This window comes from Pan paniscus, chromosome 19, assembly GCF_029289425.2.
Source record: "Pan paniscus chromosome 19, NHGRI_mPanPan1-v2.0_pri, whole genome shotgun sequence".
NCBI lineage: Eukaryota > Metazoa > Chordata > Mammalia > Primates > Hominidae > Pan > Pan paniscus.
In genome coordinates this window covers 98497718-98629784 of record NC_073268.2, presented here as the reverse complement: position 1 = coordinate 98629784, position 132067 = coordinate 98497718, and the positions used below count along the sequence as shown (strand labels likewise).

The 132067-nt window shown below is 60.3% G+C and overlaps 9 protein-coding genes across 61 annotated transcripts in view; 5 read left to right on the top strand and 4 right to left on the bottom strand.

Annotated features, from left to right (window-relative positions):
* Positions 1-16136, top strand: part of FASN (fatty acid synthase) — a 20049-nt gene extending 3913 nt beyond the window's left edge. For both annotated transcript variants that reach the window (XM_034943194.3, XM_034943193.3), the window contains exons 4-43: positions 672-845; positions 1024-1224; positions 1424-1546; positions 1631-1746; positions 1851-1985; positions 2742-3204; positions 3416-3603; positions 3921-4110; positions 4770-4864; positions 5112-5246; positions 5324-5527; positions 5620-5735; positions 5934-6106; positions 6189-6380; positions 6462-6542; positions 6635-6811; positions 6992-7171; positions 7243-7446; positions 7939-8243; positions 8649-9038; positions 9118-9282; positions 9364-9485; positions 9567-9721; positions 9803-10006; positions 10136-10286; positions 10367-10545; positions 10629-10748; positions 10881-11003; positions 11095-11318; positions 11405-11606; positions 11842-11993; positions 12106-12197; positions 12360-12511; positions 12677-12919; positions 13168-13356; positions 13598-13828; positions 13930-14150; positions 14282-14380; positions 14876-15127; positions 15204-16136. In XM_034943194.3, coding sequence (XP_034799085.3) covers positions 672-845; positions 1024-1224; positions 1424-1546; positions 1631-1746; positions 1851-1985; positions 2742-3204; positions 3416-3603; positions 3921-4110; positions 4770-4864; positions 5112-5246; positions 5324-5527; positions 5620-5735; positions 5934-6106; positions 6189-6380; positions 6462-6542; positions 6635-6811; positions 6992-7171; positions 7243-7446; positions 7939-8243; positions 8649-9038; positions 9118-9282; positions 9364-9485; positions 9567-9721; positions 9803-10006; positions 10136-10286; positions 10367-10545; positions 10629-10748; positions 10881-11003; positions 11095-11318; positions 11405-11606; positions 11842-11993; positions 12106-12197; positions 12360-12511; positions 12677-12919; positions 13168-13356; positions 13598-13828; positions 13930-14150; positions 14282-14380; positions 14876-15127; positions 15204-15341 — 7256 coding nt within the window. In that variant the 3' untranslated portion in view covers positions 15342-16136. The remainder of the gene's footprint in view (positions 1-671; positions 846-1023; positions 1225-1423; positions 1547-1630; positions 1747-1850; positions 1986-2741; positions 3205-3415; positions 3604-3920; positions 4111-4769; positions 4865-5111; positions 5247-5323; positions 5528-5619; positions 5736-5933; positions 6107-6188; positions 6381-6461; positions 6543-6634; positions 6812-6991; positions 7172-7242; positions 7447-7938; positions 8244-8648; positions 9039-9117; positions 9283-9363; positions 9486-9566; positions 9722-9802; positions 10007-10135; positions 10287-10366; positions 10546-10628; positions 10749-10880; positions 11004-11094; positions 11319-11404; positions 11607-11841; positions 11994-12105; positions 12198-12359; positions 12512-12676; positions 12920-13167; positions 13357-13597; positions 13829-13929; positions 14151-14281; positions 14381-14875; positions 15128-15203) is intronic.
* A 12540-nt stretch (positions 16137-28676) lies between these two features.
* DUS1L (dihydrouridine synthase 1 like) lies at positions 28677-36703 on the top strand. 3 transcript variants are annotated; one of them, XM_003831089.6, is made up of 14 exons: positions 28677-28868; positions 29450-29696; positions 30286-30394; positions 31002-31052; positions 31547-31659; positions 32548-32630; positions 32817-32920; positions 33185-33329; positions 33577-33673; positions 33755-33837; positions 34487-34632; positions 35766-35803; positions 36168-36243; positions 36329-36703. In XM_003831089.6, exons 2-14 carry the CDS (start codon positions 29460-29462, stop codon positions 36466-36468), a joined length of 1422 nt encoding a protein of 473 aa, XP_003831137.1. In that variant the 5' UTR covers positions 28677-28868; positions 29450-29459; the 3' UTR covers positions 36469-36703. The 3 variants fall into 3 exon arrangements, with proteins under 3 accessions (XP_003831137.1, XP_034799068.2, XP_008954722.1); XM_034943177.2 differs by having other exon boundaries at positions 28712-28868; positions 36079-36243; XM_008956474.4 differs by having other exon boundaries at positions 28713-28868; positions 36176-36243.
* Positions 36704-37109: 406 nt separating this feature from the next.
* On the bottom strand, positions 37110-43404 carry GPS1 (G protein pathway suppressor 1). Of its 23 annotated transcripts, none has more exons than XM_055102191.2 (14): positions 43068-43404; positions 42139-42342; positions 41232-41324; positions 40549-40730; positions 39790-40090; positions 39623-39700; positions 39377-39437; positions 38774-38859; positions 38504-38598; positions 38208-38313; positions 38048-38128; positions 37832-37969; positions 37624-37758; positions 37110-37528 (listed from the first exon to the last, which is right to left on the bottom strand). In XM_055102191.2, exons 2-14 carry the CDS (start codon positions 42289-42291, stop codon positions 37454-37456), a joined length of 1584 nt encoding a protein of 527 aa, XP_054958166.1. In that variant the 5' UTR covers positions 42292-42342; positions 43068-43404; the 3' UTR covers positions 37110-37453. The 23 variants fall into 23 exon arrangements, with proteins under 23 accessions (XP_054958166.1, XP_063454890.1, XP_057156354.1 ...); XM_063598820.1 differs by having other exon boundaries at positions 39790-40102; positions 42139-42223; positions 43068-43155; XM_057300371.2 differs by having other exon boundaries at positions 39790-40102; positions 43068-43128.
* Positions 42832-46876, top strand: RFNG (RFNG O-fucosylpeptide 3-beta-N-acetylglucosaminyltransferase). 3 transcript variants are annotated; one of them, XM_055102195.2, is made up of 10 exons: positions 42832-43092; positions 43249-43297; positions 43402-43578; positions 43828-43930; positions 44037-44190; positions 44586-44674; positions 44750-44915; positions 45477-45562; positions 45971-46094; positions 46670-46876. In XM_055102195.2, the coding sequence occupies exons 1-9, from the start codon at positions 42832-42834 to the stop codon at positions 46050-46052; spliced, it is 1167 nt and encodes a 388-aa protein (XP_054958170.1). In that variant the 3' UTR covers positions 46053-46094; positions 46670-46876. The 3 variants fall into 3 exon arrangements, with proteins under 3 accessions (XP_054958170.1, XP_054958172.1, XP_034799081.1); XM_055102197.2 differs by lacking the exon at positions 43402-43578; XM_034943190.3 differs by having other exon boundaries at positions 45971-46876.
* Positions 46877-57029: 10153 nt separating this feature from the next.
* DCXR (dicarbonyl and L-xylulose reductase) lies at positions 57030-59677 on the top strand. 6 transcript variants are annotated; one of them, XR_008621600.2, is made up of 9 exons: positions 57030-57141; positions 57225-57322; positions 57776-57930; positions 58026-58068; positions 58146-58245; positions 58341-58405; positions 58481-58598; positions 59222-59428; positions 59544-59677. XR_008621600.2 is itself a non-coding variant. In XM_034943172.4 (9 exons), the coding sequence occupies exons 1-8, from the start codon at positions 57090-57092 to the stop codon at positions 59409-59411; spliced, it is 738 nt and encodes a 245-aa protein (XP_034799063.1). In that variant the 5' UTR covers positions 57030-57089; the 3' UTR covers positions 59412-59428; positions 59544-59677. The 6 variants fall into 6 exon arrangements, 5 of the variants coding, with proteins under 5 accessions (XP_034799063.1, XP_034799062.1, XP_063454888.1 ...); XM_034943172.4 differs by having other exon boundaries at positions 59305-59428; XM_034943171.4 differs by having other exon boundaries at positions 59305-59677.
* A 530-nt stretch (positions 59678-60207) lies between these two features.
* Positions 60208-63076, bottom strand: RAC3 (Rac family small GTPase 3). 2 transcript variants are annotated; one of them, XM_034943176.4, is made up of 6 exons: positions 62910-63076; positions 62248-62319; positions 61880-61997; positions 61699-61761; positions 61112-61275; positions 60208-61016 (listed from the first exon to the last, which is right to left on the bottom strand). In XM_034943176.4, exons 1-6 carry the CDS (start codon positions 62942-62944, stop codon positions 60956-60958), a joined length of 513 nt encoding a protein of 170 aa, XP_034799067.1. In that variant the 5' UTR covers positions 62945-63076; the 3' UTR covers positions 60208-60955. The 2 variants fall into 2 exon arrangements, with proteins under 2 accessions (XP_034799067.1, XP_034799066.1); XM_034943175.4 differs by having other exon boundaries at positions 60510-61016; positions 61116-61275; positions 62910-63064.
* Positions 63077-63548: 472 nt separating this feature from the next.
* LRRC45 (leucine rich repeat containing 45) lies at positions 63549-71426 on the bottom strand. Of its 2 annotated transcripts, XM_003831095.5 has the most exons (17): positions 70842-71426; positions 70366-70427; positions 69942-70012; positions 69526-69704; positions 69196-69324; positions 67693-67805; positions 67257-67315; positions 66950-67027; positions 66555-66690; positions 66390-66467; positions 66193-66304; positions 66018-66088; positions 65515-65607; positions 65065-65157; positions 64462-64635; positions 64234-64381; positions 63549-64091 (listed from the first exon to the last, which is right to left on the bottom strand). In XM_003831095.5, the coding sequence occupies exons 1-17, from the start codon at positions 71059-71061 to the stop codon at positions 63895-63897; spliced, it is 2013 nt and encodes a 670-aa protein (XP_003831143.2). In that variant the 5' UTR covers positions 71062-71426; the 3' UTR covers positions 63549-63894. The 2 variants fall into 2 exon arrangements, with proteins under 2 accessions (XP_003831143.2, XP_034799058.1); XM_034943167.2 differs by lacking the exon at positions 69196-69324.
* Positions 71427-71761: 335 nt separating this feature from the next.
* Positions 71762-76006, top strand: CENPX (centromere protein X). 9 transcript variants are annotated; one of them, XM_034943169.3, is made up of 5 exons: positions 71762-71880; positions 74797-74854; positions 75012-75065; positions 75328-75401; positions 75490-76006. In XM_034943169.3, exons 1-5 carry the CDS (start codon positions 71845-71847, stop codon positions 75502-75504), a joined length of 237 nt encoding a protein of 78 aa, XP_034799060.1. In that variant the 5' UTR covers positions 71762-71844; the 3' UTR covers positions 75505-76006. The 9 variants fall into 9 exon arrangements, with proteins under 9 accessions (XP_034799060.1, XP_057156204.1, XP_063454885.1 ...); XM_063598815.1 differs by having other exon boundaries at positions 71766-71880; positions 75012-75196; positions 75328-75416; XM_003831093.6 differs by having other exon boundaries at positions 71767-71880; positions 74797-74848; positions 75012-75196; positions 75328-75416.
* A 1087-nt stretch (positions 76007-77093) lies between these two features.
* ASPSCR1 (ASPSCR1 tether for SLC2A4, UBX domain containing) lies at positions 77094-118429 on the bottom strand. Of its 11 annotated transcripts, none has more exons than XM_063599501.1 (17): positions 118216-118282; positions 116715-116770; positions 113284-113346; positions 112197-112311; positions 110307-110407; positions 100998-101055; positions 99811-99884; positions 98975-99395; positions 86272-86426; positions 85896-85977; positions 83843-83909; positions 83106-83168; positions 82428-82480; positions 78168-78219; positions 77827-77896; positions 77565-77757; positions 77094-77389 (listed from the first exon to the last, which is right to left on the bottom strand). In XM_063599501.1, exons 4-17 carry the CDS (start codon positions 112236-112238, stop codon positions 77150-77152), a joined length of 1671 nt encoding a protein of 556 aa, XP_063455571.1. In that variant the 5' UTR covers positions 112239-112311; positions 113284-113346; positions 116715-116770; positions 118216-118282; the 3' UTR covers positions 77094-77149. The 11 variants fall into 11 exon arrangements, 8 of the variants coding, with proteins under 8 accessions (XP_063455571.1, XP_063455567.1, XP_063455568.1 ...); XR_008621579.2 differs by lacking the exon at positions 113284-113346 and adding an exon at positions 84661-84781 and having other exon boundaries at positions 77292-77389; positions 77585-77757; positions 118216-118391; XM_063599497.1 differs by lacking the exon at positions 113284-113346 and having other exon boundaries at positions 118216-118421.
* Positions 118430-132067: the final 13638 nt, after the last annotated feature.

Genomic DNA, 132067 nt, shown 5'->3' with positions numbered 1-132067 from the left:
AGCCCTGGGCTGCCCTTGGGTGTGAGCAGTTCACACACCCACCCACCCTAGGGCAGAGCCAGCCCACCAGGGGCGAGGAGGGGCCCTGCTGGCCGAGAGGTGGAAGCCCTTCTCCTGCGCCCTTCCTGCTGCCAGACCCCACCCCAAGACTAAGGTTATGCTCCCCGGGGGTGGCCGGTGTCCCTCTCTCCTTCCCGAGCCTGGACACTTGGCCTTTGTCTCCTCGGTTCCTTATCACGGCCTGTCCTGGTGCAGGCTGCCCTTGGCGCTGGAGAGGCCACTGGCCGACGGGCTCATCAGAGCTGCCGGTGACACCAGGGGCCAAAGGCGTCGCCTGGGGACAATGCTGCCCTCTGTCCTTCCTGGAGCCACTCTGGCCGTGCCTGGTGCCCTCCCCTGGGCCCGCCTGCCCCCTCCGCCTCGTTCCCTCTGTGACCTGGTTCTTGTTCCAGGCCTCACCTGGGCTGGCTGCTGGCCACAGGCTCTGCTCTGGCCCCTCTGCAGGACACCTCACCCTCCTTAGGCCCCTTCCAGGGTCCCACTGGGATGGACCCCCCCTCATCCCAAGCCAGTGAGGCCAAGATGGGACCTTCGCCCCAGAGCCGGGTGGGTGGGTGGGCTGGCTGCGCTGTGGGGCCCGGCCGTGGCACCTTGACCACTGTTTGTGGCAGGCATCAACCCAGATTCACTCCGAGGGACACACACTGGCGTCTGGGTGGGCGTGAGCGGCTCTGAGACCTCGGAGGCCCTGAGCCGAGACCCCGAGACACTCGTGGGCTACAGCATGGTGGGCTGCCAGCGAGCGATGATGGCCAACCGGCTCTCCTTCTTCTTCGACTTCAGAGGTGGGTCCTGCCCAGCCTCCTGCGAAGGTGGGTGGCCTTCAGGTCCCCACATGCTGAGCAGAAACCACGTGGCGTGGGCTCACTCCGTGCAGTGTGTGTCCAGCCTGGTGGCAGGAGGTGTGCTCAGGGGTCTCGTGTGCTCACAGCCCCACCTGAGCCGCAGCGCCCTTCCTTGCAGGGCCCAGCATCGCACTGGACACGGCCTGCTCCTCCAGCCTGATGGCCCTGCAGAACGCCTACCAGGCCATCCACAGCGGGCAGTGCCCTGCCGCCATCGTGGGGGGCATCAACGTCCTGCTGAAGCCCAACACCTCCGTGCAGTTCTTGAGGCTGGGGATGCTCAGCCCTGAGGGCACCTGCAAGGCCTTCGACACAGCGGGTGAGTGTGTGGCTGCGCGGCCGGGGCAGGCGAGACAGTGGCACAGGACGGCCCCCCGCACAGTCCCCACGCTGAGCAGGATCCTGCCAGCTCCGGGGATCCCCCACCCAAGCACCCACCCCACACCCCAGAGCTCCTCCCGGTGGGGTGGGGGCCAGCGTGGGGCTGAGCCCCGGGCCTGAGGTGCTGCTCTACCCAGGGAATGGGTACTGCCGCTCGGAGGGTGTGGTGGCCGTCCTGCTGACCAAGAAGTCCCTGGCCCGGCGGGTGTACGCCACCATCCTGAACGCCGGCACCAATACAGATGGCTTCAAGGAGCAAGGTGGGCTCTGCCGGGGTTCCGGGGTGCTGGGGGGCAGGTGGGAGCCGGGGCTGGGGCTGCAGCACTGAGCCGAGCCCTCCGCAGGCGTGACCTTCCCCTCAGGGGGTATCCAGGAGCAGCTCATCCGCTCGTTGTACCAGTCGGCCGGAGTGGCCCCTGAGTCATTTGAATACATCGAAGCCCACGGCACAGGCACCAAGGTGATGCCCCCCCCCGCCCCACTCACCACCCCATGACCCTAACCTACGCCCATGCCTGGAGAGGTGACCTGGCCAGAGCCCCTCACCCCCCATGTTTCCCACAGGTGGGCGACCCCCAGGAGCTGAATGGCATCACCCGAGCCCTGTGCGCCACCCGCCAGGAGCCGCTGCTCATCGGCTCCACCAAGTCCAACATGGGGCACCCGGAGCCAGCCTCGGGGCTGGCAGCCCTGGCCAAGGTAGGTGGGGCTGGGCTTGGGGGTCCCTCAGGCTCCTGCTCCCTGGGACTGGGTTGCGTCATGGCTGGGCACTGCTGCTTTCTCTTTGCCAAGTGGAGGCGGGGGCTTCCCCACCAGGAGCCTCTGTCCCCCGGGCTATGCTGCGGGTCTGAGCAGAGGCACTGAGGCTGACAGCAGGGAGAGCTCGTAGCCAGGCTCGCTGGGCCTTCCCTGGAGGCCTGATGCCCTGCAGAGCGCCTGCCGGACACGGAGCCGAGCTGGAGGAGCCGCTTGGGTGGGAAGAGCGAGGCAGGAGCAGACCTGGGGGGGTCCACGGCACCATCAGGGTCTCCCGTGTCGCCCACCCATCCCTACAGCTTCCTGACCCACTAGCAGAGGCCTGGGGACCTTCAGAGAGACCAGGCACAGGAGCCCCAACACCCATGATCACTCACGCTCTCTGCCCCACAACTTCTGCAGCCTCTGAGATGCAACATCTGGGCCAAGGGGGCCTTAGTGTTCAGGCCACAGCCAGGCTTTGGTGGGTCCACATCAGGCTGGGAGGCAGCAAGGCCGGAAGGGGAGGTCTTGGACCAAGCTGAGGGCAGGGCCACGGCGGCCCTGTGCCATGGCAGAATTAGGTTGGGGACAGGAAGTGCATCGGAGAGGGCCCTGGAACCCTGGCCCCACATGAGAGTCTCGGAGAGGTGCCTGCCCCCAGCTCAGGCAGCGGTAGAGGGAGTGGGGCGGCTGCCCATCCACCACGTACCCCCGCAGGTGCTGCTGTCCCTGGAGCACGGGCTCTGGGCCCCCAACCTGCACTTCCATAGCCCCAACCCTGAGATCCCAGCGCTGTTGGATGGGCGGCTGCAGGTGGTGGACCAGCCCCTGCCCGTCCGTGGCGGCAACGTGGGCATCAACTCCTTTGGCTTCGGGGGCTCCAACGTGCACGTCATCCTGAGGCCCAACACGCAGCCGCCCCCCGCACCCGCCCCACACGCCACCCTGCCCCGTCTGCTGCGGGCCAGCGGACGCACCCCCGAGGCCGTGCAGAAGCTGCTGGAGCAGGGCCTCCGGCACAGCCAGGACCTGGCTTTCCTGAGCATGCTGAACGACATCGCGGCTGTCCCCGCCACCGCCATGCCCTTCCGTGGCTACGCCGTGCTGGGTGGTGAGCACGGTGGCCCAGAGGTGCAGCAGGTGCCCGCTGGCGAGCGCCCGCTCTGGTTCATCTGCTCTGGTGAGCCCACACTCTGCCCCCAAGGTGGTCCCTTCCCTGGGGGAAGGCAGGCGAACTGGAGCTGGTGGTCCCCTGAGGTGCTCTCTGGGACAGGGATGGGCACACAGTGGCGTGGGATGGCGCTGAGCCTCATGACGTGCTGTCTGGGACGGGAATGGGCACACAGTGGCACGGGATGGGGCTGAGCCTCGTGACATGCTCTCTGGGACAGGGATGGGCACACAGTGGCGCGGGATGGGGCTGAGCCTCATGCGCCTGGACCGCTTCCGAGATTCCATCCTCCGCTCCGATGAGGCTGTGAAGCCGTTCGGCCTGAAGGTGTCACAGCTGCTGCTGAGCACAGACGAGAGCACCTTTGATGACATCGTCCATTCGTTTGTGAGCCTGACTGCCATCCAGGTAGGGCCCAGCCTGCCAGCGTGTGAGCAACGCCAGCCCCAGGGCTCTGGCTTTCCCTGGAGCCCAGGAGCTGCAGTGTCGAGTCTGGGGCCCCTGACAGCCCCTTTGCTAGGCAGAGCCTTGTGCTGGGGGCAGGACGGGAGGGGAGGAGGGGTCTCAGTGGGGCTGTGTGGGGGCCATAGGGGCTTCTTTCCTATCAGGAGACCTGGGAGGGTCGATGGGGCGTGGGGGTGGAGATGGCCTAGTGGGGCCGGGGGCCGCCCCCAACAGCTGCACCTGCTGGAGGTTGCAACCTGAGTGTCCTGTTTCCACCCCAGATAGGCCTCATAGACCTGCTGAGCTGCATGGGGCTGAGGCCAGATGGCATCGTCGGCCACTCCCTGGGGGAGGTGGCCTGTGGCTACGCCGACGGCTGCCTGTCCCAGGAGGAGGCTGTCCTCGCTGCCTACTGGAGGGGACAGTGCATCAAAGAAGCCCATCTCCCGCCGGGCGCCATGGCAGCCGTGGGTAGGTGTCCCCGAGGTCTCCCGGAGGGGCCCCCAGCACCTCCAAGAAAGGAGGCTGCCTTCTCGCTGTGGGGTCCTCACCTGCAGCCCTGGCCTGGCCCCCGTAGGATAGAGTGGCCCCCGCTGGCCCGGGGACACCCAGCTCGGACACAGCCGTGCGCGAGTCCCCTGCAGCTGCCCCACTGGCCCCACACCTGGCAGCCTTGGGCCTAGGCACGTGTCCATGGGCATCAGGCCTGCGTGGAGCCCCCGTGTGATGAGCACACAGCCCCAGCATAGCAAGAACCCAGGGACTCTGGTGAAGCCAACACACGGGTCATCAGGGTTCCCTCAGACTGGTGCCCTCTGTTGGCACCCATCTCTGAGCACCATGGGCCACATGTGGGCAGGACCTGGAAAGAACCTTGGCTGCAGAGGACTGAGGGGGCCACCATCTGGGGACTGGGCTCCCAGGAGCTGCCCCTGGAGTGGCAGCTCTGTAATGACACCTCCACCCACGGGTCAAACACAGCAGGGGGCGAACCTTTCTCATGAAGGCTCCAAGGCTGCCATTACCACACCTGTCATTACTGCCCCCAGCTGCAGGCAGTGTCTGGGTGGGTGGGTGGCTGGGAGCGGCTCGGTGTCCACGCTAAGCCTCTGAGGCTGGCTCTGCCATAGGCTTGTCCTGGGAGGAGTGTAAACAGCGTTGCCCCCTGGGCGTGGTGCCCGCCTGCCACAACTCCAAGGACACAGTCACCATCTCGGGACCTCAGGTGGGTGCTGCGGCCTGGGCGGGCTCCTCTGTCCCCTGCGCCTGCCATTGCAAGTCTGGCAGGGACACGCGGCCACGGTCTACGCCCCACCAGGCTCTGACGGGCCTGGGGCATGGGGCAGGTTTATCTTCAGGTCCCTTGCCCATTCCCTCTCGGTTCCCTTGGGGTGAGGTGGGTGCGCCCTACCTCTCCGAGCCTGAGGTGGGTGCCCAGCCAGGATGCTTATCCAGGCTCCCACGATGTCCAGGCCCCAGTGTTTGAGTTCGTGGAGCAGCTGAGGAAGGAGGGTGTGTTCGCCAAGGAGGTGCGGACCGGCGGTATGGCCTTCCACTCCTACTTCATGGAGGCCATCGCACCCCCACTGCTGCAGGAGCTCAAGAAGGTGGGCTAATACGGCCTGGGGGGTGCGGGGCGGGCCAGGGGACCCACAACCCAGCACCGACCTGGCCCCTCGTGCAGGTGATCCGGGAGCCGAAGCCACGTTCAGCCCGCTGGCTCAGCACCTCTATCCCCGAGGACCAGTGGCACAGCGGCCTGGCACGCACGTCCTCCGCCGAGTACAATGTCAACAACCTGGTGAGCCCTGTGCTGTTCCAGGAGGCCCTGTGGCACGTGCCTGAGCACGCGGTGGTGCTGGAGATCGCGCCCCACGCCCTGCTGCAGGTAGGCCCAGCCTGGGGGCAGCAGGCGCCGGGAGCCTGGGATGGGTGCCTCAGCTGAGCACCAAGAGAGCCCACCTGCCCTGCCGCCCCCAGGCTGTCCTGAAGCGTGGCCTGAAGCCGAGCTGCACCATCATCCCCCTGATGAAGAAGGATCACAGGGACAACCTGGAGTTCTTCCTGGCCGGCATCGGCAGGCTGCACCTCTCAGGGTGGGTCCCTTCCCAGCCCGGGTCTCGTCTCCCGGAGTCGGGGACGGCGTGGGGTGGGTGAGCAGGGCTGCGGGCCCCTCACTGACCCAGGCCGGTGGCAGCAGCCCTGGATGGTCCACCGCAGGGAGTGGGTGGGCTGAACCCAGAGCCCCTGGACCCCGGTGACGGGTGTGCTGCCCATGCCTCCCCTCTCCATAGCATCGACGCCAACCCCAATGCCTTGTTCCCGCCTGTGGAGTTCCCAGCTCCCCGAGGAACTCCCCTCATCTCCCCCCTCATCAAGTGGGACCACAGCCTGGCCTGGGACGTGCCGGCCGCCGAGGACTTCCCCAACGGTTCTGGTTCCCCCTCGGCCGCCATCTACAACATCGGTGAGCAGGGGCCCGGCGGGTGGGCAGGCTCTTCCCTCCCCACAGACACCCGCTCTGTGCTGAGGCCTGTGCCCTCCCGCAGACACCAGCTCCGAGTCTCCTGACCACTACCTGGTGGACCACACCCTCGACGGTCGCGTCCTCTTCCCCGCCACTGGCTACCTGAGCATAGTGTGGAAGACGCTGGCCCGCGCCCTGGGCCTGGGCGTCGAGCAGCTGCCCGTGGTGTTTGAGGATGTGGTGCTGCACCAGGCCACCATCCTGCCCAAGACTGGTGAGGGGCACCCCAGGACCAAGGCGGGGGTAGCTGGGGGGTGGGTGCTGCCCTCTGATCTCCGACTCTCCTGCTCTGCAGGGACAGTGTCCCTGGAGGTACGGCTTCTGGAGGCCTCCCGCGCCTTCGAGGTGTCAGAGAACGGCAACCTGGTAGTGAGTGGTAAGCAGGGCCGGTGGCACGGGAGCTGCGGAGGCTGTGCCCGCTGGCCATGCCGCCCGTCCTCAGGCCCTTCCGCACCTCCCTTTCCACAGGGAAGGTGTACCAGTGGGATGACCCTGACCCCAGGCTCTTCGACCATCCGGAAAGCCCCACCCCCAACCCCGCGGAGCCCCTCTTCCTGGCCCAGGCTGAAGTTTACAAGGAGCTGCGTCTGCGCGGCTACGACTACGGCCCTCATTTCCAGGGCATCCTGGAGGCCAGCCTGGAAGGTGGGTACTGACTACACTGCTGCCCAAGCCACCAGGGAGGGCGGTCATCATTGTGGGGACCACAGAGGGCACCCACAGCTAGGCATGCAGCTTGGGAGGGAGCAGAGGGGCCCGGTGGGCTCTGGGAGGTGGCCCCAGGGACCTGGGAGTTCCACAGCACCAACCAGGCCCTGTGTGCAGGTGACTCGGGGAGGCTGCTGTGGAAGGATAACTGGGTGAGCTTCGTGGACACCATGCTGCAGATGTCCATCCTGGGCTCAGCCAAGCACGGCCTGTACCTGCCCACCCGTGTCACCGCCATCCACATCGACCCTGCCACCCACAGGCAGAAGCTGTACACACTGCAGGACAAGGCCCAAGGTAGCCCCGCCCCAGCCCCAGCCCAGTGCCCCCACCCAAGTATGCCGCACTCACCCAGCCTGTCCCCACAGTGGCTGACGTGGTGGTGAGCAGGTGGCTGAGGGTCACAGTGGCCGGAGGCGTCCACATCTCCGGGCTCCACACTGAGTCGGCCCCGCGGCGGCAGCAGGAGCAGCAGGTGCCCATCCTGGAGAAGTTTTGCTTCACTCCCCACATGGAGGAGGGGTGCCTGTCTGAGCGCGCTGCCCTGCAGGAGGAGCTGCAACTGTGCAAGGGTGAGGTCCCAGCCCTGCCGGCTTCGGACACCTCTGGCGACGGGGAGCGATCGCCTCCCCTTCACGTTGACCCCAGACTTGCTTCTCCACGGGGCCCCCTTTGGAGTCAGCAACCCTAGCCCAACCCTCCGGCCGGAGCTCACGATGGCGGCCTCCCTCCCTCCCCCAGCCCCCAGCCTTCCTCGTCCCTGGTCACTGTTCCTCAGTCTTGAAAGGGTACTTGGGGGCAAAGATGACAGATTCAGCCTAAGGTCACACCTTGGCTAGGCACAGAGTAGCCCCTGCAGCTGAATGCGGCCCCTCACTGCGTCCACAGTGGGCAGGAGTCAGCCTCCCAGTGGTGGGCAGCCCCTTCCTCAACCCTCAGCTATTTCTCATCCTGTGGGCAGAGCGGGGTGGTGGCCCCAGAAGGACAGAGTGGGTCTGAGAGCCCATGCCAGGCAGATGCCCTGGGGCTTTGGGAACACCAGGCCTGCCTCCCTCCCTCCCCAGGGCTGGCGCAGGCACTGCAGACCAAGGTGACCCAGCAGGGGCTGAAGATGGTGGTGCCCGGACTGGATGGGGCCCAGATCCCCCGGGACCCCTCACAGCAGGAACTGCCCCGGCTGTTGTCGGCTGCCTGCAGGCTTCAGCTCAACGGGAACCTGCAGCTGGAGCTGGCGCAGGTGCTGGCCCAGGAGAGGCCCAAGCTGCCAGAGGACCCTCTGCTCAGCGGCCTCCTGGACTCCCCGGCACTCAAGGCCTGCCTGGACACTGCCGTGGAGAACATGCCCAGCCTGAAGATGAAGGTGGTGGAGGTGGGTGCCTCCTGGGCAGCCAGGCCTCTGCCCCGGACATGGTAGGACCCACCCTGACATCAGTTGCAGGAGACAGCACAGACTCGGGGCGAGCCCTGGGCGGTGGGTGGGGCCAGCCCTGGGCGGTGGGTGGGGCCGGCCAGTTCCCTGTGTGGTTCTGTGCATGTGTCCTGTGCGGTCCACACAGCCACCGTGGAGGGCCCGCCCGTGGGCTCCAATTGGTGCACCCGAGGCAGGACCCCAGGGACAAGACCAGTGGCATCTATGCGTGCCCACGGCTGGCACCGTCATCAGGTTGACGGGGAAGCCTTTCTGCCAGACTGAGGCCTCATGGACATTTTGCCCAGCCCCAGGTCAGGGGCACCTGCCTGGTGTGGGGCTGATTCCAGAATTCACCCCCTACAGGTGCTGGCTGGCCACGGTCACCTGTATTCCCGCATCCCAGGCCTGCTCAGCCCCCATCCCCTGCTGCAGCTGAGCTACACGGCCACCGACCGCCACCCCCAGGCCCTGGAGGCTGCCCAGGCCGAGCTGCAGCAGCACGACGTTGCCCAGGGCCAGTGGGATCCCGCAGACCCTGCCCCCAGCGCCCTGGGCAGCGCCGACCTCCTGGTGTGCAACTGTGCTGTGGCTGCCCTCGGAGACCCGGCCTCAGCTCTCAGCAACATGGTGGCTGCCCTGAGAGAAGGGGGCTTTCTGCTCCTGCACACACTGCTCCGGGGGCACCCCCTCGGGGACATCGTGGCCTTCCTCACCTCCGCTGAGCCGCAGTACGGCCAGGGCATCCTGAGCCAGGTGCGGCCACCGGGCAGGGGGACAGGGTGGGGGCCAGGTGAGGGCCAGGCCGGCAGGGTGCTGACCACCGCCCCCACAGGACGCGTGGGAGAGCCTCTTCTCCAGGGTGTCGCTGCGCCTGGTGGGCCTGAAGAAGTCCTTCTACGGCTCCACGCTCTTCCTGTGCCGCCGGCCCGCCCCGCAGGACAGCCCCATCTTCCTGCCGGTGGACGATACCAGCTTCCGCTGGGTGGAGTCTCTGAAGGTCAGGCCCCGCCCCACCTCCAGGCCCCACCCCACCTCCCAACTTGCCGAGTGTGGCCTGACCCTCCCCGACCCGCTGTAGGGCATCCTGGCTGACGAAGACTCCTCCCGGCCTGTGTGGCTGAAGGCCATCAACTGTGCCACCTCGGGCGTGGTGGGCTTGGTGAACTGTCTCCGCCGAGAGCCTGGCGGGAACCGCCTCCGGTAGGAGCACGGCCCCTCACCACTTCCCCTTCCCCACCAGCCTCCCCATCCCCAGCCTGAGCTCCCCGCCTCTGCCCCCAGGTGTGTGCTGCTCTCCAACCTCAGCAGCACCTCCCATGTCCCGGAGGTGGACCCGGGCTCCGCAGAACTGCAGAAGGTGTTGCAGGGAGACCTGGTGATGAACGTCTACCGCGACGGGGCCTGGGGGGCTTTCCGCCACTTCCTGCTGGAGGAGGGTGAGCCCCCGACACTGCCCTGCCCCTCCCGGGAGACTGCACCCGAAGGCCCCCAGCAGCCCCACCTCCCTGTTTCCCTAGACAAGCCTGAGGAGCCGACGGCACACGCCTTTGTGACCACCCTCACCCGGGGGGACCTGTCCTCCATCCGCTGGGTCTGCTCCTCGCTGCGCCATGCCCAGCCCACCTGCCCTGGCGCCCAGCTCTGCACGGTCTACTACGCCTCCCTCAACTTCCGCGACATCATGCTGGCCACTGGCAAGCTGTCCCCTGATGCCATCCCAGGTATGGGTGGCATGGGGCCATGGGAGTGGACTGGGCCGGGGAGCAGAGACCCCAGCAGCTAGGACCTGCCTGGGAGCCCCTCGGGAGGGAAGGGCAGGCGGTGAGGGGCTCAGTGCCGTCTTCCCCCAGGGAAGTGGACCTCCCAGGACAGCCTGCTAGGTATGGAGTTCTCGGGCCGAGACGCCAGCGGCAAGCGTGTGATGGGACTGGTGCCTGCCAAGGGCTTGGCCACCTCTGTCCTGCTGTCACCGGACTTTCTCTGGGATGTGCCTTCCAACTGGTGAGTGTGTCAAGGGTGTGAGCCTGGGCCCCACGTGGATGGCGGCCAGGCCTGTGCTGACCCACCTGCTGCATCCCCAGGACGCTGGAGGAGGCGGCCTCGGTGCCTGTCGTCTACAGCACGGCCTACTACGCGCTGGTGGTGCGTGGGCGGGTGCGCCCCGGGGAGACACTGCTCATCCACTCGGGCTCGGGCGGCGTGGGCCAGGCCGCCATCGCCATCGCCCTCAGTCTGGGCTGCCGCGTCTTCACCACCGTGGGTAAGGCCCTGCCCCCGGTGCCTCCCGCTGCCCTCCTGGCCCCGCCGCCCCGGCTCACCAGCCGCGCGTTCTCTCTTCACCAGGGTCGGCTGAGAAGCGGGCGTACCTCCAGGCCAGGTTCCCCCAGCTTGACAGCACCAGCTTCGCCAACTCCCGGGACACATCCTTCGAGCAGCATGTGCTGTGGCACACGGGCGGGAAGGGTGAGTGGCCCCCACAGCCCCCACCTGCCTCCTGCCTAGCCTCCGGCCCAGGGAGAAGCAGGGTCTGGCCCTCTGGACTGTGGTGGCTGGGCTTGCAGTGGGTGTGACTGTCTGGCCCCTCTGGCCCCCTAGGCGTTGACCTGGTCTTGAACTCCTTGGCGGAAGAGAAGCTGCAGGCCAGCGTGAGGTGCTTGGCTACGCACGGTCGCTTCCTGGAAATTGGCAAATTCGACCTTTCTCAGAACCACCCACTCGGTGAGGCCGGCAGCGCCTGGGCGGGGGTGGGCATGGATGGGTGTGGGTGGACCTGTGGAAGACCCTGGGTGAGCACGGCCCCTGCCCGCAGGCATGGCTATCTTCCTAAAGAACGTGACATTCCACGGGGTCCTGCTGGATGCGTTCTTCAACGAGAGCAGTGCTGACTGGCGGGAGGTGTGGGCGCTTGTGCAGGCCGGCATCCGGGATGGGGTGGTACGGCCCCTCAAGTGCACGGTGTTCCACGGGGCCCAGGTGGAGGAGGCCTTCCGCTACATGGCCCAAGGGAAGCACATCGGCAAAGTCGTCGTGCAGGTGAGGGGAGGAGTCCCGGCGCCTCGGGCACCCCAGGCTCTGGTCCCCAGGCAGTGCCTGAGCCGGTGGGTGCTGCTTGGACGCAGGTGCTTGCGGAGGAGCCGGAGGCAGTGCTGAAGGGGGCCAAACCCAAGCTGATGTCGGCCATCTCCAAGACCTTCTGCCCGGCCCACAAGAGCTACATCATCGCTGGTGGTCTGGGTGGCTTCGGCCTGGAGTTGGCGCAGTGGCTGATACAGCGTGGGGTGCAGAAGCTCGTGTTGACTTCTCGCTCCGGGATCCGGACAGGTGAGTCGGCAGGGGTGCTTGTGGACCAGCCTGGGCCAGGCACAGCCCCGGGCCCCTGAGCCCTTCTCTGCAGCCCACCATTGTGGGCTGTCATGGTGCCTGGGGTCTGTCCCCCTCCATCTTGTGGGGGGCTTGCTGGATGGGGCTCTGCGGCTGCTCCCCACTTCCCCAGCCCGGCGTGTGGGGAAGAGACCGTACCTTGGCCCAGTCCAGCCCACAGTCCTGTGTCCCGCAGGCTACCAGGCCAAGCAGGTCCGCCGGTGGAGGCGCCAGGGCGTACAGGTGCAGGTGTCCACCAACAACATCAGCTCACTGGAGGGGGCCCGGGGCCTCATTGCCGAGGCGGCGCAGCTTGGGCCCGTGGGCGGCGTCTTCAACCTGGCCGTGGTGAGGGAAGGCCCCAAATGGGGCCCTCAAAAGCCCCAAGACCAAGGGGGGGACCCTGGGTGGACGGGTGAGGCCCTGGAGCTGCAGGGAGTGCTGAGGATGCCTCCCCCAGGTCTTGAGAGATGCCCTGCTGGAGAACCAGACCCCAGAGTTCTTCCAGGACGTCTGCAAGCCCAAGTACAGCGGCACCCTGAACCTGGACAGGTGGGCACCGCACAGCCCTGCTCCCGCCTCTGCCGGGCTCTGGGCTCAGGGCCGTGGGAGCCAAGGTGGTTTGTTGACAGCCCTCTCTGGCGTTTCCTGGGGATGGGACGTTGGGGGCTCCTGGGGATGCTGGCCAATGGGGAGTGACACGCGTGCCCACAGGGTGACCCGAGAGGCGTGTCCTGAGCTGGACTACTTTGTGGTCTTCTCCTCTGTGAGCTGCGGGCGTGGCAACGCGGGACAGAGCAACTACGGCTTTGCCAATTCCGCCATGGAGCGTATCTGTGAGAAACGCCGGCACGAAGGCCTCCCAGGTGGGCCCCACCCTCTCCCCTCGACCCTGCCCACCCTGCCCTCTCCCAGTGGCCACTCCCCACCCCCACCTTCTCCCCGCAGCCCTGCCCACCCCACCCTCTCCCAGTGGCCACTCCCCACCCCGACCTCCCTGCAGCTCTGCCCACCTGCCCCCTCGCCCACAGGCCTGGCCGTGCAGTGGGGCGCCATCGGCGACGTGGGCATTTTGGTGGAGACGATGAGCACCAACGACACGGTCGTCACTGGCACGCTGCCCCAGCGCATGGCGTCCTGCCTGGAGGTGCTGGACCTCTTCCTGAACCTGCCCCACATGGTCCTGAGCAGCTTTGTGCTGGCTGAGAAGGCTGCGGCCTACAGGGACAGGGACAGCCAGCGGGACCTGGTGGAGGCCGTGGCACACATCCTGGGTGAGCACTCCCAGTAGGAGCCGCGCCAGGTGGTTCCCCTGCTGGCATCAGGGTCTTGGGACATAGCAGTCGTGCCCCTGTGCGCCTCAGTTTCCCCATCTGCAGAGCCAGGGTGCGGGCGCAGGTGTCACTGTGGTGATGGTGCTTTGGGAGATGCACAGCCCACGCACCCCTGGGTGTCAGCCCTGCCGCACGCAGGCCGTCCCCATGGCCCCTCTCGAGTTGCCGACCCGGCGCATCCCTTCCAGGCATCCGCGACTTGGCTGCTGTCAACCTGGACAGCTCACTGGCGGACCTGGGCCTGGACTCGCTCATGAGCGTGGAGGTGCGCCAGACGCTGGAGCGTGAGCTCAACCTGGTGCTGTCCGTGCGCGAGGTGCGGCAGCTCACGCTCCGGAAACTGCAGGAGCTGTCCTCAAAGGCGGATGAGGCCAACGGTGCGTGTGGGCGGCCAGGCGGGAGTGGGGTCCCCGGGCCTCGCCAGCCTTTCCTCCTTGCTGTCTGGACTGTGTCCCGGCAGGCATCCTGCCCTTCGTTACGGGTGCCATTCTGAGCGTTCCCACCCCGACTCCCACCTGACGTAGCACCGTGGGGACCTGTGTGCGTGTCTGTGTGTCCTTGCGTGGGTGCCAGGGCTCTGCACCCAGACCAGCCTGGCATCTGCCCCTGTCTTCACAGAGCTGGCATGCCCCACGCCCAAGGAGGATGGTCTGGCCCAGCAGCAGACTCAGCTGAACCTGCGCTCCCTGCTGGTGAACCCGGAGGGCCCCACCCTGATGCGGCTCAACTCCGTGCAGAGCTCGGAGCGGCCCCTGTTCCTAGTGCACCCAATCGAGGGCTCCACCACCGTGTTCCACAGCCTGGCCTCCCGGCTCAGCATCCCCACCTATGGCCTGCAGTGCACCCGAGGTACTCCCGGGCCCTCCTCTGGAAGCGGTGGTCAGTGCTGGCCATCACGGGGCCCGTGGCTGCCGCCTGCACATGCTGAGTGCCCGGCACTGCCATTGCAGCTGCGCCCCTTGACAGCATCCACAGCCTGGCTGCCTACTACATCGACTGCATCAGGCAGGTGCAGCCCGAGGGCCCCTACCGCGTGGCCGGCTACTCCTACGGGGCCTGCGTGGCCTTTGAAATGTGCTCCCAGCTGCAGGCCCAGCAGAGCCCAGCCCCCACCCACAACAGCCTCTTCCTGTTCGACGGCTCGCCCACCTACGTACTGGCCTACACCCAGGTGAGAGCCAGGCTGGTCCTAGAGGCCTACGGCAAATGTCTGGGCTCCCCACCTGTGCCCTGGCTTTGGGGGACCGTCGCTTAGGAGGCCCCGCCCCTTCCATCTGCTCAGCAGTCCCTCCTTCCTCTCAGAGCTACCGGGCAAAGCTGACCCCAGGCTGTGAGGCCGAGGCCGAGACGGAGGCCGTATGCTTCTTCGTGCAGCAGTTCACGGACATGGAGCACAACAGGGTGGGTCCTGGACACCCCTGAGGCCGCAGGACCCAGAGCACTGGGCAGGAACGGAAGGGGGAAGGGAAGGATGGGATGGGGCGCGAACAGCGTTAAAGGCCCCCCAACTTCACCCCTTTAATAGCCGATCCCGGCCGGATGCGGTTGCTCACGCCTGTAATCCCAGCACTTTGGGAGGCTAAGGCGGGCAGATTACCTGAGGTCGGGAGTTCAAGACCAGCCTGACCAACGTGGAGAAACCCCTTCTCTACTAAAAATACAAAAATTAGCCAGGCATGGTGGCGCTCACCTGTAGTCCTACCTACTCGGGAGGAGAATCGCTTGAACCCAGTAGGCGGAGGTTGCGGTGAGCTGAGATCGCCCCACTCCATCTAGCCTGGGTAACAAGAACGAAACTCGTCTCAAAAAAAAAAAAAAAAGCCCACCCGCAGTGTAGCACAGGGCAGGCCGGTGCTGTGGGTGCTGCCGGCACCTGCTCAGAGCCTGACCCCGCAGGTGCTGGAGGCGCTGCTGCCACTGAAGGGCCTAGAGGAGCGTGTGGCAGCCGCCGTGGACCTGATCATCAAGAGCCACCAGGGCCTGGACCGCCAGGAGCTGAGCTTTGCGGCGCGGTCCTTCTACTACAAGCTGCGTGCCGCTGAGCAGTACACACCCAAGGCCAAGTACCATGGCAACGTGATGCTACTGCGCGCCAAGACGGGTGGTGCCTACGGCGAGGACCTGGGCGCGGACTACAACCTCTCCCAGGTGCGCAAGGGGCCTGACGGGAACGGGGACAGGGACAGGAGTGGGGTGGGACGGCAGCTGATCGCATCCCCTGCAGGTATGCGACGGGAAAGTATCCGTCCACGTCATCGAGGGTGACCACCGCACACTGCTGGAGGGCAGCGGCCTGGAGTCCATCGTCAGCATCATCCACAGCTCCCTGGCTGAGCCACGCGTGAGCGTGCGGGAGGGCTAGGCCCGTGCCCCCGCCTGCCACCGGAGGTCACTCCACCATCCCCACCCCACCCCACCCCACCCCACCCCCGCCATGCAACGGGATTGAAGGGTCCTGCCGGTGGGACCCTGTCCGGCCCAGTGCCACTGCCCCCCGAGGCTGCTAGACGTAGGTGTTAGGCATGTCCACCCACCCGCCGCCTCCCACGGCACCTCGGGGACACCAGAGCTGCCGACTTGGAGACTCCTGGTCTGTGAAGAGCCGGTGGTGCCCATGCCCGCAGGAACTGGGCTGGGCCTCGTGCGCCCGTGGGGTCTGCGCTTGGTCTTTCTGTGCTTGGATTTGCATATTTATTGCATTGCTGGTAGAGACCCCCAGGCTTGTCCACCCTGCTAAGACTCCTCAGGCAGCGTGTGGGTCCCGCACTCTGCCCCCATTTCCCCGATGTCCCCTGCGGGCGCGGGCAGCCACCCAAGCCTGCTGGCTGCGGCCCCCTCTCGGCCAGGCATTGGCTCAGCCTGCTGAGTGGGGGGTCGTGGGCCAGTCCCCGAGGAGCTGGGCCCCTGCACAGGCACACAGGGCCCGGCCACACCCATGATGCAGGGCTGCCTCCAACCCTGCGGACCGCGCCGGGCACCAACTCCATGTTTGGTGTTTGTCTGTGTTTGTTTTTCAAGAAATGATTCAAATTGCTGCTTGGATTTTGAAATTTACTGTAACTGTCAGTGTACACGTCTGGACCCCGTTTCATTTTTACACCAATTTGGTAAAAATGCTGCTCTCAGCCTCCCACAATTAAACCGCATGTGATCTCTACCACCGTCCTTTCTTCCCTCCTCCCTGACCTGGCAGCTGCAAGCTCTCCAGCTCCACCCCACCCAGTCACGGGGCCGTGAAGGGGATGCCCTCTGTCCTCTGGTCCCCAGTTCCCACACACCCCTAGGTCATGTCCCAGAGCCGGGGCTGGGCCAGGGAGTGAGGAAGGAGCCTGTGTGGCAGCCCCGGGCTTCCCGGGAAAGCGTTGGGACTGGGGGGGGGGTACCGAGGCTCTGGCCAAGAAACACCACCAGTGAGAAACGTGTAGGAGGTACAGACACTGGGAAGTTGGCTTCAGCTGAGGAGAGGCCCCTCGTGGAGAATAGTATTTGCTTGAAGTCAGTGGATTGTAGGCATTCGCCCTGCCAAAGATGCCGTCACAGCCTCACCAAGACGGTATCAATAGCGCCACTGGCTGGCCAGGTTGACCCAGAAGACTTGGATTTAGGCAAAGGAGTGGAGGCTGGGAGGGAGCAAGGGACAGGGAGCCCTGGGCACCTGGACCCCCAGCATCGAGGGGTGGGGTGGACACAGCCTCCAGGACCCATAAGGGCAGCACCCCACGGGTGGCTGTGTGGGGGGCCGCTGGGTGGACATGAGCTTGGGGTAGAGGCATGGGCAGGAGCGAGAGCCAGGATTGGATTTCGGGAATGGGCAAAGCAGGCCAGCCCGGGGTTCCGGAAGGCACGGCATGCCCACAGAAGAGGCCCTTTCAGTGTGAGTGCCAAGGCACAGAGGTGGGTGGGGGCTGGGAGAGCCCCTGCTGGAGAGGCAGGGGAGGGGTGGGCTCAGGGGCCATCTCCCAGGGCAGGGTAGTGGGCCAGGACTACAGTGAACACCACGGGCCTGCTGGGGGGGTGGGCCTGGTGCAGCGGCTGCAGGTGGGCAGTGTCCAGGCGTGAGTGTGGACAGCAGGCGGGCATCGGAGCGAGGCTCAGCCACACCCCTCCTGCGGTCCCCCAACACTAGGCAGCTGCTCCCTTCAGCCGTGGTCCCCTCTGGCCTCTCTCCACCCCTCCTCTGGCCACTCCCACCCCAGCCGTGCACACAGGCTCAGGGCCACCAGGGAGGACAGAGGCTCACAGGCCTATCTGGGGGTGGCCTGGGGCTGATCTGACCTCAGAACCCAACTGCTTTAGCTCCACAGCCTCAGGCCCTGCAGGGCAAGGCGGGTAGTGCCCAGCACATGGGCTCTTGTCACCCCTCCTGCTTCTCCCGGCTCTCCGGTACCGGAATGTGGTGTCCAGGGGTCTCTGAAGTTCCTGGCTCAGCTGCTGCCAGGGGAGGCGGCGCTCTGATGGGCCTGAGGTGCATCCAAGTTGCAAATGAGCTTCAGGGAGACCTAAGAGAAACCACGTATCTTTGTTATGAAGATACAGTTACCTTAAGTCACACAATTATCTTCACTTCAGTTATTTTTTCTTTTGAATTAAAATGAAAATTAATGTAACGAATTGGAGTTCTGATCCAGAGAGTAGCGAGGCCTGGATTCACCCTCCCACCAGAAACAGCTGAAAATCCAGGCAAAGGACAGGAGGTGCTGGCTGTGGGGATACCAGGCCTCCGCCAAAGAAGGACGGTGACCCCTGGGTGGGAACAAGGTGCCAGGAGCCCTAGGGTAACCTCAGCCTTCTGCCTGGCAGCTTCCAGGCCGGGCACAGTGAGAGGTGGAGTAGCAGACTCCCTGAGTTGAGGAAGTGGAGCTGAGAGTCCGGGGGGGAAATGAGGCTGAGGATTGCAGGACAGAGCACCCGGGAGGAGCTGGCAGACAGTGGCGGGGTGCAGGGGCTGTCCCGGGACCGCCAGGCAGGAGGCTCCGGGGCTCTCCTGTGAGCACCAGGCCGAGCACCTTCAATGCGTGCGAGCAGGAAACCAGCAGGAGGATTAGACGGAACAGTGCCAGATACTGCACAGGTCTGGAAACCAGTGCCTGTTCCTACCAACCAGACTAGAAAACCTCAGAATTCGTAAGACATTGAATACTCAGATGGGTGTGTCTCAAGGCCCAAGATCTATTAGCTGGTTACTAGTTAGTGCTGGTCCACCTAAAACAAAACAAAAATCTTACAAACAAGACCCCAAAGCATCAATTTTTTTTTTTTTTTTTTGAGACGGAATCTTGCTCTGTCTCCCAGGCTGGAGTTCAGTGGCGCAATCTCAGCTCACTGTAACCTCCACCTCCCAGGTTCACGCTATTCTCCTGCCTCAGCCTCCCGAGTAGCTACGATTATAGGCACGCGTCACCACACCCGGCTAATTTTCGCATTTTTAGTAGAGACGGGGTTTCACCATGTTGGCCAGGCTGGTCTCAAACTCCTGACCTCAGGTGATCTGCCCACCTTGGTCTCCCAAAGTGCTGGGATTAAAGGTGTGAGCCACTGTGCCTGGCCTCAAATTGTTTCCAAGTAAACTTACTCCATCCCAGAACAAAGCCCAAAAATATTTAGGTAAAATTCACAATCCCTGGGGCAACTAGTGAAAAATTAGCAGCCAAAGAAGCAGGAAAACAAGACCGACAGGGAGAGAAAATCAATCAAAACCGACCCTGGCCGGACACTGATGTTGGAATCAGCAGCCAAAGACATTAAAGTACTTATTATAGGCCGGGCGCGGTGGCTCACGCCTGTAATCCCAGCACTTCGGCAGGCCGAGGCTGGCGGATCACGAGGTCAGGAGATCGAGACCATCCTGGCTAACGTGGTGAAACCCGGTCTCTACTAAAAATACAAAAAATTAGCCGGGCGTGGTGGCGGGCGCCTGTAGTCCCAGCTGCTCGGGAGGCTGAGGCAGGAGAATGGCGTGAACCCGGGAGGTGGAGCTTGCAGTGAGCCGAGATCGCGCCACTGCACTCCAGCCTGGGCGACAGAGCGAGACTCCGTCTCAAAAAAAAAAAAAGACCAGGTGTCTGAAACCAGCCTGGGCAAAACGGCAAGACCTCATCTCTACAAAAAGTAAAGAAATGGGCCGGGGGTGGTGGTTCATGCCTGTAATCCCAGCACTTTGGGAGGCCGAGGTGGGTGGATCACCTGAGGTCAGGAGTTCAAGACCAGCCTGGCGAACATGGTGAAACCCCGTCTCTACAAAATACAAAAATTAGTCGGGCATGGTGGCTGGTACCTATAATCCCAGCTACTCAAGAGGCTGAGGTGGGAGAATTGCTTGAACCTGTAAGGCGGAGGTTGCAGTGAGCCGAGATCACACCATTGCACTCCAGCCTGGGCGACAAAGGGAGACTCCATCTCAAAAAAAAAAAAAAATTAAAAAATTAAATATAAAAATAACAAACAAAAAATAAGGAGAGGCCAGCACGGTGGCTCACGCCTGTTATCCCAGCACTTTGGGAGGCTGAGGTGGGTGGATCATGAGGTCAGGAGTTCCAGACCAGCCTGACCAACATGGTGAAATCCCATCTCTACTAAAAATACAAAAATTAGCCAGGCGTGGTGGTGGGCACCTGTAATCCCAGTCACTCAGGAGGCTGAGGCAGGAGAATCACTTGAACCCAAGAGGTGGAGCTTCCAGTGAGCCGAGATTGCGCCACTGCACTCCAGCCTGGGCAACAGAGCAAGACTCCATCTCAAAAAGAAAACAAACAAACAAAAAAAGATAAGGAGAAATAAGAGTATGTATGTGTGTGTGTCCTTATTTTTGCAGAAAGAAACACAGGAAGGATAAGTCCAGTGTGAGTGGAAAGGAGTCGAAGAAATAGTAGTAAAAGGGACCTTTCTCTGATATGCCTTTCAATACAGTTTTGATGTTTTGGAAAGTCAAAACTAACCCTAACCCTCAGCTTATATATGTGAAAAAGAATTAAATCTACAAACAGGGGGACAAAACTAAAGTTGAAGATAAACAGAAACAAATGAATCAAACTGCACATTAAACTGATGTGGTAACCACACGGAAGAGAAAACCTGAACCACCTTCCGTGGGCATGTTCTAAAGATAGAAAGAATTCCAAAAACATCTAGTTTTTTTTTGTTTTTTTTTTTCGAGACAGAGTCTCGCTGTCACCTAGGCTGGAGTGCACTGGTGCCATTTTGGCTCACTGCAAACCTTGACTCCCGGGTTCAAGCAATTCTTGTGCCTCAGCCTCCTTAGTAGCTGGGATTACAGGTGCCCGCCACCATGCCCAGCTAATTTTTGTATTTTTAGTAGAGATGGGGTTTCACCATGTTAGGCTGGTCTCGAACTCCTGACCTCAGGTGATCCGCCCACCTCGGCCTCCCAAAGTGCTGGGATTACAGGCATGAGCCACTGCCCCCAGCCAAATCTTGATCTTTTTTAGAAGATGTATTGTAAATGGGACAGAAGAGAAATACAGAATGGGAGAAAGAGAAGATAGCGGAGGTGATGGACTGTAACTGAAGGCATCAGTCATCAGTACACCCATGCCTTTAAAACGATATACGCATGCACATGTGTGCATATCTGTATTAACGTCATTTTAAATTTGGTCTGCTAAAAAAGCCTGAAAATAACAATAGCCCCAAAGTAATGAGGACACCTGTTACTAAAATCGTGGTCTCTAAACACCATTACCACTGACAAAACCAGGGCTCCCTACAAAACATGCTTGATTCCAGGGTTGGGGGAGGGAAAGTACAGAAAACGAGGAAGCGCTCAGAAAACAAAAACAACAAAAACAGTGATGTGAACACAAGAGCCAGACTGCATGCAGGGGCTTGCACTGGCCAAATCTAGGACGATTCGAGCATCAAAATGAATCATAGCAGTAATGAGTTAAACATACATCAAATTGGCCGGGTGCAATGGCTCACGCCTGGGAGGTCGAGGCAGGTGGATCACTTGAGCTCAAGAGTTCAAGACAAGCCTGAGCAACATGGTGAAACCCCATCTCTACAAAAAACACAAAAATTAGCCAGGTGTGGTGGTGCGTGCCCATAGTCCCAGCTACTTGGGATGCTGAGGTGGGAGGATCACTTCAGCCCAGGAGGTAGACGTTGCAGTGAGTTAAGATTATGCCACTGCACTCCAGCCTGGGCAACAGAGCCAGACCCTGTCTCAAAAAAAAAAAAAAAAAAAAAATCAAAACATCACATCCGGCTGGGCATGGTGGCTCACGCCTGTAATCCCAGCACTTTGGGAGGCCAAGGCAGGAGGACTGCTTGAGCCCAGGAGTTCCAGACCAGCCTGGGCAACATGATGAAATCCCTTCTCTACAAAAAAAAATTTAAATTAGCTGGGTGGCCTTTGTAACTCTTGTAGCTGTAAAATATACGTCAACAAGGAACAAGGAAATGTATGTCACCGAGGGCTCAAGGAAACTATACTCATAAATTTATTACATTTCTGCAGCTGGAAGTATGATAGAAAGAGGGAAGTGTCCGGTATGAATTGTATAATATTAATTCTAAAGAGATTTGGAAAACTTAGGATATATGTTGAGTAGCCCTAGAACAACTACAAAGCAATACAATGAAGAATCACTAAGAAGCCAATAGAGGATGTAAAATAGAACACTAAAACAATACTATTTGGCCGGGCGTGGTGGCTCACGCCAGTAATCCCAGCACTTTGGGAGGCCGAGGCGGGTGGATCACGAGGTCAGGAGATTGAGACCATCCTAAAGAACACGGTGAAACCCTGTCTCTACTAAAAATACAAAAAAAAATTTAGCCAGGCGTGGTGGCAGGCACCTGTAGTCCCAGCTACTCGGGAGGCTGAGGCAGGAGAATGGCGTGAACCTGGGAGGAGGAGCTTGCAGTGAGCTGAGATCGCGCCACTGCACTCCAATCTGGGAGACAGAGTGAGACTCCATCTCAATAAAAAAAAAAATCCAAGAAAACAGTAAGAATTAAAAAGCAGGTGTAACTATATTGTTAATGGAAAAAGTAGACTTCATGATAAAGAGAGGGTCTTGGAAGCTTGGCCAGTTCCGAGGGTCAACCCAGCCTGGCTGTGGCCCCCCAGCCCATCACCTCCATCGCCTGGAGGGGGTGAGAAGGCAAAATCCAAAGGCAGGTGTCCCATCATGGGGAAGGAAGGCACCCCAAGCCAGGGGCCTGGTGACGTTTTCCATCTTTGTAATTCTATTATTCCGAGAGCGTTATATAAATTGAATCATATATACCTCTTGAGATTGGCCTTTCTGTTTCACTCAGCATAACTTTGAGAACCATCCATGTTTTTTTATGTATCCATAGTTTGTGCAAATAGGGACATTTCTGCCCTTTCTTTCTTTTCTTTTCTTTTTTTTTTTTTTTTGAGACGGAGTCTCACTCTGTCGCCCCAGCTGGAGTGCAGTGGTGCGACGTCGGCTCACTGCAACCTCCTCCTCCTGCCATTGCACTCCAGCTTGGGCAGTAAGAGCGTAAGAGCAAAACTCCATCTCAGGAAAAAAAAAAAAAAGCATAAATTATTGATTTGAGATCTTTTTTCTTTTCTAACATGGGTGTTGATAGTTAAAACTTTCCTTTGTTTTTTCGAGATGGAGTCTCGCTCTGTCACCCAGTCTGGAAAGCAGTGGCATGATCTCAGCTCACTGCAGCCTCCATCTCCTGGGTTCAAGTGATTCTCCTGCCTCGGCCTCCCTAGTAGCTGGGATTACAGGCACCTGCCACCACACCCGGCTAATTTTTGTATTTTTAGTAGAGATGGGGTTTCACCATGTTGGCCAGGCTGGTCTCAAATTCTTGACCTCAGGTGATTCACCTGCCTCAGCCTCCCAAAGTGCTGGGATTACAGACATGAGCCACTGCACCCAGCCAAAATTTTCCTTCAGGAACTGCTTTATTGCATCCCACATATTTTGAAATGTGTTTTCATTTGCATTAACTTCAAAATATTTTTAAATTTTCCTTTTGGTTCCTTCTTTGACCCATGGGTTACTCAGAAGTGTGTTATTAATTTTCAAGTATTTGTGCATACCTCAAATTTCTATTTTTGTTTGTTTCTTATTTATTTATTTAGACATGGTCTCATTCTGTTGCCCAGGCTGGAGTGCAGTGGTGCAATCTCAGCTCACTGCAACCCCTGCCTCCTGGGCTCAAAACATCCTCCCATCTCAGCCTCCCAAGTAGCTGTGATTCAAGCACATGCCAACACACTCAACTAATTTTTGACTTTTTTTTGTAGAGCTGAGGTCTCACTATATTGCCCAAGCTGATCTCAAACTCCTGGACTCAAGCAATCCTCCCACCTCAGTCTCCCAAACTGCTGGGATTATAGGCGTGAGCCAGTGTGTGTGGCCTGATTTCTAATTTAATTCCACTGTGGCTAGAGAATAGCTTTCCAATTATTTTAATTTTAATTTTTTTTTGAGATGAAGTCTCACTCTGTTGCCCAGGCTGGAGGGAAAATGTTTTATTGTGTCTTCTTTAATGGCCTAGTATATGGTGTAGCCATGGGTGAAGTTTTCCATAAATGTCTGTCAAGTCAGATTGATTGATAGTGTTTCTCAAATCTCCTACATCTTTGCCAGTTTCTTGTCTAGTTGTCCTATTTCATTATTGAGAGTAAGGTATTGAAATCTTCAACTACTATTGTTAAATTGTCTATTTCTCCCTTCTTTTCTTTCACTCTTTTCATTATTAATTTGGGGGCTCTATTGTTTGGTGCTTATGTGTTTCTAATTGTTACATCTTACTAATGAATGGACATGTTTATCATCATAAAATATCGGTATGGGCTGGGTGCAGTGGCTTACACCCGTAATCCCAGCACTTTGGGAGGTAAAGGTAGGAGGATGGCTTGAGCCCAGGAGTTTGAGACCACTCTGGGTGACAAAGTGAGACCCTCATTTCTACAAAAAACAAAAAAATTAGCTGGACATGGTGATGTGTATCTATGGTCCCAGCTACTTGACAGGCTGAGGCAGGAGGACTGCTTGAATGCAGGAAGTTGATGCTACAGTGAAGCCATGTTCACATCACTGCACTCTAGCCTAGGTGACAGAGCGAGACCCTGCCTCAAAAAAAAAAAAAGAAAGAAAGAAAAAAGAAAAAGAGTCTGTATGTGTCTCTAGTGATATATTTTATCTTCATATCTATTTTGTCTGACATTAGTATAACCATTCCAGTTCTCTTTTTTTTTTGAGACGGAGTCTCGCTCTGTCGCCCAGGCTGGAGTGCAGTGGCACGATCTTGGCTTACTTCACTACAAGCTCCGCCTCCCAGGTTCACGCCATTCTCCTGCCTCAGCCTCCCCGAGTAGCCGGGACTACAGGCGCCCACCACCACGCCCGGCTAATTTTTTGTATTTTTAGTAGAGACGGGGTTTCACCGTGTTAGCCAGGATGGTCTCGATCTCCTGACCTCGTGATCCGCCCGCCTCAGCCTCCCAAAGTGCTGTGATTACAGGCATGAGCCCCTGTGCCCGGCCTCCAGTTCTCTTTTGGGTGCCGTGTATATGGTATATCTTTTCTCATATTTTCACTTTCAACCGGTTTGTGTCTTTGAGTCTAAAGTGTGTAGATTGTGGCCAGGTGAGGTAGCTCACATCTGTAATCCCAGCACTTTGGGAGGCCAAGGCGGGCAGAAAACCTGAGGTCAGGAGTTCGACACCAGCCTGGCCAACATGGTGAAACCCCATCTCTACTAAAAATACAAAAATTAGCCAGACATAGTGGTGGGTGCCTGTAATCCCAGCTACTTGGGAGGCTGAGGCAGGAGGATCTCTTGAACCCAGGAGTTGGAGGTTGTAGTGAGCCAAGACTGTGCCATTGCACTCCAGCCTGGGCAACAAGAGGGAAACTCCATCTCAAAAAGATGAATAAAATAAAAAAATAAGGTATATTGAATGTAAAGAGCATATAGTTGGATCTTGTTTATTTCTTAACCCACTCCGAAAATCTTGGCCTTTTACTTGGAGTGTTCAATTCATTACCGTTTAATGGTATTATTGATACAGTTAGATTTACATATGCCACTAGTTTTTTTTCTTTGTTTAGTTTTTGTTTTGTTTTGTTTTGTTTGAGGCAGAGTCTTGCTCTGTCACCCTGACTAGAGTGTAGTGGTGCGATCTCAGCTCACTGCAACCTCCGCCTCCTGGGTTCAAGCGATTCTCCTGCCTCAGCCTCCCCAGTAGCTGGGATTATAGAGGCCTGGCACCACGCCCAGCTAATTTCTCTCTTTTTTTTTTTTTTTGAAACAGAGTCTCACTCTGTCACCAAGGCTGGAGTGAGATGGTGCAATCTTGGCTCACTGAAACCTCTGCCTCCTGCGTTCAAGCAATTCTCCTGCCTCAGCCTCCCAAGTAGCTGGGGTTACAGGCTCACGCCACCACATCCGGCTAATTTTTGTACTTTTAGTAGAGATGGGGTTTCTACTAAATTAGCCCTATGCCTGGCTAATTTCTGTATTTTTACAAAAAGTATGTATTTCGTATGTATTTTTTTATTCCTCTGTTCTTCTGCTATTGCCTTTGTTGTGTTAAATGGATATTTTCCACTGTACCATTTTAATTTCTTTTATATATACTATAATGTATTTTCTTTTTTTTTTTTTGAGACAGAGTCTCGCTCTGTCATCCAGGCTGGAGTGCAGTGGCGCAGTCTCCGTTCACTACAAGCTCAGCCTCCCAGGTTCCCGCCATTCCCCTGCCTCCGCCTCTCAAGTAGCTGGGACTACAGGCGCCCGCCACCACGCCTGGCTAATTTTTTTGTATTTTTAGTACAGACGGCGTTTCATCATGTTAGCCAAGACGGTCTTGATCTCCTGACCTCACGATCCGCCCGTCTCGGCCTCCCAAAGTGCTGGGATTACAGGCGTGGGCCACCGTGCCTGGCCTATATAATGTATTTATTTTCTTATGATTACTATGGGGATTTCAACAAGCATCCTAATTTATCACAATCTTCTTCAGATTAATACTTAATTCCAGTAAAACACAGAAACTTTGCTCCAATATAATTCCCTTCCCTCTTCCTTTTTGCTGTATTTTTCATATAATTATATGTCTCTATATATTATAACCTCTTTATAGTTACAAGTTATACACCATAAGTTATATTTTTATTATTTATTTATTTATGTTGAGACAGAGTCTCGCTCTGTTGCCCAGGCTGGAGTGCAGTGGTGCCATCTCGGCTCACTGCAAGCTCCGCCTCCTGGGTTCATGCCATTCTCCTGCCTCAGCCTCCCGAGTAGCTGGGACTATAGGCGCCCGCCACCACGCCCGGCTAATTTTTTTCGTATTTTTAGTGGAGATGGGGTTTCACCATGTTAGCCAGGATGGTCCCGATCTCCTGACCTCATGATCCGCCCATCTCGGCCTCCCAAAGTGCTGAGATTACAGGCATGAGCCGCCGCACCCGGCTAAAAGGCAAAAGATTTATATGATCTGGGCTGGGCGTGGTGGCTCATGCCTGTAATCACAGCATTTTAGGAGGCCGAGATGGGCAGATCATGAGGTCAGGAGATCGAAACCATCCTGGCTAATGGTGAAACCCCATCTCTACTAAAAATACAAAAAATTAGCCGGGTGTGGTGGCGGGCACCTGTAGTCCCAGCTACTCGGGAGGCTGAGGCAGGAGAATCGCTTGAACCTGGGAGGTGGAGCTTGCAGTGAGCAGAGATCGTGCCACCGCACTCCAGCCTGGAGTAAAAATCTTTTACCTTTTACAATTACTGGTTCGATATTGTGCTTAAATATTCTGAACCAGTAGGGCCTCCAGCCTCTGCTGATGGCGCTGTGTGTGGGTTGTGGCTGCATTTGGAATTCAGGTAGTTTTTACAATTTGGACTTGGCTTTTACTTTTTGCTTGTACAAAGCCTCACGTTCAGCCAGGGCGGTGGACAGCTGGGGCCCTTGCCTGTCTTTCCTTAGTGTGCACCCAATCTTGCAGACCACCAGGGACATCTGGCCACCTCTGAAGACCACCAAGGCTGTTCTATCTGTGAATGCAGAAAATCTGAGACAGGTCTCAGTTAATTTAGAAGGTTTATTTTGCCAAGGTTGAGGACATGCCCGTGGCACAGCCTCAGGAGGTCCTGACAACATGTGCCCGAGGTGGTTGGGGCACAGCTTGGTTTTATACATTTTAGGGAGACATGAGACATCAATCAATATATGTAAGATGAACATAGCGGCTAGCTGAGGTGGCTCACGCCTGTAATCCCAGCACTTTGGGAGGCCAGCGGATCACCTGATGTCAGGAGTTCGAGACCAGCCTGGCCAACATGGTGAAACCCCATCTCTACTAAAAATACTAAAATTAGCTGGGTGTGTTGGTGGGTGCCTGTAATCCCAGTTATTTGGGAAGCTGAGGGAGGAGAATCGCTTGAACCTGGGAGATGGAGGTTGCAGTGAGCCGAGATCACGCCACCACACTCCAACCTGGGTCAGAAAGCGACTCCGTCTCAAAAAAAAAAAAAAATTGGTTCAGTCTGGAAAGGCGGGACAATTTAAAGCAAAAGCCATCAGGGAGGGAGCTTCCTGGTCACAGATAGGTGATACACAAACGGTTACATTGTTTTGAGTTTCTGATTAGCCTTTTTTTTTTTCTTTTCCTTTTTGATCAGTCTTGCTCTGTCGCCAGGCTGGAGTACAATGGCTTGATCTTGGCTCACTGCAACCTCCGCCTCCCAGGTTCAAGCGATTCTCCTGCCTCAGCCTCCCCAGTAGCTGGGACTACAGGGGCACACCACCACACCTGGCTAATTTTGTATTTTTAGTAGAGACAGGGTTTCACCATGTTGGCCAGGCTGGTCTCGAACTCCTGGTCTCAATGTGCGCCACCGCGCCCAGCCTTCTGATGAGCCTTTTCAAAGGAGTCAATCAGATATCCATCTATCTCAGCGAGCAGAGGGTGACTCTGAATAGAGCGGGAGGCAGGTTTGCCCTGAGCAGCTTCCAGCCTGAGTTTTCCTTAGTGATTCCGGGGGCCCAAGAGATTTCACATGTTTTAGGTACTGAATGTCCTGGTTCAACTTCTGGCTTCGCTCTCAGATATGGAAAGCTCTGACAAAGCTTCTTTTTACATCTGTTGGGTCTCAAATGCCTTCAGTTTAAAATAACCTTCACATCCACTCTGGGGTTCCGAGTGGGTCCCCACAGCTCGAAATAACCCAAGGAGGGTCCACGGGGGGTAGGAAAGTCGATCGAAGGCTGCCGGCTGCGGAAACCCAGGGCGGGCAAGGAAGGTCCCTGGAGGGTGATTTTCCGCAACGCAGCGGCGGAAAGTGAGTGGCTTTCAGAGGCGGCAGGTGAGTGGGTTCGAGGCAGGGCTCTGGGGTCGCTTTAGGATAGAACGGGATGAAGCCCCAAATTCGAACTTGGGGGCTGAGCAGCGCAGGGCCTCAGCGCCCACGGTCTACCCGCGGCCCGGGCCTATGTGCGCCTCAGCGAGGCCCAATTTCCACATGCCTCGTTTCCAGCGAGCTGTCGGTGAGTCCCGGCGAGCCTCGACCCCTCTCTAGCCACGGCCTGACGGGTACGGTGGTGACCTCAGCCTCTGACCTCCGACCCCGCGCCGCGACCTCTCGTCGCCGGTCCCCTCGGAGCCGGGCGCGGTTTCCGGGGAACGCGTTTCCCGCCGCACCGTGGGCCGCCCGGACCGCGCAGGACCGGGCACCTTCCGGTGGCGGCGCGGAGCCCTGGGCCCGGCTGCGGCCCGGCGGCGGCCCCGGCGCGGTGCGGGCGTTCGCGGCGCCCCGGGAGCTGCAGGGGCCCCGGGCGGCGGCGAGGCCGGAGCGGGGCGGGCCCGGGACACCGGCACCCGGCGCCCTCGGAGCCAAAGGCGCGCGGCGGACACGGCGGGGCCCTCGCGCGGTGAGGACGCGGAGGCGTGTGGGCTCCTGTCACTTCACACAGCAAACGCTGCCCGCCGCGTGGCTCCGGAGGAGTCTCGCGAGGGGCGCCCCTGTGGCGTTTCGGGCCAGCCGGGCCGCCTGGCCGGGTGCGGAGAAGGAAGCTCTGCCCTTCCCCTGGCCCGGCGCGGAGCCGATTCTCCCGGGAAGGGGCCGGGGGTCCTCGCAGGGCCCGGCCGCGGCGTGGCCCTGCTGGGGTCCTAACTTCACCGCAGGGCGGCCTGCTCAGGGCCACGCCCGCGGGGACGCTGGCGTCAAGGTTTCTTCCCCCTTCACGCCAGTCCCCTACCAGGCCGACATCGAGTCCCGCTCCCCAGGGAGGGTCAAGTCCCAGGGGTCCAGCGGCTCCCCCGAGGTCCGCTAGGAGGTGGCAGCACTGGAGTGGCCTTTCTCCAGCCTGCACCGACCCCCGCCTTTAGTGCCCCCGCGTGTGACCCAACGGTGGTACTGGAGCGGCCTTAGAAGAGTGACCGCTGCCTCTGAGTTGAGTCTTAAGCCCCTCGTTGGGCCTGGCTGAACCCCGGGTCTGCGCCTTTCCCCCAGCCCGGAGACGATGCCAAAGCTGCAGGGCTTCGAGTTCTGGAGCCGCACCCTGCGAGGGGCCCGCCACGTCGTGGCCCCCATGGTGGACCAGAGCGAGCTGGCCTGGAGGCTGCTGAGCCGGCGCCACGGGGCACAGCTCTGCTACACGCCCATGCTGCATGCCCAGGTCTTTGTCCGCGACGCCAACTACCGGAAGGAGAACCTGTACTGCGAGGTGTGCCCCGAGGACCGGCCCCTCATCGTGCAGGTGCGCAGGAGGGGCTGTGGCTGCGGCCGCGGTTGGGTTCCCTGGCCCTGGAATGCCTGGGGAAAAACCCTTCTCTCTGTGGCGGGACATCACTTTCAGCCTTTCCAGAGACAGCTCAATTCCAGGAGGAGAGGGAGAAGGTGGTACCAGGCATGTAGAGTCCACGTAGCCACAGCAGTGATTCCTGTGGTGGAGCCAGGGCTGCCAGGTGCACCTGCCAGAATCCAACCCCATTCTCTAGGAGTGGCTCAGGCAGCCTGGGTGCTGTGAGGTTTGCAGCCCTGCCGGGGCCTCTGGATTGCTGCCTCTCACACTCACACTCCCTCTTCAGAACCAGTAGAGATGGCTCTGCTCTTCAGAAGCCAGTGATTGTGGCTTCTGCCACAGTTCAGAAGAAAATCTGTAAATCCGGGTGGCTTGGGGACTCCTCCCGGCTTTGTCATATTGTAAGCCTCCGCAGGACAGAGCACCCTCCTGCAGTGAACCTGGGCCCACATCCTCATGGGGTCACACTGGACCTCTCGTAGGGCTGGGCAGCAAGGGACTAGGGCCTGGCTGGGCCCATGGCTGACTCCTGCATCTTCTCCAGTTCTGTGCCAATGACCCGGAGGTGTTTGTTCAGGCGGCTCTCCTGGCTCAGGATTACTGTGACGCCATTGACCTGAACTTGGGCTGCCCACAGATGATAGCCAAGAGAGGTGAGCTCCATGTGGAGCATGGGGGCACCTGGGGCAGGGGCCAGAGCCAGCTCAGTGCAGCCCCAGGTGTGGTGAGCTTGGAGGACGGCAGGCCCTGCCTCTGTCGTGACAGTGGCTCAGGCTGGAGCCAGCTGTCCTCTGTGCTCTGCCTCTGGAGGGTGGCTGTCCTCAGGCCTTGGGGGCTAGGGGCCAAGCCCTACTGGCTCTCTCTTCCCTCAGGGAGCTCCCTCTGCATAAACATGATTGCTGATACAGGGTCCCCATTACCCCCTTGCACTGCTGTGTGTGGGGCTGAGCCTGCTACCTCACCGGGCCCCTGAGGAGGTGTTACTTGGTTCCAGACCGTGCAGGGTGGGGGTTCCATTCAGCACCTTCTGAGCTTAGGCAGCCGGGCAAATAGAGCCCCTGAGTCTGATGCCGACAAACCACTGCTCTGACTGTCCCACTGCCCCAACTGGAGACACTGCTGGTTCTGGGGACCTGTGTCCCGCCTGGCAGGGCAGCTCCTGGCCTGCGTGGATGCAGGAGAGGGTGCAGAGGGGGTGCAAGGCTTCAGCCCCACCAGCCTTAACACAGGTGCCAACCAGGCCATGCTTGCTCCTTGCAGGTCACTATGGCGCCTTCCTGCAGGACGAGTGGGACCTGCTCCAAAGAATGAGTGAGTTGGCTGGGTGGATGGTGAAGGACCCCCAGAGACCCTCAAGAGGGACACATGGGCACTGTCCACTTGGTTGGGGCTCAGGAGAGGACAGGCATTGGCAGGAGTTCTCAGCATCACCCTGGGGCTTCCTGCCCACAGCAGCCTCTCTGCTGGAAGGAGGTGGCTGTGAAGTTGCCTGTCCTGCTCCACCCACCCCTTAAAACGAGACAGTAGGTGCCAGGGCACAGTCCTTGCTCGGGCCCAGCCCCAGATGTCCTGGGAGACAGAGCCGGCCTTGGCCCTGCTTGTTTGAACTTTGGAGGGCCGGGGGTATGGCGGAGGGAGCCTGCCCAGCAACCTGAGGGAGACACCCAGATGGTGGCCCGGGCTGCCTCCCAGCCTCCCGGCAAAGCTGCCTGGGCTCCGCTGTCTGCAGGGCCCTGGGCTCTGGGGCTTGGCTGCTAAAGTGGGAACACCATGGCCCCCTCAGAAGCTGCCTCTCTTCTCCCCAGTTTTGCTGGCCCACGAGAAACTCTCTGTTCCTGTCACGTGCAAAATCCGTGTCTTCCCGGAGATTGACAAGACCGTGAGGTACGCCCAGATGCTGGAGAAGGCCGGCTGCCAGGTGAGCCCTGGGCTTGCGGGGGTGTCATGGGCCTCAGCTGGGCCTTTGCGCAGAGGACAAAGCTGAGGCTCTTCCTGTGTCCAGACACCGTGCACCGTCAGCCTCATGGGGGCAGTGGCCCTCCTGACTGGCCTGTCCCCACTGGCTCTGAGTGCCACCACCCCAAGCCCAAGCCTCTACAACAGAAACTGCTTTCCTGGCTCCAGGGTTTTGTCCCTGTGGAGAGAGTAATGTCGGCATCTCTGACATGTTCCTAGTGTCACAGACGCCGGCAGGGCCTCCTTTGGGGATACTCAGCATCCAGTCTCCCTAGAGGGTCAGGAAGGGGCCACCAGGCTGTCAGCAGAGCTGCTCCCCTGCCCGTGTTCCCTGCACACTGAGCCTGGCCTGGCGCAGGCCTGGATGGGCTGCTGTCTCCAGGGGTGCCCCTCAAGACACTCACCTTCTGAAGGTGGACAGCAACCTTAGTGACCCGGGGATGAGCTTGCACAGGGGCTGCCGGGCCCAGGACTCACTTTCCCCCCCAGTGCCCCACTAGCCTGGAGTCAGCCTGGAGCCAGTCCCTCCCACACCTTTGGCCTTGGGCAGTGGGGACGCTGCCACTTCCCAGCCTGGCTCTTGCATGGGCCTGGGCAGCACATGCAGCCTGAGGTTCCCACAGAGTGCAGAGGCCTTGGGGTAGGCCCCAGATGGCCATTCCTCAGCCCTGCTTCAGGAGCTGAGATGGTGAGGGAAAGGTCCCTGGAGTCGGGCATGGGGCACAGGGCTGGGAGGGGCAGAGGGGGCTCGAAGGGGTAGAGTGGGTTTGGAGGGGGTGTGGAGGGGCAGAGGGGGCTCTGAGGGGCGGAAGGGGCTTGGAGGGGTCAAGCGACCACTGCTCTGTCCTAGTTGCTGACGGTGCACGGACGCACCAAGGAGCAGAAGGGGCCCCTGTCAGGTGCAGCGTCCTGGGAGCATATCAAGGCTGTGCGGTGAGTGGGTGTGGACGGTGGGTGACACAGCCCTCAGTCCTTGGGGCTTTGCTGGGCGTCCCAGCTCCACACCTCAGGGTGCTCGGCACGCCTGACGCCCGTGACTACCGAGGGGGCCGTGGCTGGGGGCAGCATCACCTGGGTGCTGTTCCGGGCGGGTGGAAACATGCATTTCTCTGCCAACAGGAAGGCTGTGGCCATCCCTGTGTTTGCTAATGGGAACATCCAGTGCCTGCAGGACGTGGAGCGCTGCCTCCGGGACACGGGTGTGCAGGGCGTCATGAGCGCAGGTGGGCAGGGCCCAGGACAGCAGCCAGGGCCCCATGCACACGGCCTGATACCACCGCCCAGGTCGGTGCCTCCCGCTGCCTACTGCCCCCCCCATGCTGCTGTTCACAGACGGTGTTCATCAGTCCCAGTCTGCTCTGATGGGCCTGAGCTGGCCTTGTCCCTTGTGAGGTGGCACAGAAGGGTGTCCTGAGTGTCCCAGGCTTTCCTGTGCCGTCCACCTGGAGCAACCCACGAGGTGTCCTTCCCCGCTCCTCCTCCCACAGAGGGCAACCTACACAACCCCGCCCTGTTCGAGGGCCGGAGCCCTGCCGTGTGGGAGCTGGCTGAGGAGTATCTGGACATCGTGCGGGAGCACCCCTGCCCGCTGTCCTACGTCCGGGCCCACCTCTTCAAGCTGTGGCACCACACGTGAGTTGCCCCCTAAGGCAGAAGCCATGTTGGAGGGCCGCCCAGGCAGATTCCGTCAGAGCCCACCTGGGGCATTTTGCAGGTTTTGTCAAAACAACTTGCTGCTAAGTCAGGTCTTGAGGGGCTGGGGTGACTTAGGAGTGGAGTTGGGCAGGAAGAGACACAGGTCCCTGTGTGCCCAGTGCTCAGCCTGGGGCCTGACGGTGGAGCCGGGAGCCCAGCCTGCGTGACAGGGCCTCTGTCTCAGGCTGCAGGTGCACCAGGAGCTGCGAGAGGAGCTGGCCAAGGTGAAGACCCTGGAGGGCATCGCTGCTGTGAGCCAGGAGCTGAAGCTGCGGTGTCAGGCAGGTGCTGGGGCTGGTGGGAGCCCGGCCTTGCAGGGGGTGAGGGGCTGGGGCCATGACCAGGGCTTTGGGCTTTTGTAGGAGGAGATATCCAGGCAGGAGGGAGCGAAGCCCACCGGCGACTTGCCCTTCCACTGGATCTGCCAGCCCTACATCCGGCCGGGGTGAGAGCCCAGCCAGCCCTGGGTAGGGATGTGCACCAAGGTGTGGGCTCCACCCTGTGCCCACAGTGCTGCGCCTGCCCTGCTTGTCCTCAGCCATTATGGTCAGTCAGCCCCTGCCCGAGGGAAAGGAGGAGGGAGGCCTCGGCTCCGAGCAGCACACACCTTCCACGTGACCCTCGGTGTCCTTGGTGGAGGGTGCTGGTGACTCAGCTGTGTCCTCCCTCAGTGGACGCTCGGATTTTAAATCTTTTCTTCCATAACATACTTCTCTGAGCTCCTCTGATCTTGGTGGATTTGCCCATGGGTCAAGAGGTTGACCCCAGCTTCTGCTGGGTTCTCAGAGGTGAGGCCATCTGTGGCCACAGCCCTCCCTGGAGCTGGTGGTTCAGAGCTTGGGGCTGCCCGAGCTGCGGACTCCATCTCAGAGGCCCCAGACTCCCTAGTGGCCACTCCTGAATGGGCTGCCCGAGGGAAAGGAGGGCACTCCAGCAACGGCACTCCTCACAGCACTCCTCACAGCAACGGCACTCGCCACGGCCGCCTGGCCCCTCCTTGACCTGGGGCCTCACCCAGACTCAGACCCGTGTGGCTGTGGCTGCTGGGCCCCTCTCACGGTGTCCTTGGGCTCTGCCCGCTGCCCTCCCCTCAGGCCCAGGGAGGGGAGCAAGGAGAAGGCGGGTGCGCGCAGCAAGCGGGCCCTGGAGGAAGAGGAGTGTGGCACGGAGGTCCTGTCCAAGAACAAGCAAAAGAAGCAGCTGAGGAACCCCCACAAGACCTTCGACCCCTCTCTGAAGCGTAAGTGCTGCTTCCGCTGATGGGCCCGAGAGAGCCTCTTCGTCACCCCCATCCTCCCTGTTGCCAGTAACAGGAACCCAGACTTGTGGTCAACAAGGCTCAAGGCCCAGAGCTGGAAGCAGACACCTGGAGGGCTTGGCGGAGTAGTCAGCCAGACTTGGGGTCTGAGCACGGGGACCCTGTGCAGGCCGCAGCCCGTGCATGTGGGACATGGGCTCAGTGAATCAGATGAGGCTATGGGACAAGCTCTTCAGCCAGGTGAAGCTCGTCTACAGCTCAGGGCCTCGGGTCCCTGCGGCTGTCCCTGCCCAGCCTCACACAGGACACCTGAGCAGCTGCTGAGAGGGAGGCTGGGGTCCCCGGGAGTGTGTGCATGGGTCTTGTTGCTGGGCCAAAGGCACGGGATGAGGCTGCTCACCCCTCCTCTTAGCCACCAGTGGCAAGGCCTCAGCCCAGTGCTGTCTCCCCTGAGACCCCCGGTGGCCGCCGTATCCTGGGCCAGCCCACCTGGGCCCTCAACAGGTGGCAGCCTCCCAGGAGATCTCTGACAACTTTACAAGCTGCAGGGGAGACCAGCGATAACCCTGAAACCTTCCCATGTAACCCCCAGGGCGCTGGCCAGTCCAAGAGCAGCTGCGACATCAGGCTGGTGCCAGCAGTCCCTGCCTGCCACACTGCCCCCCACCAGGCCACTGAATGAGGCAGCTGGGAGAGGCAGGAAGTGGGGCTTCGGGCTGAATTCTTGATTTGACCCTTCTTGGCCCTTTTGCTTGGGAGACCTGGAACTGAAGGGCATGGAACCCCCCTTGGACCCTGTGGGCAGGAAAACTGCTCCCCTTGTCCCTGCCTGCAGGTGGGACAGATAAGGCTGCTCGTCCTGCGGGGGCCCCCAGCCCACCTGCTTCCTATCCATTTCCTGCAGGATGGTGCCCCCTGCATCCCCTTACCCATCGCTCACGGAAGGAAAAGCAGACGTGGCCAGCCTGCATCCTCTGCCCTCCCTGAGCCTCCTGGCCTGGCTGGCCACAGCTGGCATGGACGCCATCAGCAGGCTCCGTGCAGGCGGACGGGGCAGCCCCACAGCCAGGGCACCCCGGCCCTCACTCACCAGCACCCTTTTGTTCTTTTCCTAGCAAAATATGCAAAGTGTGACCAGTGTGGAAACCCAAAGGTGAGTGGATTCCGGCTGCATGCCACCAAGGCTTCAGCTTTGGGGGTGGGCAGGGTGGTCTCCGCACTGCTTGGGGTGGCAGGTCTGGTGCCCGCCCAGCTGGGTTTGCAACGTGGCTCAAGGTGGCATGGATGCCTCAGGACGGCCCCTTGCTTCCAGCCAAGCCCCTGCCCAGGCCTGGAGGGGGAGTGAGTCTGGGTGGGTTGGGGTGAGGGAGAGGCATCTGGCTTGGGAGCAGTTCCCAGGGCTGCATCCAGGCCGTGGGCATCTGGCAGAGGCTTCCCCAGTGGGGCTGCTCCCCTGCTGGCCAGACTGGCCCCGGGAGTGGTGCTGGCCACAGGCTCCCGAGATTCCCTGTGCCCAGGGCAACAGATGTGTGTTCAGCCTGTGCCGCGGCTGCTGCAAGAAGCGAGCCTCCAAAGAGACTGCAGACTGCCCAGGTGAGGGCGCCTACCACCCGCCCTGCAGCAGGCAAACAGACCCCTCCGCCTCCTGACCCCCGACTCCTCTCACTCGCTCTGCCAGGTCACGGATTGCTTTTTAAAACCAAATTGGAGAAGTCTCTGGCCTGGAAAGAGGCCCAGCCTGAGCTGCAGGAGCCTCAGCCAGCAGCACCTGGAACACCAGGTGGCTTCTCCGAAGTCATGGGCAGTGCCCTGGCCTGAAGGCCCAGAACCCCCACCCCCAGGACTGCTGCTGGAGCCTGGACACGTCCTACTTAAGAAAATGCCTTTTACTCAGGGAATCTCCTGCTACTTAATGTGGAAAGACACGCCCATGTCCCCCTTCGGCCCACTCTGGGGGCCTGGAAATGCTGCAGTGGGGAGCAGGCCCCAGGCTGGACCTGCCCTGTCCTCAGCACGCGTGTGCAAAAGTGAACAATAAATCATTTCAAAGATGCGAGAGCCCACAGCCTGTGACCACTGCCCTCTCAGACCCAGGGAGGCATGAGCCGGGGCAGGTGCGGTTGGGGCCAGTGGGGGCTTCTGAACAACAGGATACATCTAAATGAAGGCAGCATCTGGGCAGACAAAAGTGGGGGCTTAGGTCCCCTCCCCACCTCCCCTAGGCGCCTCCATAGGCAAGTGGCCAGAGCCTCCGGGAGCTTCGTGATGCCTCACAGCCTTGGAAGCACCGCCTGCGAGGCCACAGTGGCTGCTGCTGGGGCTGTTGAATCTGAGGGCCAGGCTGCTCATTTCTCACCAGGCCCTGCCTCCAAGCCTAGTCCCAGGGAGACAGCCCTCAGGAACCCAAGGCCACCCAGGGGTGACCAGAGCCTGCACGGCAGGAAAGAACAGCCAAGAGCAACGCTGAATCTGCTCTTTAATGGACACCGCCCACTTGTCTGCAACTGACTGAGGCGGGAACAGGAGGGGTCTGGGAAATGGTGCCACTGGGCCTGGGTGCCGCACAGTCTGCTCCCTGGGGACAGAAACCCACAGGATCGAGCCCTGCAGGCCTCTCCTTCCAGGAAGGGCCACAACTAGCAGCCGCCTGCCTCCTCAGCCCCAGCGAGGGCACACAGGCTGGGTGGCACCCAGTGGCCAGGCCCCTTAGCTGGGCCGCAGGCAGCACTGAGCCGCCTGGAGGTCAGGAGGTCCGTGGAGGTGGGGAGGGGGTGCAGATGTCCTGGAGGCCAAGGTTCATCCCTCACATGTTGGTGCTCATCCGGGACTGGCTGTTGGCTGGAGTCAGCTCCCCCTGGCTCCCTTCTCTGGGCGGGGACTGCAGGGGAGACAAGGAGCAGCTCACAGCCACCAGGCCCCACACACCGTGCACCTGCCCCACCTCGCGCCAGCCCCCCCCTCGCGCCAGCCCACCTTGACATGGATCTGGTTGCGGAGCACAGCTGCCCGCAGCATCATGGCCTTGGCACGGCGCTGGAACTCCTTGCCCATCAACAGAGACTTCTCAAAGGTGGTGCTGCGCTGATCCACGTCCCGGGCGTACAGGATCTGTGCGGGCACAGGCTCAGCGGGGCCCAGGCTCACCCCCAGCTGCCCCCACTGCCCCACAGCCCACAGCCACCTTGCTGTGTGAGTCCACACGGGCACTAATCAGCCCCTCCAGGATTAGCTGCGTCAGCTCATCCTCCAGGGCGGCCACCGTGGTATTGAAGGCTGCCGCCATCCTATGCATGTCGGCTGACACGTAGGGGCTGAAATACTGCAGGGCAGAGGAAAGTCAGCTCCACAGCCCCCTGCATGCCCGCCTGCCATGCGCCAGCCTGACCCCCACGCTTACCTGGATGAGGGCACGGTTGCGAATCTGGGTGTACAGGGTCCTGACATGGGGGGCCAGATACATGTCCAGGAGCAGGTTGTCCTGGGGAAGGGGCTGGTCAGGACCAGGACAGGAGGCCAGGCAGGGCCCCACCTCACCCCTACCCCAGGCGGGGCCCCACCTTCATCTCGTCCAGCATCTTGAGACATGAGGCGTACTTGGACTCGTAGAATTTGAAGATGATGTCTCGGACCTGTGGCTCCAGCTCCAAGAACAACTTGAAGGAGCTGGTGAGGCAGACGCCTCAGAGCTCTGTCCCCTGCCTGCCCCTCCCTCCAAGTGGCCAGTGGGACACCAGTCCCCAGACAAACACCTGAGAAAACGCTGGGGCCAGGGGGCCAGGACACGCAAGGCCAAAGCAGCAGCCACGGAGAGGGACGGGGACTGCCTTCAGGGCTGCAGGACCGGGGCACCTACCTGCTGGAGATGACATTGCGCTGCAGCTCCTGCCGGTCAAAGGTAGCCAAGGCGCACAGGCCACCGTAGATGGCCACGTTGCTGGGGGACAGCAGCTGAGGAGCAGAGACCTGGCGTCACAGGCAGTGAAGGGCCAGGCCACCCCTGCCTGCCCATCACCCGCTCGGAGAATGCCTAAGACCCCATTTGTGAGAGACCTCACCCTCCTAAAGAAGCAGCCTGACCCATGAGCCCATGCTCTGCCTCCCAAGTCCCCAGAGGGCTCCTCACCTCAGGGAAGTCACAGTGATCAAAGGAAGCCAGCAGGAGGCACTTGGCAGCCTGCTTGTATTTCCTGGCGGCCAGCTCTGCCAAGCCTAGTGGAAGGAGCCGGGGGCGGGGAGGGGGGAGAGGGGGTAAGACCCCAGAGCCTGGGGAAGCCGCTAACGCCTGGAAACCAGGGAGAACGCGACCACCAGCCGGCTCGCTGGCCTCTCCTGCCCCGGGAGCTGTTCCTCAGCGCTGGGGACAGATATTCTAGTCACGGGTGGAAACAACCCCACCAATGCCGAGCAGGATCCCTGAAGCCAGGCATGCAGGGAAGCCCTAGGTGCCAGCAGGGCTGCAAAGGACACCCCGGTTCAGAGCAGCTCGGGCTGGCAGACCTGCCTCAGGCCCACAGTGACAGCAGCCAGACCCTGACCACACGTCACCCACTGGCTTCCCCGGGGCAGACTTTAGGCACCACCTACACCTGCACATGTGCCCACAACATCCTGCGCCCTGCCAGGGAAGTTTTCCCTGGCTGAGGCAGGGACCAGCCTACTGCCCTGGGCTGGGAGGACTTAGCAACACGGGAACGTGGGGTCAGCTGGGCGTGACCCAGGCCCTCACCTGCAGCACACTTGAGCTTGGTGAGGATGGCTTGGGTCTGGCTGTCACGCTCTCCTCGCTGCTGTAGGAGGAAGCCACATGCGTGAGGCCCATGCCCCACATTTCCTAGAGCTCGATGCCCAGCCCCCAGACTGAGAGGGAATGAAGGCAGATTCAGATCTGGGGGAGAATGAGGTGGGGGAGGACAGGAGGGGCCGGCAGTGGTCAGGAATCCCGGGGCAAGGTCTCTGAGGAGGTGGCCCGTACCTCGGCAATCTCTGGGGTGGACTCAGCCTTGCTGACGTAGCTGAGCACATGAGACCAATTCTGCAAGTAGACGCTGACCTGGTGGGTGGGGGGGCAGAGCCAAGTGAGCCTGGGCGCCCCAATGGCCCAGCCATGCTGCCCACCCCCGCCCGCCGAGGCAGGCCGACCTTGATGACGTTGAGGCACATGTTGATGACGTGTTTGGCGCTGGTGCAGTAGTCCCGGGCCCGGGAGTAGCACTTGAGGGCGTTGCTGAGGTCCCCACAGTCCAGATAGTGGTCGCCCAGGTCGTCGTGGCCGCGCCGGATGCTCTCCTTGATGGAGTTGCCCTTGTAGTTCTTCAGGTCTGTGTCCAGCTTCTCCAGCTTCAGCAGCGCCTTCTTCCGCGTGGCCTCCACCCAGGCCGTGTCCAGGGCTGGGGGCTCCACGCCGCTCTCGGGGATGGCGTCGGGTGCGTTCTGCAGCTCCCTGAGAGAGGACCTGGCCATCAGGATGGCGACGGTCACGGGGGCCGGGGAGGAGGGGAGGAAGCCGCCAATCTCAGGCTGCCCTCAAAGGCCCAACCGGCACACAGGTGGGCACCTCCCGCTGGCCTCAAACCCCACCTCTAGGGACCAGTCTGCACCAGGGCCACAGAGAGAACTGCTGCCCCAGGAGCCTACAGCCGGGTGGGGAAACCAGCAGGGAGGTGGCCCCTGAGCCACAGTCTCCACAGCTCCCCTGGAATCAAAGCCGTGCGTGCACACGCACAGGAAAAGCCACACACACACAGGGCACTTCCACTGCTGGCCAAAAGAGAGTGAGAGCTCTACCCGACCGACTTCCCAGCACAGGGTGGGAGATGCAGGGCACAGGAAGGGGGCCCAGTCCCAGACACCTGCTCCCTTGGTGGCCTCTGCTTCCTCTCACCAAGCCCCTGGCCTCACCTGGTGGCCTCTGAGAGCTTGCGGTGGATCTCCTCGTACATGTCCACGTTAAAGGTTCTCTGCACGAAGGAGAGGGCCATCTTCAGGGCCTCCACCCGCAGCGTGGGGCAGTGATCAGCAATGAACTGCAGCCGTTCGATGCGCATCAGGCCGCTGTAGCTGGCCGCGTACTGTTCCAGATCCTGGGAGCAGGCACAGACAAGAGTCAGGCAGGATGTGAGGCAGGACCCTGGCCCCAGGCCCTGAGGGTCAGGAGTTGGTGCCCGACTGTCCTAGCCAGAATGTCGCCCTGGGCCCATAACCGGAACCGGGCATGGGGGTACGAGACTGACTGCTGTCCCAGGCGCTGCAAAGACCGCTGGGGTGGGCCTGGGGCAGGAGCCTCAGGAGTGGGACCCTGCACCGGGGGGCTTTCGGGGATAGACACCCACTAGTGACTGTTGGTCGCTAGGCTGAGCGGGGAGGAGACCTGCCCTGGCTTCTCCATGAGCAGCGTCTGAAGCTGAGCTACAAGCCTCATGTGAGTGCGCAATCAGAAACGCTGACGGTTTCGGGGTCAGAAAAAGACGACAGAGATCACTGAGGAGGATCATTCTACCTGCTGTGCAGGCTGCAGCGGGGAGTCTGCCCTGGACCCCTCAGCAGGACTGAGACACCCAAGGTCCCCCCACTGGGCTCCGTACCAGGCTGGGGTTCTCCACCACGTAGTTGACGTCAGGTGCATTCTGCGGGTCTTCCTGGGGGTCCACGTCGATCTGCATGGGCTCCACGGCCCCCTGCAACATGGGCCAGGCACCTGGCACCTTGTCCTGGGGACTGCCCCAGGAGGGCGAGAGACCCACACTGTTCTCTGAGGTCAGCTCTGCCCGAGATCTTCCAGGCCAGTCGGACCACACTCCCGCCGCTGCTGTCCCCCAGGTGTGCCCTCCCAGTCACCCTCGCCCCCACCCAGGCTCCTGTGCCACCACATCAGGGAGGAGTCTCCTCACAAGACTCTAAGGCTCAGAAGCAGAAACCCCTCGCCTGATTCTAGCCACTCATCTCTGAAAGCCAGAAAGCAGACAGGGGACAACCAACTACACAGGGGCCTCTGAGGGCCCCTACACGTTCCCAGCCATCATCCTGATGTAGTTTCCTCCAAGCCACGGAGAAGAACGGGACGCCACCTCAACCCCAGGAGGCAGGAGGACCAGCCCCCGGAATCTGTCCTGAGCAGCGGAGCAGCAATACTGGGCTGAGAGTCACGCCACGGAGTTGGGAGAAGGGGAAAAGAGTCATCTCAGGGAGCCTCATGGCCCCCAGCTGGGAGACACAGAGAAGCCAGGACCTCGGCTTAAAACAAAGCAGGCTGGAAAAGCCTCCGTGCCGGGCACTCGCCGGACCCGTGGGCCTCCCGCGCTCCTTCGGGAAAAGCACCAAGAGCTCGGCTCCCTCCGCAGGCCCCGGGCCCACCGGGGCTCCCTCCCCTCCTGCGCTTGGCACTGAGTCCCTGTCCTCGGCCAGCAGAGCAGCAGGGGCCCAGCCACAGCAGGGGCGGCCGGGGCCCTGCTCCCCCCTCCCTCGCTCGGGGGTCCCTGTCCTGGAAGGTACCTCGTAGAGCAGCGTACAGGCCGACAGGCTGGCGCTCAGGCTGAAGTCCCCGGCCGTGCCGGGCAGGACGAGGTCTGACCTACTGCTGTGAGGGGTGCAGTACAGATCTGTCACTGACGAGGAGGCCGAGCTGGGGGCCGAGCTATCCCTCATTCTGTCCTGACTTTCTGCACCCCCCGACCCTGACACAGAGCTGGCTGGCTGCTGAAGGGAGAAAGAGCGTTAGCGTCGGGGCGGCCGGGAACCTCTCCCGTGAGCTGCTGGGAGGGGAGGCGGGGCGGGCGCGGCCCGGCGGCCCCCGATCGCAGCGCGCAGCCACGGCGGAGACGCGCCCTCGGCCCTGCAGCCCCCGACGCGCGCTGCCCGCGGAGGCCCGGCACGAAGCGTGCCCGGCCGACTCCTGGCGCAGGCCCCGCGCCCCTGCTCGACCTCAGCCCGGCCCCAGTGGCGGGGGGCGCGGGGGCGCGGAGGCCCGGGGCGGCCTCGGCTCGTTACCTGCAAGTTAAACACCTGAACCGGCAGCGGCATCTTGCACCCACCCCGCCGCGGCGTGCCGTCCACTTCCGGGGCAGCGGAGCCGTCGCTTCCGGGGCGCGGGGCGGGGCGGGGCCGCTGCGTTCTTAAAGGGGCCGCCGCCCACCCACGGCTCCGGCCAAGTTCTCCGCTCCCGGCGCCGGGGGTCCCGGCGGCCGCATGAGCCGCGCGCGTGGGGCGCTGTGCCGGGCCTGCCTCGCGCTGGCCGCGGCCCTGGCCGCGCTGCTGTTACTGCCGCTGCCCCGCGCGCCCGCCCCGGCCCGGACCCCCGCCCCGGCCCCGCGCGCGCCCCCGTCCCGGCCCGCTGCCCCCAGCCTGCGGCCTGACGACGTCTTCATCGCCGTCAAGACCACCCGGAAGAACCACGGGCCGCGCCTGCGGCTGCTGCTGCGCACCTGGATCTCCCGGGCCCGCCAGCAGGTGCGCCGGACCCCGACCCCGACGGCGAGCCCCACGCCCACCCGCCCCGCCTCCCAGGGTCTAGGCCCGGCCCAGGCCCCCGGAGGCTCCGCGCGGGGCGGGTCGGTCTCGGCCTGGGCAGCGCCCCAGAAGCCTCATAGATTGTTTCTCCCCCAGACGTTTATCTTCACCGACGGGGACGACCCTGAGCTCGAGCTCCAGGGCGGTGAGTGTCCCCCGCTCCCCGGCGCCCGCGGGACCTGCCCCCCGAGCCCTTCTCGCTCTGAAGCCACGGCCCCTTCGCTGCTGTGGGTGCCTTTCTCTGCCCAGGCTCCCGAGGCCCGGGGAGGCCCCGACGCTGCCCAGGTCACGCGGCCTGCGGAGGGCCCACCCTGCCAGCCAAGCTCTGCTCCCCACCAGCCTCTCACACTAGCCGCTTCCCGGGGCGTGGGGCTAGTGCCACGTCCCCTGAAGAAGCACCAGCAGGGAATCCGCCCTCCAGGCCAGGTCAGGGCGAGCTGCCTCCGTCCTGTTTCCACTCAAGAGATCCCAACTGATAGCCGCCTGCTTCAGCCTCAGCGGCACCAACAGGGTCAGCGCGTGAGGGCTAGGGCTGTGGTTGGACCCAGGCAAGGTGTCCAGGCATGTCAGCCAGCCACGTTGTGCCCTGGCCCTTGGGGGCAGGTGGGGCACAGGCCTTACCCCAACCCCAGTGCCAGCCTCTACGTGCGTGCTTCCCCTGTCTCTGATTCGCAGGCGACCGTGTCATCAACACCAACTGCTCGGCGGTGCGCACCCGTCAGGCCCTCTGCTGCAAGATGTCCGTGGAGTATGACAAGTTCATTGAGTCTGGGCGCAAGTACGCGGCGCTGACCCGACCCGCAGAGAGCCCAGAGCCAAGCTGGGTGGGGGCCTCCTGTCCAGCCATGCCAGGCCCTCGTGCCCAGGACTCCCCTCGCCCACAGGTGGTTTTGCCACGTGGATGATGACAATTATGTGAACGCCAGGAGCCTCCTGCACCTGCTCTCCAGCTTCTCACCCAGCCAGGACGTCTACCTGGGGCGGCCCAGCCTGGACCACCCCATCGAGGCCACCGAGAGGGTCCAGGGTGGCAGAACTGTGAGTGTCGGAGCAGACGCCGTCGGAGCAGACGCCTTCCTTGACACCAGCCCGGGAGGCGCAGCAGAGGGCGTGGAAAGCTGGCTTGAGAAGGGCATAGGGTTGGGGGCCCAAGCTGATCCACCCAGGTGGTTTGCATGTGGTGGTTCAGGAGCAGGCCAGGAGGCCCTCACCGTACTGGGCAGAGAGGGGGTGTCTGGGCCAGGTGGGGAGGGTCTGGAGGCCATGGGTCAATGGCCTGCAGAAGCCCCCGGCTTTTTTTGCTTCAAGAAGCTTCTGTTACCTGGGTGGGATCTCCTAAGGGGCAGCTTAAGAAAGATGCCTGGGGAGTCCCATGAAGAGTCAGGGGTGAGAAGCCCTGTCCCGGGCAGCTCTGACCAGCACCCCATCCTCAGGTGACCACGGTCAAGTTCTGGTTTGCTACTGGTGGGGCCGGGTTCTGCCTCAGCAGAGGCCTTGCCCTCAAGATGAGCCCATGGGCCAGGTGAGTGGGGGTCCGGCTGCCCGGGCTGGGAGGCGGAGGCTGAGACCTGAAAGGTGCTGACCGGCCTCCCCCCAGCCTGGGCAGCTTCATGAGCACAGCTGAGCAGGTGCGGCTGCCGGATGACTGCACAGTGGGCTACATCGTGGAGGGGCTCCTGGGCGCCCGCCTGCTGCACAGCCCCCTCTTCCACTCTCACCTGGAGAACCTGCAGAGGCTGCCGCCCGACACCCTGCTCCAGCAGGTACAGGCGCCACTCTGGGTGCCTCTGCCACCTGGGCTTTGCCCCGCCCTGACTCCCCCAGGGGCCCCACTGCCCCGGCCCGATGCCTGGCTGAGCAGGCAGGTGGGATTTGCATGTGGCTGGGGGCAGACCCTGGACAGGTCCCTTGGCCTATTGGACACAGGGTCTTCAGGTACAGATGGGGTATGGTGTCTGGGGCAGAGGAACGAGGGGAGAAGCACAGTTCTCGGGCCAGGGAGGCCCCGTGCCAGCTGGGCAGTGGGTGTGGTGTGTATGGTGACGGTGAGTCGGAACAGGTCCCATCACGTGGAGCAGGGAGGGAATGAGGGTCAGCTTTGCTCTGGAGGTTTCAGATCCCTACCTTCTGTCCCCCAGGCTCTGCCTGAGGTGTCCCCCTACTCAGCTCATGCCATGTTTCAATGCTGTTTCCAAGCCTGGCCTCCCCCAGGGCCTGGGGAGAAGGGGGTGGGCAAGGGGGCTCTAGCAGGGCTTCTGGCCAGGGGGAGGCGTGGCCCGAGACCAGACCAGGCCACACACTCTGCCCACACCGTTCCCTCCCAGGTTACCTTGAGCTATGGGGGTCCTGAGAACCCACATAACGTGGTGAACGTGGCTGGAGGCTTCAGCCTGCATCAGGACCCCACACGGTGAGTGGGTAGTGGCATGGGCAGGCCCTCGGCCCCGCAGGGGCTCTGGCATCAGCACGCCCACCCACAGCCCTGGCCCCCACTTCTCCCTCTACCCACGGCCCTGACCCCCACTTCTCCCTCTACCCACGGCCCTGACCCCCGCTTCTCCCTCTACCCACGGCCCTGACCCCCACTGCTCCCGCCGCCCACGGCCCTGACCCCCGCTTCTCCCACCGCCCACGGCCCTGACACCCCCTTCTCCCTCCACCCACGGCCCTGACCCCCACTTCTCCCTCTACCCACGGCCCTGACCCCCACTTCTCCCTCTACCCACGGCCCTGACCCCCGCTTCTCCCTCTACCCACGGCCCTGACCCCCGCTTCTCCCACCACCCACGGCCCTGACCCCTACTTCTTCCTTCGCCAGGTTTAAGTCTATCCACTGCCTTCTCTACCCAGACACGGACTGGTGTCCCAGGCAGAAACAGGGCGCCCCAACCTCTCGGTGACACCAACCACCCCTGACCCAGGGCTGCCTGGCTCTGTCCCAGGTGCGGGGAACCAGAGCCCCCTGTGGGTTCAGTGGGCTCCCTCAGGTGCCACGGCCACACCAGTGAGATGCAGGCACCTGGCAGACCCTCTGGCTAGCCTGCAGCCCCCCTCTCCCAGCCCCTGGTGGGCTGCGGTGATGGGTGTTTTGGGAGAACAAAGACAGCCAGGCTGATGGCCAGGGCCGTGGTGCCCCTCCCCCCGACCCAGCCGCAAGGTTGATCCCACGGGAACAGGCTTCCACCCCAGCACTTGAGCACCTGGGAGGGAGCTGCCTTCCGGGCTCCATTACCTGTTGCTGAAGGCGGGTGCTAGGCTGGCTAGGTGCCAAGGAGCAGGCTCCAGGCCAAGGTCCTGGCCCAGCCACGGCCATTGCAAGGGCTCAGCCTGGCAGGCTTTGTGGGGGACGCCGCCCTCTCTGCCGCAGGCTGGGTGCACGGCCGGGCACCACAGTGGGACTCAAGCCCGGGAAGGTCATGCTCTCGGCCAGAGCTTTGCTCCCAGTCCAGGCGCCTCATTCGGAGGCCTCTTGACTGGGACCACAGAGATGTTTTCTCCACTCTGACTTGTGGCTCAGGACTACTTTCTGGGTCGTGCTCCTGCCCCACTGTGCCTGGCCCCATAAACAACAGGAGCCTGTTGTTCCGCTGACCTGCCCATCCCAGCAGACCCACCTCCCCGCCTGGTGCCTTCCACGGAGGGAAATGGGACAGGGGCCGTCATCTCCCCTCTGCCTCCTGCTTTGCTGTTGCCGAGCACGAGTAAAGCCTCTGTTCTTACTTCACGTGGCTCCTGTCTTAGTCACCCACCAGCCCAGCTGTCCTCGCGTCCCTGCCACGTCCCCCTTCTACCCCAGGAAGGCTCTGTCCCAGGCAGGGCTGTATCCTTGCCGTCCTGCCCACCCAGCCTTGAACCCACCAGACTCTTCTTTGGAAGCCAAAATCTCCAGCAGAGGTGGCGTGCGACGGTCCTGCCGGGAGGGACGGACACTGGACGCTGCCCTGAGAGGCCGCCTTCCTGAGCATCGTGCTTGCCTCCTCCCGTGTGTTGTGTGGAGACAGGTGCACGTGGGTGTGTAAGAGGGTGTGCATGGGCGTGTACACGAAGCTCAGTGGACACGTTGAGAGCGGGTGTGTACGTGCATGTAGGGGAGTATCCACCCGTGTGTGCGTCTGTAGGCATCAGTGGGTGTGTGCGTGGCAGTGTCTGCATGCGTGGCTGTGTGCACTTGTGCGTGGGTGTGTGGACGGCAAAGAGGAGGCACCCGCATAACCCGCGTGGAGTTTGCTGGTTTCTGTCTCATTTGTGCTCAGCCTGGAGTAGAAGGCACCCCAAGGAGACTTGAGGTTAATCATGACTGGGTCCTCAGTCCTCAGCCCACAGCCCAGGCCCCTGGCTTTGTCCACTGCAGGCTCTGGGCGGGAGAGGAATTCTGAGGCTCAGAACAAGTGTAGGGTGAATTTCAGCAAGTCTGAAACCTGCATTTCAACAGAAACGAAAGAAAAGCGAATTCTTGAAAATTGCTGCAGAACTGTAGACGCCCCAAGAGAAGGCGTCCCCTGCATCCCCTGCGTCCGCGGTGGGTCTGCCCACGTGGCCTCGGGGCCTCACGCTGGCTCTCCCGGATGCACGGTCTGGGTGTTGCACCTTCCTCTGACCTCATGTGGACCTCCCTCCCTCCCAAGCCTGCACCACACGGGCCCGGCGTCCTGGGAGTGGGGAACGTGGACTAGAGTGCATTCACGCCACCAGAAAGGGTGTCTAGGGACAAAGTGTCCCCAGTGGGTTGTTTCCAGGGCATGAGGCTCTAGCAAATCTTGGTGCACACACGCTTTCCAGAAGAGTCCCGCTTGCAGCTCCTCTGAGAAAATAATGTTGTATCCATTTTACCTCAACTCCCTCAACACTAGTCTTAAAACCTAAAACCTGTTAACTGTTGTCTAACGGAAAGGAGATGGTCATTCATGTTTAAGCCACACTCTAAGGTTGCATAGTGCCCGGTCCGGGAGGTCACCCTGTCTCATTTATCCTCCCCATTTTTTTTTTGGCCTAAGTTCAGGTCCACGAGGTCCTGAGGCTTTTCTCCTAAGTGACCAGTTACACTGCTCCCTTTTGTATTGTTGGGTTATGTTTATAAACGTTTCAAACCAGCAGTTTTCCACTTTGATTCAAATAACCATTCCCGGGCAGGACCAGTCCCAGGCTCGCTGTTCTGGGAAGAGCCTCTGGCCGTCCTAGGCCCAGGTCCCTGCTGGACCCAGTTGGCTCCAGCTGCAGAGAGTCAGCGTGGACGGGGGTGAGGAGGGAACCAGGGGCGGCCACCCCTCTGGAGGAAACAGGGCTTGGAGGAGCAGGGGGGCTCCAGGGGGCCGGCCTGGCGAGAAGAAACCAGCCAAGGTCCCATAGGCAGGTGCTGTTAGGCCCGCAAGGCAGCGACGTGGTCACAGGCACAGGTCACGTGGGGTGTGTCACGGCACCTGATGAGACAGCGTCCACACTCAGTGGACACCTCCCTTCAGCCCTAGGAGTTTCGAACAACACAGGAAACCACCAGCTCCAACGCGTCCAGAGAGCACCTCCCGACAGCAACAGAACACATGCTCCCCTCGAGCGCACGAGAACTTTGTCCAGGAGAGGCCAGATGTCAGACCACAAATCAAGTCTCAGTGTGTTTTAAAAGATAGATACTAAACCCTGTCACAGTGGCACGAGCCTATAGTCCCAGCACTTTGGGAGGCCGAGGCGGGAGGATCAGTTGAGCCCAGGAATTCAAGACCAGCCTGGGCAACATAGGGAGTCCCCCATCTCTTAAACAGAATAAAATGTATTATACAAAGTTTCATCTCTGAGCCCACAGCAGAAGGAAATCTGGAAAAGTCACAAATTTGTGGAAATGTAACAACGCACTCTTAGCCAGTGGGTCAAGGAAGAAATCACAAAATACCTGGAGACAAATAAAAACAACTTAAAATTTAGGAGATACCGTTTTGCTGAGGGAGATATTTACAGTCGCAAACGTTACATTAAAAAAGAGGCTACTCTGGGCCACGCTGCCTGTGGCATAGCCCTGCTCTGTGTGGAGCCACTTAAAAATAACACTAAAATAGGCCGGGCACAGTGGCTCACGCCTGTAATCCCAGCACTTTGGGAGGCCGAGGCGGGCAGATCATGAGGTCAGGAGATCGAGAGCAGCCTGGCTAACATGGTGAAACCCCGTCTCTACTAAAAATACAGATTAGCCGGGCGTGGTGGCGGGCACCTGTAGCCCCAGCTACTCAGGAGGCTGAGGCAGGAGAATGGCGTGAACCCGGGAGGCGGAGCTTGCAGTGAGCCGAGATCACGCCACTGCACTCCAGCCTGGGCGACAGAGCGAGACTCCGTCTCAAAAAAATCAAATCAAATAAATAATAAAAATTTAAAAATAATAATACTAAAATGAGTATAAATGCTTGAGGGGGTGGACACCCCATAGTCCGTCATGTGTGTGTGTCACACTGCATGCCTGTATCAAAACATCTCAGGTACCCCATAAGTATATATGCCTCCCATGTACCCACAAAAATTTTAAAAAATAATAAAATAATAATTAAAAGAAAAAAGAGGCTAGGCATGGTGGTTCATGCTTATAATCCCAGCACTTTGCAAGGCGGAGATAGGAGGATCACCTGAACCCAACCTGGGCAATTTAGCAAGACCCTATCTTTACAAAAAAAAATTGATAATTAGGCACGGTGGTGCACACGTGTAATCCTAGCTACTCGGGAGGCTGAGGCAGGAGGATGGCTTGAGCCCAGGAAGTTGAGGCTACAGCGAGCTGTGATGGTGCCACTGCCCTCCAGCCTTGTCAGTCATCAAAAAATTCCTGACAAGGAAAAGTCCTCGGCCTGATGGTTTCACTGGTACATTCTACCAAACATTTAAAAAAGAACTGGCCGGGTTTGGCCGGGCGTGGTGGCTCACGCCTGTAATCCCAGCACTTTGGGAGGCCGTGGCAGGCGGATCACAAGGTCAGGAGATCGAGACCATCCTGGCTAACACGGTGAAACCCCATCTCTACTAAAAATACAAAAAATTAGCCGGGCATGGTGGCAGGCGCCTGTAGTCCCAGCTACTCAGGAGGCTGAGGCAGGAGAATGGCGTGAACCCGGGAGGCGGAGCTTGCAGTGAGCCAAGATCACGCCACTGCACTCCAGCCTGGGCGACAGAGCGCAACTCCGTCAAAAAAAAAAAAAAAAAAACTGGCCGGGTGCAGTGGCTCATGCCTGTAATCCCAGCACTTTGGGAGGCCGAGGCGGGCGTATCATCTTAGGTCAAGAGTTTGAGACCAGCCTGGCCAGGCATGGTGAAACCCTGTCTCTACTAAAAATACAAAAATTAGCAGGGCATCTGTAATCCCAGCTACTCAGGAGGCTGAGGCATGAGAATCGCTTGAACCCGGGAGGTGGAGGTTGCAGCGAAGCAAGATTGCACTTTCACAGCAGGTGAAGGAAACGACGGGTGACAACAGAATGGCCAGGAAGGCCGTGGCTTGGAGTTCATTTTCCTACCCAGCACGTCCTCGCTGTGCAGACGGCAAAACATGCGGCCTCCCAAAGCCTGGGGTCTGAGCAATGAAGGACCTGCCTAGCCCATGCTGGGGGAGCCACAGGCTTGGGCGCCCAGGCACAGGGCACATGGAGGTGGCGGGGAGGGCTCCTGGCTCTACTCCTGGGGCACCAAAGGCTCTGGGGGCAGGCTGAGTGTCTACACATGGCTTTCCATGGCCCTCAGAGGAGACCCTGCAGGAAACTTTCTCTGTAGCATCCGTGAGCTCAAATGCTTCTCCACAGTGGGGGGTGCTTATGGCAGGAAGGGCCTAGCACGGAGCCCACAGACACCCCCAGAGTCGATCATACCTCCCGGCCTTGGGCTCCTGGGGAAGCCTGAGCCCCATATCCTCCTCCCTGTAGGGACTACAGAGGCTCAGAAGGCCGGACGCGAACAGGAGGGCCCCACCCCCATCTGGTCGTCTTAGGAACAGTGGCCCCCGCTGGTGCCTTGCCACATGGGACCATCCTGAGAGCTGGAAGGACCGGCCAGCTGTCCCGTGGAAGATGGGAGCTGGGGGTTCTTAGGTCTTTTTGACCCCCTCATTGTCCAGAAGAAACAATATGGCCTTAGGGAGCCCTTGGCTTTCCTCCTGGAGCGGGAGCCTTTCCCCAGCCCCCACCTATGGTTGCTTTCCAGAGCTCCAGGCTCAGGCCCAGCTCCCAGCACCAGGTGCGAACCTGGCTCAGCCAGGAAGGCCAGCAGCCACCCAAGACCTGTAACCACGTCGGCCGCCTTCACCTGCCCTCCCCCAAGCTCAGCCTCATGGCCCAGCTTCAGGGAGCACCAGGGTCTGACCCTTCCTGAGGGTGGCTCTCCTGCAGGAGGACTTGAGCCCAGGGACAGGGTCCTGGCCAACCCTAACTCCTAGCAGGCATCCTCACAGAGAGCAACATCGAATCCGAAGCTGCTGATTTCCAGGGTCCTCTTTGCCACCATGGACCAGAGCGTGTGTGTCCGTGTGCGACTGTGTGTCTACACACATATTCACTTGTGCATGCCTGTGGGGGCTGTGGATACATATGTGTATACACACATGTCTGTGGGCCTGTCAGCTGCAGTGCGTGCACCCCCATGCTCAGGCCTGCATGCTCACATGTGCTTCATGTGTGTACTTGTGTGGCTGCCTGGTCCATGCATTGCCATGTGTGCTCACATGTGCATGCCCGTGTGTGCCTGTGTGTGTGTGTGTCCTGTGTGGCTGCTGTACCATGGCATGCATGTGTCCCCGAGTGCACACACATGTTCCCATGTGCACGCTCATGTGTGTCTACACCTGTGTGTGCCTGTGTCCCCGTGTGCATGCTCATGTGTGTCTACACCATGTGTGCCTGTGTCCCCATGTGCATGCTGATGTGTGTCTACACCCGTGTGTGTCTGTGTGTGTCCCCATGTGCATGCTCATGTGTCTACACCCATGTGTGCCTGTGTCCCCGTGTGAATGCTCATGTGTGTCTATGCCCATGTGTGCCTGTGTGTGTCCCTGTGTGTATGCCCAAGTGCATGTGCTCACATTGGCATGTGCCTCTGCATGTGTGCACACAGACATGATGCCTTGAACAGGTGGCCTCTCCCTCCCAGGGTCCCCCGTGCTCTCTCTCAGTCATGCCTTCCTCCCACCTCTCCAGGAAGCCCCCTGTGCTCCCTCCGGCCCTGCCTGTGTGGTTCACATGCTACTGGCCTCCATTTAATGGTTTCACTGCACCTGTGTCTCTGAGGGCTCAGTCTTTTTTTTTTTTTTTTTTTTTTGAGATGGCGTCTCGCTCTATCACCCAGGCTGGAGGGCAGTGGCGTGATCTTGGCTCACTGCAAGCTCCGCCTCCCAGGGTCATGCCATTCTCCTGCCTCAGCCTCCCAAGTAGCTGGGACTACAGGCACCCACCAACAGGCCCAGCTAATTTTTTGTATTTTTAGTAGAGACGGGGTTTCACTGTGTTAGTCAGGATGGTCTCAATCTCCTGACCTCGTGATCCACCCGCCTCGGCCTCCCAAAGTGCTGGGATTACAGGCATGAGCCACCGCGCCCGGACTTATTAAACTTTTTATTTTTTTTTTGAGACGGAGTTTCACTCCAGTCACCCAGGCTGGAGTGCAATGGTGTGATCTTGGCTCACTGCAACCTCCACCTCCCAGGTTCAAATCATTCTCCTGACTCAGCTGCCTGAGTAGCTGGGATTACAGGCACGTGTCACCACATCCAGCTGATTTTTGTATTTTTAGTAGAGACGGAGTTTCACCACGCTGACCAGGCTGGTCTCAAACTCCTCACCTCAGGTGATCCACTGGCCTTGGCCTCCTGAAGTGCCTTTGTTCTCCTTTTTGCCCTTTGAAGCATGTGATCTCTGTGACCTACTCCCTGTTCTTGCACCCCCTCCCCTTTCAAAATCCTTAATAAAAACCTGCTGGTTTTGCGGCTCAGGCGGGCATCAGGGTCCCACCGATATGTGATGTCGCCCTGGGAGGCCCAGTGGTAAAAGTCCTCTCTTTGTACTCTTTCTCTTTATTTCTCAGCCAGCCAACACTTATGGAAAATAGAACCTACATTGAAATATTGGGGGCTGGTTCCCCCGATATCTGGCGTGCCAACGTGGTTTTTCTTTTTCCTAAGTGCATGTGGGAACCCGATTCCCTTTGGTAGTTGTGTAGAAACGTTCATTGGTCCGGTTCACAGAAATGCTTGTTCGACTCAAAAAAAAAAACAAAAAAAAAACTGACTCATATGGTTTAGTAATAGACTGGGCACCAAAGGGCTATTTAAAAAACAATTGCTCCTCTGGCGGGAGGGAATGCCTGGAGGCTACTTGTTTTATTTCTTATTGGAAGAACGAGGATCATCATTTTACTTTGTATAGGAGGTTCAGCTCTTTCTTTCCCTTAAAATGGGAAAATAAGGACATTATCCCCCGAGGGCTCGTGTGATACTCCCCATTCTGAGCTCAGAACACCCAGAACTTTGGAAATTGGCTCTTGCCACGTCCAGACTGCGAGTATGGGAAGGGGAAACTTTTCTGTCTGTCGTCCCTGCCACCGCCCCTCGCGTCCGTGATTCTGAACCCCATGATAAACCCCCTTTGAACCCTTTTCCTCTTTTTGATGCCAGTCCTCTTTTATGGGACTCCAATTGGCATTACGATAATTTTTCTCAACCCAGGTATGCCGCTCTACCTCTTCAGCATCTCCGGGCACCTCAAATTGCTTTTTTTTTTTTTTTTTTTTTTTTTTTGAGACAGAGTCTCGCTCTGTCACCCAGGCTGGAGTGCAGTGGTGCGATCTCGGCTCACTGCAAGCTCCGTCTCCTGGGTTCACGCCATTCTCCTGCCTCAGCCTCCCAAGTAGCTGGGACTACAGGCGCCCGCCACCACGCCGGGCTAATTTTTTGTACCTTTAGTAGAGACGGGGTTTCACCTTGTTAGCCAGGATGGTCTTGATCTCTTGACCTTGTGATCCGCCCGCCTCGGCCTCCCAAAGTGCTGGGATTACAGGTGTGAGCCACCGCGCCCGGCCCTTCAAATTGCTTTTTTACAGCGGATAATATCAGGCGTGGCCACCACTGCTCCTCTCCCTCAGTATCAGTGTAGATTCAGACATTCTGCTTTGTTCACCTCCAACGTGACTATTCCTATACAGAGTTGTGTTAAGCTTCCTTATATGCTGTTAGTGGGGAATATCAAAATTTGGACGAACAATCAAACTATCCAATGTATTAATTGTCATTTCTATACTTGTGTTAACTCCCGTTTTGACTCTAGGAAAAGTGTAATGTTGGTTCAAGCTCGAGAAGGAATCTGGATACTGGTAACTTTACCCAGACCTTGGGAATCTTCCAAAGCTGGGCAAGAGGGCAGAGGGCTAGGGGCCAGGATCAGGCCCTCCAGGCAGTGGTTGGGAGGGCACAGGGCACAGGGTGGGGGTAGGGGATGCTGAGGGTGCTTCTGACCAGCCAGCAGGACTCACAAGGAGCAGGGCTTGAGCCACGGATAATAGGACCAGTGAGGCCTGGTCCACTCTCCTGGGGGCACGTGCAGGCCGCTGGAGGAGTCTAAGCAGATGGGCCTTCCAGGAAGGACAGGTTGAGGGGTGTCCTTTCCTTGGCTGCTGGCAGGCAGAAAGCAGGCTCCAAGGGTAGGGGCAGAAAGCAGAGTTTACAGGGCAGCCAAGGGGGGGTTGGACTGGCCGCAGTGCCAGGTCTGATGTGGACAATGCACTTGGCTGTCCTCCAGAACAAACCAGGACCTTGCCTCCTGCTGGCCACCCTTGCCTCCGGCCTGTCCACCTCTGTGGGCCCAAAGCCCCAGATGATCCAAAGGCCCTACAGTCACCAATTCCGTACTCCTGGCCACAGAAGGTCACTCCTGGCCACAGAAGGGCAGTAGTTCTAGACTTTCCTACCATGACCCACAGAACAAAGTAGCTTTTACATGGAGGCCCAGTGTGTGGGTGCACACACACACGCATCTGTAACTGACCCCAAAGCCTCGGGAAGCAATGCTGGTCTTTGCTGGACCACCATGTACTTCCATGACCCCAATCCCTTCCTATCCTATTCAACTTCTAAAAGGTGCCCCTGGCCAGATGCTGGCTGTCCAAGGTGACCTGGGGTTCAAGTCCCTTTCAGATGAATGTAGGGTACAGCCCTATGGGGCTTAGCGGGTCTTCTCCCCGTGTGCGGAGACACGAGATTGTGAGAAATAAAGACACAAGACAAAGAGATAGAGAACAGCTGGGTCCGGGGGACCACTACCATCAAGACACGGAGACCAGTAGTGGCCCCGAATGGCTGGGTGCACTGATATTTATTGCATACAAGACAAGGAGGGCAGGGTAAGGAGGGTGAATCTTCCAAGTGATTGACAAGGTGAAGCAAGTCACGTGATCATAGGACAGGGGGCTCTTCCCTTTTAGGTAGCTGAAACAGAGGGAGAAGACAGCATACATCAGCGCTTTCTTCTATGTACTTATAAGAAAGATCAAAGACTTTAAGACTTTCGCTATTTCTTCTACTGCTATCTACTACGAACTTCAAAGAGGAACCAGGAGTACGGGAGGAACATGGAAGTGGACAAGAAATGTGACCATTAAATCATAGCACCACAGGGAGGGGGTTAGGCCTCTGGATGACTGCGGGCAGGCCTGGATAACATCCAGCCTCCCACAGGAAGCTGGTGGAGCAGAGTGTTCCCTGACTCCTCCAAGGAAAGGAGACTCCCCTTCGCGGTCTGCTAAGTAACGGGTGGCTTCCCAGACAACGGCATTACTGCTTGACCAAGGAGCCCTCAAGCAGCCCTTATGCGGGAGTGACAGAGGGCTCACCTCTTGCCTTCTAGGTCACTTCTCACAATGTCCCTAGGTTATATTAGTAATGCAACAAAGAGTAATATTAAAAGCTAATGATTAATAATGTTTATACTAATGATTGATAATTATCCATGATCATTTTTATATCTAATTTGTATTATGACTATTTTTATTTTAACTGTTTTCTTTTTTTTTTTTTTTTAAGATGGAGTCTCGCTCTGTGGCCCAGGCTGGAGTGCAGTGGCGCAATCTCGGCTCACTGCAAGCTCCGCCTCCTGGTTTCGCGCCATTCTCCTGCCTCAGCCTCCTGAGTAGCTGGGACTACAGGTGCCCGCCACCGCGCCCGGCTAATTTGTTGTATTTTTAGTAGAGATGGGGTTTCACCGTGTTAGCCAGGATGGTCTTGATCTCCTGACCTCGTGATCCACCCGCCTCGGCCTCCCAAAGTGCTGGGATTACAGGCGTGAGCCACCGCGCCCGGCCTATTTTCTTTGTTATACTGAAACAGTTTGTGTCTTCAGTCTCTTGCCTTGGCACCTAGGTAATCCTTCGCCCACAGATGAAAGCGGAGCTCTGCTGACATTGGTGTCTTCTCCAGACGTACTTGGTTGTCCAAATTCTTTCCCTTGGTTTTAAAGTGAGCCGGCGGTGTCCTGCTCCCAAGCCTGAGAGATGATGGGCACAGGCGACACTTGTTAGGACATGCCGATGTTTTCAGAAACAAAACAAGAAATGTTAGACCTGAAATTCTCCATTTCACGTGTTCTTCCTGATATTAACCACACATTCTTTCTGATATTAACCACCACATCGTCTTTTTGCAATAATCTTGGCAGGGAGAAATATGCTAGCCAGGATCCACTAAATCGATTTCAAGCACGGAGGATGGGTCACACCAGGCACTTCAAAAGACCCGTCCCTGAGGCAGCGGAGACCCCGCCCCGCCCCGGCGCGCCCACTCCTTTCGGCCAATCACTGCAGCGGGGAGCAGCTATTTGAATGTCCCCGCCGCCTATCTGAAGGCCGCCCTGCCATTGGCCCCGCCGCGCCCCGCCCACCGTGGCCGGAGCTTCAAGTTCCGCAGCCCCAGTGCGGAGGGCGGAGACTGTGCCGACATGGAGCTGGGCCTCGCGGGCCGCCGGGTGCTGGTCACCGGGGCAGGCAAAGGTGGGCGGCGGGGAAAGGTGGGCAAAGGCCGGCGGCGGGCAGAGGCGGGCAGGGGACGCCCTCACTGAGCCCGCTCCCGGCAGGTATAGGGCGCGGCACGGTCCAGGCGCTGCACGCGACGGGCGCGCGGGTGGTGGCTGTGAGCCGGACTCAGGCGGATCTTGACAGCCTTGTCCGCGAGGTAGGCCCCGCCGGGTCCCAGCGCTGCGAGGCGGCGAGCCGGGAGGGGGCGCCAGCGAGCGGGGGCGCCAGCGAGCGGGGGCGGTACCTCTGTGCGCGACTCCGCCGCCCCTCGCGGGCGCTGCGCTTCTCACCGCGGCCTGGGCGCCCTCGCACCCTCTCTCGGGGCTGGTGGCCTGCGTGGGCGGCCGGGTGGTCGGCAGAGCCGCCGGGGCCCCCCCGGCTCAGAAAGAGGCCGAAATGGCTGCGAAGCAGGCCCCGGGCAGGAGTCGCTCGGGCGCAGGGAGGAAGTGAACCGGCCGGAGGTAGCGCCCGGCTGCTGGCCCCACAGTCCCGACACCTTCGGAACTCCTAACTCCTTTACTTGTCCGGCTGAAAGGTCACCTGCCCCAGTCCCCAGCTGTGCCGCTTGCTGGGCACGGAGCCTCTGGTAACTGCCCCCTGATACACACAGTGCCCGGGGATAGAACCCGTGTGCGTGGACCTGGGTGACTGGGAGGCCACCGAGCGGGCGCTGGGCAGCGTGGGCCCCGTGGACCTGCTGGTGAACAACGCCGCTGTCGCCCTGCTGCAGCCCTTCCTGGAGGTCACCAAGGAGGCCTTTGACAGGTGAGCCTGTGAGGGCGGAGGAACCTCAGGGAGGGGCTGTCCTGGAGGACACAGCAGCCCTAATCTCTGACCAGGGTCTGTCCCTCGGCCTCTAGATCCTTTGAGGTGAACCTGCGTGCGGTCATCCAGGTGTCACAGGTGAGCTGCCCTGTGGGCTGGACGGGAATTCTCGTGAGTGATGCCAGCTCTGCCTCACGGTCTCGCTGCAATTCCAGATTGTGGCCAGGGGCTTAATAGCCCGGGGAGTCCCAGGGGCCATCGTGAATGTCTCCAGCCAGGGCTCCCAGCGGGCAGTAACTAACCATAGCGTCTACTGTGAGTGCCCCAGCTGCGCCCTCAGCCCCACCCCCGCCACAGCCTCGCCCTCATCACCGGCCCCAGCCCCAGCCAGCTTCGGTTCCTCTTCATAGGCTCCACCAAGGGTGCCCTGGACATGCTGACCAAGGTGATGGCCCTAGAGCTCGGGCCCCACAAGGTGAGCAGGGCTGGGGTACCTCCCCCAACCTAGGGCACCCCACTTGCCCTGCTGACCCCAGCTGTCCCGGTGTAGATCCGAGTGAATGCAGTAAACCCCACAGTGGTGATGACGCCCATGGGCCAGGCCGCCTGGAGTGACCCCCACAAGGCCAAGACTATGCTGGACCGAATCCCACTTGGCAAGTTTGCTGGTGAGTCAGGTGGGAGCCCAGCCAGCGTGGTGCCAGCAGTCCCTGTGCGTGCCCTGGGTAGGGGTGGGAGGGAAAGATGGGCGGCAGCCTCCTTCCTCTATGCCCCTGACGCCCGCCCTGCCCACAGAGGTAGAGCACGTGGTGGACGCCATCCTCTTTCTGCTGAGTGACCGAAGTGGCATGACCACGGGCTCCACTTTGCCGGTGGAAGGGGGCTTCTGGGCCTGCTGAGCTCCCTCCACACACCTCAAACCCCATGCCGTGCTCATCCTACCCCCAATCCCTCCAATAAACCTGATTCTGCTGCCCAGACTATGTGCTATTCCTAGGCTGCCAGCAGGTAGCTGGGGGCTTGGGGCCAGGTGTGGAATGCGGGCAGAGACCCATGACATTCACATTCCAATCCAAGGGGGAGCGTGGCTCCCACTCCTGAGGTTTTCAGGCCTGGCCAGTTCTCTGTCAGGGAGATGGGAGGTGGTGAAAGGTCAGCTCCCAAAGAGGGTGGTGAATTTCAGCAAGGTTGGCCTTCGGGCCTGTCCAGAACCTCTGGGGTGAGACGGTGTGTGCATGTAAGTGTTGATCACCCCCTCTGTGAGTGCACAGTTGGCTCCTCTTCCTTCAAGCTAATGAGTAAGACAAAAGGGAAACAAGGAGGACATCAAGCTTCTCCACTTCGTTGGTGATCTGAGCCACTTTGTTGAATCAGATGATGGTTTTCGGAAACTAGAAGAGCCTTTCCTCAACTTGTGCTATTCACGATGTCATGAGCACAGACACAGCACCCTGAAGTCTAATCCGCATTTTATCATCTGAAGTCTAGACAAGTAACCGTAAGTCAAGCCTCCTCCCACCACAGCTGATTTCAAGCTACCAGTTAGATGTCATTTAACGTGGAGCTGGAGAAGATGCCCTCAGCACCCTGTTACGTGGTGTTTGTGTCCATAGGTCCCACAGATGTACATAACCGAGGGGCAGAGAAAACAGTCGTGTATGCAGAAATAACTAGGAAGTGACGTTTGCTGATTTTGCTTTTAATAACACAAATTGTAAGCTTCTATAATTTAATTGTTAATGATCGTTAACAACTGGCTAGCAAAATTGTTGAGAATTCAGCAGTCGGCTTTCCTGAGCCAGTAGGAGCTGCCCCCACACAGCACAAGGCGGAAGCAGACAGTGGCCCTCATGGCACCCTCCAATCCCGAGTGACTCCAATCCCAGAACCTCATGGCACCCTCCAATCCCGAGTGACTCCAATCCCAGGACCTGATGGCACCCTCCAATCCCGAGTGACTCCAGTCCCGGGACCATGGCTCCGGGCCCACTGTTTCTGGCTTCAGCGTCAGCGGACTGTGCTGGGTCACTGCTCTCTTCACTCTCCACACCACACCCCAACCCCCGCGCCCTCCTCCACCCTGCCCCTCTGCCTGGATTGCCCTTACTCCCAGTGCCAGCCAGAGGAGCTGAGGGATGGGGGGAGGCTGCCTTGGCTCCCATGAGGCTCAGAGAGGCCTGACCTGCTTCAGCCTCTTTTCAGACCGTCCCGGTCAGCACAACAGGCGCTGCCTGAGAACCGGCCCGCCTCTCCCCGCCCCTCCCCGACATGTGCCCTCCCAGAGGCGCAAATCAGCCTGAGGGAGGCCTTGTACACAGCCAAATAATCATCCCTAGGGCTCAATGCACTAGCTATTGCTTTGATCTGGGTCTGCTCCTTTGGGGGCTGAGCAGCTCAGCAGGCCCCTCTTCCCCTGGGGTAGGGTGGAGGAAGCTTGGTGCTGCCTTTGGGAACTCAGCTCTGAAGTGCAGCTGGGGCGAGGAGTGGCTGGGGTGTGATGGACCCACTCTGCACCATCACGTGGGGGAATTAGGAGCAAACCGCCCCAGGGCAGAAGGGCAGGTAGTGAGAGGCAAGAGGTGTAGGTGGAGAATGTTTATTGTATAAAATAAGAAGGGGCTGCCCCACCTCGAGGCACAAGGAACAGAACTCCCCCCCACCCTCCCCCTCCAGGGAAGCCCATCCTGGGGCTTCCCTGCACCTGCCCCTGCAGCCCTGAGGGAGACCCTGCTCCCTCCCGGCCTCCGGCGGGGGCCAGGGAAGGCTGGAGCCACACCCCAGAATGAGGCGGCAGAGAGGACAGGATCCTGCCACCCAGCCTCATCCCCATGCTTCCCCCCTGCCCACCCCCACCGCTCCCCACAGCTGACTCAGGGACACCACACGCCTCAACACAACAGCGGACACGTCCAGGGCTGCTCCCTGCCAGCCCTCAGGCTCGGGTGGGCCAGGGCTCTAGAAGACGGTGCACTTCTTCCCCGGCTTCTTCACTGGGGGCGGGCAGAGCACCGCGCGGATTGCCTCGTCAAACACTGTCTTCAGGCCCCGCTGGGTCAGGGCTGAGCACTCCAGGTATTTCACAGAGCCTAGCGGCAGTGAGGAGGGGAGACAGTGAGGGTGGGGTACAGGGAGGCCCTTACTGCGCCTCCCCGCCCCTCCCCTGCAGGCCGCCAGCGCCTACCCACCGATCTCCCGGGCCATGGCCAGGCCCTGTGGGTAGGTGATGGGCGCCAGCTTCTTGTCCCGCAGCCGCTCAATGGTGTCCTTGTCGTCGCGGAGGTCCAGCTTGGTGCCCACCAGGAGGATGGGCGTGTGGGGGCAGTGGTGCCGCACCTCCGGGTACCACTGCAGGGACAGACGCTCTGATCCCTAGGCCCGGAGTCGGCTACCCCAGCCCCACCTGAGCAAGTCACGGCCCTCAGGGACTTTCCCCACTGTTCCAGAGCTACACTTGGCTCTTCTTCCTTCAAGGGGTGACCAGGGGCGGATTTGGTGGGGAGATACCAGGAACAAACACGCAGCCAGGGAACCTGGAGACCTCCCAGGGCCTCCTAGTCAAGGCCCATCCCCAGCAGCCAGAGAACCCCTCCGTTCTGAGAGCTGTGACCACCACCACGGCACCCCATCAGCCCCCATGGTCATCTTCAGATCCCACTCCATGCGCCTACCCCAGGCAGAACCGTATCACAATTGCCTCTAAAGGACAACTTGTCGGGGCAGGTACTGGGGCTAGCCCTCTCCCCACAGGGGCCCCCAGCCTTGCCCTACCTTGGCACGAACGTTCTCGAAGGAGGCCGGGCTCACCAGGGAGAAGCAGATCAGAAAGACGTCCTTGGGAAAAAGGTGGGACCTGGTGGAGTGGTCAGGGGCTCCCCAGGGCCCTGCTCCCTCCCTCGTCCGGACCTCAGGGACCCACCCAGCTCCCGGGGCTGGCCCCATTGTCACGTACAGTTTGGGGGTAGGAGAGTGGCCGCAGCCGATCGTAGTCCTCCTGACCCGCTGTGTCCCACAGCCCCAAGTTGACTGGTTTCCCGTCCACCATCACGTTGGCAGAGTAGTTGTCAAAACTGCAGAGCAGTGAGGGCAGTCAGGGCTTGGGAGGGGTCCCAGAAACCCCCAGCCCTGCTGGCCTGTGTCTTGGGGTTCACAAGTCTGCACAGAACTAGAACTCTGGCCAGCACCTCGGCTCCAGCCGGGAAGCCCAGAGACAGGGCCACCTGAGCCGACGTGGAAGCCCAGAGGAGACCCTGCCCGTGTCCCCCCCATGCCACACTCACACGGAAGGCCTGTGCTCTCCCGGGAAGCCCCCACACTCACACGGTGGGGATGTACTCTCCGGGGAAGGCGTTGGTCGTGTAGCTGATCAGCAAGCATGTCTTCCCCACGGCGCTGCGGACAGGGCAAGCCACGTGGCTCCCGGGCCCGGCCTCGGACCCTCTGCCCAGCAAGGGCAGCCCCCTCTCCCGGAGCCAGAGGCGAGTTAGGGACGTCTGGGGTCGAGAGGGGGACCCAGCCCACCAGATCCGTGGCGACCTAAGGCTGGAGGACGACCTGGGCAGGCCGGGCTCCGGGGGCTGGGGTGGTGAATAAGGGCGCAGGGCGCCCCACACTGGGGCCCCAGGCAGAGGCCCCGACTCCGAGGGTGGCGGCAGGAGAGAGTGGGGCCGGCTGAGGGTTCAGCCCAGGTGAGAGGCCTGGCCCCACCCACTGGGAGGACAGGGCGGCGGCCCCGCCTCGCCCGCAGCCAGCCCAAGCGGGAGCCGGGCAGCATCAGGTGGGCCCGAGCTGGAGGCTCGCGGACCCCGCCCCGCCCCACCCCGCCCTCCTCGACCCCGGGGCGCACGCGGCTCGGGCGGGGTACGGCGGGGCCGCCGCGCGAGGACCCGGGCACCACCCCCGCCCCGCCCCGGCTGCGCCCCGAGCCCCCGAGCCCCCCTCCCGCCCAGCCCAGCCAAGCGGCCTCCGGGCCGCGCACTCACCCGTCGCCGACCACCACGCACTTGATGGCCTGCATGGGCGCGGGCCGGGCGGCGGCGGGCGCGGCCGCGAGCCGAGCTGCGGAGAAATGCCCGGCGCCGCAGCGGCCGCGGACCCGAGCGCCGAGCGATCGGCCGGAGACAGCCGAGCGCCGCCGAGCGCCGGGCGCGGAGACAGCCGAGCGCGGCCGGCGGGGGGCGGGGGGCGGGGGCGGGCGGGGGGCGCCCGGCCGCGCGGCTGGCGGGGCGGGGCCGCCCGAACCCGGGCAGAGCTGAGCAAGCTGCGGCGCCCCCGCCTCCAGCGCGACCCCGGCCCGGGGGTCTCCTGCGGGTCCCTCGGGGCGCAGCGCAGGCCGGAGAGCCCAGCGACCTGGACCCGGCGGGGAGGGCTCCGCGCGCTGCGCTTTCTCGGGGATCCGCCCCCTGCCGCCGGGAGCCAGCTGGGAACTCCGGGGTCTGCAGCCGCCCGAACCCCCAGACGGACAGCCCCCGCGGCCCTCCCGTCCCTTCAAGGCAGCGGCGAGGAGGGGCGAACAGCCGCACCCCGGCAGGCCCTCCCTGCAGGGCTGGGGGCAGAGGGCCGCGCGTTTGGAGAGAGGCACGGACGGTCGCGCGTTTGGAGGGAGAGGCGGGGCCAGAATGTATCACAAAGTACAAACGCGCTGTATTTCCAAACCCCGCCGCGCGCAGGCGGCCGCAGCGTTCACGGTGACATCGCAAAAGGCGAGGGGGAGACGCGCCCGCGGGACCCCTTCCCGGTGTGCTCCCACGTGGCGTCGACCGGGAAGAAGGGGCCGGTAGGGAGCCCTTCCCAGGCGCCTCCCACGGGGTTCCCCCGCAGCCGCGACACCACCAACAGTCGCCGCAACCGCCGCGTGGAACAGACGACCCGGGTCTCAAAGAGGCGGCGCGGGCGGGACGCAGCCCCTGGTCCATCTCGGGCGCCGCCCGATGCACTCCTACTGCGCCCGGGTCCTCCCGGCCTGTCTCACTTTGGGGGGCTCAGGGTCCTCACGGGGGACGCCTGCACGTAAGCCAGGACGGCGTTCTGCAGGAAGCTCGCCCTCTGGGCCTCCTCGTCCCGGATGCGGGCGATCTCCGCCTCCCGGAGCCGCAGCTTCTCCCGGAGAGACGCGTTCTCGCTCTCCCTGTCCAGCAGCGCCTCTCGGTGGCCGCTCGCCATCACTGCAGGGCAAGGAGCGCAGTGAGCGGACGCAGCCCCAGCGCCCCGTGGCACGGCCTCAGCACGGGAGACCTGGCCAGCCCCGCTCTCTGGCTGGCCTCACGTCCCACCAGTGGGCGGCGGGAGGACAAGGGTCTGGCTCACCTTTCAGCTGGCGTTCCAGGGCCGCCGCCTTCTCCCTCAGCGCCTCCTGAGCCGCCAGCTCCGCCTGCAGCCGGCCGTTCTGCTCCTGCAGCTCCACGCGCACCCTGCTCACCTCGGCCACCCTTTCCTGGTCCTTGAGGCTCAGCTCCTGCCAGGCACGAAGGCTGGGGAGTGAGGCGAGGGTTGGGGGCTAGCACGCCCGGGGACCCCCACCGGAGCCCCGGCTACCTGCTGCAGCTCTTCCAGGCGCCGCCGCAGGCCCTCAACTTGCAGGCCCAGCTGGCTGACCCGGGTCTGGGCCTCGGCCACCACCTGCTTCTGCTGTAGGCAAGCGCCCTGCGCCTCGTCCCGTGCCTGCGCCAGCAGTCTCAGCTTGTCCTCCAGGTGAGCCAGGCGCTGTTGCTGTGAGCACAGGGGCCGCCATGAAGCATGAGGGGCTCAGCCTGAGCTCACCTGAGGGAATGTCTGCACGGGCACGACCCCACCTCTCTGCAGGACTGGCTGCTCTATTTACTATGACTCTGAACCCGCTCCCCTGGCAGCCACCTCCTCCAGATGCCCTCTGGGCTCTCCTCCTCCCTCTTCGGTCACACCACCCCTCCCATCCATCCATGCGTGTAGTCACAGGCCGCAGAGATGGGCCAAACCTCTCCACCGTCTCAGGCCCTGATCCAAGGCTGAAGCGGACCCAACAGTGTCCAGGGTGTGCTCACCTGACCTCAACACCACACTCCCGCCTCCCCACTCAGACCGAAGCTCTGGAGTCTGCATGCGGGCCGCAATGCCGGGCAGCCTGGCTCCCCTGGAGGGTGGCGGACATGTGTGGCTCACCTCCTCCAGGCGGGCCTGGCTCTTGGCCTTGATCAGCTCCTCCTCAGCCTGTCCACGCTCGCTGAGTGCCGCTGCTTTCACTCGGCTCAGCTCCTGCACAGACGGCCACCTGCCAGCCCGTTCTCCTGTCCCTGGCCCAGGGCCCTTCTCTCTCTGGCCCATCCAGCCAACCCCAGCCACGGGGGCTCCTCTCTGCCAGCCTCCTGAGGGCCACGCAGCTGCTCTGCCACCTAGCTCACTGGGCAAGGTTCCTAAGGCCAAGGAAGCCCGAATGCTACCTAAGTCCCTCTAGCTTCTTGGGCACACCGGTGGGTGGGTCCCCAAGGTGGGGCCTATGAGCCTCTGGGAACAGGAAGAGGTCTCTGGTCCTGAGGCGGCGAACACCAGGGGCCCCTGCCTTGTTCAGCCCAGGGCTAAGGCAGAGCTTGGCCCTGCCTGGCGGGCACTCACCTCCTCCAGGGACAGCCGCGCCGCCTCCAGCCTCTGCACCCGCTCCTGCATGGCCTTCTCACTCTCCTCCAGGTGACGGGTCATATGCTCCACCTGCTCAGGGGCAGGGATTGTGGGGCCAGAGTGGAGAGCGGGGCCTCCCTATCTTCCCCTCACGGACTCCCCACCCTGGAAGGCAGGTGTCTCTTGAGAACCTTGTTCATTCTGAGAAAGCACTGCCTCAGATGGCCTAGCAGGAAACTACCGCAGCATGCACACCCTGAACGAGTGGGCCTTGGTGTCTCTTCAACGGCAGCCTGTACTATGGCTCAGACATCACCGGGGTCCCCCCGCCGCCCCCAATAGGAGGTTCTGGGTCTGACATCCGATCAGGCTGGCAAAATACGGCCACCCAGTGACCCAAGGTTGGCAAGGGAAGCTCCCACCAGGTGTGTGCTTTGGGGACACCTGTGTGACATCAAGACCAGAGACTGAGGCGCGTTAGAGGCCAACAAAGAGGGTACCTCCTTGATGCGCAGGCTTTCTGAGTCCTCCAGGCTCTGTCTGCATCTTCTCTTCTCCATGTCCAGGCGCTCTGGAAGCCCAGGGCGGGCAGAGCATGCGTGAGCATCCCCTGGGGGGCCCCGTCCCCCCGTGCCCATCCCCAGGCCCCTCCACAGCAGGCCTGCCCGTGCCCACCCTCGGCCTGGATGGCCCGCATCTTCAGCTCAGCTGACATGCTGGTCATCTCCTGCCTGGTCTGGAACAGCTGCTCCTGCTGACACCTGAACTTCCGCTCCAACTCGTCTACCTGAAAGCCGGCACCAGGGAGGGAAGCTGTAGCCCAGCCCTGCCGCGCCCACCCTGGGCTCCCTGGCTCCATCCATCACAGCTACCTGGTTTTGCAGAAGCAGGTTCTTTTCATTGGCAGCAGACAAGTCTCTGAGGAGTTTAGACTCCCGCTCTGCAGCTTCCTGGGAGGGGAACGGGGTATGGGTAGTGAGGGTCACAAAGCCGCCACACACCCCTTGGCCCACCCTTCTCAAGCCCTGCCCACCCACCTGCTGCTCCAGCTTGAGCTCCTTGGCCTGCCTCTGTGACAGGCTCAGCTGCTCCTGCTCCGCTGTGGCCAGGAGCCCCCCCAGGTCCTGGGCCTTCTGCTCCGACAGAGCCAGGGCGGCCTCTGTCATCTGCAGCCTGCAGAAAGGAAGGGCAGCACCCCCGCCCCGGTTGGAGTTTCACTTACCTTACAAAGGCCTCGCTTCTTTCACTGTTGCTGGGCACCTAGTCAACCCCAGCCAGCACCCGCCTCCTCCAGGAAGGCTTCTGGGTTACTGCCCCAGCCTCACCATTTCCCACCTCTGCTTTGCAAACAGGACTTGCACACAGGTTCACACCACCTTCCTCTGCCCTGTGGGCACGTCTCTGAAGTATCCTGAGGCCACCCCCCACTTACTTGGCCTTGAGAGCGTTGATGATGGAGTGCCTCTCATTCAGGGCTTCCTGAAGCTGCCCTACACGGGCTGCCGACGCCCTGTGGGCAGAGAGGAGGGTGCAGAGAGTAACCCAAACCCCAGAGCGCTCCCATACCCCTCTGGCCTCGGTAGCTGCTGCTGTTCCTTAAGCATCTACGGTCGCCTGGGCACTGAGCCTCCAGCCACCTCCTCGTGGCCTCACTCGTGGGCTCAGGTTGGTCCCATCTGAGTCTGAGCCAGGACCTGATCCCTGAAGCCTCACCCTGCCCCTGCCCTGGGCCCGCTCACCTGCTGCTCTTGGCCATCTCTTCTCGCTGCTTATCAATAGTCTCCATCAAGTCCAGGAACTGGGGACAGAGACAGCCGCAGCCCTGTCAGGGCACCTGCAGCCTGTCCACCTGACCTTCTCAGGGGGAAGGAGAGCCAGCGCCCACCAATGCGGCAAGGCAGCGGAGGGTTCCACCCACGGTGCCCTGTCTCCTTCACAGGAAGGGTGGCCCCTGCAGAGCGAGGCCTCAGGGCTCAGACGCCAGCTCCCCAAGGAAGTCCACCTGCAGGAGATCAGACCAGGAGGCCGCCCCTCCTTCCTGGTACCAGCCACTCAGAGAGGCTCCAGGGCCCCGAGGAAGGGAAGGTGGGCAGACCGCGGGGCTGAGGGAGGAAGGACGTGGCCAGGCCCTCCAGCCATAAGCAGCTCCAAGGTCAGTGAAGGCGCCATCCTCACCTGCTTGGACTTCTCCTCCCGGAGGTGCTGGACCTCCTTGCTGAGGACCTGAGTGCGGGCTTGGTTCTCCTGGAAAGTGGTGAGTCGGTCCTGGCTGTGGCCCATGGCTTGCTCTGCAGAAGGAGCTGTGTCAGCTGGGCACAGGGGCTCATGCCTGGAATCCCAGCACTTTGGGAGGTCGAGGTGGGTGGATCACCTGAGGTCAGGGGTTCGAGACCAGCCTGGCCAACATGGTGAAACCCCATCTGTACTAAAAATACAAAAAAGTAGCTGGGCATGGTAGCGCACACCTGTAATCCCAGGTACTCGGGAGGCTGAGGCAGGAAAATCGCTTGAACCCGGGAGGTGGAGGTTGCAGTGAGCCGAGATTGCGCCACTGCACTCCAGCCTGGGTGACTGAGTGAAACTCAGTCTCACACACACACACACACACACACACACACAAAGGAGCTGTGTCACCCCGGGGCCGCTTAGCCTCAGGAGTAGCTGGTGGCCACCAGCCCTGCACCCAGCGGCTGGCTGCTTGGGAATCTATGCCATGTGGGGCGGCATCTCACCCGGCAAGTCAGGGGTGCCCCCTCAGTGCATGGGGGGTGGAAGTGCTTCGTGGGGTTCGGGCTGTGAGCAGGAGCCGCCTGGTGTTGGGGAGCGCGTGCACATGTGGGGCAGAGGTGGTGGGAGCTGCTCCACCGCAAAAGGCAAGGGCCATCCTGGGGCATCTGGCCACCATCCCAAAGGTCAAGGGGCACTGCACAATGCTGAGGCAAATGCTGTGCCCAGCTCATGTTCTGGAAAGATCTGGGTAGCATGTGGCGAGGGGGCAGAGGTCAGGAGGGATGACAACAACCAGGGCAGTGCCGAGGCGAAGCCAGGGACGGCGCAGCTGGAGTCAGAGGCCAGGCAGAACCAGCAGGAGGGGTGAGCCCTCAGCACAGGGGCTGGAAGAGGCTGCCGCTGTGCGCGGATTAGGGAGTACGGGGGGCCTGGCAAAGTCCCCAGCTGGGTCTGGGGCACTGGGGCCTAAGGCTGAGACATCAGCTGCAAGGATTCGGGGTTGTTGGTGGGAGGGAATGTGTGGAGGCCAGCACAAGCCAGGGGGCCCCACCTCACCTGACTCACATGCAGGGCCACAAACTCAGGGTGACCAGGGAGCCTTCCTGGCCAAGGCCAAGGCCTGGCCACCCGAAGCATCAGCAAAGCCACCAAGGCCAGGGCTGTGAGCCACACGGCCTCAGCTTCCCCAGCTGTGAAACGGGCACCCCTCCACTGCACAGGTCCTGAGAACTCAGCAAGTACACAGGGCGCCTCGGACAGTGCCCATGTGTGGTGAACGCCATTCAAGTGCCAAACAGGTGCCCCACGACCCCTCCGCTCCTTCCTGCTTCCCCTGGGCTCTCAGGCTGCTCTCCTCATCAGTTCCCATCCTGAGCCCGGCACCCCACCCTCGGTGGAGAGGCCTCTGTCAAAGGCTCACGCGTCGCTCCACACAGCCCTGCACCGTACCCACGGCTCTGAGGACATCTCCAGGGATGTTGTTCCCAGCCAGGTCCAGTCTCCACAGGGTTCTATTGCTGGGGAGACAGTTCATGAGGGCCCGGCCCCCCAGGAGGCCAACGTTATTCCAGCGCAGGTCTGGAAGGAAACCTTGTAGTCACCAGACAGAATGCACCTGGCAGAGGGGGAGCTGGCCTGGCTGGGGTGCTTCCCTAGGAGGCACTGCCTTGCGGTCATCAACAGAGCAGGAGCACAGGCCAGTCCCCTAGTCCCTCACTTCCCAGAGCAGAGGCAGCCTCAGAGGGATGAGGGAGCCTGAGGGCGCCTGGGAGGCCTCACCCAGCTGCTGGAGGGTGGTGTTGCCCTTCAGGGCTAGGGCCAGTTCCTCCGCGCCCTTGTGACTGATCTGGTTGTTGCGGAGGTCCAGCCGCTGCAGGGCGCCGTTGGCCGCCAGGCCCCCGCAGAAGGTGGCGAAGGCATCATCCCACGTGCCCAGGCTGTTCCACTCCAGCGTGAGGCTGCAGGAGGGGCAGAAGCCAGTGTTCACCTAGGGGACTGCCTAGCCCGTGGGGTCCAGGGCTTGGGGACGGGTGTGGGCTTGGGGTCTGATGGGCCGGAGCCTCTGCCTACCCCTGCCAACGTATGTGAAACATGGGCACCTGGCAATGGGGAACTCTTGGGCTGCAGAAGCATGTGCTCTGGGGCCAATCCTCAACCACACAGAGACAGGGCCTGGGGTCGGGACCACCACCCACCTCTGAATGGACTTGTTCTGTTGGAGGAGTTTTCCCAGAGCCTCGGCCCCTGCGGCCCGAAGGTTGTTGCCCTAGGAGAGAAACAGGCCGGTAGTCACTCTGGTGCCCTGACTGGCTCTGAATTCCCGCCCATGCCCCAAGGGCCTTGGTCAGCCAGGGGACAAGCCTGGGGTGCACCCTGCAGCCTTCCTCAGCTCCTGGGCTCCCTGTCTTCAGGGGGCTTCCAAGGGCCGGCTTGTTTGCCAATGTGAACTCTTGCTCTGGAGATGGTCACACACAGGAGGCCATCAGAGAACGGCCTGGGGACTCACAGACAGCTTCCAGCCACCTGCCCAGACCCCAGGCCCCCGAGACCTGGCATCTTCCACCTCTCCTCTTGCCCTTGGGTGGCACACTCGGACACTCAAGAGTGCAGGTATCTCACCTTTAAGTCCAGAAAGCGCAGCACGGTGTTGGCACACAGGCCTCGGAGCAGCAGTGTGGCCCCTGTGTAAGGGGGGCCGGCGGTCACTCTCTGCCCCTGCTGACCCCAAGGCCCTCCCCGTGGGCCCCTTTTCAGGGCAGCTCCCTAGACCCAGGAAGGGAAAACTGTCCCGGTGGTCTGGGTTGGCACTGGCCAAGAGTCTCGTTGTGAAGTCATGTTTGAAACACCTGCAGCCCCTGCCAGGCACCAAGCCGGCTCAGCAGGCGGGGAACCAGGTAAGACCGCGAATGTTAAGGCCTCTCCTCCGTCATACAGAGGAACTGCCCTCTACTCCCAGGTGCAGGAAGGGGCGCCCCTGCTCGCTTTAACTACGGCACAGAAATTGGAGAGCCTGGAGAGGAAGCGACCTCGGGCTGCCGAGGCAATGGTGTGGGCAGCTAAGGAGCAGAGGGATCCACCCCGCCGCGCCTGCCCACCTTCCTCGCTGAGCATGCAGTCACTCAGGACCAGCTCCGTGCACAGCGTCTCCCTCGGCAGCAGCTTGCCCAGGGCCCTGCAGGTCTCCACCGTCAGGCTTTGCGTGGCCAGGTCCAGCCGGCCCCTGGGAAGCTGGTGCAGCTGCTGCAGGACAGCCTCCTGGGGCTCGGCCCCACTCTCCCTGCACAGGCGGCTGTAGGAGCGCCGGAACTCCTCCATGACCCGCGGGGCCGGCAGGGCCTCCTCCGCATGCTCCCGCAGCTGCTGAAAGGGAGCCGCGCGGTGCGGAGCAGTCCCAGCGCCGGGTACAGGAGACGCGGCCTCCGCCGACCCGGGCGAAGAGCAATCCGAGTGGGCTCCGCGGGCGGGAGGTCCTGGGAGCGCGGGGCTGGGCGGTAGTCAAGGTCCGCTTTGGGCTGGGGCCCCGCAGTGCTTGGGGACCACCCGTGCAGGAAGCAGGCAGGTGCGTCGCGCGCCCCCACCCAACCCTGCCCCGCCTGCAGCCCCGACCCCCGCCCTCGCGACAGCCGCGTCGGGGCCTCAGTATCCAGGAAGAACAAGGCGCGCCGGGAGAGGCCGCTGGAACTACAACTCCTAGCAGGCTCTGCGCAGGCAGCGCTTGGTGCGGGCCAATGAGAACAAAGGAACTGGCGCGCCTTTCGGGCCGCAAGCTGAGAGGGGGCAGCGCGCTGCAGGTTCATTGGCTAGGGGAATGAGGGTGGGGCCCCGGGAGGGCATGCTCCGGGCTCATTGGCTGAGGGTCGTGAGGGTGGTGCCCCGGGAGGGCGCGTTCCAGGTTCATTGGCTGAGGGACGTGAGGGAGGGGCTGCTGGAGGGCGCGCTCCGGGCTCATTGGCTGAGACGTGGGGGCGGGGCTCCGGGAGCAGGCGCTTCGGACTCATTGGCTAGGGGCGCGGGGGCGGGGCTCCGGGGGCGCGCTCCGGTCTCATTGGCTGGAGGCGCGGGGCGGGGTTCCGGTGGGCGCGCGTTGAGGCTGCGGTCATGGAGGGAGCCGGAGCTGGATCCGGCTTCCGGAAGGTGAGGGCCGGCGGGCAGGGGCTAGGCAGGCGCGGACGCTCCGTCCCGACCTCACGCGTGACACCGTGAGGGCCAGACGCCAGCCCCCGCGCCGCCCCCTGTGCCTTTGAGGTTGGGCCCGTTCTCGGACTCCATCTCCGGCCGGGCCGCGCGCCCCGCGCCCTCCTGGGCTGGTGTCTCGCAGCTGGTAGGAGGCGGCGTGGAGCAGCCGGGGCTGCGGGAAGGTGGAGAGGGTCTGCAGAAACAGGCAGGGGTGGGCGCCGTCACGGCGGAGTCCAAGCCGGCGAAGAGAGAGGAGGAGCTGGGCCGCCGCCCTGCGCCCTGAGCCTGGGGTCTTTTGTTAAGGGGAGATCAGGCCCCAGGACGGGGACAGTGAGATCGTCCAGCCCGAGGAGCCGGCAGGACCTACCCCAGCCGCCAGGCACAGTGGTTTCCCTTTTGTTTGCTCCCCGGTGGGCGCCAGCACTGGGCTAGGAACGCGTGGTTTCTTCGGTGCTCCACGTTACACACACTTGACATGGATTAACCCCACCTGCCAGTGGAGAAACTGAGGCACGGGGGCGTTAAGTGACTCAGCAGGGCTAGGGTCAGACCTAGGCCGTCTGAGCCAGGATCCGCCCAGGCTGGAGGGCGTGCCCTGCTCTTCCCTGTTCCTGGAAGTGGAGCTCTCTGGGGGTACCATGTGCAGAGGACCCCATCGGTGCAGGCAGAGTGGTTTCTGAACCTTTCTACTGCTCTACCTGAAGGTTGGGGCACCGAGCTTCCTCGATGTCAGCAGGGCCTCGTGGGCCTCTGTGGCCTGGGAAGGGAGGGTCTCAGGCCCTTGTGAACCCATCCTGGAGGGAGGACTTCAGCCCTGTAGAAGCAGGGAGAATTCTGTTTCTCATGCATCAGGTCCTTCTTTATCACCCAAGGCAGCAGGCGTGGGGGGCGGGGGGTGTCGGTGTGGGGAACTCTGGTGGTGGAGTTGCTGAAGATTCTTGCCAGAATTCAGAAAGAGAAAGTCACTGAGGCTTGGGCCACCTCACTGGGTGGTTGTGAGAACACCAGGTTAAAGTAGCCGAAAGGCCACTGCCGGAGACGGGGCACTGGGTACACACCCCAGGAGGTCATGTGTTCTATCAAGCCCACCTGCCAACTAGAGACCTAAGGGCTCTGGCCAGAGCTGGAGTTGTGGTCATTGCAGAGAATGAGCGTGAGGATGACGGGGAGTGGGGGGCCTGTAGCCCTGGCGTGGCGCCCACGTCATGGGGCAAAGCTGGCTGTGTCCTAGGCACCCCCCACAACCGCCCCAGTGCTGGGCCTGCCTTCCGAGGCCACTGCCAATGTACGAGGAAGCCCCTTGGATTGTCGAGGCAGCCCTGGCATCCGCCACTCTCTGGCGTGGTCTTCCTTCCAAGGCCTGGGGCAGCAGTGTTGGGGGTCCCGGAGCAGGTGGGGAGATAGTGCCTTCTCTACCTTTTCTGGTGCCTTTCTGGTACTGCTGGCAGTAAGCAGCTGGAAAGACCAGCAGGTGGCACTGGGCTCATGCGGGTGGTGACTGGGACCCTGGCTAGGGAACAGCAAGGGCTCAGGACGAGCCGGGATGCTGGACAAGCCGGGATGCTGGACCCTGCTGCCCGCTGCTGGGGAACATTCTTCACCACCTGCATCTTAGGGCTTCACCCGTCCATGCTCTGCTTGTCACCTGCTGGACTGCTCTGGGTGAGGTGCTGTGACCTCCCTGTGGCTGATGCTGGTGGCCTGGCTGGTAGTTCACCCACCTGCCCTTTTAGTGCCTGTTTCTGGGCTCCTGGGTGCCGACTGCCCCCACCCCCAGTCCTGGACTCTCCGTGCTGGCTCCTTTCCCGGCCGCTGTGGGCCGGTGCCTGGCCTGGGCCGCCTCACTGAGTCTCGTGGCTCCACCAGCCACCCAGGGCTGCCCTCCTGAGTCTCGGCCGCCACCACTGCAGCTGCCACCCGCCACTCCTGTGTTCACACACAACGCATCCCAAACTGATCTCCTGTGTCCTAGCTCCAAAATGCACTTGCCCACGGCCCCCCATCTCCTCAGAGCAGTGCCGTCCTTTTGGGGTCTTGGCGTAGACTCCTCCCTTGTCCCCGTCCTCCGTCCATCAGAAAGGCAGAAAGGCCCTGGCTCTGCAGCCCCCTCCCTTCCCCCGACCCCGGGCATGGCAGCCAGAGTGGTCCTTTCCAACGCCAGTGCTGCTTTCCACAAAAACCTAGAGAGGACTCCCAGTTTCCTGCCATGGAGACACAGAGAGCTCATCAGGCCCTGGGCCCTCAGCGTCTGGCCCACCCCTCACTCCAGCCTTCAGACCACGCTGGCGCAGCCCTGCTCTGCGCTCCCAGGACACCAGCACCTCCTGCAGGCTCATGAGCACCAGGGCAAGACCGGCGGAGCTGACCCAGCACCCAGAACAGAGTTGGCACAAGGAAGGCCCTACTGGTGGCACTCCCTCAGGCCAGCCCACCTGCAGAGCAGCCACCTCCAGCCTCCAGACCGAACCCAGGCTCTGCCTTCCCTGCCTCCCCACAAGGAGAGCAGAGCCATGGCCCTCTGCCGGGGATGGGAGTGCAAGATTAGGCCGGACTCGACGAGGCCTTTCTCCACTCTCCCTGGAGCCCCAGCAGCGGGGCCTGCTCCCGTGTCTGCGACCACTCACGCTGTAGGGAGGCTCCCAGCACAGACCCTGCGCAGGGCCCTGGCGCCCCCTAGTGGAGCTGCCCACACATCTGCTTCAGCTTCTGCCACCCAAAGCACTAGGCTGGCCCTTGTCCCCTGCCCTGGGAGAAGCCCAAGCACAGAGGGCGTCTCCAGCCAGAAGTCACAGCCACTGTCACCAGAATGGTCACCACCCTGGGGGGTGCGGGGGGGAGGGCGGGGCCTGGTGCTGACACCCCCCTCCCCTCTAGGAGCTGGTGAGCAGGCTGCTGCACCTGCACTTCAAGGATGACAAGACCAAAGGTGCAGGTGGGGGTGCGGGCGGGAGGTGGGTCCCCGTATCTGTCCTCAGGGACCCTTTCCTGCAACTCTGCAGGGCCAAGGCCTCGGGAGGGTGGGGTTATGTCTGGAGCACCCAGCCAGAGCGGTGGGTGAGGGTCCTGCATAACCTTCCCCTGCCTTGCAGTGAGCGGGGACGCGCTGCAGCTCGTGGTGGAGTTGCTGAAGGTCTTCGTTGTGGGTGAGCCCAGGGCCCACGCTCCCTCCGGGCACAGCATCCGGAATTTTGCGTTTTTCCAGCGGGAAAACCAAGACGTGTTTTCCCGTTTCCCACAAGGGCCTAAACTTGGGTCTCCTGAGCCTGTTTGTCAGGTGCTGTGGCCTGGTTCTGGGGGCTGCCCGTGGGTGTTTGGGGGGGGGGCACCGGCCCAGGCTGAGGCCCTCACTGGGCTCGGGTTTAAGATCCCCCCAGCATCCCCCACCTCTCGTGTTTCTCACCGCAGAAGCAGCAGTCCGCGGCGTGCGGCAGGCCCAGGCAGAAGACGCGCTCCGTGTGGACGTGGACCAGCTGGAGAAGGTGCTTCCGCAGCTGGTGCGTGAGCGTGGGTCGGGGCGCAAGTGGGGGTGCCCGGCTGGCTGGCCCTAAGTGCTTCTCTCCCCCACAGCTCCTGGACTTCTAGGGATCTCAGCCGTGGCTGAGGCCACCCCCAGAGGAGCCCCTGGTCCACAGAAGCAGGCTTTGTGTTTCCAGCGGCCTCTGATAACAGGCAGGGAAGGACCTGAAGGATTTGGAGTTGATTCAAACAAGATCTCTGGGAGTCTCCAGCCTGTGCAGAAGGGGCAGGACTGCAGTGCACTGCGGGCCTTGGAGTGTCCAGTGGGGACACTGGTGTGGGAAGGGGCAGCACCTGGGGAGTCCCTGCCTCTCCTCCCTGGGACAATAGTGTGCATGCCACCCGGGGTCCTACAGGCAGGTGCTGGGAAAGACCTGGCCAGCAGGTAGCCTGTGTGTTTGACAAACAGCAGCTGGCTGCGCTGCCTCCTGCCCACATTCCTGCCACCCGACATCAAAGCTGGCGTGTGACCTTTCCAGCCATGCGATATTCCCCTTGGAAGATGCTTCCCCAGGCTATAAATTTGTTCTCACAAAGCAACATCAATAAATCAAAACTGTCTCTCCCAGCTTGGCCTTCTTGCCATTAATCACCAAAGTCAAACTGCTTCAAAGCTGCACTCCCCGTGTGTGCCCTTCCACTCCTGGTAAGAAAGCAAAGCGCCAGGAGGACGCACTAACAAACAGCATGTGTGCGGCCCCACCCCCAGGCGCTGTGGAGCCCGGACCGCGTACATGTGGCCACCCGCCTGGGAAATGTTATTCCTACCCCAGGGGTCGGGGCAGCCACGGGGGCTGCCACCAGTGGGCAGTGGCTTCCACGAATGTTCCTGTGGTCACAGGCAGGACCAGGATGCACAGGGTGAGAGGGACCCTGGCCCAAGGGCCTGCTGAAATGATGAAAGGGCCTCCTCTTTTCCCAAGCAGTGCCAGAGAGGTGCAGGTCAGCCCCCTCGGGCCACGCCCCCTGCCCACCCTTGGAGACGCAGGGCAGTGGGACCTGTCTGGATGCCCCGCCCAGGTCTGGCTGCCCTCTGACTCTCAGGGGCCTCTGGCATAAGCCCCACTTGTGCCAACGCTTGGGAAGCGGGCAGGGCCTTGGACCACTTCCCCTCCAGCCCACCTCACATTCTCTCTCGTCAGAGCCCAGGACTGGAAGCACCCCAGGGGCTCTCAGCTGAGCGCCATCCTGGAGCCCCGCGCAGGGAGGGGAAAGGGTAGGAGTCAGGCCCCAGGGTGGGAGGCACAAAAGCTGCCCCGTGGGAACCATCGGAGGCGACCCAGCCTCTCTCCTGCCCTGGTGCCCGAAGACAACTTTGAGGAAAGCCTCTTCATCCTCGATGTAGCCCCAGTGGCCCCGGGCAGGCAGGGCTGCTGGGATCCACCCCTTCCCCGCCCACCTCAGTAGGTCAGTTTGAAAGCCCTGGGAGCCTGTGGAAGTCATCAGACTTGCTGGGGAGGCTGGCTGCAGGGTGGACCAGGGCCAGAACCCAGCACTATAGCCCGCTCGGGGGCAGCAGGAGGCCTGAGGCCAGGCCTTGCCCTACGGATGTGGGGTGACCTACTAGCTCCTCCCCCAGCTCCTGGCCCGGGGCTTGGCTCCTGGGTTGCAGGTAATTTCCCCCAAAAGACTTTCCTCAAGCACTTCTGTTCTCCTTGGAGGAAGTGTAAATAACTGTTAGGTTAAAAACGAAGAGGAGACCCACACGGGTTCAGGATGCACACCACGGTCCACCAGGCTCCTCAGGGGCCCACACCATGGTCCACCAGGCTCTCAGGCCTGGACACTGCGGTCCAGCTGAGCCAGGGCAGAGGACGGGGGCCCTTTTCTGGAGGAAGCACGACAGGAAGGCGTTGAGGGATGCACAAGTCTTTATTCCTGCTGGCAGAGGAGGTGGTCCTGTGGCTGGCGGAGTGGGCACCTCAGGCTGGCAGCTCTCACCTCTTGCTGGCTGTAGTGCAGACACACCAGGGTGACCACACACCCCGGGCTCTCACCACCCGGCCACCCGCCCACCAGCCCGGCTGAAGCACTCGGCCCTGCCGGCCACAGCACCTAGCCCCCCGGCCCACTGACCCTGCCACGGCACCCGGACCCCCGCCCTCCACCCGGCCACAGCACCCCACCTTCCACCCAGCCGCAGTACCCGGCAGCTTCAGCCACTTGGGCACCTTGCCCAGGCTCCTCTTCACGGGCTGGGCCGTCCCTGGGATGGGCTCAGGGGGGACCAGCGCCCCCTCCTCAGCAGCTGGCTCAGACTTAGGTGCAGGGTCAGGGGCTGGCAATGGGGAAGGGGACCCGGCGGCCCTGGACATGTACCTGTGGGGAGGCGAAGACAGAGTGGTGAGTGCCGCCACGGGAGGTGCCCCCAGATCCACCGGCACTTACCTGGCCACCAGCACGTCGGCCGCAGATGGGGAGATGGCATGCTCCAGCAGGCCAGGCTCCAGGTAGACACCTGCAGGGAGGCCCAAGCTCACCCTGAGCCTCTGAGGAGGGGCCCACTCACCATCTACCCAGCATCTGCCCACCAGCACTCAGCTCTGGGAGGGGGTGGCCAGCAGGTGGCTGTCCCAGTCCTCTCTCGGGGAGGTGGTTACTGGGGGCCGCAGATCTCCCTCTCAGACCCAAAGGAGGCCCCAGACCGAACGCCCTCCCGGGCAGCTGGCTCTGAGGTCCAGGGACAGGCTGGCTGGACTCCGACACTGGCCCCAACCACTGACACTCACCTGCCGGCTCCTCGGCTCCGAAGTGCACCAGAGCGGCCGGGAAGAGGTTCGCCTGCAGGGAGGGCGGGGGGCTCAGGGGCCGGGTGTGGGCAGAGCACCCCCCTGCTGTGAAGGCAGCCACACCCCCAGGGCCAGGCCCCAGCTCCACCCTCAGGCAGGCTCTGCCTGCCCGGCCCCCATGAGCCCATCGCCCAGCTTCCTGCCTGACACCAGCCCTACCCCTGTAAGCAAGGCCAGGGCGTCCTGGGACCAGCGCCCTCCATGGGACCACCCCAAGCCCCAAGCCAGCTGAAGGCTGGGGCCTCGAGGGTCCTCAAGCCATGCAGCATCACAGTCCTCCCTCCTCTGGCCTCTGCACCCGAGGAAGGTGGGGCCAGGCGTGGCGGGTCCTGGCGGATGCGCCGGAACCACCGTGGAGGGGTGCAGCTGCCAGGCTGGGGTATCTCCCTCCCAGCTCCAGATTCCCCCTCCCGGCTCCAGGCTGCTCAGGGCCACAGGCTGGGGGTGGGGGTGGGGCTGGGGGATGTTAAAAGATTAATAAGAGGAAGCTTCAAAGGCCAGGCCCAGGAACGCCGAAACCTCAGCCTCCAGCCGGGGGCCCAGGGACACAAACAAGGGCCGTGAATGCTTTGAAAACCCAATTGTGCCGCCTGGGATCAAAGCCTTGTGAGCAGAGAAGGGCCTGTGGGGTGGGCAGGGGCTGCCCGAGTGGCCCTGGAGAGGCGCCGGAAGCTGGGGAGCCAGGAAGGGGGCACGGGGAGGACAGCGCCAGGAGCCGCCGTGGCTCAGCCTCTCCCAGATGGAGAGCATGCTCCGCCACCAGCGGGCCTCCAAGATTCACACCCAGGCTGCGGCTGCTCACAGAAGCCCAGGGGACACTGCCCAGAGGCTGCTGTAGGCACAGGAGGCCTGGCCAGCCCCATCTGCATCCCACCTGCTGCCGGGCGAGAGGGCTCCCTCAGAGGCCACCGATGCAGAGAGGCACCTGGTTCTCATCATAGCCCCCACAGGCCAGGACCCTCAACCAGCACTGCCCCACGGGACGCGCAGAAAGGGGCGGGCAGGACTCGGGAACACCAGGAGAGGGAAGTAGGCTTGGCAGCCGGGCCTGGGGCACCTGGGCTCTCTGTCTGCGCCTCTGTGCAGGGAGCACTGAGCCAGGCAGCCTACCCGGCCTGTCCCCACGTGCTTGTGCCCAGCCTTGACACGGGAGGGATCGCCACTGCTCGGACGAGGGGATGGTGGAGAGGAGGGTCGGCAGACTGGGTGGCATGAAGGCTGACCAGTGCTTGGAGAGGCTCGGCCTCTGGATGGACCCCAAAAAAGAAGCCTCCCAGAGTCCACGTCGCCTCCATCTCCTACCACTGGCAAGGGTGTTCTCTGCTCTGGTCCCAGGCACCATTTCAGCGAGGGACCCAGGGTGAATGGAGCTACCCGGTCACCAAGCTGGGGCTGGAAAGGGAAGGTGGGTCACACCGTCCCCCCGGTCACCAAGCTGGGGCTGGAAAGGGAAGGTGGGTCACACCGTCTCCCCAGCCAGAGCAGGGCCTGGGAAGGGCCTTTGAGGGAGGCACAGGCTGAGGGGCCTCTCCCCACCAGCACTGTCCCAGGATGTCTCAGGCTGCCCCTGCCTGGCTCCCTCGGCTGACAGGGAGAAGTGGGGGTGCCCGCCCTGCCCTGACACAGCCTGAGGGCCTGGAGCCGGCCCCTCCCTAGCTGCCGCCCAGGACACTGGGGCCCCAAATCCAGCCTCCTCTCTGCTGCCAACCCCTTGCCCCACTCAGTGTTGCCAGGAAGAGCTTCCAAAAGGAGGCCCACGTCAACCCCCACGGGGCAGCAACTCTGTAGGGGCTGCATGCACACGTGGCCCAGCGCCTGGCCGCCCCCTCCAACGAGAACAGCACCACCCTCCGGGGAACGAAGCCAAGAGAGGAGCCCTTGCAGCTCAAGACGCCCGGGAGGGAGGCGGCACCACGGCGCCTGGGAGGGAGGCGGCACCACCGTGCCTGGGCAGGGAGATGGCACCACAGAGCCCGGGAGGGAGGCAGCATCATGGTGTCTGGGAGGGAGGTGGCACCACGGTGCCTGGGCAGGGAGAGATGGGGCATCCACCCACAGAGCGGGAGTTGGGGCTGCAGGAGCCATCCTGCCTTCTGCAAGACCATTTGTCAACGAGGAACATTTCAGAGGGTCCAGGTGGGGTAGGGCCTGGTGGGTGGAAGGAAGGGGGCCTGTTGGTCCCAGAGAGGCCCTGGCAGTGGGCGACACGGCAGTGCAGGACAGGGCTGTCCTGGGTGGAAAGGAAGGACGACAGAACTGGCTAGGGGCGGGTGCCCAGCAGGCACTCAGGCCAGAAGTGCCAGTCACGCCCTGCCAGGTGAGTGGCTTGGGGAGTGGGGAACCAGGCAGCAAGGGTGGCCTGTGTCCTGGCAGACGGTCCCCAGAGGCAGCCTGAGAGCTCCAACAAACGGAGGGTGTTAGGAGCCAGGCTTGCCCCCCGCAAAGCCAATGGAAGGAAGCCCAAACAGCAGAGCCTTTGAAGAGATAAGTGAGGTGACCGTGACATCAAAGGTGGGCCTAGCCCAGGGTGACCTTCCTCATGACCTGAGGACGCGGACCGCACACAGAAGTGACTGTGTGAGGACACCAGGGCAGGGCCAGCCCTGATGCCCAGGGCCAGGACGCAGGTTTCAGGCAGGGGCGGGGGGCTTTGTTCCCCACAGTGGTGCCCCCACACTGCTCACAATTCCCTGTCCTCACTCCTGGCCGCCTCCTCCCAGCCCTCCCAGAAAACCTGCACTCTCCTGGGCCAGGGCCACAGAGGGCTGACGGGCTACCGGAGCCCCCACACCCACGCACGCTGTCCCTCTCAGAAGCCGGGGGCCGGCCCCTGGACACCCCCTAGGCAGCAGGCAGCCGGAGTGGGGCTCTGCCAGAGACATGAAAGCTGGTGCTTCCGCGCCCGCCGCCTGCTTGCCTGCCAGGGAGGCAGGCTTCCTTCCCTCAGCCCCGCCAGCTCTCTGACGGCAGGCAGGCAGGCAGGCACGTCACCGGGGACACCACCCCGAGAGGCCCCGAGGCTAGAGCCCAGCTGATGGAGGGCAGGAGACGGTGGCTGGTAGGGAAGCCAAGCGTCCCCAGAAACAGGGCAGCAGCACCCCAGTGCTCTCAGGGGCCTCCCAGCGGGAGGGTGGGCTGCAGGCCTGGGCACTGGTCCTTCTCCATCCCAAGGCATCTTCCAAATTCAATGTTTATCAACTGGCTGGCCAGCAAGGGAGGGGATGGAGACGGAGGAAGGAGGCCCGGAGTCCGCCCGGCAGCTCGGGGGGCTGAGAGGGGACTGTCTCACCCCTCCCCTGCCTCCGCTGCAGGGAATCCCGCTCAGTCCTGCTCCTGATCACCCCTGGCAGCTGCCAGCCTTCTTGCCCCAGCTCAGCAAGTGGCTGCAGCCCCAGGCAGTGAGCAAGCTTCTCACCTCCAACCCAGGCCTCTGCAGAGGCCTGTGGCCACTTAAAAAAAAACCCCGCCTCTGTGGCTAATTAAAATATCTGAAGAGGCTTTGAAGAGGAAACCATTAGGCCAGAGGGCTTTGGAAGGCCCCAGGCAGCTCTCCCACAGGCCAAGGACAGGACATTCACTGCTTCTGGCTCTGGAGGGCGGCCCAGCAGGGCTGGGGACCCGGCACCCTCACCCTGGCCCCACCCTCAGGAGCCCTCAGGGAGGTGGCAGGGACCCACAGAAGCAGCGGACAGCTATGGGCACCAGGGCGTTCCTAGCAGGGACCGGGGGACCAGTGGGAGAGGCCGGGCAGGGGGAAGGGGCAGGAACACGGGCTTGGCAGCCGAAGCCCAAGGCGGCCGCCTCCAGCTGAGGGCCTGGTCCCTCTGGGGCTCCCTGAGCCCTGCTCCGAGGCCTGCCGGGCCCTTCCTCACCCAGACCCCTGGGCAGGGACTGCTGCCGCCTTGGCCCCAGCACAGCAGCCCAGGGGGGCCGAGACCTCCAAGCGGCCTCAGTTCAGGCAGGCCGCCTAGCAGGCCCTTTCCCACCCGGGGCCAGGCAGGAAGCAGAGGAGGCTGGAAAGCCCTGTCAGAAACAACTTCAGAGGCCCACGGCCCCCTCGGAACCCACCGGCTCTCAAAGGCTTTATTATCCTGCCCCAGCGCCTGCCAGGCCCCTCCTTCCTGCCCGAGGCCTCACCCTCTCGTCCTGCCCTCCCTGGAGGGCCCCGCCCCACAGCACCCCAGGGAGGCCCTCAGGTACCTGAAAGAGGGTCTGCGTGTGGTCGTCCAGGACTGTTTTTGGAGGGGTGACGACTGAGGAGAGAAGGCACCTACATGTTAGGAAGCACCGGGGACCTCGCCCATCCATGCTCCCGAAGGAAGACAGGCCTGCAGATGGGGGTGACGCCTCAAGAGGAGCAGAAGAGCCCCTCACGAGCACACCCTGTGCCCACATTCCTGCTGCAGAAACTCCAGCTGAGGGCTCGGAAGGGCCGGTGGGGGGCAGGCCCACCTGCAGGGGACACCACCCGTGCAGCCCGGCTCCCCTTGCAGTGGGCAGCCTGACCCTTTGCCACCTAGACGCCCTCCATGGGAGGCCAGCCACTCCCTGTCCACCCACCCTTCCCACAGCCCTCGGGCAGGAGTGGCCTGAGCCCCAGGGGTGGGGACCAGGCTGGGGTGCAGCAGGGCTCCAGAGGGGAGCAGGGCGCTGAGACAGAAGGCAGGAAGCCTGGCTCCCACCGCCTGGCTCGGGGAGAAGGGCCCTCCTAGGTCTCCACACAGACACCATGGGCTGCAGGAGGCAGCTGGGCGGGAGGCCACAGATGCTGCTCCTGTGGAGAAGCTGCCACGAGCCCCAGCTGGGACGGGCGGTGTGCCCACAGCACCGAGGCCCCGAGCACTAGAGGCAGGAGTGGGCTCGGGAGAAAAAACGTACACAGGTAAAATGACAGCTCGGGGTTCCCCAGGTGGCTCCTCACGAAGTCTCGCAAGTCCCCCACTGCAGAGGAGAAAAAGAGCATACAGACAGCTCTTCCACCACGCCAGCCCCCGGCTGCCCCAGCACCTGGGCCACGGCTCCCACCCTCCTGGGCCTTTCCCCGAGGGGTGGGAATTCAGCCCTGTTCCTCCCACAGCACTCCAGGTGCTCGGCGTGGCTGGGCCACCGTGCGGGCCACACTTGGGACCCCCGCCCTGCTGGAGAGCACTCCCACTGCCACCCGCTGCCCCCCAGCCCCACCCCCGCCCCAGCCTAAGCGCTTCCCTTTCCCTGGGGGAGGCCCCTGTGACCTTGGGCTGCTGCCGCCCGGCTGTCTGGGTACAGGTCACAAGCCCCTGAATGTCACAGCACCACTGCCCTCCTCCCGGGGTAGGGTGCCTTCCTCTGGGTGCCCCTCTGCCCCACCCATGCCTAGTAGGTGGGCGACGTGAGCACTCAGGACCACGGGCTCCCTGAGCTGGGGCCGGGCACCTGGAGCAAGCGCCCAGCCTGCCTGACACTCTGCGAACTGGGATGCCTCTGCACCCCCAAGGGGACACCAGCACCCGCACCCACCCAGTGCCCTGGAGCCCGCAGGCCAGGTGGCTGCAGTCCTGTGGCCTGGAAGGAAGGAGCCGGGAGAGGCCCCATGGGCCCCCGCCCCCCATCCCCGGACACCCCACAGCGCTGCCCACCTGTCTCGCTGGGGCGGAAGCAGCCCTGTAGGACGTAGCGGTCGGGGAACAGGACCCTCAGAGCCACCTAGGCCAGACAGGGAAGGGTCGGAGGGACGGCCGGAGCTGCACCAGGGACCAGGGCGTGGCCTCCCCACTCGGCCCACGCTGGGCCATGGACACCAGGGCTGGGGCAGGCAGAAGCAGCCACCCCCAATCAGGGCCTGGGCCTCGACTCCCCCGTGGCAGGCTGGGCATGGAGACAGCCAAGTGCCGTGCGTGTGCACAGCGGCCTGCGTTCTAAAACCACATTGACCTGGGTTCAAATGTGCTAGTTTTTGTTTTTTGTTTTTTTTTGAGATGGAGTCTCGCTCTGTCGCCCAGGCTGGAGTGCAGTGGCGTGATCTCGGCTCACTGTAAGCTCCACCTCCCCCCGGGTTCACGCCTTTCTCCTGCCTCAGCCTCCCAAGTAGCTGGGACTACAGGCGTGCGCCACCTCTCCTGACTAATTTTTTGTATTTTTAGTAGAGATGGGGTTTCACCGTGTCAGCCAGGATGGTCTCGATCTCCTGACCTCATGATCCGCCCACCTTGGCCTCCCAAAGTGCTGAGATTACAGGCGTGAGCCACCACGCCCGGCTCAAATGTGCTGTTTAAAGTTTCATTCAGCCAGGTGTGGTGGCTTAAGCCTGTAATCCCAGAACTTTGGGAGGCTGAGGCGGGCAGATCACCTGAGGTCAGGAGTTCGAGACCAGCCGGGCCAACATGGTAAAACTCCATCTCTAGTAAAAAAAAAAAAAAAAACAACAAAAATTAGCCGAGCTAGTGGTAGCAGGTACCTGAAATCCCAGCTACTTGGGAGGCTGAGGCAGGAGAACCACTTGAACCCGGGAGGCGGAGCTTGCAGTGAGCTGAGATGGCACCACTGACTCCAGCCTGGGCGACAGAGAGAGACTCCGTCTCAAAAAAAAAAAAAGGTTTCATTCTAAATCATGAGCAGGGGAGGATCGACTGGCCACTAAGGGCATGCGCGCCACCACGGGGGGGCCCTGCTGAGCTGTGCCTCAGTCGCCCCCACGTCCCGTCCACAGACCTCACAGGGGGCCCCCTCAGAGCTGTGCCTCAGTCGCCCCCAAGTCCCGTCCACAGACCTCACGGGTGTCCCGCTCAGAGCTGTGCCTCAGTCGCCCCCATGTCCTGTCCACACACCTCACAGGGGGCCCCCTCAGAGCTGTGCCTTAGTCGCCCCCACGTCCTGTCCACAGACTTCACGGGGGGCCCCCTCAGAGCTGTGCCTCAGTCGCCCCCAAGTCCCGTCCACAGACCTCACGGGTGTCCCGCTCAGAGCTGTGCCTCAGTCGCCCCCATGTCCTGTCCACAGACCTCACAGGGGGCCCCCTCAGAGCTGTGCCTCAGTCGCCCCCACGTCCTGTCCACAGACTTCACAGGGGGCCCCCTCAGAGCTGTGCCTCAGTCGCCCCCACGTCCTGTCCACAGACTTCACGGGGGGCCCCCTCAGAGCTGTGCCTCAGTCACCCCCACATCCCATCCACAGACCTCAGGGGGGGCCCCCTCAGAGCTGTGCCTCAGTCGCCCCTACGTCCCATCCGTAGACCTCACAGGGGGCCCGCTCAGAGCTGTGCCTCAGTCGCCCCCACGTCCTGTCCACAGACTTCACGGGGGGCCCCCTCAGAGCTGTGCCTCAGTCATCCCCACGTCCCGTCCACAGACCTCAGGGGGGGCCCCCTCAGAGCTGTGCCTCAGTCGCCCCTACGTCCCATCGGTAGACCTCACAGGGGGCCCCCTCAGAGCTGTGCCTCAGTCGCCACCACGTCCTGTCCACAGACCTCACGGGGGGCCCGCTCAGAGCTGTGCCTCAGTCACCCCTACATCCCATCCGTAGACCTCAGGGGGGGCCCCTCAGAGCTGTGCCTCAGTCGCCCCATCCCGTCCACAGACCTCACGGGGGGCCCCCTCAGAGCTGTGCCTCAGTCACCCCTATGTCCCATCTGTAGACCTCAGGGGGGCCCCGTCAGAGCTGTGCCTCAGTCGCCCCCACATCCTGTCTGCAGACCTTTGGGTAGCGCTCCAGCTTCTCCTTTATCTGCGCCTCCCTGAAGGCCTTGGTCACCAAGGGGGCTTCTTCCAGGCGCTTCCTGTGGTGAGGAGGGGAAGGAACAGGGCTTCTGGTCAGAATGGGGGCCCTGGCAACAGGCCCCGGGCTCCTCACCTGCACCCTCCAGGGTGGGAGTGGGCTGCTCTCCCCACACAAGGCAGGAAGGTCTGGATGCCCCTCCCTGGGCCCCAACCCTCTGAGGTCCTGTTAAGGGCAGCCTGTCAGGGACCTGGGCCGGGAGCCAGTGCTGGCACTGGGGACAGCGGGCAACACAAGCACCCGATGGGGCAAACCCTGGCGCGAAGATGCCGGGAGGCACTGAGGGGGCACCCACCGCTCACTCTTGAGCTGGGCCAAGCGTCTTCTCACGTCGTCCACCGTCAGCTCAAAGAACTCATCAGGCAGCTCCGCTGGCCAGGCCTGCAGCCGCTCCTCCAGGTCGGGGTGGCACACCACCGGCTCCCGGTCCACGGGCTCCCGGTCCACGGGCTGGAGGCAGAGGGCGCGGCTGACGGCGGGTGTCACGGGCTGGGCCCTCCGCACCCCGGGCTGTCAGTGCCCCAGCCGAGGTGGTCACACAGACTTGGGAGCTGGGCCCACTCCCTCCCTGGCCCCGGCCAGCGCAGGGCCAAGGCCAGGTCCTGGGGGCAGGGCTGGGCACAGCAGCTGGGGGACCCCACCCCACTCAGGGCCTGTCCAGGGCTGGAGACCCCCCTCTCCCAGTCAGTGCACCAGACCTGATGCTGAGCCCCTGCTCCCCAGCAGGGCACATGGCCCCTGGAGTCTGGCTCAGGCCACGTCAGGGTCTCCGTGGGGGGGGAGGGGTGGCGACAGCCGCCAAATTAGAGCGTCGGCAAAAACCCCAGTCCAGCTGCCCCCGCTGCCCTCTTGGCCACAGCTCCATGGCCAGGCTGACTCCATGCACGCCTGCCCCCAGGGAACAAGCCGGCCCCTCCCTCTGCCCACCCTGGGATGCGGGAGGGACAGCGTCACCCCTAATTGGCATCAACAGCAATGAAATTGACAAAGCCGGGCCGTGCAGCTCGCGGAGCCCTGGGCAGTGATTTCAATGCATTCAGCACAGTGCTGGGGTACATGGGACACCTCAGCACTGCGCCGACCCACACTCGGCCCCGTCCCCCCTCACACAGAACAGCCGAGAGCTGTCGGGAATTGGGGTGGCCTGGAGCCGGCTCTGGGCTCCCACTCCTACCTCACACTCTTGACACCTGGGGATGGCTTAGCAGTCCCTGGGAACAACCCTCCTGGTCCCATCCCGTCTACCCTGCAGTCTCCCACCCAGCCACGGGCTGCTGCCTCCTGCCCTACACAGCATTCCAGCACCCCCACCATGCCCACACTGGGTGACAGCCAGGGTGCGCCTGCCAGAGGTACGCCTGTCCCAGGTGTCTCCAGGGCTGCCCTCCAGACACACCTGACACCTCGACTGCTGTGGGCGACAGGGCCCTGCAGCCACCCGGCATGTGGCTCTGTTATGACTTGTCACGGGAGTCTGGCAGGAGCTGCACTGGCCTCAGCAGCGTCATGGCAGGGCAGCCAGTGAGGGCTGACCACGGCTCGGCAGTGGGGCCCACAGGTGGCTGACCAAGGCCCCTGGGGGCTGCCCTTCCAAAGCCACAACCATCCTGCAGCCACTGAGAGCAGCCTGCGCCAGAGCTTTTTATAACAAGATGCCAGGCGCCAGGCGGCCCCCCACAGCCCCAGCGCCTGCATTCCAGAGGGCCGCGAGCACGCCTGGGTTCCCAGGGGAGAGACCCTGGGCCAGGAGCCGCCATGTCCATGAGCGGCCAGGCCAGCCTGTGGCAGGTTGGCATCCTCTGCAGCCTGGTCCAGAGCCTCCCTGGAGGAGCCCCCAGAAGCCACACTGTCTTCCCAGGCGGGCAGAGTACCCCTGATGGGCTCGCACTGAGCCTGACCACCAGACGGGGCCCCAGGACACGACGTGCTCAGACGGCCATGTCCAGGGCACAGCCTGGTGGTCACTGGGGGAAATGTGGGCTGCTAGCACGTCCGCATACTGGACAGTGCCAAGGACCCCCAGGCCCACAGCCCACACCAGGGTGCCTCCAGGATGGGGGCCATAGGGGACAGGACCATCAGTATCACGCTGCTAGGGGGCTGTTGACTTCATTTGGAAAACAAAACTGATAAAATCTCTAATTCCTGTGGATCCACCCTAGATTCCTACCCGTCATCCCAAGGGCCTGGCTCAGGAAGCCTCTGTCTGTCAGACAGACCCAGGGTCCCACACGGGGCCGGGGTAGCAGGGGAGAGCGGCCTCTACGGAAACCTCCCACACCCGCCCTTCACCTGGGCAGAGCAGCCCCGATCCGGAGCAGCCTCGCTGGAGCCTGAGGTCAGGCTGGATAAGCGGCTACCAGAAGGGCCCAGGCCACCTGAGTCACCCCGAGAACATATGGCGTCTGCAGTAGGGCTGCTGGGAAATGTCACTTGGCCACCAAATGACAGAGGGAGATGCCAGGGGACCCTGTGTGTGGAGAAACTTCAAACACCCATCAGCTCAGCTCCGAGCCTTCCCCAGGAGAGACTTTCCGTCCCACAGAGAAGAGGGGCCGGGAAGCGGGAGCCGCAGCGGCAGGGCCTGGGGTCTCAGGGCTGCCTCAGCCACACCCAGCCCTGTTGACTGGTGAGCTCTGCCCAGCCGTCTGGCCCGCATTTGTGGCATCAGCACCGCTCCCGCGCCAGGTGGATTCACAGAGATGCCTTTGGATGGAAAACAGAGGTTGAGGGATGAGACATTGTGAGGGAAAAAAGTGACAGCGAGGGCCCTGCAGGGCAGTCAAGGCCTGGCCCCTGGGGGAATTCCCGTCCCCCGTCCCCAGCCTCCTCGCCGGTGCCCGGAGAAAAGAAAGGGGCTGCGTGTGCAGGCCAAAAATGACGTCAACCTGGGGTGAGGCGTCCTGGAGCCTCCAACACAGGGAGGAGGAGCAGAAGGCAAGGAGAGAGACAAGCACCCTCCTTTCTCTTTCCCCTCAATTTCTTATTTTGAAATATTTCAGCCCACAGAAAGATGGGCAGACACAACAGTGAACACCCCTCATGCAGATGTGATCATTCGGCTGCATTCACTTTCCTTCCGCTCTGGGGCAAACATGCATGCACACATGTGCACACACAGACATGCATATACACACACAGCTGCATGCACCCAAGCACACGTGCACCCGCAAGGACACACACACCCCCCCAAACACGCACGTGCACCCGCAAGGACACGCACACGCCCCCCCAAGCATGCACATGCACCCGCAAGGACACACACACACACCCGTGCACATGCAAGGACGCACACACACACACCCGTGCACACACGTGCACCCACAAGGACATGCACACACCCCCCAAGCACGCATGTGCACCCGCAAGGACACAAACATGCCCCCAAGCACACACGTGCACACGCAAGGACACACACACGCAAGGACACGCACACGCAAGGACATGCACACACACCCAAGCATGGACATGCACACACACCCAAGCATGGACATGCACGCACACCCAAGCATGGACATGCACGCACACCCAAGCATGGACATGCACACAAAAGAAAACCACAGACTGTGCCCCAGGAGCACAGCAGCATCTGCTGAGAGAAGGACTCTTGTCCCAGCTGCCAGCATCACACCAGGGCCCACCGCATGGGGGAGGTGGCTCTCACACACCCACACTGGAAATGTCCCTGCTGTCCCCAAGTACCCGGACGGTTTTCCCACACACACGGTCATGCTGGGGCTGGAGCTGTGCCTCCGCCCCTTCCCACATCCCGACAGGGGCTGTGTCAGCAGGACGCCTCCGTCCGCAGTGGTCTGGCCCCCAATTCTCTGTGCTGAGTGAGGTTCGGGTTGAAGGTTTCAGGGAGGAGGCAACTGGATGCCATACCACTGTCCCTACGAACATCCCCACCTGGAAAGCTCCCAAGCAGACAGAGGGCCAGCGGGGAATGAGGCCCAAACCTCAGCAGTGCAGGGGGCCCCAACCTGGGTCTCAGCCTTGGTGGGGTCCCCCAGGTGTGTGGCCGCCAGGTGTCCCTGGGGGCCTTGCCACGCCTCAGGAAGCTGCTGGGGTCAGTCTCACTCAGCCAACGGGGTGGCTGAGAGCCAGGAGGAGCCTTCCAGAAGCCTGCGTGGGGCTTCCTGTCTCAGATGAGGCCTCTCACGAGACCTGCCGACCCACGGGGCACACAGGCGCGGCAGCAGGAGGAACTGAACCGCAGGGCAGCAAGAGCCGGGGGACCACTGCCCCGCAGGCCTCCGAGCCCAAACCCCAGGGCCCAACTGATGCCCACTTCACGCGGCCTCATGTTTCCGCCACCCCGGCGCCCCACCCTGCCACTGAGCAGAGGCCATGTTCTGCTCTGCCCAGTGGGCCAGGACTGCCCCAGAAGAACCAGCAATATTTCCGGAACACTCGGCACCCCCAGGCCTCCCGCTGCTCCCCAAAGCCCTTGCCACCTCGGAAGCTGCCTGCTCTGGCAGAGGCGAGAGCCCCACGGCTGCCGGGGCATCCAAATGGCAGCTGACCCTCGCCCAGCCACGGAGGGCCTCCCCTGAGCCGATGCAAAGAGGCCCAGACCCCCGGCCCCGGGCAGCAGGTCGCAGGTCCATGGGAGCAGCTGGGCTCTTCCAGACAGGTTCAGGAGATGGAGCCCGGAACCTTCTCTGTGCCACTGATGCCCCCGGACACCAGTGCCTCCACCAGGAGGAGCTCGCTATGCTGAGCCCGGCCTGGTTTCCGCCTCACTGCCTGGGCCCGGCTTCCAAAGGCCCCACACCCCCTTCTTCCCGACCCTGCCCCTCTTGCTGGGCAGAGTCAGAGGTCTCAGAGGACAGGGGTGATGCCGGGGGCACAGCAGGGTCCAGCAGCTGGCACTGGCACTTTCACAGGAGCTGTGTGTGCTGAGCTCCCCAGAAGCTCAAAATGCGCCACAGGGTGGGGGTGACTATGGCTGCCACATGACACACAAGGAGGCAAGGAGCGTGGAGGGTCCAGCTGGCACCATGAGGGAAAGGTGTGATGGCCTCTCAGACTCCGAGGGTGGCCAGGCAGCTGTGAAAGACCCGACTCCTCCTGCAGGTGAAGCCCCTGCATGCTTCTGCCCCTTTAGCCCCTTCCTGTCTCCTGCAAACCCAGGCCCCCGCTGGACCCCCAGGTCCCGGCCTCCAGGAGGGCCGCAAGGACCGGACCACAATGATGCTAACCATTTATCCAGATGCCCCGAAACCGGAAGGGGGCCGGAGAAAGGCCAGAAAGGACGGGCAGGACTGAGGACAGGGACGCTGTCAGGGATGCCGGGGACAGCCCTGCGGGCGCGCAGCCTCACAGCAGACAGTGCTGGGGCATCCCTGGGCCGCTGAGCTGGGAAACCGAGGGGAGGGAGGCTGGGGGCTGCGGGGTGAGGGCGCCAGGGGCATGCACACAGGCCGGGACACTGCCCAGAGGTCTCCTTTTCTTGACAGTAATTTTCCAGGATGTGATGACACACAGAGGAAAAATGTGAACCCGTTCGGAGGTGGCCCCAACCTCAGAGTTTCCAGCGTCTCTGAGGGTTTGTGTTTTTCCCTCCCGGCCTCCCTCCCTCCCCCCGTCTCGGCCCGGCCTGCCCCGCCAGGGCTCCGGTGAGAGGGAGTGTGGAGTTTCCCCTGGAGGCTCTGAGCTTCAATGAATCACTACGCCAGACACGGGCCAAACCTCCCGAGTTACTCAGCGCCCCGGCCACCCTCGGAGGCAGGCGGCAGAGCACGTGGACGCCATCAAAGGCCTGGGACGTGCACAGCAGGAGAGGCTGTGCCAGGGCGAGAGGCGGGCCTGGGCGCGGGCGCGGGCTCTGTGGGGAGACCGCTGCGACCGGCGTGGACAGGCGTGCACAAAGGACGCAGGCGGGACTGCCTCTGAAGACACCACAAACTCCATGCCCAAATTTTACACGGGGAACACCCTCAGCACGACAACCCTCCTGCACCAAGCAGAGGCATCAGGCCTCGAATCCCACCCAGAGGAGACGGCGCCGCCCCCAGGCTGAGCACAGCGTCTGCACCGATGCTCATGGCCCAGGCCTGCCAGCGAGTGGCCACGTGGCTGGGGAGAGGCCAACAAGGAAGGCCCAAAGCAGAGATGTTTCTGTTTTGAGACAGCGTCTCGCTCTGTTGCCCAGGCTGGAGTGCAGCAGTGCAATCTCAGCTCACTGCAGTCTTGATCTCTCAGGCTCAGGCAATCCTCCCGTCTCAGCCTCCCAAGCAGCTGGGGCTACAGGCACACACCACCACGCCCTACTAATTTTTAAATTTCCTTTGTAGAGATGGGGTCTCGTTATGTTGCCCAGGCTGGTCTAAAACCCCTAGGCTCAAGAGATCCTCCCAGCTCGGCCTCCCGAAGTGCTGTGATTATAGGTGCGAGCCACTGTACCCAGCCAAGAAAAGTTATTTTAGGCCGGGCATGGTGGCTCACACCTGTAGTGCCAGCTCTTTCGGAGGCCAAGGCCGGCAGACCACCTAAGGTCAGGAGTTCAAGAGCAGCCTGTCAACATGACGAAAACTCCATCTCTACTAAACAGGCACCTGTAATCCCAGCTATTCAGGAGGCTGAGACACGAAAATCGCTTGAACCCGGGAGGCGGAGGTTGCAGTGAGCAGAGATCGCACCACCACACTCCAGGCTAGGCAACATAGACAGACCCTGTCTCGAAAAAAAAAAAGTTATTTTAAAAAGATGAAAACAGGCCGGGCGCGGTGGCTCACGCCTGTAATCCTAACAATTTGGGAGGCCAAAGCAGGCAGATCACCTGAGGTCAGGAATTTGAGATCAGCCTGACAAACATGGTAAAACCCCATCTCTACTAAAAATACAAAAATTAGCCGGGCATGGTGGCAGGCGCCTCTTAGCTACTCAGGAGGCTGAGGCAGCAGAATCACTTGAACCCGGGAGGTGGAGGTTGCAGTGAGCTGAGATCATGCCACCGCACTCCAGCCTCGGCAACAGAGTGAGACTCTGTTTCAAAAAATAAAAATAAAAATAAAAATAGGCTGGGCACAGAGGCTCACACCTGTAATCCCAGCACTTTGGGAGGCCGATGCAAGTGGATCACCTGAGGTCAGGAGTGCGAGACCAGCCTGACCAACATGGCAAAACCCCTTCTCTACAAAGAACACAGAAATTACAGGCGGCAGACACCTGTAATCAATCCCAGCTACTCGGGAGGCTGAGGCAGAAAAATTACTTGAACTGGGAGGGGAAGGTTGCAGTGAGCCGAGATCGTGCCATTGTACTCCAGCCTGGGTGACAGCGCGAGACTGTCTCAAAAAAATAAATAAAATAAAATAAAATGAAAATGAAAAGATGAAAATATAAAGCATGAGGTACTCATAAGAAAAAAATCACTTTTTAATTTTAAAAAGAAAAATACTTTAGAAGATGAAAAGAGGCCAGGTGCAGTGGCTCACACCTGCAGTCCCAGCTACTTGGGAGGCTGAGATGGAAGGTCATGACTGCTGTGAGCCGTAATTGTGCCCCTGCACTCCTGCCTGGGCAAGAGAGCGAGACTGTGTCTCAAAAAAAAAAAAAAGGAAAAAGAAAAAGAAAAGAAAAGAAGGCTGGGCACGGTGGCTGTAATCCCAGCACTTTGGGAGGCCAAGGCGGGTAGATCATGAGGTCAGCAGATCGAGACCATCGTAGCTAACACGGTGAAACCCCGTCTGTACTAAAAATACAAAAAATTAGCCAGGTGTGGTGGCGGGCGCCTGTGGTCCCAACTACTCGGGAGGCTGAGGCAGGAGAATGGCGTGAACCCAGGAGGCAGAGCTTGCAGTGAGCTGAGACTGCGCCACTGCACTCCAGCCTGGGCAACAGAGCAAGACTCCGTCACAAAAAAGAAAAGAAAAATAAGAACAGGATTCAGGACTGCTGCAGCCTGGGCTGACCATGAGCCCGTCTGGAGCTGGGCACGTTACGGTGTGGCAGGCGTGTGTCACTGTGGATAAAGCGCACCAACACCCCTGGACAGGCAGGAAAAGCAGTTTGGTGAGGGGGCTCATCCGCAGGGCAGAGTCTGGAGGCTGCTCCTGGGGGAGCCCGGGAAGGGCTGACGGGGCCCCTGACCTGAGTTCCTGGAACAATCCCAACCAGGGGATCTTGGGCCCAACAGGGAGGAGAGTCCAGGCCAGAAGGGGCCAGTGGGGTCTGCGCCCTGCAGCAGCCGACTCGCCCAGTACGGAGCCCCACACTCCCAGTTCTCCCCACAGCCCCAGTGGCGAGCATCCACCCCCTACCCCCTGGGGTTCCTCACCGAAACACAAGCGCCTGTCAGTCACCAGGCTTCTAAACAGCCGGGACTCAGCCAGCCACCTGCAAAGTCGCTGAGCCACTGAGCCATCTGCCAGCCATGCTTGGTAGCCATTCCAATCAAGGCCACAGGCTGTGCCCCTAGGGACAGCCTCAGAGCCCAGGGTTGTCCTCAGACACCCATGAGGCATAGCAGGGACCTGGGCCGCCCTGGCCACTGACTGGGCTGGCCGCAGGGATGGGAGTCTGCACCGTGTTGGATGTGGGGGCTCCTGTCTAGCCCGGCGTCAGGGTCCAGGGGCAGGAGCCCCTGGCCCAATACCTACTGCCCAGGGTCAACAGCACCTGCCCTGCCAGGCACACGGGGGTTCCAGGCAGGGTGTATTCACCACGCCCAGTGCATGACCCGCTCCAGGCCCAGCCTCCTCCCCGCTGGTTTACCCCCAAAACCCTGGGACAGGCTCCTCCCCGCCCCACGAGTCCCACACCGGCTGTCAGCCACAGAGGGCCGGGTGTGAGCAGGGGTGCTGAGGAAACCCCAGGCCCCGGCTCCAGGAGCAAGGTTCACCCCCGAGGCGGGAGGGGCAGGCAGGGCAGCAGCCGCCAGCCCGTGCGGGCAGACCCAGCCTTTGATCAGGAGCGGCCCTCGTGCCAGCTGCCGGGAGGCCGAGTTGTGGGGGGCGTCTGCTGGGACTGGCGTCCCAGCCCAGCACAGGGCTGCAGGGCGGCCTCCCGGCCAGTGGAGGCACTTCAAAGACAGGGCCAGGGGGCGCCGGGCAGCCCCTGCCTCTCCCAGCGCCCGGTTCTGATTGCCAGTAAAACTACCTTCTAATAATTAATGCCTGACATCAAAGGCAGGAACCGCCCGGGTCTGTGAACCACCCCGGGTCTCGGCCGAGGACCTGCCTGTATTTTATCCTGTCTCTTTCTTCTGACTCTTTATTTAAATCCAAAAACCACACACAGGCAAAACATTAATGGGAAACTTGGAAACTCTTTTTGCTTACTAAAGTGTACCTTTGAAGTTCCCCAAAAAAGTTCTGTTTTGTTCCCTTCTCCCCTCCCCCCATCACTGAAAGGGACCCAGCAGCAGCATGTGGCCTCGGGCCCTCTGCGTGTGCGGCTGGCGGCGATGGGAGGCGCGGGGCGGGCAGGACGCCCTCCATCAATCAGCTGCCCAAGTCCCAGATCAAAGGCCCTCAGCACGCCATGCAGGCCAGGCACACGCTCCCTCCCCTGGACCCCTCCTGCCAGCCGAGACCCCACCCCAACAGCGCCTCCCGACGGGCGAGCACCGGCGGGCACTACTCTGGGCTGCGAGCCCCATGCTCCACGCCCCACGCTCTGCAGACAAGACCCGCCCTGGTCACGGAGGGAAGGGGCTGAGGCCCACGCCTCTAGAATGGGGGAACATGACAGCCGCTGTGTCTCTCACACTGAGGGGGTCCCCCACAAGAGCAGGCCTAAAGGGGGTCAGCCCCTGCTCACCCAGAGCACACGGGTCGAGGGGCACGAGCGCTTCATGGGGACTCAGGTGTCACAGTGCAGAGTTTGGCAGAGTTCCCAGAGGGAGGACGGGGTGCCAACACCATCATAGTCCTAGAATGGACCCAACACCCTCACTCCCCACTCCCTTGTCCACTCAACAGGAACAGTCCCAGGACAGCCAGGGGGACAGAAAACAGAGGGGCTGGACCCTGACGCCGGGCTAGATGGGAGCCCCCACATCCAACACGGTGCAGACGCCCAGCCTCTGCCCTCCCAGGTGTGTGGCAGGGAGGCAAGAGGGAGGCATGAGGTTGCTTCACTCAGAAGCGGCCAGAGGAGGAGGAAACAAACTCCTGACCTCACCTGAGGTCCGGGACACGTAGCACGAGTGCCCAGGGGACAGCCGAGGCCGGGGCTATGTGCACAGAGCCCTCCTGGCCACTTCTTGTTTTCTTTTCTTTTTTTTTTTTTTTTTGAGATGGAGTTTCACTCTGTCACCCAGGCTGGAGTGCAGTGGCACGATCTCGGCTCACTGCAACCTCCGCCTCCCGGGTTCAAGACATTCTCCTGCCTCAGTCTCCCGAGTAGCTGGGATTACAGGCACCTGCCACCACACCCAGCTAATTTTTGTATTTTTGGTAGAGACAGGGTTTTGCCATGTTGTCCAGGCTGGTCTCAAACTCCTGACCTCAGGTGATCTGCCCACTTCGGTCTCCCAAACTGCTGGGATTACAGGTGTGAGCCACCATACCAGGCCCAGACACAAATATTTTAAATGTCCACAGGAGATGGAGGCATGGGGGCCTTCCAGGCCCACTACGTCAGCAGGAGCTCAAGAAGCTCTGACCTGGCCCCTGGGCTGTGGCTGGCAGCTGGCAGCCTGGCCCTCAGGGGACACAGGGGCTGGGAAACAGCCTCCTCCCATCCCTGTCACCGAGAGCCGCATGACAGTCCCCCAGTCTGCCTCTTTTGGCACAAAATCCATAAATGCCACGAACACCTTAGTTCTGCAGGTGAGGAAGCTGAGGAAGTCAGGTTTCAGCAGCCCAGGTGCAGGGCTCTGATGCGGGGTCAGGACAGGGACAAAGGAAAAGTCAGCCACAGGGCCAGGGACCCCACAGACACGAGGTCCCCACGGTGGGGGGGAGGCGTGAGGGAGAGGGTCAGGCCACAGCCACACACAGGCATGCTCGGAGGTCAGCACCTGGCCGCCTGCCTGCATGCACTCCCCGCCAAGGGCCCAGTGCCCCAGTGGTGGGTGTAGTCTGCAGTGAGCAGTGGCCATAACCTTCGGAGAACTTCCAGAACCCAGAAAAGAGGGGCCACTGCCCAGCTCCCTTGTGAGCCAGGTGAAATTCGATTCCCAAACTGGATGAAGACAGAGCAAGGAAAAAAAGTCTGTCTCACTTATGAACACACATGCACAAGCCAATAAAATAAAGCATACGGTCATCTCCATTGATGCTGAAAACACTGAAACGGTTCAACACCCACTTAAGATTTTTCTAAATGTCAGAAAGTTAGGAATAGTAACTTTCTCTGCTTGATAAAGGCTTTTTATAGCACACATCATCCTTGGCAGAGAAATGACTAGTAATTCCTGTTACGATCAAGACAAGGAAGGATGTCTGCTAAGATCGCCACGATCCAAAAGCACCAGAGGCCCATTCGCTGCAACACAGGAAGAAAAACGATGAGAGGACAAAGGGAAAGGTCTGCAGAGGCCCCGAGAGAAACCAAGACGCCACTAGAACCAGCAAGGAGTCAGCCAGTCAAAGATGTAACAGGAAGCATGATACTATCCACAATATTATAAAACGTAACTTTCAGGCCTGGTGAGGTGGCTCACAATTGTAATCCCAGCATTTTGGGTGGCTGAGATAAGAGGATCGCTTGAGCCCAGGAATTCGAGACCAGCCTGGGCAACAGAGAGAGACCTCGTCTTTATGAAAAATAAAAATAAAAATAAATTAGGCTGGGCGCGGTGGCTCAAGCCTGTAATCCCAGCACTTTGGGAGGCCGAGGCGGGCGGATCACCTGAGGTCAGGAGTTCGAGACCAGCCTGGCCAACATGGTAAAACCCCGTCTCTACTAAAAATACAAAAATTAGCTGGGCGTGGTGGCACACGCCTGTAGTCCCAGCTACTTGGGAGGCTGAGGCAGGAGAATCGCTTGAACCCGGGAGGTGGAGGTTACAGTGAGCCGAAAGTGCGCCACCGCACTCCAGCCTGGGCGACAAAAGCAAAACTCCATCTCAAAAAAAAAAAAAAAGTGGGTGCCTCAGTAAAGGTGGTTTAAAACCAGAAAAAAGAGCTGGGCGCGGTGGCTCACACCTGTAATCCCAGCACTTTGGGAGGCCGAGGTGGGTGGATCACGAGGTCAAGAGATTGAGACCATCCTGGACAACATGGTAAAACCCTGTCTCTACTAAAAATACAAAAAAATTAGCTGGGCTTGGTGGTGCGCGCTTGTAGTCCCAGCTACTCGGGAGGCTGAGGCAAGAGTAATCACTTGAACTTGGGAGGCGGAGGTTGCAGTGAGCCGAGATCGCGCCACTGTACGCCCGCCTAGGGACACAGTGAGACTCTGTCTCAAAAAAAAAAAAAAACCTAGAAAAAAAAAATCATTTGCCTGAGAAGCTAAGAACAAGCCCAGTGACCCTGCTCAGGTAGGAGGTGGGGCTTGATTCCAGACCAGATTGAAGACTGGCTGATGCGTTCACCAGCTCCCCCTTCCCTGGCCATAACCCGGAAGTTACCGCCCCTTTTCTAGAGATTTCTGAATGCCCCACCCCTTAACGTGCATGTAGTTGAGTGGATGTAAATGTGACCACGGCCATGCCCTGAGCTGCTGCCCTCCACGCACCACCCCAGGGCGGCCCTGCTCTGTGCCACACATCACGGAGCCAACACGGAGCTGACACAGTTGCCGCCTTGTCATGGAGCCAACACGGCCTCATCCCGGAGCCCACACGGCCTCATCCCAGAACGGACACGGCCTCATCCCGGAGCAGACACAGCCACCGTCTCAGTAAATCTACTTTCTCTACCACCTGCTTACCCCTAAATTCCTTCCTGGGCGAAGTCAGAAGGCTCCTGTCCGGAGCCCCGCGTTTGGGTTCCTCTGCCCGCATCACGGCCACGCCACCAGGCTGACCAGCTAAAGCCACGCAGGGCTACACGTCAGGAGAAAGGACACCCCCAAGTCCCAAGGCCCAGAGCCCCTTTTACCCGCTCCTGCTCCTGCTGGAGATCCCGCTCCCGCTCCTGCTCCTGCTCCTGCTGGGGATCCTGGCCCGACTTGGACTTCTTTGGCTTGGAGGGGCCTCCAGGGCTGGAGAGGGACTTCGGCAACTTAGCTGAAGATGATGTCAGAGGCCTCGTGGGCCCAGGAGGGCCCCCCAGTCTCTGTCCCCCACCCGAGAAAGGAACGAAGGGGGCAGGTGCGGGTGCCCTTGTGCTCTGCTTCTCCTGAGTGTGCTCGCAGCAGGGCCCTGAGGTGTCCGCGTCCTCCCGACGGCTCAAGTCGCCGCGGCTGAGCTCCCCAGATTCCAAGGGAAGTGGAGCGCTGGCCGCTGCCTGGCCAGCCGACGCTGACGAGCCCAGGCTTCCTGGGGTCTTGCCCACGGGGTCGTAGCGCTTCATGACAAACCTGAGTGGGGCCAGAAGACAAGGGAAGCACCTTGTGGTGCCTGCCCCCGGCTCACTCTCTCCCACCCCCGGCTCACCCTCTCCCGCCCCCCACTCACCCTCTCCCGCCCCCGGCTCACCCTCTCCCGGCCCAGGCTCACCCTCTCCCGCCCCCGGCTCACCCTCTCCTGCCCCCGGTTCACCCTCTCCTGCCCCATGCGCCCTCCCAAGATCCACCGCCCCTCTGGGGGACACAGAGATGAGGTCGGGGCAGCCCAGCCCCCACGCCCACAGGCAGGCAGAGGCCACCAGGCGCTCTCCATGACGAGGGCCTGGGTACACCTACTCCCCACTTGCCACGTGTCCTTTCTCCTTTCCTTTGAGACCACTTTTTTTTAGCTAAATAGACTCCTCGGCCCCAGCGGCACTGCCCTTACCTGATGGTGGCGCTGCCCCCAGTCAGGCCCAGCGACTGCAGCGTCGTGCCCCGCAGGGCAGCTTCACCCGTCACCTGCAGGAGGAGCAGCCAGGACAGGTGCGCCTTGCACCGGGACCCCAGAGCCCAGGGAAGCCCTCCGGGCACCGGCACCACCAGGACCACAGGCCACATGCCCTCTCTGGCCTCCATCCTATCCACCCCCCACATCTGGCCCCTGCCGGTCCACACCCTCCACGAGGCCCAGCTTGAGTCTGGTCTTCAGCCGGGGCAGGACCTGCTGCCCATGCCTGACCGTGTCTCCCCCAGCCTGGTCTCCGCAGCTGGGACCCAAGCTCACTGAGGCCTGGGCTGGCAGAGCTGGGCTGCAAGGAGGAAGCCCTGGTGCCAGGACCCACTGCCCGGAGCGAGAGAGGCAGGAACGTGCTGTCACCCACGGGGGTGGCCATTCCTGGTGCTCAGCTCGGGGTGGGCAGGGATCGGGCCTGGCTGGCCACGTCCCATACGCTAACTCTGACCCGTGAGGAACGGGTGGAGAAGCTGCCTCTAGTGAGGGCACAGTCAATGGCCCAGCACAAAAGCCAAAGGGTGTAAGGGTCCCTGAGGGCCACAGCCTCAGGACAGTGCTGGGCCTGGGTCCTGAGCCCCGTGGCTCATCCCCTCAAGGGAGGACATAGACCTGAATCTCCCCGTCACAGCCCCAGCCAGGGAGCTTCCAAATGGGGATAAATGCGGGGAATGTCCTGGCCCCCCAGGGCCCCTCCGGGCCAGTGCCCCCCCACCCCAGCAAACGGCACTCAGCCAGGGTGGAAACAAAAGGCCCCTGTGAGGCCAGGGACGAGCGCTAGGAGGGTCCCGCCACGGCGGGCTTTGCTTGCGCCACGCCACGCTCGGTTTTGAAAATGATCAAAACACCGAGCAAAGCAAATATTTATTAAATGAAACCACTTTTGTGACTCTTGGGCTTTGAGAGAAGCTGAAAAAACAAACAGGGCGCCGAGGGAGGTTTCGGGGCAGCCCGGGCTCCGAGGGCCGGCCACTCCCTCTTTTTCCATGAAACACGTCGTGCTTTCAAGAGCCCGAGTCTCCCGCCACTGCCCTGGAGACGGCTGCGGGAGAGCAGATTTTCCAGTTGGAAAGTGGGCTGAAAGTGAGCGGGGACTGGGTGAGCAAGAGCAGGCCGCCTACCTCATCCCTCGTGTACACGCAGACTGGGGTGGCCCCGCCGGGGTGCTGCAGGCACTCCCTGGGAGGAGAGGAAAGAAACCATCAGGTACCCCGGGGCACCTCAACCAGTGCCACGGAGGCCCTGGGGCAGGAGACTCGGAAGGCAAAGGTGTGGGGCCCTCACCCAGCACCCACCCAGGACAGCATCCCAGGCCCAGGCCACAGACCTCAGCCCCACTGCGCCCCACAACCACCGGAAGGAGGCACCTGACAGCCGGGGGCGCTCCCAAGGACCCTGGCCTGTGGTGCATGGCCCGGGGGCTCCCCCCACCTCCAGTCTCGGGGCCGCTGGCAGGACGTGGAGCTGCCGGCAGGGCCCAGGGACCACACAGGAGGGGCGAGCAGCGCTGGCTCCGGAATGCGGCTCATGGACACCTGCACTCAGGAGCCTGAGAGTGAGGGCACCAACGTCTGGGCTTTCATCTTAAGCCGCCCACTAAGAGGAGGCGCCCCTGTCTCCGCCGCCTGATGTCCTCCTCCAAAGCCGACGCCTGATGTCACCGAAGCATGGAGGGAGGGGCGCTGCACTCCGCTCACGCCCGCTTGTCACCGAAGCACGGAGGGAGGGGCGCTGCACTCCGCTCACGCCCGCTTGCCTGTGGCCGGGGAGGCCGTGCTTATAAGTCCATGTCGGACTCTGCCACCAGTGTCTTTCTGAGCCTCGCCCCGCAGGAGGCACAGCTGGACCCGTGCATGGGTGGGCAGGTATATGCAGCACGCCTCCCACACATGCCTGATGTGCATGGCAGCCCGGGAGACGGGCACATGCCGTCACATCCAGCCCCAGAGCATGTGAACTGCTGGTGGCACCTGCTGCATGAGGCGGGCTTGCCTGTGCGTTTCCAACTCCCCACCGTGAAATCCTCCCCACTGAGAAAAACAAAAGCCCTTCTCAGGCCTTCCTTGCAGATGCCCCTGATCAGTCCCTCTCCAGGGAGGGGAATCCGAGAAGAGGGGGCAGATGGCCAGAGCCTAGGCAAAGGGGAGGCCAGGGCCGGCCTCAGGTCATGCAGGTGCCCTGCCAAGCCCTATGGCCAGTGTGCCTTGCAAGGGCTCAGGTGGGACAGGAAGACACAGGCTGAGCTGGTGACCAGAACACAGGGGATAAAGATTAGGTAAGAGCTGGGCTGGAAACTGCTTGCAGCAACCCCCTGGGATGGGGGGTACTGGGAGGGTCAGAGGGCAGGGTGCTGCAGTGTCCAGGTCGAGACACGCGTGCACATCCATGCACAGAGTGGGATGCTGGGACAGGAACTCTCCGCCTCCGCCTGAACCCACCTGTGTGCTTACAGGGCCGCAGGGGTCCACTGTGCACTCACCGTGCCCCGACCCTGGGATCTGCTGACCTACTTGAAAGAGCAGGACTCAGCCGGGCCCGGTGGCTCACGCCTGTAATCCCAGCACTTTGGGAGGCCGAGATGGGCGGATCACGAGGTCAGGAGATCGAGACCATCCTGGCTAACACGGTGAAACCCCGTCTCTACTAAAAATACAAAAAATTAGCCGGGCATGGTGGCGGGCACCTGTGGTCCCAGCTACTAGGGGAGGCTGAGGCAGGAGAATGGCGTGAACCCGGGAGGTGGAGCTTGCAGTGAGCTGAGATCACGCCACTGCACTCCAGCCTGGGAGACAGAGCGAGACTCCGTCTCAAACACAAACAAAACAAAACAAAACAAAAAAAAGGGCAGGACTTGCCTCCCTGAAATGAGAACAGACCAAGCAGAAAAGCCCAAGGTGCCACACCCAGGACAGGCCCAGCCCCGCCACCTGGGGACTCGGCCACGTGTGTGGGTTTGATGTGTTTTCTTTTGTTTCGTGGCCTTTATTTTTCACGTCCTCAATCCTGGGGGAGGGGCATCCCTTTCCCACTCAGGCCCCGACTCTGACAGCCTGGTCTGGCTGCAGAGGCCCCACAGGGTCGCGGACTTAGCCCCGTGGTCTCCCTGGGTCCACTGCCTACAGGGGAGCCCCTTCCCCAAGGGCCTCTAGCCTGTGGAGCACGTGCGCACCACACACACGGCGGGTGTCCTCTGCGCACAGGCTGGGACACACTCGCTGAGCTCCCGTCCCGCAGAGCAGCCAACAAAGGGCCTTAGATTTGCCTTCCCTCCAAATGGCTGGAGACTCGGCCCAGAGGCCCCGAGACGCAGGGCTCAGGAAAACACAAGGCCTCAAAATGCGCCAGAGCAGAACCTGGACAGAGGCAGAGAGAGGCCTCAAGGAAGCACAGCCCCCGGGGCCAGGAAGAGGGACAGGAAGGGCCCAGGGTCCCCGCTCCCCAGCATGACACAGATGGCCAGGGGTCCGGAGATGGCCAGGGGTCCGGAGATGGTCATGAGGCCGCTTCTCTACGGCTGGGGAGGCCTGGGCCGAGGGGTGGCCAGAGTCCCGACTTGCAGTCCTTCCCCGGCACTGACCGCCAGCTTGGGGACCTCAAATCACAAACAGGGACAGAACACAGCAGCGTGACATCAAACGCCAGCCCGGCTTTGATGTGCGGCTCCTCCAGAGGGATCAGATTCCCTCCCTCATGCGGGATCTCAGGGAGGGGCGGCCGGCAATCGGTTCCAGACCTTCTACGCCGGCCCAGTGTGCAGGACGCCAGGGCCCGGGGGAAATTCCAGCGCCCGAGGAGACACAGCCCCTACTCCCCCTCCCCCACGCAGACCTCTGCAAGTCCCAGTGTCCGCAGGGGCAAGACCCAGGGCCTTCCGGGGACCCCAGGCCAGGCCAAGCCACCAGACACCATGCTCCAAAGCCAGAAATGCAAGAAGTGCTTTGGGGCGCTTCCGCGGGTGCCTGCTCGCAGCAGGGTACTGGCACACTCTCACGCACTCTCCAGCCAGCAGAGCTCCCCACCCGGCCAGGGCCAGAAGCCAGCGGGACGGCCAGGAGGGCAGACACGCCTCTGCTGCTGGCTTTGAGGGCATATTCTTTATGCACCACAAACCCCGCCCCGCTGGGGCCCCACTCCGGCAAGGCGAGGCTGTGTGCTGGGGACAAGGCAGTGAGTCTAGAGCTCTCTGTGTTCATGTCCTGTCTGGGTATGACAAAGCTGGGCGCAAACACAGGTGCTGACGAGAGCCCAGTCAGCAGCATGCGCCCTGCCGGGAACAGAAGCTGTGGCTGCAGGCCAGGAGCCACTGGGCTCAGGGAGGCCCGCAGAGGGCACCACCCACCGCATGACAGCCCAGCCGCCGAGCGGCTGGACAGAGCCCGGGAGAGCCTGGGGCAGGCTCCGGCCTTCTCAACCCAGCCAGGTCCAGACAGGGATGGACAAGGATGGACAGGGATGGACAGGAATGGACAAGGACGGACAGGGATGAACAGGGACGGGCAGGGATGGACAGGGATGAACAGGGACGGGCAGGGATGGACAGGGACGGGCCGCAGAGCTCTGAGCTGGCCCAGCAGCATGCACAGACCCACCCTGAGTGTGGCCACGGGCCAGTGCTCCACCTGGCAGAGCCCTGTCCTCACCAGCAGCCCATCCCTACACCCCAGCACACCCAGAGGGCTGCAGAAATCACCCGGCTTTCCCGGAGCCACGGCTTTACCTACAGAAGGAGGAACGGGCTGAGATGCACTCAGCCAGCCCCCAAGCACTGAGTCAAGGCTGGGAGCAGAGGGCTGGGGGCCTGGGAAGAGATCCAGCCAGGGGCTGGGCACACTGGGGGCCACTCCCACCTGGGGTGCCCACGCCAGCACAGCCCAGGGGCGCCTCTGAGAGAGGACAAATCCCCTCCATGGCTGAGCTCATGAATCTGACATTTACAGAAAGCCCACCCTGCTCCCTCACGGTTTTCAGATGGAAAGCGGCTCAGCTGCTGTGTGAGTTCCCACGGCTCACCCTTGGCATCATTCCAGGGCAGGTCTTGGTCACCCGCAACAGTCCCCGGTTCTCTTCCTGCTCCCAGCAGCTCAGCGTGGTCCATCCACACCCCTGCCTTTCACCACTTAGCAACTAGGTCCCTACGGGACATGGGATTCAAACTACGGGACTCGCCCGCCTGCCCTCGTGGACTGCCCAGACGTGCCGCAGTGTCCCCCAAGTCACAGTATGACCTCCTGGGGCTAGTGCCTGCTGGCTCTAAACCCATGGGGAGAAACTCCTCATAGGAAACCCGTTAGCATAACAATCTGTACCCCAGCAAAGATGCTGGTCAGAAAGGTACTCCCTTTCCTCCTCCGGGTGCCTCCAGGAGGGCCGTGTACCCCCAGGGCCCGTAGGCCATGAAATCCTCGTTTCCATCTCATGCGTCTCCTATCACGGAAGGCACACTCCCCGTCATAAAGATCTCAAACTCAGACACAGGCCCATCAGGCAGGCAGCGAGCAGTGTCCCCCAGAGCTCGGCGTGGAAGATCCCAAACTCAGACACAGGCCCACCAGGCAGGCAGAGAGCAGTGTCCCCCAGAGCTCGGAGTGGCCGTTCACACCCCTCTGCTGGGCAGAACCTTCAGACTATAGGGAAAATGGGAAAGCTCGAAGCCAGCAGCGTGCAGCCTCTGTCTCCTGGCGCCCTCCCTGCAGCAGAGCCTGAGAAGCAGAGCAGAGAGCGCCCAGTCCACGAGGACCCGGCCCAGACCGAGATGCTCCAAGTGCACCATACACGCAGGTCTCAAGGACTCTGCACAACAAGAGCATGAGACGGCTCACTTTTCTACTGACTACGTGTCCAGGAAGTCGTATTTTGGGTATACTGAGTTAACTACACGTATTACTAAAATTAATGACACCTGTTTTTATTTCTTCTTTAATGAGGTTACAAGAAAAAGTGAGTGATTGGCCAGGTGTGGTGGCTCACGCCTGTAATCTCAGCACTTTGGGAGGCCGAGGCGGGCTGATCACCTGACCAGCCTGGCCAACATGGTGAAACCCTGTCTCTACTAAAAAAAAATACAAAAATTAGCCAGGCGTGATGGCGTGCGCCAGTAATCCCAGCTACTCAGGTGGCTGAGGCAGGAGAATTGCTTGAACCCGGGAGGCGGAGGTTGCAGTGAGCCAAGATCGCACCACTGCACTCCAGCCTGGGTGAAAGAAAAGAAAATGTGAGTCACCTCCATGGCCGACATGTGTGGCTCACTGGTATCCCTGAGGCCCCTGCTGCTTGAGACGCTGGTCGGGCCAGGGCTGCGTGCTACAGTGACACCCTCGCAGTGGAGCTGCGACGTTTCAAACACGTGGCAGTGTCCATCCAAGGAAATCACCCAGGGGTCCCCAAATACACAAAGCAGGCTCTGTCCCAGGGCAACTCCTGGGCAGGCTACAGGCCTGCAGCCCCCAGCCTCAGAACACCCCTTCCAAGCACAGCGCTTACACTGTCCCTGGACTCAGACCTCCTCCGAAACAGATGAAGGGAGAAACATCAGCTTCCCGCCCGTCCCACTCTGCGGACACCTGCACTTCCCAAGGCCTCCCCAAGCCTCCTGGGCCAGTGCAGGGACACTAGGCACGAGAGCCTCCCTCCCTCATGCAGACCTGCTGGGGACCAGCTCCCAGCAGAGAGCCCACCAGGCACTCCACCCTCACCGTGGGGCTGGCAACGCCACCCACCATGAAACCTCGTCCATATCCTGCTCCATGGTTAGCAAACTCCAGCTTCTGGGACAAAGCTTGGGTCTGAGCTTTTAGAAATTTATTTATTTAATATTTATTTATTTCTGAGACAGAGTCTTGCTCTGTCGCCCAGGCTGGAATGCAGTGGTGTGATGTCGGCTCACTGCAACCTCCACCTCCTGGGTTCAAGTGATTCTCCTGCCTCAGCATCCCAAGTAGCTGGGATTACAGGCCCTCACCACCACACCCAGCTACTTTTTGTATTTTTAGTAGAGACGGGGTTTCACCATGTTGGCCAGGCTGGTCTCAAACTCCTGACCTCAGGTGATCCGTCTGCCTCAGCCTCCCAAAGTGCTGGGATTACAGGTGAGAGCCGCCATGCCCGGCCTGGAGATGAAATGTGAAGAAGCACTATCTTAAATTCCACCTCTGGAATTTAGCCCACAGGAGAAGCTGGGGTGGGTGACCAGGTGCAAAGGCCTCCAGCTGCACACTCTGCTGCAGCCCTGCCCGGGATGCCCTGAGACACAGCCAGATGCCCCGCAACACCCACATGACACCCACACGACGGAAAAGCATGGCTGTGAGGAGTGACAGGTGCGGGATCCTTCAGGAAGATGTCCACAGCATATTCACCAGCAACCAGAGTCAGCCACAAATCACTCTCCACCACAGGTGTGAGTGTTCATCAAATGAGGTGTACGTGCAGACACACCCGCAGACAGACCCACACTGCCACACAAACCAGGGCCGCAGGCTGGGGGCTCCGGGCTTCACCACCAACGGCCCCACCGCCTCCTGCTGTCCCTGGTGTCTCGAAAGAGCTGCCCCACTTGCTCTTGTTTTTTTTTTTTTTTTTTTGAGACGGAGTCCTGCTTTGTCACCCAGGCTGGAGTGCAGTGGCGCAATCTCAGCTCACCACAACCTCCGCCTCCCGGGTTCAAGTGATTCTCCTGCCTCCTGAGTAGCTGGGACTACAAGCATGAGCCATTGTGCCCAGCTAATTTTTGTATTTTTAGTAGAGATGGGTTTTCACCATGTTGGCCAGGCTGGTCTCGAACTCCTGACCTCAGGTGATCCACCCACCTCGGCCTCCCAAAGGGTTGGAATTACAGGCGTGAGCCATCATGCCCAGCCACTTCTGTTGTTTCTTTTTTTTTTTTTTGAGACAGAGTCTCGCTCTGTTGCCCAGGCTGAGCGCAATCTTGGCTCACTGCAACCTCCACCTCCTGGGTTCAAGCAATTCTTCTGCCTCAGCCTCCTGAGTAGCTGGGACTACAGGAACCCACCACCACGCCCGGCTAATTTTTGTATTTTTAGCAGAGATGGAGTTTCACCATATTGGCCAGGCTGGTCTCGAACTCCTGACCTCGTGATCCACCCACCTCAGCCTCCCAAAGTGCTGCGATTACAGGTGTGAGCCACCGTGCCCGGCCTTGTTGTTTCTTTTGGTTTTTTTTTGTTTTTTTGAGATGGAGTTTTGCTCTTGTCACCCAGGCTGGAGTGCAATGGTGCGATCTCAGCTCACTGCAACCTCCTCCAAAGCGCCCAAACCCACCCCCACAGCCACCCCCACAGCCACCACCAAAGCCACCTCCAAAGCCACCACCAAAGCCAGCTCCAAAGCCACCTCCAGAACCACCAAGCCTGGCCAAGCCTGTTGTTTCTTAAACTAAGTTTCACACGAGGTTTACAAAGTCTGTTGAAGAGGCTTATGCTACCACAATGCCGGCCCCACCTCTCCAGATACCCTCGGCCCCTCCCCAGTGGCAGCCCCGGGCCACTCTGGGCCATTTCCTTACCTCCATCCCCATCTGATGACTGACAGCACAGCCAGGGAGGACGGCCCTCACCAAGCACCTGTGCCTGTGGGAGCACTGGATTCTGTTCACGCCCGGGGGCACCGCCCGGCCCAGGGGCATTTCCTTCCAGACGTTCATCTTTCCTGACTTCTGTTCCCCGCGCTGTTTGGTTTTCTTCTTGCCCTCTGCCACTCTCGTCTCAGGAAGCAGCACAGAGCCAGGGCACCGGGATCCCTGCTCCTCACCCAGTGCCACACAGCGCCTGGGGCTGCCTGCCTCCCTGCCCGGCGCCACTCCTGCCTCGGGTCCCGCTCACCCCTGCCCATGGCTTCGCTTTGCTCTTAGGCTCCGTCACCTCCTGGCTCGGGTCCCGCTCACCCCTGCCCGTGGCTTTGGCTTTGCTCTTAGGCTCCGTCACTGTTGTCTGAGTTCCGTTTTGGGAGGGAGAATTCCGTGCTCGTGCTTAACCCGCTGCCATCTCCAGGGGCCTCCATTCACCCCGACAACCACTGGGGTGGCTTCCATCCCCATGACCGCTGAGACCCGACGTGCAGACCTCAGCGCCCTCACCCACAAACGCAACACCCGTGCCATGCAGCGCGGCACTACTGTCAGACGGGAGCAGGCCCAGCCCTGGGGCCACCAAGCGCGCCCAACGCACAGTCACCTTCCCAGGGCCTGACGCGAGGTCACCTTCCCAGCGCCCGACGCGAGGTCACCTTCCCAGGGCCCGACGCGAGGTCACCTTCCCAGCGCCCGACGCAAGGTCACCTTCCCAGCGCCTGACGCGAGGTCACCTTCCCACAGGCCCTATGCTCGGTCCTCAAGATATGAACTCACCCCATCCACACACCAGCCGGGGCACAGGTGAGGAAACCGAGGCCCGGGGAGGGCAAGAACCCCCTGGCTCACAGCAAACCCCAGCCCCAAGTCCCTTCCATTCTGCTGAGCCTTTTACTGTGGACAGAGACTTCCAGCCAACGATGAAAACACCCAAACTGACAAAGCACCAATTTTTACACATTCAGGAACAATGTTTAAACCATTAACCGACAGAAACTGATACACATCAATTACTTATTTTTATTTATTTATTTTTTTGAGACAGAGTCTCGTTCTGTTGCCCAGGCTGGAGTGCAGCGGTGCGATCTCGGCTCACTGCAACTGCCTCCACGGCTCAAGTGATCCTCCCACCTCAGCCTCCGGCATAGCTGGGACCACAGGCACGCACCACCATGCACTATGCCTGGCCTAACATTTCTATTTTTTGTAGAGAAGGGGTTTCACTATGTTGCCGAGGCTAGTCTTGAACTCATGAGCTCAAGCGATTCGCCAGCCTCGGCCTTCCAAAGTGCAAGCCACTTTGCCCAGCCACTGTGCCCAGCCATCCAATTACTATTAGGAAGATTTTCTGGTGGGGCACAGGAGCTCACGCCTGTAATCTCAACGCTTTGGGAGGCTGAGATGGGAGAACTGCTTGAGCCCATGGGTTCAAGAGCAGCCTAGGTAACCAACATAGTGAGACCCTGCCTCTTAAAAAAAAGAGACCTTATGATCCCATCCAGGGGAATCAAGCATGGGGAGCCCTGCCCCCAGCACCGAACGTCTCCCCTTAGTGCTCACCAGGCCCCCACAAGGACAGAAGTACATTCCTGCTCTTCTAGGTGGGCAAGGCTGGGCCGCTGGGCCCAGGAAGCTCAGAACGATGAGCTGTGACCAGCCATCCCCGAGGCCGCTGCTCATGAACCGGCAGCCCACACACCCCTCCTCTATAAAGGACTGCAAAGTGCCAAGAGGCACCACAGGCCAGCACAGAGCTTGGGTGTCCAGCTCTGAACCAGACCCAGTAACCACAGCAGCTTCCCCAGCAAACAGGGTAGGGAAGAGCCCCCAGCCCACTGATGCTCACCTGGTCTGTGGAAAATGGCTGAGAAGCTCCCAGAGGGTCTGGCCTGAACAGAAAGAGTCCTGCAACCTCGAGCCATCATCCAGCTGCAAAGCGATGCGAACCTGGAGGGTACAAGACATGAGAAACTTCCTTAGGAAGAAAAGCAACCATTCCATCTAAATCCCAGACTGATTCTCCAGACACAGAGAGGGTGACTGCCCCGCCCTGGCCTCCAGGGAGAGGCTGACCCCCACGGAGAAGGCTGCCCTCCTATTCACTCTGGAGTGAGGGCCTTGGAGGCTCCCTGGCAGGGCTGCACCAGCATGCGTGTGTGCATGTGAGTGTGCAGGTATGTGCAGGTGTGCGTGTGTGTGTGCATGTTTGTGTGCAGGTGTGTGCGGGTGTGTGCAGGTATGTGTGCGGATGTGTGCATGTTGGTGCGTGGGTGTGTGCAGGTGTGCGCATGTGCGTGCAGATGTGGGCGTGTGTGTGCATGTTTGCGTGCAGGTGTGTGCGGGTATGTGCGCAGATGTGTAGATGTGTGCATGTACAGGTGTGTGCACAGGTGTGCGTGTGGGGAGGTGTGCGCATGTTGGTGTAGGGGGTGTGTGCAGGTGTGTGGGGGGTGTGTGCATGCAGGTGTGTGGGGGTGTGTGCAGGTGTGTGGGGTGTGTGCAGGTGTGTGGGTGTGTGCAGGCTGGTGTAGGAGGTGTGTGCATGTTGGTGTAGGGGGTGTGTGCGGGTGTGTGGGGGTGTGTGCGGGTGTGTGTGGGGGTGTGCGGGTGTGTGCAGGTACGTGTGCGGGTACATGCAGGCGCCACAGGAGTGAACTGTGTTGGAGACAGTCCTCGTGTCCCAGTGGGGGCTTCAAAAGATTGCAGCTCCACCGAACCTGACTGCAGCCTCAGGAGAGACGCTGAGCTAAGCTGCTCCCAGATTCCTGACCCTCAGAAGCCACATGAGATGGTAAATGTTTGCTGCTTTTTTTTTTTTTTTTTTTGAGACAAAGTCTCACTCTGTCGCCCAGGCTGGAGTGCAGTGGCGGCACAATCTCGGCTCACTGCAAGTTCCGCCTCCCGGGTTCACGCCATTCTCCTGCCTCAGCCTGCTGAGTAGCTGGGACTACAGGCACCCGCCACCACCCACGGCTAATTTTTGTATTTTTAGTAGAGACGGGGTTTCATTATGTTGGCCGGCTGGTCCCAAACTCCTGACCTCAGGTGATCTGCCCGCCTCGGCCTCCTAAAGTGCTGGGATTACAGGCTGCCCTTGTGGCATCCATGCAGCGCTTTGGGCTCTAACATTCTGGGCAATTCTATGAGCAGGTAGTCAGGCTGGTGGGTGAATGCTGCTGACACCCTGAGCCGGGGAAGGCACAACTGACCCCAGAAAGAAAGAAAAACTTCCACATGAAGAATGACGTGGGTGGGGCGCAGAGGCTCACGCCTGCAATCCTTTGGGAGGACTTTGGGAGGCCGAGGCGGGTAGATCATGAGGTCAGCAGTTCCAGGTCAGCAGGCCAACATGGTGAAACCCTGCCTCTACTAAAATACAAAAATTAGCCAGGTGTGGGGGCGGGCACCTGTAGTCCTAGCTACTCGGGAGGCTGAGGCAGAATGGTGTGAACCCGGGAGGCGGAGCTTGAAGTGAGCCGAGACTGCACCACTGCGCTCCAGCCTGGGTGACAGAGCGAGACTCCAGCTCAAAAAAAAAAAAACATGAGATGCTCATTTTCAGTTGTCAGTTATCAAAAATCAGGAAGCTGTTTGGGCCCAACCCAGCGAAGGCAGAACTGGTGCTAAGACTCATGTCCCTCCTTCCCCAGCACCCCCCACTGTCCCGTCCCCCGTCCCTGGCCAGCTGAACGATTCTGTGCCCCAAACAGTCAGCCTCCCCCAGAGCACTGCCCACCATGTTCTCAGGCCCCTCACGGCTCCGGGAAGCGGGCACCATCTCCAGCTTGGCATTGTTGGGCAGGTTGGCAAATCTCCACTGGAGAGAAAGGTCGAGCACGCTCCTCTGAAACCTGCAAGACAGACCAGAGCACACTTGCTGCCCTGCAGAGCCTGACGTGCCCTGCCATCCACACCCCTCCATCCACGCCCCGCCATCCACGCCCCGCCATCCATGTCCCGCCATCCACGCCCCGCCATCCACGCCCCGCCATCCACGCCCTGCCATCCACGCCCCGCCATCCACGCCCCGCCATCCACGTCCTGTGGCAGCTCCCCAACAGCGGGACGTCATGACCTGCAGAGGCACAAGGCGGGTCCCCGATCACATGGGGCCTCCTGCAAGCAGAAGGGAGCAGGGAAAAGGGAGACGTGGGCCTCGGGGCACGCCGAGGGCGCTGCTCCTTCAGAGTCTGGGGTGCTGACAGCCCCAGTGCAGACGCTCGGAAAACACAGAGAGAGAACGACTGGGGCGTGAACACTGCTGCACTCGCGGAAGCTGGAGTGTCACAGACCCCGGCCGTCACGGCTGGAGCCACCACAGAAAACCTGACTGCCCGGGCGCGGTGGCTCACGCCTGTAATCCCAGCACTTTGGGAGGCTGAGGCGGGTGGATCACCTGAGGTTCAGGAGTTTGAGACAAGCCTGACCAACATGGTGAAACCCCGTCTCTACTGAAAATACAAAAACATCCCATCTCTACTAAAAATACAAAAAAATAAGCTGGGCATGGTGGCTCAGGCCTGTAGTCCCAGCTACTCGGGAGGCTGAGGCAGGAGAATCGCTTGAACCCGGGAGGCAGAGGCTGCAGTGAGCTGAGATCATGCCACTGAACTCCAGCCTGGGCAACAAGAGCAAAACTCTGTGAAAGAAAAAAGAAAAGGAAAAGAAAGAAAATAAAAGAGAAAGGAAGAGAAAGAGAGAAGAAGAAAGAAAGAAAGAAAGAAAGAAAGAAAGAAAGAAAGAAAGAAAGAAAGAGAAAACAAGAAAGAAAAAGAAAGAAAAGAAAAGAAAAATCTGAATATACTCAAAGTGGTTGGCCTCACTTTGGAAATGCAAGCTGCTGTTGGAGACAACTAGTGAAGAGAGTTCAGACAGCCCAGGGGCATCTGGAAGAATTAAGAGAGAACAAACTTTGCTATATCAACACTGGCCAGAAAAGTGACTCTGGAAATTGCCACATGAAATGTCTACGTCAAGACAGGATAGCAGATCGGGGGGATCCTGAGGGCAGGCGGGCTGGGAACCTTGGAGCAGAGGGCACTGTTCACGCCTGGGGCTGCATTCCTCTGCACCGGCTGCACTTTGTAAGCAAGTGGTACCATTAGCAGAGGAAAAGGGCACCTGAAAACATGGCTATGGTGTTGCAGGACCTGCCTCAAAATCGCACTCACTGGTTCCCACCAGACACCACCACACAGACCACGGGCAGGCGAACAGTCAGAAGTAACAATGCGCTGGGCGTGGTGGCTCATGCCTGTAATCCCAGCAATTTGGGAGGCCCAGACGGGCAGATCACTTGAGGTCAGGAGTTTGAGAGCAGTCTGGCCAATGTGGTGAAACTCCGTCTCTACTAAAAATACAAAAATTAGCCAGGCGTGGTGGCGCAGGCCTGTAGTCCCAGCTACTCGGGAGGCTGAAGTGGGAGGAGTGCTTCAACCCGGGAGGCGGAGGTTGCAGTGTGCCAAGATCGTGCCATTGCACTCCAGCCTGGGCGACAGAGCGAGACTCCGTCTCAAAAAAAAGAAAGAAAAATGAGGCCAGGTGCAGTGGCTCACGCCTATCATCCCAGCACTTTGGGAGGCCAAGACGGGCGGATCACTTGAGGTCAGGAGTTTGAGACCAGCCTGGTCAACATGGTGAAACCCCGTCACTACTAAAAATACAAAAATTAGCCAGGCGTGGCACGTGCCTGTAATTCCAGCTACTCAAGACGCTGAGGCACAATAATCGCTTGAACCCGGGAGGCAGAGGTTGCGGTGAGCTGAGATCATGCCACTGCCCTCCAGCCTAGGTGACAGAGCAAGACTCTGTTTCAGAAAAATGGCCAGGCACAGTGACTCATGCCTGTAATCCCAACACTTTGGAAGACCAAGGCGGGCAGATCACCTGAGGTCAGGACTTGAAGACCAGCCTGACCAACATGGTGAAACCCCGTCCCTACTAAAAATACAAAAATTAGCTGGGCATGATGGCGCATGCCTGTAATCCCAGCTACTCGGGAGGCTGAGGCAGAAGAATCACTTGAACCTGGGAGACAGAGGTTGCAGTGAGCCGAGATAGCGCCACTGTACTACAGCCTGTGTGACAGAGCGAGACTCCACCTCAAAAAATAATAAAATAAAAAAGAAATAAAAATGAAACCCTAAGCCCCCCCCAACCAACTGAACCAGCCTCCTCTTGGCCCAGGGGACCCCAGAAACCTTGAAAGCTGAGTTCCTGGCCATGGCTGGGTGGGAGATCAGACACACCTGCAGGCTCTCTTCCCTAAGGGATAAACAGAAAGCAGCCCTTTCCAAAGACCCCTAGGCTGGTATCTGACATCAGCCAACCTCCCACCAGGCCCTTCTCTCTTGCGGTTTCTTCAAAACAACCCACAGGTATTTCCTGATAAGAAACCACCAACCATGGAGTGGTTCTGGCACAGTCAGGGTTTTCGTGGCACAGTCTTCATGTCCTCTGATTTGCCATTTATTTATTTATTTACTTTTTTACTTTTTTTGTAGAGACAGGGTCTCACTATGTTCCCCAGGCTGATCTGGAATTTCTGGGCTCAGGCAATCCTCCGCCTCGGGCACCCAAAGTGCTAGGATTACAGGCATGAGGCACTTCACCCAGCCTGCTTCACCTCTGACTTCAGAGGCCAAAAATTCCACCCTCAGGTCATGCTGGCACTGCCATTTTTTGCACATAGGACCCGTGAAGAGGCAGGAAGCTCAGCTGTGTGCACAGTTCTCCTTTCATGAATACTCATGATCCTCCTACAGCGTATTAAGTACGTCTGTATCAGCCACCCCATTCGGTGTGAATCCCTGTCTTATTCTTCCCTCTCTTGAAGTGTCTGTTTCCAGCTTCTGGCTGGAGGCTACACTTCCCAGCCTGTTAGAATGGCCACCCTGCAAGCTGCAACCGGTTATGAGAAATAAAGCCCTCCTTTCCAAACATATGAACCTCATTCTTCAGTTGACAAGAGAGACTGGAGAAGGATGGTATGAAGGTCTGGGGCAGAAAGCCCAAGACCACCTGGCACTCAGAGCACAGGTCCTGGGATTCTCACACAGTCCAGACACAAGGTAGAAGACTGGAATGACTTGGCAGGTATCACCCCTAAGAAACTCCTCCCAGGAGAGCCTCGTAAGGCAGGGTGGGCAATGCCAGGAGGGCAAGCTCCTGCCCTCTGCCCCCAGTGTTAGGACAACAGTACTGTAAAAACAGGTCTTCAAGGGCAGGCATGGTGGCTCATGTCTGTAATCCCAGTACTTTGGGAGGCCGAGGCAGGCGGATCACAAGGTCAGGAGTTCTAGACCATCCTGGCCAACGTGGTGAAACCCCGTCTCTACTAAAAATACAAAAATTAGCTGGGTGTGTTGGCAAGCACCTCTAATCTCAGCTACTCGGGAGGCTGAGGGAGGAGAATCACTTGAACCTAGGAGGTGGAGGTTGCAGTGAGCCAAGACCGTGCCACTGCACTCCAGCCTGGGCGACAAGAGTGAAACCCTGTCTCAAAAAAAAAAAAAAAAACACCAGAAAACAGGTCTTTAAAGTGAAAAGCTTCGCGTGTGGGATAGACACGCACATCCTACCCATATGAGGGCTCTGACCCTTCTGCTGTCTCAGACTCCTCGAGAGTCTGGCAGAAGCCCTCTCTTGGGAACAATATCCCCACACAGAAGCGTACGTGTAATTCCAGGGGCTGTGAGACTGCAGGGATCCACCCGCAGTTTTCAAGGCATCCTATTTCTCCATGGCCAGCTCTTTCCCCTCAGAGCCCCACTGGGAACTTATGCAACTCAATGCAATAAAACCTACAGGGGGTTGAATGGTGGCCCCCCCAAAAAAGATAGGTCAATGTCCTCACCCCCAGGACCTCTGAACATCTTACTAGGGATCCTGGTCTTTGAAGATGTAATGATAAATCGTTCTAGATTATCCAAGTGGACCCTAAATCCAATGACAAGGGTCTTCCTGAGACACAGAGAAAACAGGGAAAGGCCACAAGAAATCGGAGGCAGAGAGCAATGCGGCCACAAGCCACAGAACGCTTGGAGCCATGAGAAGCTGGAAGAGGCAGGAGGGATTCTCCCTTAGGGCATTTGGAGAGAGTGTGGCCCTGCCAAGGCCTTGGGTCTCCAGACTTGGGAGGGAATATATGACTGTTTAAAACCACCTGGGGGCTTTTCCAAGTGAGAGCCAGTATGTTCAGGGGGCAGGGGCACAGATATACTCAGACCCTGCTGCTAAGCTGGAGCAAACTCACTTCAGATCATATTCACAGGGGTTGAAGTCCTGCCGCCGGCACGTGTCCTCCAGAACCTGGGGGTGAGATGAAAGGATGGTGAACTGCTGAGTGTGCAGGGCTAGCGGGCGCAGTGGGCCAGGTCAGCCAAGGGCACTCAGCTTCCTGGTGAGCCAGGTGGCTCTGCCCAGGCAAAGCCAAGCACAAGACCACACTATGGACGGTCCCCGCAACAAGTGCAGACTCTCACCTGCAAATCCTGTCCACTCTCCCCCCCTTCCTCACCATCCCCTCAGTTTTGTAGGAAAGCTCCACTCAGAGTTCCCCTGCAGTACAGCAACACGGGCATCTTCCTGGCACACACCCTGGACTCTCCTTCAAACCCTGTAGTTCTGCAACCTGCCTTAAACTTGCCCAGCACAAGCTACCCCCTGGCTCTGGCACGGTTCTGTGCACCTGCTCCCACTGCCTGCACCGCCTCCGCCCCTCTTCTCCATAAGCCAAAGCCGTGGCCTTGCACCAAGGGGTCCCGCGCAGCCTCTGCGGGAGCGCCCCACTTCCGCACTCTGCACGCCTGGCACCAACAGCCTCCTGGCTGCGCCCTCCACCTGCCCAGGCCTGGCGACCCCACGCCGTGGGCTGCTCCCGCAAACTCCGAGTCGTGTGCACCTTCGGATCCTCACAATCCCCCACGCAGCAGAGGCTCAATAAATACTTTTTTTTTTTTTTTTTTTTGAGACGGAGTCTCGCTCTGTCTCCTAGGCTGGAGTGCAGTGGCGCGATCTCGGCTCACTGCAAGCTCTGCCTCCCAGGTTCACGCCATTCTCTTGCCTCAGCCTCCCGAGTAGCTGGGGCTACAGGCGCCCGCCACCATGCCCGGCTAAATTTTTTTGTATTTTTTTAGTACAGACGGGGTTTCACCGTTTTAGCCAGGATGGTCTTGATCTCTTGACCTCGTGATCCACCCGCCTCGGCCTCCCACAGTGCTGGGATTTACAGGCGTGAGCCACCGCACCCAGCCAATACTTTTACATTTAATTGATTCGCGGTCACAAGGTGCCCGAGTAAAAGTGCAGTGAGTGACTCGGCAAAAATCGCTTCCAGGCCCCACGGCCGGGACATTTGCCACCGCGCAACCCGGGCTCCCGCTCCGGGGGACGCCCCGGAATGGGAACGCCGGTCTAGGGCTCCACTCTTCCCTCTTCCCGGCGCCCTAGCGAGCTGGGCTCGGCCGGGCGCCGAGTACTCGATGCGGGTGACACGCGGTGCCGTTCTACCTCACCCCTGGGAAGGCTCGCCACCGCCCTGCCCCCACTTGGGACCCCCGGGACCCCCGGGACCCCAGCGGAAGCGCAGGTGACCGCGAGCAGGGGGCGGGGCCGCCGCTCAGGAGGCCGCTCATTGGCCGCCGAGGCCCCGCCCCCGAACACCGGGACGCCGACCGCAGTGGGCGGGGCCTCGGCGCAGCACCCCCTCCCCCGGCCCGCCCGCCTACCCGTCCGCCCCGGGCCGGCGGCCGCACCTGAAGCAGCACGGTGCTCGGCGTCACCTTCACCGTGTGGCGCCGGCCGTTCGGGGCCAGCACCGACACCGCGGAGCCTCCGCCGCCTGCCGGGGCCGCCATTTTCCGCTCACGTGACCCGCCGCCGGGCCGGCGTCAAACAACTTTATCGGCAACAGACAGGACGCGCATCCACGCGGCCAGGGGGCGGGGCCGCAGCGCACTTCCGGGTCCTGCCAGGCCCCGCCCTTTCCCCACCCACGGCGCCCCGGCCCCGCCCTTGGGCCGCCAAAGCCCGCGCCAGACCCGGAAAGCGCGGTCGTCTTCTGCCTCCGGGAAGCGCGGCTTGGATGGGCTCGCCGGGGCCAGGCTGGGCCGGGGCTGGGCGCGCGGTCACCCCCGGTGAGCGGCACTGAGGCCCGGGGTCCCAGCCGTCCGCGCTCGTCCACCCTCGCTTCGTCCCTGACACGTCCCCAGCTCGGTGCCCTGCTCTCCCCCGACCCTCCCGGCTTCCTCCACTCCAGCAGCTGAGCCTCTTCCCTGCCCACCTGTCCCTGTGGTCAGCGTCCACCTCCTGACCTTATGGTTTGGGGCAGTCCCCCCGCCCCTGTACGGATCCTCCCTGGGTGTTGGGGCTCGTGGCCCTCAGTCTAGACCTGATTTCTTTCATCCTAAAATGGGAGTGCAGAATCTGGCAGCCCTAAGGGCTGCTGCGACGGTCCCTAAACCTGAGGGTAGGAAAGGCGGGAGACCGGTTTCAGAACCGTGGGGTGAGCGAACCTGAGTCTCACCGGAGCTCCTGCCGACCCACAGGCACTCAAGGACTTCCCGCACCAACCCATGCTGAGGAGGGGCTTGGTGGAAGCCTCAGGAAAGACTCCCATCGCCAGTCACCGCAGCAGGGAAAGCACCTGGCCTCACCAGCTCCAGGATTCCAGAAGGAGCTGCCCTCCTGACTCGCAGCCGTCGAATGTGCTTAGCTCCCAGCACCTGGGCCACTCATGGACAGCACTTGCACGTGTTCCGCCCCGCCCCCCACCTCCATGGCTCAGCCGGGCCTTGGCACTCCTCTCTCCATGTGCCTGCCTGTCTCTGCGGACTCCTGGCCAGGGCTCAGCTGCACAGTAGCCTGTGGAAGGGGGAACTGGTGCAGTTATCAGTCAATCCTCCCACAGGGCTGGGATTACACACGTGAGCCACCCACCCGGCAGTCATTGCTGAGTCTAAGAACATCTCTGCATGGGTGCTGTTGTGCCTTCCTGTCGATGACATATCCATGTCACCCACACACACCTGTATGCTGACAAACACGGACATCTATGTACATTGGAGAAACCTGGGGAAAGCCCCAGGCTAGCCATAGCCCTCCCATCCAGCCAGCCAGTCCCATGCTCTGTGCAACCTCAGAGCCTTACTGAGCCACACATCACCTGGTGGGTTTTAATTCTTTAGTGGCGTTTTTGAAGAGTCTGTTCCTATTTTCCTTAGACTGTCCCACAGTCTGGATCCTTGGTTAAACGTTTGGGGCAATGATGAAGGGAGGTGACAAGTCAGCAAGAGGTGCAGGACATCAGCGTGGCCATGAGTGAGGACGTGAAGTTGAACCACTTGGTCAACTTTGGGTCTGCTAAATTCCTCCATGGTCAAGGTCCCTTGCTCCTTGTAGAGTAATTAAGGCATGCGTGAGGTCATTCTCTGAGACCACAAGCATCAAGTTTTCCCAATAACCATTTGCCCAACAGTTTTAGCATCAGTTAATGAGTAGATTCAGTGTTACACCCTAAAGCTGCAAAATCATGGCTTCCCAAGTTTATTGTTTCTTCTACATTTATAGTCACTTTCGGTCAAGCTTCCCCTTCTTTAAAAAGTTATTAAATATTTGGGAGGCTGAGGCAGGAGAATGGCGTGAACCCGGGAGGCAGAGCTTGCAGTGAGCTGAGATCACGCCACACGCCACTGTACTCCAGCCTGGGAGACGGAGCAAGACTCTGTCTCAAAAGAAAAAAAAAATTAAATATGGCCAGGCGCGGTGGCTCACGCCTGTAATCCCAGCACTTTGGGAGGCTGAGTTGGGCAGATCACAAGGTCAAGAGATTGAGACCATCTTGGCCAACATGGTGAAATCCTGTCTCTACTTTAAAAAAAAGTACAAAAATTAGCCGGGCATGGCGGTGCGTGCCTGTAATCCCAGCTATTCGGGACACTGAGGTAGGAGAATCACTTGAACCTGGGAGATGGAGGTTGCAACGAGCCAAGATCGCACCATTGCACTCCAGCCTGGGCGACAAGAGTGAAACTTCATCTCGAAATATATATATTAATATGAATTCATGTATTGTTTTCATTCAGTCAGCATTCTTTTTGATGCTCAAATTGGTCCGAATTTGGCCAGTGAGACCCCCTTTAAGCTGGCTCCTATGCTTTTTTCGATAGGAGGGATGATCTTTTATCCTGATATTATTTCAAACTTAGCCGAGCAAGGTGGCTCACACCTGTAGTCTTAGCTACTCCGGTGGCCGAGGCAGGAGAATTACTTAAGTTCCAGCCTTAGTGAACCACTATTCATGCCTATGAATAACTACTGCACCCCAGCCCGAGCAACGTAGTACGATACCGTCTCAAAAAAGGAGAAGGAGAAGAAAGAAGAGGGAGGAGGACGGAAGAAAGAGAAGAAAAGTTTGCAAAAGCAAGAATTCCTGCTGTATATCTTTTTTTTTTTTTTTTTTTTGGAGATGGAGTCTCCCTCTGTCGCCAGGCTGGAGTGCAGTGGCGAAATCTCAGCTCACTGCAACCTCTGCCTCCCGGGTTCAAGCGATTCTCCTGCCTCAGCCTCCCGAGTAGCTGGGACTACAGGTGTGCAGCACCACACCCAGCTAATTGTTGTTTTGTTTTGTTTGTTTTTTGAGACGGAGTCTCGCTCTGTCGCCCAGGCTGGAGTGCAGTGGTGCAATCTCGGCTTACTGCAAGCTCCGCCTCCTGGGGTCACATCATTCTCCTGCCTCAGCCTCCCGAGTAGCTGGGACTACAGGCACCTGCCACCACGCCTGGCTAATTTTTTGTATTTTTAGTAGACACGGGGTTTCACCATGTTAGCCAGGATGGTCTCAATCTCCTGACCTCGTGATCCACCCGCCTCAGCCTCCCAAAGTGCTGGGATTACAGGTGTGAGCCACCACGCCCAGCCTCCTGTATATCTTTTAGCCAGATAAATCAGTGTTTACATGTCACCCCATTTGTTTTATCATATTCTCTCTCTCTCTCTCCATATACATGTAAAAACTTTTTCTGGCCAGGCACAGTGGCTTACACCTATAATCCCAGCACTTTGGGAGGCCAAAGTAGGAGGATCATTTGAGCCTAGGAGTTTGAGACCACCCTAGGCAACATAGTGAGACCCCAGCTCTACAAAAAATACAAAGGTTAGCTAGGCATGGTGGCATGTCCCTGTAGTCCCAGCGATTTGAGAGATTGAGGCAGGAGGATCACTTGAGCCCAGGAGGTCGAGGCTGCAGTAAAGACATTGTGCACCTTCGCCACTAAATACTTCAGTTTTTCTCTTTCCTAAGAATAAGGCCAGTCTCAGCCAGGTGCAGTGGCTCACGCCTGTAATCCCAGCATTTTGGGAGACCAAGGCGGGTGGATCACCTGAGGTCAGGAGTTCAAAACCAGCCTGGCCAACATGGTGAAACCCTATCTCTACAAAAAATACAAAAAGTAGCTGGGCGTGATGGCAGGTGCCTATAATTCCAGCTACTTGGGAGGCTGAGGTGGGAGAATTGCTTGATTGTGGGAGGTGGAGGTTACAGTGAGCCAAGATCACGCCATTGCACTCCAGCCTTGGCGACAGAGCGAGACTCAGTCTCAAATAAATAAATAAATAAAATAAGGCCAGTCTCTTATATAGCCACCATAATTTCATACAAAATTGGGAAATCTAATGTTGGTATCATACTCTGAGTTAATCCACAGTTAATTGTCCAAGTGTGGACATCTTTCCTGCATCCTTTTGGCATTTCCATTATTCTTTGGGCATCTCCTCTCTGCCCAAGCCCTGAAGTCAGCCATTTTTCAGAGAAACCCCAATCCCTTTTACAAGGAAATGGGATTTAGAGACCAAGTTCTGGGTGCTGAGTTTGCTCATGGCTACTGGGATGTCACTGCTTTCTGGGCCCTCTCAGGGGACACAATTAGTGTGATGAATTCATCTGAATACTTCTAAGCCACACCTCAGCCTTCTCCCCCTTCTTCCCTCATTCCATATTTGTATTTGGTTGAATTCTATTAAATTGCCCTAGTTAACCTTTTTTTATCTTCTTTTTTTTTTTTTTTTTGAGATGGAGTCTCACTCTGTCGCCCAGGCTGGAGTGCAGTGGCGCAATCTCGGCTCACTGCAAGCTCCACCTCCCAGGTTCACGCCATTCTCCTGCCTCGGCCTCCCGAGTAGCTGGGACTACAGGCGCCAGCCACCACACCCGGCTAATTTTTTGTATTTTTAGTAGAGACAGGGTTTCACCATGTTAGCCAGAATGGTCTCAATCTCCTGACCTTGTGATCCGCCTGCTTCAGCCTCCCAAAGTGCTGGGATTACAGGCGTGAGCCACCGCACCCAGGCTTTTTTTTTTTTGAGACAGAGTCTCGCTCTATTGCCCAGGCTGGAATACAGTGGCACGATCTCGGCTCAATGCAACCCCCATCTCCCAGGTTCAAGCGATTCTCCTTCCTCAGCCTCCTGAATAGCTTGGATTACAGGCGCTTGCCACCATGAGCAGCTAATCTTTGTTTTTTAGTAGCGATGGGGTTTCGCTATGGTGGCCAGGCTGGTCTTGAACTCCAGACCTCAGGTGATCCTCCCACCTCGGCCTCTCAAAGTACTGGGATTATAGATAGGCATGAGCCACTGCGCCCAGCCGATCATTTTTGATCTACAAAAAAATGACAAAACCTACATGGTTCAACCTAATACCTCCTTTGTCCGCAGTGAGAACCCTAATTGTCAGTAAATCAGTATATTTATTCATTTGCTTTGTTCTAAAATGCCCTCCAAATAGTTTCAGAGGTACTGCGGCAATCTTGCTATTAACAACAGATCTACTGCGGAAATTTCAAGATGTCTTTGTAGCTATTTTTGTCCTTTAGAGTATGTCCCATTAAAGAAACATAGAGTATTGTGTTCAAAAGTTATTTGAATTAATTTGCTTTTCTGTGTTAGGTTAGGTTAGTGTATTACAGGGTCCTCCAGAGAAACAGAACCAATAGGATATGCACAGATATATACAAGAGACCAGCCTGGCCAACATGGGGAAACCTCATCTCTACTGAAAACACAAAAAATAGCCGGGTGTGGTGCTGCACACCTATAGTCGCAGCTACTCGGGAGGCTGAGGCAGGAGAATCACTTGAACCCGGGAGGTGGAGGTTGCAGTGAGCTGAGATCACACCACTGTACTCCAGCCTGAGTGACAGAGTGAGACTCCATCTCGAAAAAAAAAAGAGGAAATGTATTATGGGAATTGGCTCAAATGATTATAGAGGCTGAGAAAGAAGTCCCATGGTTGGTTGTCTGCAAGCTTGAGACAGGAAAACCAGTGAATTATAAACCAGTGTATAACTGAATACTCAAACCAGTGTATAACTCAATACCCAAAACCAGTGTATAACTCAATACATTGGTTTATAATATAATTACAATATAATTTAATTCAATCCAAGTCTGCAGGTCTGAGAACCAGGGGAGCGAGAGGTGTAACTCCCATCCTGAAGCCCCAGAAGTGTAGGATGGGCGGCTGGTGTAAGTCCTGGAGTCCAAAAGCTTGAGAAGCAGGTTGCCCTTCTCCAATGTCCAAGGGCAGGAGGATGGACGTCCCAGCTCAAGAAGAGAGAATGTGTCCTTCTTCCACCTTTTTGTTCTATTTGGGCCCTCAACTGATTGGATGATTCCTGCCCGCTGTGGTGAGGGTGGATCTTCTTGGGCCACTGATCCAAATGCTAATTTCTTCCAGAAACATCCTTGCAGACATACCCAGCCATGAGGTTTTACCAACTCTCTGGGTATCCCTTAGCCTGGTCAAGTTGACACATACAATTAACCATTATAGGTAGGTTAGGTCCATTTAACAATTTGATGCACGGTTAGGTTACATTTATTTATTTTGTTTTTTACTAAATTTGGGATTTTTTTCTTCATCCTTTTTTATAGTGCTATATTTTCATTGTTCAAAAGGTTTATTTGATTCAGGTGGGGTGCAGTGACTCACGCCTGTAATCCCAGCACTTTGGAAGGCCAAAACGGGTGGATCACCTGAGTTCAGGAGTTCAAGACCAGCCTGGCCAACATGATGAAACACCACCTCTACTAAAAATACAAAAATTAGCCGGGCGTGGTGGTGTGTGCCTGTCATCTCAGCTACTCTGGAGGCTGAGGCAGGAGAACCTCTTGAACCCGTGAGGTGGAGGTTGCAGTGAGCCGAGATGGCGCCACTGCACTGGCACTCCAGCCTGGGCGACAGAGCAAGACTCCGTCTCAGAAAAAAAAAAAAAGAATCTACATATGTGCCCACCTGGCACCTGACACAGGAATTTGCTCATCTTTGCAAAAAGAAAAACAAGCAGGCTACCCTAGAAGTTAACGAAAATGGTTTTCTTGGCCGGGCACAGCGGTTCACACCTGTAATCCCGCACTTTGGGAGGCCAAGATGGGCGGATCACAAGGTCAGGAGTCTGAGACCATCCGGACCAACATGGTGAAACCCCGTATACTAAAAATACAAAAATTGGCCCGGCGTGGTGGTGCACACCTGTAATCCCAGTTACTGAGGAGGCTGACACAGGAGAATTGCTTGAACCCAGGAGGCAGAGGTTGCAGTGAGCCAAGATAGCACCACTGCACTCCAGCCTGGGCAACAGAGCGAGACTCTGTCTCAAAAAAAAAAAAAAAAAATTGGCCGGGCGCAGTGGCTCATGCCTGTAATCCCAGCACTTTGGGAGGCTGAGGCGGGTGGATCACAAGGTCAGGAGATTGCAACCATCCTGGCTAACACGGTGAAAGCCCGTCTCTACTAAAAAAAAAAATACAAAAAAATTAGCTGGGTGTGGTGGCGGGTGCCTGTAGTCCCAGCTACTCAGGAGGCTGACGCAGGAGAATGGTGTGAACCCAGGAGGCGGAGCCTGCAGTGAGCAGAGATCGAGCCACTGCAATCCAGCCTGGGCAACTGAGTGAGACTCTGTCTCAAAAAAAAAAAAAAAAATTAGCCAGGCGTGGTGGCGGGTGCCTGTGGTCCAAGCTACTCAGGAGGCTGAGGCCGGAGTTTGAGGCTGCAGTGAGCTGTGATCACAACACTGCACTCCAGGCTGGGCAACAGAGCGAGACTCCATCTCTAAAAAGAGAAAAAAAAGAAAATGGTTTTCTATGAGGATGAGTGGGAGAAGAAACAGGTCAGGCCATGTCTTTATACTTTGGAATCAAATATATATATGTGTATATATATATATATTTATTTTTTTTTGACTGAGTCTCACTCTGCTGCCCAGGCTGGAGTGCAGTGGCGTGATCGCGGCTCACCACAACCTCCACCTCCCGGGTTCAAGTGATCCGCCGACCTCAGCCTCCCAAAGTGCTGGAATTACCGGCGTGAGCCACTGCGCCCAGCCAGATGTAGATTCTTAACCTACCTTCCTCCTTATACAACAGGTGACCACAGGATATCACAGTCTCTTTTGCTGTTATCACTGCAGCCCACCCACGTTTTCAAAGATTTACGCATGACCCCACTCTGCGGCCACCTATGACTCCACTCTTCTCCACCATGCACTAAGTCAAAAGCACAAAGTGCTCACTGCTGGACACTGCGTGGGAGGTCACAGTGTCCGGGCGTGGAATGGTCCAGGCACCAGGTCCAGCCCCCTACCCGCACCGAACTGAACTTTGACCTGGTCTGTGCTGGCCTCCAACATAGAGCCTCGCCTGCCCGGGCCTCAGATCCTCACCTGTAGCACCCGCCAGGCAGGTGAGTGGACCCTGACTTGGCACAGGAAGGCCAAGAGGTCATTGCAGGCAGTGAGTCCCCGGTGGGCTGCAGGAAGCCTGAGCCGGGCCAGAAGATGAGTTTGGGTTCCTCCCCGAAGGCTGCACAAAGTCAATCCCAGGGCTGGCCCAGGCCCTTGCCAGGCCCACTGAATGCCCAGCACAGGGGCTGTCTTCTGCCTGGCTTTCCTATCTTCCCTTCCCCTGTCACCCTGTCAGGGAGCTCCTTGAACAGCTACTTTTCAGTATCTGCTTCCTCCAGAAGACAAGCCCTGCAAAGGCGCACCTGCCTTCCCGGCCCCATGTCCCCGTGCCTCGGACAGGGCTCAGGCAAATGAATGGGAGGTGGTCAGGGAACCTTCCTGTGGCTCATGGAGCTGCCTCACTTCCAGCCTCAGTCAGTGGCCTCTAAGCAGGACAGACACCTGGGCAGGTTCACAATCCCACCTCAGGGCCAGGCAGGGTGACACGCGGCTGTAATCGCAGCATCTAGGGTGGCTAAGCGGGAGGATCACATGAGCCCAAGAGGTCAAGACCAGCCTGGGCAACATAGTGAGACCCCATCTCTACAAAAAAAATTAAAAAGTAACCGAGTGTGCTGGTGCAGGCCTGTAGTCCAAGGTACTCAGGAGTCTGAGGCAGGAGGATCACTTGAGCCCGGGAGTTCAGGGCTACAGTGAGCCGTGATCGCACCACTGCAGTCCAGCCTGGCAACACAGAGTGAGACCTTGTCTCTAAAAATAATAATCATAAAAGAATCGCAGCTCATACATAAATGTGCGAGAGGGCTCACACTATTTATTTCATTAAACGAATCTAGTTTCTACATTGCTGCCGTCTGGCCACTTGGGACCTTGTCAGCCTCAGTTCTAAGGGCGGCATAGTGCTATAGTGCTGGTTCTTCTTCTCCGTCCCCACCCCTCTCCGGTTTAACTAGTTTTTTTTTTTTTTTTTTTTTTTTGAGGCAGAGTCTCACTCTGTCACCCAGGCTGGAGTGCAGTGGCGTGATCTCAGCTCACTCTAACCTCCGTCTCCTGGGTTAAAGGAATTCTCATGCCTCAACATCCCAAGTAGCTGGGATTACAGGCACGCTCCACCACCATGCCTGGCTGATTTTTTTTTTTTTTTTCATCCCATGAGTTTTCTTTCTGTAATGATTTTTGTGTTTTTAGCAGACAGGGTTTCACCATGTTGGCCAGGCTGGTCTCGAACTTCCGACCTCACGTGTTCTCCCTGCTTTGGCCTCCCAAAGTGCTGGGATTACAGGAGTGAGCCACCGCACCCAGCCCGGTTGAACTAGTTCTAAGGAGCAACTGCAGCCGGGTCTGGAGAGGGATCGGCTGCCACCTTCCCTCCCAGACAGCAGCTAGACAGCTGCTCCCAGGACCTGCTTTGAATTAAAAGTGGCGTGGCCCTTTAAGAGAAGCATCCGCCTGCCGCCCCCGCCGCCGCCGCCCCTCTTTGATGTCGCTGGCGCTGAAAGGTTCCCAGTGGCAAGATCTGAGGGTTTGTTTCTGCCTCCCCAGAGGCCACGTGGGGATCACAGGGAGGGAGGGAGGGCGAGCGAAGGTCACATGGCCTCCCTGGCCTGCTGCCGCTGTTGCGGCAGGAGCAGGAGCGTGGGGACCAGCAGGCTGGACGGGTGGGGGCCGCGGCCTGCAGCTCGTGAGGGCGGTGGAGCCTGGCAGCTGGGAGGGCAAAGGACCAGCCTCTCTGCCCCTCCCCTTGGCACCCGGGAGCCTGACCTCCAGCCTCCCTCACCTGTCCAGGAAGGAGCCACACACTGTCTGCGTGATGTCCCAAGAGGCGGCATCTCCACTGATGAGCTGGGACTCCCCCATCCCCATGGCCTTCCTCCCCCAGCTTTGGAGGGTGGCCTTTCCCTGGTGGCCCTGCCACTCCATGGTTAGCCCAGTAGGCTGCATGTTGGCACCAGCCGGGTGAAGCCGTAGGGAGGAGGCGGGATGGGGCGGAGCTCAGCTGCAGGGGTGCCAAGAGGGGCAGATCCTGCCAAATACCTGGGTCCAAAAATGACAGCCTCGGCCTCCCCGCTGGGCTCTAGGAGCTCTCACCTGGGTGAAGGACATCCTAGGGCAAGGCCGATCCTTTCCACCAGGGAATCCAGAGGCCACTCACTCCCAGGTACTGGGGCCAGGGAGAGGGCAGCGCCAACACCAAGCCCAGGAGCAGCCGCCCCGCCCAGGGGCCCCCCTCGCCCCTCCAAGGACCTGGGCGAGAGCCACAGCAGCTCCTGACAAGGGACTTGGCTCATCAAGGTCCCAGGATATGAGGCCAAGAAGGGTCCTTCTGATGGATGGGGTGACCAGAAAAGGAGGTTGGGGGAAACCAAAAAGGGGCCATGCTCTGCGACGGCACCGCCTGGCCTCGGCACCTCCCCCACTCTGAGCCGGTTGGAGAGCAGGGCCTCCCCCAAGAGCCAGCCAAGGGGGAAGCGGGCGGCCTCCCCCAACAGCCACATGGGGAAGCGGGTGGCCCGCCTCACTTCCCTGCTCACTTGGGCCTCAGAGGCCAGCAGCTGGGGCGCAGGGCAGCCCAGGTGGCCAGGCGGGGCGGGGCGGCTGAGGCCAGCACACAACAGCTGGGCCCCAGACGGCTGGCAGCAGCTGGAGCCCAGAGCGGCCCTGGCGCTCAAGGCCCTGGGGGGAGGGGCCCGGGATGTGCGGCAGGGAGCCGCCTCCAGTCTGGACAAGGAAGCCGGGTCCGGGGCTGCCTGACATGCTGTGTGCTGGACGCTCATATCACCAAGTTCCAGGGCCCCACGCGGGGTCTCGAGGGGACCCCCTGTACCGCCAGCTGCCCTCCATCACACCCTCCTCCCTCTCCGCCTGCGCCTGCCCGCCAGCCTGGGCCCTTGCTTCCTGAAATGTGCTGTCTTGACCCCTTTTTCCCAGGGGTTGGGCTCCGGCCCCCCAGCACAGTCGTGACCCCGGTGGGTTGACTCAGAACCACCTGTGCATCCCCAGCTCCCTCCCCAGGGGAAGGCGGTGAACAGAACCCTCACCCCGTCCTGTCTCGGGGTGCCTCTCCTGAAGCACAGAGTCCCCTCTGGGCCTTCGTTTCCCCAGCTTTCCTGCCGCGGGGCACACAGAGTCTAGGCTCAGTCAGAAGCCCCGGCGCCACCTGAATGGGAGCCTGGGGAACCCTGTATGGTCCTCCCTGAACAGGACAGTGGGGATGGGGCAGGGCCAGGGAAGCAGAGAAGGGCACACCCTGTGAGGGACACCACACGCAACCATGCAGCCTGGGATGGGCACTGTGGTGCTCTCGTCGCCAGGCCCCCATGTCTGCCCTCACAGTCAACCTTGGTTCCTGGGGGATCGCCTGCACCCCCACGGCGCCTGGGCAGCATAACTGTCACTTATCACATGGTCATCGCCGGAGACGCCGAGCGGAGCCCCCAAACATCCTGCACCTTTGATGCTCACGAGGACCCTGTGAGGCAGTGCTGTTCTCATCCCGTTTTACAGACGAGGAACCCGAGACGCAACTGCAGGCCCCGCAGCGGCTGGTACTTGGCTGTCCCAACCCATCCTCTCTGGTGCAGACAAAGTGGATATCTGTCTAATATGCAAAAGGAGGGTTCTGAAACACCCTACCTGGCAGGAAGGTTTCTAGAGAGGAGCCGGCCCACTCCACCCCAAGCTGGCCACTCCGCTCACGGGGCCTCAGGCCTCATCCCCGCCGCCTGGTGCCCTGTGCCCAGCCTGATCGTTGTTGGTCTTACCCACTGATTCTTTTAGATGGAAGCGGGATCTTGCTGTGCTGCCCAGGCTGGTCTCGAACCCCTGGGCTCAAGCAATCCTTCTTCCAGGACCTCCCAAAGTGCTGGGATTACAGGCGTGAGCCACCGTGCCCAGTCAGAACTAACTACTTTAAAATATCAGGGTGGGTGCCGTGGCTCATGCCTGTAATCCCAGCACTTTGGGAGGCCAAGGCAGGTGGGTCACCTGAGGTCAGGAGTTCGAGATCAGCCTAACATGGTGAAACCCCGTCTCTACTTAATACAAGAAAAAAAAAAAAATTAGCTGAGCGTGGTGGTGCATGTCTGTAATTCCAGTTACTCAGGAGTCTGAGGCAGGAGAATCACTTGAACCCGTGAGGGAGAGGCTGCAGTGAGCTGAGATCGAGCCATTGCACTCCAGTCTGGCCAACAAGAGTAAAACTCCATCTCAAAAAAAAAAAAAAAAAAATCTAATCACATGACAGAGTACATTCAGAAAATTGTGCAACCATTACCACAATCCATTTTAGAACATTTTAATCACCCCAAAAAGAAACCCTGTACCAGCTGGGCACAGTGGCTCACGCCTATAATCCCAGCACTTTGGGAGGCCGAGGTGGGTGGATCACCTGAGGTCAGAGACCAGCTGATCAACATGGTGAAACCCCATCTCTACTAAAAATACAAAAATTAGCTGGGCGTGGTGGTGCACGCCTGTAATCCCAGCTATGTAGGAGAATTGTTGGAGCCTCAGAGTCAGAAGTTGCAGCGAGCCGAGATCACATCACTGCATTCCAGCCTGGGTGACAGAGCAAGATTCTGTCTTACAAAAAAAAAAAAGAAAAAAAGAAATCCTGTACCCATTAGTAATCACTCCCTGTTTCTCCCCATCTCCTGGAAACCACCAGTGGACTTTCTATCTCTATGAAGTTGCCTCTTCTGGACACTCGTAATGAATGGACTCATACCGCATGTGCCCTTCAGCGTCCAGTTCATGTCACTTGGCTGATATTCTCAAGATTCACCCACAGTGCAGCGTATGTCAGAACTTCGTTTGTTTTACGGCTAGAATATATTCCGTTGTATGGCTGTGTTCCACTGTGTTTACCCACTCATCTGCTGATGGACTTTGGGGCTGTTTTCCGCCTTTTGGCTACTGTGACTAGTCCTGCTGTGAACATTCATGAGCCAGTTTTTGTTTGAACACTTGTCTTCAATTCTCTGGGTGTATCCCTGGGAGTGGGCCTGCTGGGTCACGTGTTTTGTGTAACATACTGAGGAGCCACCAAACCGTTTTCCATGGTGAGGGACGTGGCCACCGCACTGTCCATCCCCACAGCGATGCTCTGGGGCTTCTGTGTCACCGCGGCTGCACCCACGCTTGTTAGTTTCTGTGTTTTGATCGTGGTCATCTTAGTGGGCATGAGGTAGCATCTGACCCATTACTGGTGGACCTGGATCCCCCTTTCTTATACCTGTCAGGGCCAGGTTGGTCCCCGACTTGATGCAGGTGGCCTGGAAGCAAAGGCCCAGCACCTGCTGGCCCATAGGACCCGCCACGGGAGCTGCTGCCAGGCTCTGGGTGCTCAAAACTCCAGGTGGGGAGTCCCAGGTGCAGAGGATAAAGCTGCCCCAGGGGCTGGGGAAGTGTGAGGACAGAGCCAGTCGGTGTGAGTCAAGAGGAGGACATGGGTGTGAGCAGCTGCTGAGCCTCGGGAGCCCCGTCCCCGGCCGTAGGGCTGCAGCCTTGTCAGTCATCCGGTCACGGCAAGGGGCTTCGGAGGAGAGGGGAATGGGGGGAGGTGGAGGAAGGGCAGAGAGGTTCTGGGGAAGTCTTGGGTTTGAGCCTTTTCTGGCGTCTGCTACCAGTGTTGAATAAACCAAAATGTGAACTCATTTCGGTTCAACATGCAGGCTCCATCGCATTACAGGAGACGTCAGAAACTGTAATGCGCATGGTGTTCTCCCATCCTGGTATTTTCATCGGTGATCATGACTGCCACCCCTACCGCGCACTTTCACAAGTGGGCTCTTATAATCCCACAACAGCCCTCTGACGGAGGCACTGTTATCACCCCGCTTTAAAGGAGAGGAAGCGGCGGGGCACCGTG

What these genes read in the sequence shown, in the direction of transcription:
- DUS1L (XM_034943177.2), top strand. Translation starts at nt 29,460, where the DNA reads ATGCCAAAGCTGCAGGGCTTCGAGTTCTGGAGCCGCACCCTGCGAGGG. An exon ending in CTTCGACCCCTCTCTGAAGC is followed by an intron (nt 34,633 to 35,765) that starts GTAAGTGCTGCT and finishes TTCTTTTCCTAG; the next exon opens with CAAAATATGCAAAGTGTGAC. An exon ending in ACCAGTGTGGAAACCCAAAG is followed by an intron (nt 35,804 to 36,078) that starts GTGAGTGGATTC and finishes GGCATCTGGCAG; the next exon opens with AGGCTTCCCCAGTGGGGCTG.
- ASPSCR1 (XM_063599497.1), bottom strand. Translation starts at nt 118,317, where the DNA reads ATGGCGGCCCCGGCAGGCGGCGGAGGCTCCGCGGTGTCGGTGCTGGCC. An exon ending in GTGAGGGGCCTGAGAACATG is followed by an intron (nt 110,408 to 112,196) that starts GTGGGCAGTGCT and finishes TGTACCCTCCAG; the next exon opens with GTTCGCATCGCTTTGCAGCT. An exon ending in GCGTGTACACGAGGGATGAG is followed by an intron (nt 99,885 to 100,997) that starts GTAGGCGGCCTG and finishes CTCCTCCTGCAG; the next exon opens with GTGACGGGTGAAGCTGCCCT.
- LRRC45 (XM_003831095.5), bottom strand. Translation starts at nt 71,061, where the DNA reads ATGGAGGAGTTCCGGCGCTCCTACAGCCGCCTGTGCAGGGAGAGTGGG. An exon ending in GAGATGGCCAAGAGCAGCAG is followed by an intron (nt 67,028 to 67,256) that starts GTGAGCGGGCCC and finishes CTCTGCCCACAG; the next exon opens with GGCGTCGGCAGCCCGTGTAG. An exon ending in GCCAGGCCCGCCTGGAGGAG is followed by an intron (nt 64,636 to 65,064) that starts GTGAGCCACACA and finishes CTGTGCTCACAG; the next exon opens with CAACAGCGCCTGGCTCACCT.
- RAC3 (XM_034943175.4), bottom strand. Translation starts at nt 62,944, where the DNA reads ATGCAGGCCATCAAGTGCGTGGTGGTCGGCGACGG. An exon ending in GGAGAGTACATCCCCACCGT is followed by an intron (nt 61,998 to 62,247) that starts GTGAGTGTGGGG and finishes ACTGCTCTGCAG; the next exon opens with TTTTGACAACTACTCTGCCA. An exon ending in GGCCATGGCCCGGGAGATCG is followed by an intron (nt 61,017 to 61,115) that starts GTGGGTAGGCGC and finishes CACTGCCGCTAG; the next exon opens with GCTCTGTGAAATACCTGGAG.
- RFNG (XM_055102195.2), top strand. Translation starts at nt 42,832, where the DNA reads ATGAGCCGCGCGCGTGGGGCGCTGTGCCGGGCCTGCCTCGCGCTGGCC. An exon ending in GGGTCCAGGGTGGCAGAACT is followed by an intron (nt 44,191 to 44,585) that starts GTGAGTGTCGGA and finishes CCCCATCCTCAG; the next exon opens with GTGACCACGGTCAAGTTCTG. An exon ending in CTGCATCAGGACCCCACACG is followed by an intron (nt 45,563 to 45,970) that starts GTGAGTGGGTAG and finishes TTCCTTCGCCAG; the next exon opens with GTTTAAGTCTATCCACTGCC.
- GPS1 (XM_034943186.3), bottom strand. Translation starts at nt 42,666, where the DNA reads ATGCCGCTGCCGGTTCAGGTGTTTAACTTGCAG. An exon ending in CCACCCCAGAGATTGCCGAG is followed by an intron (nt 39,438 to 39,622) that starts GTACGGGCCACC and finishes TTCCTCCTACAG; the next exon opens with CAGCGAGGAGAGCGTGACAG. An exon ending in GCAACCAGATCCATGTCAAG is followed by an intron (nt 37,529 to 37,623) that starts GTGGGCTGGCGC and finishes TCTCCCCTGCAG; the next exon opens with TCCCCGCCCAGAGAAGGGAG.
- DCXR (XM_034943172.4), top strand. Translation starts at nt 57,090, where the DNA reads ATGGAGCTGGGCCTCGCGGGCCGCCGGGTGCTGGTCACCGGGGCAGGC. An exon ending in TTGACAGCCTTGTCCGCGAG is followed by an intron (nt 57,323 to 57,775) that starts GTAGGCCCCGCC and finishes TGATACACACAG; the next exon opens with TGCCCGGGGATAGAACCCGT. An exon ending in AACTAACCATAGCGTCTACT is followed by an intron (nt 58,246 to 58,340) that starts GTGAGTGCCCCA and finishes TCCTCTTCATAG; the next exon opens with GCTCCACCAAGGGTGCCCTG.
- CENPX (XM_063598815.1), top strand. Translation starts at nt 71,845, where the DNA reads ATGGAGGGAGCCGGAGCTGGATCCGGCTTCCGGAAG. An exon ending in TGACAAGACCAAAGGTGCAG is followed by an intron (nt 74,855 to 75,011) that starts GTGGGGGTGCGG and finishes CCTGCCTTGCAG; the next exon opens with TGAGCGGGGACGCGCTGCAG. An exon ending in AGAAGGTGCTTCCGCAGCTG is followed by an intron (nt 75,417 to 75,489) that starts GTGCGTGAGCGT and finishes TCTCCCCCACAG; the next exon opens with CTCCTGGACTTCTAGGGATC.